The sequence below is a fragment of the Barbus barbus genome (assembly GCF_936440315.1).
Source record: "Barbus barbus genome assembly, chromosome: 29".
In the NCBI taxonomy this organism is placed as follows: Eukaryota; Metazoa; Chordata; class Actinopteri; order Cypriniformes; family Cyprinidae; genus Barbus; species Barbus barbus.
The window spans coordinates 18309326-18414852 of record NC_136757.1 but is presented as its reverse complement, the minus strand read 5'-3'; the positions used below and the strand labels follow the sequence as shown (position 1 = coordinate 18414852).

General features: G+C 37.8%; 5 protein-coding genes across 7 annotated transcripts in view; 3 read left to right on the top strand and 2 right to left on the bottom strand.

Moving 5' to 3' along the window:
• LOC306849156 (synaptophysin-like) overlaps positions 1 to 8534 on the top strand; it is an 8703-nt gene extending 169 nt beyond the window's left edge. Inside the window, exons 2-7 of the mRNA XM_079384006.1 lie at positions 1361 to 1426; positions 4847 to 4971; positions 6137 to 6335; positions 7327 to 7518; positions 7651 to 7969; positions 8277 to 8534. Of these exons, the coding sequence (XP_079240132.1) occupies positions 1361 to 1426; positions 4847 to 4971; positions 6137 to 6335; positions 7327 to 7518; positions 7651 to 7935 (867 nt within the window). The 3' untranslated portion in view covers positions 7936 to 7969; positions 8277 to 8534. The remainder of the gene's footprint in view (positions 1 to 1360; positions 1427 to 4846; positions 4972 to 6136; positions 6336 to 7326; positions 7519 to 7650; positions 7970 to 8276) is intronic.
• Positions 8535 to 14710: 6176 nt separating this feature from the next.
• On the bottom strand, positions 14711 to 20539 carry LOC306849238 (EMILIN-3-like). 2 transcript variants are annotated; one of them, XM_079384132.1, is made up of 5 exons: positions 20125 to 20539; positions 19250 to 19369; positions 18784 to 19137; positions 18344 to 18693; positions 14711 to 18216 (listed from the first exon to the last, which is right to left on the bottom strand). In XM_079384132.1, the coding sequence occupies exons 1-5, from the start codon at positions 20271 to 20273 to the stop codon at positions 16271 to 16273; spliced, it is 2919 nt and encodes a 972-aa protein (XP_079240258.1). In that variant the 5' UTR covers positions 20274 to 20539; the 3' UTR covers positions 14711 to 16270. The 2 variants fall into 2 exon arrangements, with proteins under 2 accessions (XP_079240258.1, XP_079240257.1); XM_079384131.1 differs by having other exon boundaries at positions 18344 to 19137; positions 20125 to 20538.
• Positions 20540 to 29698: 9159 nt separating this feature from the next.
• Positions 29699 to 47164, top strand: LOC306849399 (sterile alpha motif domain-containing protein 10-like). Its single transcript, XM_079384378.1, has 5 exons — positions 29699 to 29913; positions 33969 to 34150; positions 41970 to 42138; positions 43940 to 44080; positions 45346 to 47164. The coding sequence occupies exons 1-5, from the start codon at positions 29901 to 29903 to the stop codon at positions 45366 to 45368; spliced, it is 528 nt and encodes a 175-aa protein (XP_079240504.1). The 5' UTR covers positions 29699 to 29900; the 3' UTR covers positions 45369 to 47164.
• A 368-nt stretch (positions 47165 to 47532) lies between these two features.
• Positions 47533 to 59209, top strand: LOC306849388 (uridine-cytidine kinase-like 1). Of its 2 annotated transcripts, none has more exons than XM_079384358.1 (14): positions 47533 to 47629; positions 52080 to 52264; positions 52429 to 52535; positions 53230 to 53400; positions 53551 to 53622; positions 54003 to 54192; positions 54278 to 54371; positions 55481 to 55579; positions 55782 to 55875; positions 56654 to 56716; positions 56844 to 56966; positions 57309 to 57416; positions 57605 to 57761; positions 58821 to 59209. In XM_079384358.1, exons 1-14 carry the CDS (start codon positions 47583 to 47585, stop codon positions 58913 to 58915), a joined length of 1605 nt encoding a protein of 534 aa, XP_079240484.1. In that variant the 5' UTR covers positions 47533 to 47582; the 3' UTR covers positions 58916 to 59209. The 2 variants fall into 2 exon arrangements, with proteins under 2 accessions (XP_079240484.1, XP_079240483.1); XM_079384357.1 differs by lacking the exon at positions 47533 to 47629 and adding an exon at positions 48901 to 49309.
• Positions 59210 to 65804: 6595 nt separating this feature from the next.
• LOC306849801 (uncharacterized protein) lies at positions 65805 to 104228 on the bottom strand. Its single transcript, XM_079385122.1, has 7 exons — positions 103829 to 104228; positions 87542 to 87763; positions 83358 to 83415; positions 82056 to 82089; positions 81151 to 81728; positions 67919 to 68053; positions 65805 to 67592 (listed from the first exon to the last, which is right to left on the bottom strand). Exons 2-7 carry the CDS (start codon positions 87673 to 87675, stop codon positions 67038 to 67040), a joined length of 1494 nt encoding a protein of 497 aa, XP_079241248.1. The 5' UTR covers positions 87676 to 87763; positions 103829 to 104228; the 3' UTR covers positions 65805 to 67037.
• Between the last annotated feature and the right edge of the window lie 1299 nt (positions 104229 to 105527).

The following is a 105527-nucleotide window of genomic DNA, read 5'->3' as shown; positions in this document are numbered from 1 at the left end:
TTCTTATAGGGAGAGGTGCCCTGCTGATGCTGTCCGTCTGTCACTGATACAGTATTTCAAGGAGATTTCTTTCGTGACATCCTATATTTTCGTTTTTAACACGAGCTTGGCGTTATGGTTTCTGTATAGTGTTTTAAACAGATCTGATGATGCGCTCGATTTGCTAGACGTATAGACGTATTTATAGAGGGTTGTGATACATGCAGTTATACATTTACTAAATGCACGTTTATTGGTATGATATGAAATTATTGTAATTTTACATTTGTTTAGTGCAAAAGCGTAACATCAAACCAAAGAGAATGCACGAGGCCCTTTATCACATGCAGATGCGCTCGTAGATACGCTTTTAAAATGGCAGCTGACTTCCATCCCAATACTGTGACTGTGTGACTTTCAGCTATAAACCCAGGCCCTTCTGTCTTATTATTATCATTATTAGTATTAGGCAATTTAGGCAGGGATCGAGAAATCGGTGTCTACTGAATATATATATATATATATATATATATATATATATATATATATATATATATATATATTAGTTATTGATGCTTATTTACAGAATATTGTCTGATGCATATTTTTGCAAGGGGATGCAAACTGAATTCTTGTGTAGGCCAGTATTATATATTGCAATGAATAATTAAATCGCGTAAAGTGCGGATCTAAATCGTTGCAGGCTATTGATGGATTGGTTTATTTATTTGCTTGGTGTTTAAAGGAGGACCATCCTCACGGGCAAGCAATGGTGTCGTGTAAAACCGCACCTTCCTACGTCACTATGTCCGAATAAAATCAGTATCACATACAGATCTGACGAGCAAATATTTCCAAATATCATAATAATGCCATCATGTATGACGCAGAAAAACGGTCACATCAATTAAGGGCCTTGCATTTGCCCAGATTGCTAGAGCCCTAGTTTTTAGATTTTGGCGTGCAAAATGGTTTCAGAAATCTCCGTCGCGCGCTGTTCAGAAGCTCTGGGGCTCGGAGATGACGCATGCGCAGGCGATCTGGCCATGGTTCAAGGTCCTCGAGACTCACCTTCCCTTCCTTTGCTTTCAGCTTCAGAGATATATAAAGAATTTATGACTTGAAATAATGCGTTTCGTTTCCTCCTGTTACTGCTTTGATATAGGTTTGTGTTTTTTTTCGACGTTGGCTTTACAGTAGCAGCAGATGCTATGCGTAGGTTTCACAATCGCTTTAAAATAAATTGGCTCTTATATGAGCGGAGGGGCCCGTTTGTGTTATGAGTCATCGTGGTGAAGACAGATCATCCATAACGCTTTCATCTATCTATCTATATCTTTCTGTCTGTCTAACGTTTTTCAAATGTTGTTTTTTTTGACAGTTGGTTGCCAATGGGCAGTTCAGGGTGCTGAAAGTCCCATTGGGCTTCATCAAAATCTTAGAATGGGTAAGTTCTAATTTATATGGATATATATATATGGGCTATATTAGATGGTGTTAATAATTTTAGTCTATATATGAATTTCAGACATTAATTTATTTACTTAGAAGAACTGGAAAGCACAGATGTCCCTCATATATTATAGATGAAAAGGGACATATCCTATATCCAAAAATGGTGAAATGATAGGCGACTGTCACTTTTCATATACTAGCTGCCACATTATATCCATATACAGCATGTAAAACTTCAACTTGTTAATCAAACATGCATGCATATGCATTCAACACCAGTAGACGTAACACTTTCCTGCACAATACGCAGTCTGTTGCAGCTCAAATTATTTTCTTTTTTGGTTTCTAGATGGCCAGTAATTTCCTCAGCTTGGTTTAGGAGCTGGATTCTTAGAAGCTGTAACTGGTTACCATTTTACCATACGCTTACTACTTTACACATACAGTATATCCCAGAAGAGATTCAGTTTAATATAAGTAATAAAAACCAATTTGTTCTTTTGAAATCTAAATTACTTGTAAATTAACTGGCAGGAGTAATACATAACATTTAAGTGCAACATATGCATGTTACATAAGTTCACTTTAAATTATACAAATACATTTATTGAATTATTTTAAATGTTAAATAGCAGCACAGTTTCCATTCCACTTTTGAAGCAAACCGTATAAAAATTAGATTTTTACCACAATCTATACTGTTCCTGTACCCTGTAATTTGACATTTGAAAATTATGTATTATATTAGTGGTGTGTCAGAGGTATAAGTTGACTACGCCACCTCCTAATAAAGGCAGGAGGAGCCTCCCCACATCACAATAGTCTATTACATAGTCTGAAAATGTAGCAAAAATATCACAATTTTATTGTCCTAGCATGGACCATCAAAATTAAAACACTAATTAAAACATCTGTGTCTCAATAAAATCCATAAAAGCAGGAACTCTCCTCAGGGCTTCAAGAAGGGTCGGGCCTGCTCGCATACCCCACCTGTAAGAGAGAAGAAAGAAACACCACCAACAGCATGCACTGCAACCAAAAAAAATCTTGTATTTACCACTACAGTGCCAACCGTCTGATACACACCACACAACCAGGATCACCTACACCAGAAGAGGCGAAGTGTTGACGCAGGCCCGGCCCCGTACAAAACACTCTGTAACAAGTAAATTCAGGAGAGAAACCACACAGAAAAAAAGGAAAAAAAAGTAATACAATTCAATGGAAAAAAAACAAAAAAACACCTGCAACATAAAACTTAAATACACAAGAAACAATGGCTGGTCTGCCCCTTTAAAAAGGAAACCATACGCGTTAGTTACTGGTCACCTAAACCTGAATATACAAAGGCAACAGGACACAAACTTTAATGAAAGTCCACTGCAGTAAACCACAGTTACCACCAAATCTCGGTGCTCAATCTCACAACTAAACTATACAGAAGGAATAGGCCTAATATAAAAAAAAACAAGTATTAAACACAGCAACAAAGAAAATGTACCAACCATTTAAGTCTCATAACAAATCGACTTCAATAAAATAAGCATTTTCAATTTCTGCCCCACTTTCCCCATGGTGAGTAGAAACACCGCCACTAAAATCACCCTAAAAATAGGCATCACACACATTCAGCACAAACAAGATCACACAATTTACTCGCATACCTGCATGAAAAGGTGTAAAAGCGAGAGAAGGCGGCACACATTAAGCATAACTTCGGTAACAAACTAAACTCACCGGCCCGCACGTCGCCGCGACAACTATTTATGCCTTCTTAGTCATTTGACTAGCTACCCACACCTGAAACTCATTATACTTGCTATCCCATATTAGTTAATAATATTATATTATAATTATAATTTTGTAGCTGTTGTGTACTGCGTTCCTGCAGGCAAGGCCAGTACATGGCCAATATAATTAACGTCTATAGCCTACGCACAATTACAGTTGGAAAGATGCTTTGTTTCTGAACGACCACAGTAGAGATAACTAGTACATTTTTTATTAAATTTTTCAATCTGCGCAAGGGTAAACGCACCGTTACCTAGATGCTTGTGAGAGAGCACGCACAATTGCAGAGTATTAGTGCCCTCTATTGGTCACACAGTGCTTCTTCACTTTGTACAAAGTGAAAATGGCATCAAATAACAGATTTTGTTGTAAAATGTTGAACAAGAAGACCACATTTGTATTCTGTCTGTACTCTCTCTTGCACTAGAACAAGCATCATTCTAATAATTCAAGATAATTTATCTCTTTATTTAAGTAATACAGAACTGTTTGGACATACAAGGCATTTATAATTCTCCAAATCGCCTTTTGTATATGATTACATATTTAACAAGCTCATTTTTGATACATTTGCTCAGTTTTAAGTGATTCACTGAACCACAAAACTCAATTTAGTTCATTTGGGTTGGTTTCTGTCTGGGATCAGTCTTTTCTGGGCTTGGTAATGTGAGCTGATCTGATTTTGTTTGATTTGATCAGACATGATTTGTTTGGTCTGTCTTGTGTAGTGTGTAGCCTGACTAATTATTTAATTGTCTCACTTAAACCTTTTCTGGTCTTGTGGGTAGGCTATGTGATTTGTTTTTACTAACACGAGTCGTTAAGGCTTTTTGCTTTGTTTGTACAATAATTGCATTCGTATGTATTGTTATGGTTAAGTTACTCAGTTGGTTATCAGTCTTTGTTTAGATGTTTTTGTTCTCTTGGCCTCATTTGACTTGTTTGGTCTGCCTTTGTTTAGTATGGTTTACTGTGGCTTGATGTTTGCCTATTGTTTTAGTCTCCTGTGATGTTTCCTGCGTTCATAACAGAGCCCAGCTCAGCTATATGACAGATGGCAGAGTATCTCAGTGAAATTTAATAGCTTCATTCTCCATTCAGTCCCTCCACCAGGCAAAGTACATAAGTAATCTCTATGACTCTAAATCCTGAAAGGAAAAATAATGTGCTTATGTGCATGTCAGGATGCTGGTGTCACATGGTGAAAGATGCTTTCATGTGGTTTATTTAGTCTGTATTTTAATTGCATTCATACACACCACCTACAGTAAACAATTTTTATGTGTAAAATATGACATTATCACATTTGCACCAGTCTTCACAAATTTCATCCTTGATGGGTGAATGTGAGTCTTCCGATGAAAATGTATAGAAAGCATTCTGTTTCTTTTTTCAGTCCCAAACCTTGACCTTAGTAGTCAAAACAACCTTCTAGTCACTATATGAAACACTTGTTAACTTCCTGTAGCTCAAATAGAAGAGTTAGCAAATAGAAGGTGCTAGCAATGGCAAGGTCATGGACTTGTTTCCTAAATGCATGAACTAATAAAATGTATACCTTGCTTGAATGCATTTGAATAAAAACATCTGCCAAATGCATAAATATAAACCTCTTTTCCAGGTGTTTGCCATCTTTGCATTCTCCACCTGTGGGAGTTACTCCGGCTCCTTCAGGATGAGCGTGGAGTGCAGAAACAGATCAGACAGTGACCTGAAAATAGACGTGGATTTTGAGTATCCCTTCAGGTACCTCTGTCTTTTTAGACCTGTGTGACCATATCGAAGTTGTACTTTTTCACCAATATGCATTTACTTTTTCAGGAACAGGTTTTAATGCAGCACAAAGCCAGTCCCTCTGGTGTTTTACTTGACAGGGTTTTCAAATGATCCCCTGATCATTTGCGTTTTTGCCTTTTTTGATGCGTTTTACTACGCATCAAATGATTCAAATTATCAAGATCCCCTGATAGGATGGTCCCACTTCCTAAAATATAAACACAACTATATGCAATATGTAAGGCCCTTTTATATTTTGTGGGGAAATTAGTAATGTTTTTTATTACTTATGTAAAATATAATAGCATCATGTTATATTATTCATATTACAAAGATCTCGATTAAATTCTGTAAATGTTAACATTTATTTGTTTAGTTATTTTCCTGTTGAAAAAACCAGCATATGCTGGTTAGGTATGTTTTGAAGCATGGCAGCTGGTTTGAGCTGGTCCTTAGTTAGTCATGAACTGGTTTAAGTTGATCCTGAGCTGGTTATGAGCTGGTTTAAACTGGTCATGTGCTGGTCCTAAGCTGGTCCCAAGTAACTAGCTCCTGCTCAGGACAAGCTCCTAACCAGCACAGGATCATCTTAAACCAGTTCATGACTAACTAAGGACCAGCTTAAACCAGCTCAAACCAGCTGCCATGCTTCAAAACATACCTAACTAGCATATGCTGGTTTTTCAACAGGGAAATACAGTGAGGGAAAAAAATATTTTATCCCCTGCTGATTTTGTACGTTTGCCCACTGACAAAGAAATGATCAGTCTATAATTTTAATGGTAGGTTTATTTGAACAGTGAGAGAAAAAAAATTATCTATCTATTCTTTTTTTTATATAAAGTATTTTTCTTTGAACCCCCTTTTGAAACCTATTTTATTTAATTCAAGTGCTTCTGAGCACGTAGTGTTAAACGTTTAAGTAGTGTTGTTTGTAATCCCAAGTACACTAAATATGTAATTTTATTTTTCCTTTTTTTTTCATGGTTCATAATCCAAGATGAACTGTTTCTCCAGACCATTGAGATTTGGTATAGTAACTCTAAATTAGGCTAAGTTGTAAATGTGCTGAGATGCCCAACTTTGAAGGTATTATGGTTCTCTCAGTAACCCTGTTCCTCTGTATCTCCTTCAGGCTTCATCAAGTGTATTTTGATGCCCCTGTCTGCAAGAATGGTCAGACTGAGCGTTTCTTCCTCGTTGGGGATTACTCATCCTCAGCAGAGTTCTTCGTCACCATAGCCGTTTTTGCATTCCTGTATTCCATGGCAGCTCTCAGCATCTATGTCTTTGCGTTTGAGAAATACCGCGAGAACAATAAAGGACCACTGATTGTAAGTTTTCTTCTATGATACAAAAGCACTAAGGTAGCATTTTGTTAAAAGCTTGGTTCACCCAAAAAATTTAAAATCTGCTATTATTTACTCACCCTAGACCACCGTAGACATTGAGGGGGATGAGTATAATTAGAAATGGCCAAATTTTCCCCCAAAATATTTGAAATTCTAGTACTGCTTTGCTGCAATCCATTAGGCACCGTTCTGTTTTTTAGAAAAGATGTAAAAATATTTTTTTTAGTCTGGTCCGCCTCATTGGTCTAACAGCGGTTGTCAATGTCAAAATGATTGAGATGCCAATTAAATCAAAGTAAGCAGCGTTTACTGTTCACAGTAGCAGAGTGTGATTTCCAGCGCCAAGTGTCAGTTTTAACGTAGAGAGAGATGAGGTCAAATGGAAGTAGTAAAAAATTTAATATTTGACAACTGTTTTACGATAGAAATGTTAAACAACCAACAGTAATATCCAACTTGACTTTTTTCTCAAAAATGGCCATTTTGAATTGGAAATATGGTATAATTTACATGATTCATGTAATACCTAACTGAATGTGATGAGACAAGATGCATAATATGCATTTTCGACAAATTTAGGCATAAAAATAAGAGTGAATATGTGCATATTTGCAAATTATTTATGAATAGTTCAAACTGATTGTTTCTTTATTAGAAAGACCTAGCATTTTCCTCACCATTCTATTCTATTCTAAAAATCTTCAAGAAATGGTTATGGCCTTGATACGGACTACTTTCGCTGCTTTCCTTTTGTTTTTGTTTTTGCTTTCTCTTGGATCTTATTGGCCCTTACGGGTCACTATGAACTACAGAATTATTTTTAGCATTGACTTTATAATGACATGAGGGTGTGTAAACAAAGGTAGAATTTAGAATTTTGGGTGAATTATTGATGCAGTGTAGCAGCTCATTGTCTCATACAACACTAGCCTATATATTTGTGTATAATTCTATATAAATAATATGATTGCAGGATTTTGGTGTGACATGTGTATTCACCTTCATGTGGCTGGTGAGCTCGGCAGCATGGGCGAAGGGCTTGTCTGATGTCAAGACAGCTACAGACCCAGAGAAGGTTCTAGATCTGGTCCCCACTTGTAAACAGGAAGGCAACCGCTGCCGTGAAGTTTACGACCCCATCATGTCTGGTCTTAATACTTCTGTGGTGAGTCAGTTCTGCTTGGCCATACAGGAAATTCTCTTATTGATAAAAATACATTTTTATGCAGTTCTTCTAATGTTTTTCAAACTTTTCAATTGAATTATAAACCTTATTTTTATTTCCTTTTCTTTCCAGGTCTTTGGCTTCCTCAACCTGATTTTGTGGACGGGTAACCTGTGGTTTGTATTCAAGGAGACCGGGATCATCGCACCATTTATGCGCCAACAGCCTGCCCAGGAGAAGCAGCCTGCCCCTGATTCCTACGGGCAGGGAGGTTATGGGCAGCAGGACCCCTACGCCGGCTCCCAAGGAGGCTACCAGCCCGATTACAGCCAGCAAGGCTACAATCAAGGTGGAGACTACAGTCAGGGTGGATATGAGCAGCAGGGGGCACCCACTTCCTTTTCCAACCAGATGTGAGCGAAGAAATATCTGAGGAAGCAAGAGATGGCTGGTGAGTGGAGATGTGATGCTTTGATATTGATGGTTTAGTATTGGCTGATATTTAATCATGCCTGACCACCTTTTTTAGATTGTTTTTGGCATCCCTTTTAGCTCACTTAAAGTTAATATTTCAAACTTGTCACTTAAAGTGAATCTTTAAAACTGAAATTCACTTGTTTACTGCTTAATTTCATATTTATTTAGACAAAATAGAATGGAATTTATCAGTTATTGACCAGGTCAGTTCTGGTCAGTTATTGACCAGAATTTTAATATCAGCATAATCTTAAATAGTGTGTCTCACTGTCTCTCCACAGAAAGAAGTTGATCGTGTGACTCTAGCAGTGTGGTGCCTGAACCCTACCCACAACCCCACACTTCTCCCTGTTTGTGCGTCTGTGCTTACGTCTGTGAAAGATAAGAGGGAGGGAGGGAGGGAGGGGAAGGGGTCTAATCCAAAATCACATGTAGATGGGAGGGGGATAGAGCGGAGGAATTTTAATGTGCTGTTTATTATTGTAATGTATACAACTAAAAAATTTTGATCAAATTTCAAAACACTTGAATACTGTACCAAAATATGAAAAAGAATATGAAGCCTATTGCTTTATGAATTTTGAATTGATGATGTTGACAATAGTAATACTAAATTTGAGAGAATGTATTTGTCTGTGCTGTATAGATATTATAAACAAATATATATAAATATAAATATATCCTAAAGATATGTATGGGATTATTCCACTGTAGTCTAGTTAAATTTAGAGACCCTAAATAAATATAATAATAATAATGTGAAACAATTCACAAAGCTCCACAGAATTTGTTCCTTGAAAATGTTTACCTCTGCTGGGTTGTGGTTTGGTACAAGTTGTTCCATTTCTATGTTGACCTCTTTTGTTTGGTATTTTGTTGGTTTTTATTTCTTCATTGGTGGGATGGAGCATTGATGTGACTGAGACTGAGGCGGTGGGGGATGTCCAGGGCTACCGTGGGCAGAATCATTCCCAAACTCATGGAGGGACCACATTATTTCAACCAGCAAGCAAAACGGTCAAGGGTATCTTAAAGCATTTCTCATTTCCTGACTGAAAATGTTGACTTGTTGAGTTCTCTCTCTTTCAAATCTTTGTCTTATGAAAAGCACATGCGTTCTCAGTGCAGAATTAACGTGGTTGTTCATGACACAATGCATCTGAGTGCTGTGTTGATGTAGTGCTGTTTAAGTTAGAGGATGCTAAAATATATATATCTAAATATATGGACTGGGGTTTTGTTTGTGTTGTGTGAGCACCGGATAGAGAGAATCAATCCTGTGTGTTGAGATGTCAGTGATGTAGATATACGTGCCAGTTTCAATTTCATCAATATTTTCGTTTCCCTCTCTCAAAAGCATATGCAATATCACAAGATTTAAGCCTGTGATATTGAGGTATATTTTCAGATGTACATATAAAAATATATATAAAGTACCTGCTCATTCTTTAACCGATATCATGAATTGCTATAGTGTGATATTTCCATGATTTGCATCAAAACATCACCGGAATGCCAGTTTAGATTATATTTCTGCTTGATCAATCATTTGAAATGCAGATGATCATAAATATCTGGTGTATATGATAGCTCGACCTCTCGGCTGGAATCAAGGGGGTCATTTAAATTAGCTAGTATCATTTGAACCATGTTTATGGCAGGTTAATTGATGCCATAAAGTATTTAAAGTTGTTTTGTAGAGTATTCAAACAGTATATATTGAAGTCTAGCACTTTCAGATGCAAGGATGCTAAGTAAAAATCTTATTAATCTAGTAAATGCACCAGATTAGTTTTTGCCCAGAGTTGATCATCGTTTTATTTAGGGCTAATGCAGCAGACGTTGTTATGATGAGATCCTTTATATTATTGCATGATCAGATGCTCATAATGCAAGCTTACCCAGACTTATAACTATCTATTTGATATTTTTTCAGACTTAATTTAATTTGCCTGCGACTTTGAGGAAAACCACGTTTCGCTTTTGGGTAGAAGGCCGTTGGCCTGCTAAATGTATTAGCGTGTCTCTCCCTCCCTCATTCTCTCTCTTTCTCTCTCTTTCTCTTACATTCTTTGCTCTGGCCCACTCTTCCCCTCTTCCAAATGAATATGCTACTCAACTTCTCCGTTGTTAGTGGTGTTTGATATGTCTTGTGAAACTCTCGATGCCTTTGGGTTGTGCTGTATTTAATGTGTATGATATATTCTTAGCGTTTATGAAGATATTGATGAAAATGGTTATGACCATGCTGAAAACTCAATCACCAAAATTATCCATAAATTCTGTTGTATTGTTCTATGGAATCCACAAAGGAAATTCAATAAAGAATAAGTTATCCTGTTGAAAAAAAAAAAAAAAGATTTTTGTTGCTTCTGTGATTCAATAATTATTATTTTTGTTGCTTCTATGATTCAATAATAACACTAAAATAGGACGTTGTCTATTTGATTGTTTTTTGTTAGTTTTTTTTCAACTGAGAATCAAAACAAGAAGAACAAATGCTTATTTCATCCTTAAATAACATAATGCAAAATGTTTAATGTTATGACTTTATAGTAAACTGAGAGACTGTCTTAACCCGTTTGCTTACGAGAAACCTGTAATAAATAAATAACACTTCTCAATTATTTAGTAATAAATAATTTCGCTACTATTCCATCTGGGCATATTCATGGATATTCAGAAATATGCATTGAAAACCGTGTCATAAATTCAAATGTCAGATGTTCAAGCTTTAATTATCATCAATCTTGCTTATGATATATTTTGCTTAATTTACAAACAATTTTCATATTCAACATTTTTGTGGGGTTCAACGAAGAAAGGTAGATCATCCGGTCTCAGGAAGGAACACCAAGTTTCACTTACTAGTAGGGTTGCCAGGTCTGCGTATAAAAACAGCTCAAGTCTTGATGAAAACTTGTTGTGTAAGCACACACACAAACACACACACACACACACACACACCATGACCATATAGGGGGTGGCATATTAGTTACACTGAGGTTCAAGAGCGACTTGAGTTATGCACAAATACTTAGACCCCCAGCTCGCAGCTACAGAGTGAAATTAGACCAAATCTGTTGGAACATGGACTTGGCAACACAGCAGCAGAGATAATGATAACGGGAAATCTTAAATGCGTCATTCACTGTTACTGTTATATGTTGTGCAATTGGTGTGTGTGATTAATTTCTCTACAAAAGCATCGTGATAGCATCCCATCCGAGTGATTTATTCAACAGCTTCTTTTCAGGTATTTTATGCATTAAACATATCACAGGTTACGATTAGTTAAAAAAAATAGTAGGCTATATTTTGTTTTATACATTGGTTAAGTGTATATTTAGTTAGTTTTATGTATAGTATAGTTTTATGCTTAAGTTAGTTGTAAAGTTTGTGGCAAACCCGAGAACACACTCAAAAGGTAGCCTATTGGGTTCGTACCTCGTGTTCACGTGTTCTTCGCATTTAAAGAGGAAATATGTAACCTTTTTGGTTTTAAAATACACCGTTTCCTGTCTGCATAACTTCTTAACTCTTTTTGACTGCTCTGTAGAATAACATATAAAATGCAATTTGATATTGCATTAGTTCATAGAGAGAGAGAGAGAGATTTAGGTTCATTATTAAACAGTAACATGTAACAACCTCATTTTTATATGGTGAAATGTAATTATTTTGACTGTTTGAGATTTATTAAAATTAACCATTGGTCTTCCATTGGCATACATTTAGATCAAGGCAACCACAGTTAAAAGCGGCTCCAGGATTTTTTTTGTTGAGGGTGCCAAGGGGGGCTTAACAGTTCAGAAGTGGTGCTAAAAATCTAATTAAATTGAGAGAAAGTAATGAACACCTAACTTTAGCTATCAGTTTTTTTAAATTAAGCAGCTTCGAAAAAGGCATATTTAACTTTTTTCCTGTGTTCTCATATGCCACTGTTATTAGTAATATAACTTCTATGCCAACTACCAAATATGACATTTACAAAGTAATATCATTTATGAATGAATATAGAAAAAAGGAAATTTGGGATTTTTATTTTTTATTGTTTTGTTTATTTATTTAAGTTATCTTTATATATATATATATATTTTTTTTCTGACCATCAAGTGTCAGTCACTCAATGCCAACTGTAAGGAAAACATGGTAAATTCTAACCATTTAAAATAGATTGTGCCGACAATTCATAAAACTATTTCCACACGGCACACATTGCTGGTGATAATCTCCCCGTGCTGATTTGCATCATATCGTGTAGATGATAGCCAGAGATATTGTCAAAAGCATAAAAAATTGGCAATATTAAGAGGATTTAGCATTTCCAATTAATGTAGGCCTGTTGCATTCTTCTTATTATTATGCCTATTATTATTATTAGATTACTTTCATTATTAAATTACATGAAATTATTGGCCCCCCAAAAATTCATAGCGCTTGGTTTCATTTACACCAAGTGCAAATAGCTATAGATTCTATTTGCACTGTTAAAATAGCAATATTTTCTGCTATTTATACCACTTATTGCAAATAGTGGCAATTATCTGCACCTCTGTATTGTAGCAGGACAGTACACAATAATATCGTATTGAGTGCAAATTATAGTTTTAATTCAAATTATGAAATGGATGCCATCTTATTGGGACAATAAAGCCCTCCCTACATCTACCCTTACCCTACCCGATACTTTTATTTTCAACTTTTAGATTATTTCCTTCATTTTTATTGTAAATAAATTCCATTTCCGATGCGTTATGAGATTTGAAAAGGTAGAAAAAAAGTTCAGCAAAAGGCGGGATCGAACTCGGGTCGATCGCGTCAAAATGCATGCGCCTTACCATCTAGATTCTACACCACTAAAACTGATACAAAATGAGCGTCTTTTTTTATATTTTTGACTAACCCAATCACGCGCTGGTGGGTGGAGTTAATGTAAATAGCCTTTGCCAACATAGACACTCCGAATAAGGCAGGCCACTCCTCATTTAATTTTTTTTTTTTTTTTGAACAGGTCTATTAATTTATACAATGAATTATAGGCCTATAATTATTATTATTAACACTGCAGTCATCAATGAAAATTCATACCGTTTTCAGCATGTGTTAGATTCGTCTCTCGTTGTCTCACAGAGAATATGCGCCGTTAAGCGTTCCCCTAAGTTTTTTGTATTTGTATGAAAAACAGTGTCCTAAATACATTTACTATAAATGCACAAATGCTAATAGACAAATTAGAGTTTTTTTGCATCTGAACTCTTAATATTATTGATGCTATAATATTGAACTAATGCTGCATTTTTTATACATGTTATTTAATATTGTATCTTATTGTGTATAATTAATTCATATAATTTTTTTATATATATATTTTTTTAGCGTTATGAACACATTGTTTGTTACTTTACCTGCTTCTTTATTGTTTTTAATCAAGTTACAGGATCAACTCAAGATGGTAGACACAAAAGAAGAGAACCAGCCACTTCCAGCCACTGAGCAAAACACAAAATTCATCTGGTCACCAAAGGGGATGATTTTAGCTCTTGAAATTGTAAGTCTACACAGAGTTAGAAATGTAGCTAATCAAGATTCATACTGATTTAAAATTAATAATGTACTAATCTGATTGGCTTAAAGTAGTATTAAACATAATACTTTTATTTGATACATTTATTACAAGCTGTAGGTGATTCATTTTGAACAATTGTGTGTGTGTGTGTGTGTGTGTCAGAGAAATGCATATGTGTATACAGTACTTTTTTAAATAAGTTTTTCACTGTCTGTTTTAATAGGCTCTGTGTGCCATTGTGACTATTTGTAAAGCAGTTTCCTTTGAATGCTTCCTTTGGGGCTGCATTATAGAGCTGGTCTGGGCCATTCTCATATTCATCATTTATGCCATCGACCTACATACCTACCCGCACATGTCACTGATGTATTTCAAATTGCTGGTAAAAATATTTGTGCACTCGATATAGGATTACACACACAATTTTTTTTTTGACCAATTACTTGCCCACCATATTGTAAGTGTAGCTTACTCAGTATATTTTATTCTCAACCTCTTCCTTTAAATTTTTTTTTTACTTAAAAATAAATTTTAAAAAGGTCATACGTTCTCCTTCATATTGTAGGACTTATTCAGAACAATCACAGGATCGCTCCTCCTTCTTGTTACTTCTCTTATCTGTTTTAGCTGGGGATGGCAAAGTTCCGGGGAAATTGCTGGTTCGGTGAGTAAGTTAGCAAAGACTACATTTGTGGCTGAAAGGATAATCTTAAAAGACAAGTTATCAGTTACTCCTTATGTACTTTTTAGTGATTATAAGATGTGGTATGTATACGAATGATTAATTTTTTTATTTTCTGTTTTGCATTTTATGACCCTTGTGCTTTCACTATTGTATCTTTCACACTTTTTTCATGCTTGCTCTTTCTTTAAGATTTTCGGTTTGCTGGCAGCAGCAGTGCTTGGATATGATGCCTTTGGCATAATCAAATACATAAAAAATCGGAAACCTCAGAGGGCGACTGTTAGTAAGTAGCACCAACATACCTAAATAATCACTCTAAAGTTATATGCAACGTTTTTAAGTATCCTTTCCAAATGTTAGAAACCCTTCAATAAAGAAAACATCTTAGAACTTGGATGTTTGTTTCACAAATACACAGAAGTACAGGTCCAAAGACATCACAATTTCATCTTTCTGTGCAGAGTTTTGGCCAGGCTTTAATGATACAACAGTTCAACTAATTGTATTACGTCCTGTTTTCCTTCCCAGATGCTGTTGTGCTCCAAAATGTGGTTTACTGAATACAACAGGAACTCATATGGCTTTCACATACTGTATGTTTACAGTTGATCATGTGTATATTTGTGTCATGTCTTGTTAACATCTAAAAATCTAGAAACAAATGACACATTTTCAAATATACTTCATGTTCTGACATTAAAGAGAGCAATTATTAGCCTGTTGCCTTTTGAATAGTTTCTTTGGAGATCAATAATACACAGTAATATACAAACCTCATAAACTAAAAAAAATTAAGTGAAAACTTGTTGTGTAAGCACACACACAAACACACACACGCACACCATGATCATATAGGGGGGGTGGCATATTAGTTACACTGAGGTTCAAGAGCGACTTGAGTTATGCACAAATACTTAGACCCCCAGCTCGCAGCTACAGAGTGAAATTAGACCAAATCTGCTGGAACATCACGGACTTGGCAACACAGCAGCAGAGAATGACAACGGGAAATCTTAAATGCGTCATTCACTGTTACTGTTATATGTTGTGCAATTGGTGTGTGTGATTAATTTCGTCTCTACAAAAGCATCGTGATTGCATCCCATCCGAGCGATTTATTCAACAGCTTCTTTTCAGGTATTTTATGCATTAAAAAATATCACAGGTTACGATTAGTTAAAAAAAAAAAAATAGTAGGCTATATTTTGTTTTATACATTGGTTAAGTGTATATTTAGTTAGTTTTATGTATAGTATAGTTTTATGCTTAAGTTAGTTGTAAAGTTTGTGGCAAACCCGAGAACACACTCAAAAGGTAGCCTATTGGGTTCGTACCTCGTGTTCACGTGTTCTTCGCATTTAAAGAGGAAATATGTAACCTTTTTGGTTTTAAAATACACCGTTTCCTGTCTGCATAACTTCTTAACTCTTTTTGACTGCTCTGTAGAATAACATATAAAATGCAATTTGATATTGCATTAGTTCATAGAGAGAGAGAGAGAGATTTAGGTTCATTATCAAACAGTAACATGTAACAACCTCATTTTTATATGGTGAAATGTAATTATTTTGACTGTTTGAGGTTTAAAAAATTTATTAAGAACCAGCTTTCACAAAACCATATATAATGGTACAAACACAAAAATGGTTTCGAAAAGTTGTATTCCCAAAATGCAGTCTCTCTCTAATTTAAAAAGCCCTACAATAAAAAAATGGTAAAGACAGACATCCAATTCATATAAAAATATGCACAATAACAAAGTAAGACATTTAATATACTTAACCCTAAAATCTCTAAGTAAAAATGAATAAAATATATATATTTAAAAGATTCATGATAGGCAAGTGTATTAAAAAAACAAAAAACAAATACAAAACAGCAGCACCACAGACTGGGAAGATTGATTTTCAACACTAATCATACCATAGATGTTGGCAAGAAAAGAGTCTCCTGAGAAAGATACTATATAATAGTATCTGTGAGTAAAGACTGTCTGCACATTATAAAGTGCACTTGAATTACTAGTCACCTCTGTACTGTGTGGGGACTGCAAACTGGTCTCCTCTGGGATGGGCCGGTTCTGTTGTGTGTTGTTCTGCCATTTGCTGCGTTGCAGCTAAATTGTCCTCAGCTATCCTAGTAGACCCAGATGGTCCAGTGCAGTTTTGGATGCTATCTCTGAGCTCAGACAGCTGGTGAGAATGGTTAACAAGGGTGCTATTTACATGAGACAGATACCCATCAGAGTGTCTCTCCAGCTCTCCTCGAATTCTTTCTAGGTCGTCAGCCAGGTGTGCCAGGCCTCCACACTGACCCTCCACTCGAGCAACACGACCCCCGACTTCAGTCACCTCCTTCTGGACAACCAGAGCAGTGGAACGGCAACCCTGGAGCTCTCCAGCCACTCTGCGCCGCAGATCCTGGAGTTCCCCTTTCAGACGGGTTAACTTTCGTTCCCCAGTACCCAACATAGATGCCTGTCGTCCCACCAGCTGAACCACACCCTTCACCTGCTGCGCAAGCCTTTCTTCTCTTTCTTGCCAGGTGAAGTTGGTTTGGCCGACCTCTCTGATCACAGAGCCGAGAGACTCTTCCAAGCCACAGAGAGACCTGTTAACAGAGTTCACGCTAACTTTCAGTAGGGTCACTTCACCCTGAAGACCTGCCTCCTCCTGTTTCTCTGCCAACGTTATAAGAAGATTATGTAGAGTGGCATTAAGGTTGTTCAATCTTTCTACTTGTAAATCAAGTTTCCCATTCATTTGCTTGTGGTTGTCCTCACTTGCCTCATCCTCAGTTCCCAAAGGAGCGACATATCCTGTAAGAATAAGCTGTGGAACACAAGATGACGTGCACATGACCTCTATGGATTTGAGTTGTTTCTGTAAACGGTCCAAATCGTCCTCAACTCTTCTTCTGAGCAATTCTACTTCTGTCTCCAGTGTGGGCACAGCCTGACCCTCAAGTAAAGTTGGTGCTGTGACATTACCTAGCTCCTCCACTGCAGCCAAAAGATGACTTTCAAGAGCCTTAAGCTTCCCCTCCAATTGCACCTCCAGGTTGCTTGGCCCTCTTTTGTTAATACTTGCTTCCTCTTGATTTAATGCAATGTTCATCTTGGATTCCACATAGCCCAGTCGGCCCTCCAACATGCCCTCTATATGGTCCTTGTGTCCACCAAGTTCGGAACGTAAATGAATTTGGGACTCATTCAAACCACCCACTGACTGCTCGACATGAATTATCCTTTCAGTTAGACCTGAAATGGCAATGCAGCAACCCTCTTCAGGCTCCAGATCTCGAAGCTGAGCCTGCAGTTTTTGGAGTTCTGTCCTCAATCCTACGGCCCTTATGTCTAGGACTTGCTCAATTTGCTTTTGTCCATCCAAACGTTCCTCCTTGCACTGGACACGCACCTCTTCCATATGACCCTCGCATCGCTCCTCAGCACTCTCCACACGCTTTTCAAAGCCATCTAAGATGGCCACCCGAGCTTCACTCATTTTGGACTCCACCATTGTCTCCAGGGCCTTTTGAAAGTGAGTTTGTGTAAGGTTCACTGACCCATTTGACAGTCTTTGAAGGGTGTTGTTGTGACCCATTACTGCTCCTCTCAACTCTTCAAGCTCAGATGCCTTTGCCACAAGCTCTGCTCGTAGCTCTGAAACCTTTTCAGCCAAATCGACCAAGTTTGGGAACTGCCCCATCACATCTGAACCCTCAATATCCGGTGCACCTCCAGGCAGATCTCCGAAACCTACAGAAGCGTCCCTGGACAGGGAAGGAGCGGCGATAGGGCTGGGTCCGGCAGAAATGAGTGCAGTCAACATTCGGTTGGCGTCTTCACGGAGGGAAGCACGCAAGCTGTCCTCCAGGCCTGTCACTGTACCACGGAGAGTCTCTAGACCAAGAGAGAGTCGCTGCACATCCTCTTCTATCCTATCCAACCGCTCATCTTCATCATTATCTGTGAATGCATTATATTTAATTAGTTAGTCTGAACACACTTGTAGCTTTATTTTCTACAAAGAAATGATGACTCTAATAAACTGTATATACTAGAGTGTGTTAACTGTAAAATATAGCTCATTTACCTTGGTTTGTTTCACTGCCACCAGAGGGCGCCTGTGCATTGGGAACAGGCTCTGTCTCACTATGTTCTGGTATGGGACTGTAGTGATCTGGCTGTGGATTCTGGTAGTCTGTGATTGGCTCATTCTCTTCTGGGATTAAATCATGGCCAAGGTCTTGAGGCTTTGGCATCAGTTCAGGATAATCTGGAGAAGGTTCAGCTAAGGTATCTCGGGAAGAGGGACCAGTAATAGGGCCTGGGTATTCATTCATGGTATTAGGTGGTGTTTGAGGTTGATTCCAGGGGTTTCCATTGAAGCTGAGATGGGGAAATTGGCCTTTAAATGAATGCACTGGACCCTCTTGTGGGGGACTGGGACCTTTAAATGAAGGCATAGGCCTGGGACCCTTCTGTGCAGGCATAGGCCCTTTAAAAGAAGGCAAAGGGCCCTTCTGTGCAGGCATGGGCCCTTTAAAAGAAGGCATAGGACCCTTCTGTGCAGGCATGGGCCCTTTAAAAGGAGGCATAGGACCCTTCTGCATTGGCATATGTCTTTTAAAAGAAGGCATAGGACCCTTGTGCGTTGGCTTGAGCCCTTTAAAAGAAGGCATAGGACCCTTTTGCGATGACATGGGCCCTTTAAAACGAGGCATAGGACCCTTCTGTGCAGGCAGGGGTCCTTTGAATAGGGGCCTTGCTTTCATTCCATACACCGCAGTACAACCAACACCTGCATATCCAGGACAGCATTTCCACTCCAGCTCTGTCAGAGTCTTATATGCAACTTTATACATGGGTTTGTAGTACATGCGATACCTGTAAGAACAGACAGGGTGTCAAAATGAGCTAAATCTAACAAATGCATTTTTTATACAAATATATATTTATATACAAATGTATGATAGTTAAACAGTTATTAATATCTTACTTTATAGTTGGGCATTTCTGACCCCAAGCACACTTGTTGTACTCTGGCTTCATGAAGGGAGCCGCTCCATCCTGAATAGTGAACGAGACAGTCTTCTCCACAACATATGCACAGTGGTTCCTGAAGAGATACAATTATACAGTATAACTCTCAATAATTAAAGTTGTCAAAAGCAAGAAAAACAAATATTCCCTCTCTCTCAACACTGAAAGAATCCGCTATTTGCTGTGCTGTACTCAGTATGCTATGTTACCTAAATAAATGTTACCTAAACCTACCTTTATATATTAACATTATCCAACCAGTAGTTAATACAAACTAACAATCAACAGAATTTTAACATTTATTTATTTTGGTCAACATTTATTTGTACATATATTTTAACAATAAAATTACATGCACTAGCATTGTTTTATAGTTCTACTAACAATTACAGAATATCTAATCACATTAAGCAAAATTAATAAATTCTATATAAATTATCATTCGTTGTTGGTGATGATACCGAATGCATTTACTGATGTTAATGTAAAGATCTCATTGTAAACATTTGTATTCTTTATGAATTCACCAAATTTGAGGAGATTTATGATAACACCTCAATGTAAACCAAACATATTGCACCCAACAGTAATACCAAACTGGAAAATATTAACTCAACAAGTATTTAGTGTCTACAGGAAAAGTTGGACAGGTGGTCTTGTGTCATATTTTCTTAACTACGATCTTAAACAGCATCTCACATGATGTTGGAATGGAAGATTCCATTCTATTGCTTCCCAGATGTGTCTGAAATCATTTAGTAACATCCAACAGCTATTTCACCACCTGTGCCATCAATTAAGAGAATGAATATTTCGCTCATGGATACTCACTTATGCCTGGCTGTCGGTTTTGCTGAGTTGTACTGTGGAAGGGGTCCAGAGTAGAGGCTGTATTGGTTTGGTGCAGGTTGAAATGCTGCCACAGTCAGAAAAGAACTCCAAAAAAGGAGAAAACTGTGGAAATTTATCTTCAATAACATGATGTTTGTATATTATCAATGCTGGGGAAAAACTAAGAAACTACAGAGGGAAATCCTTCTATTCCACCAGAACAGCAGCTAAAAAATTCTTCACCAAAAATTGAGCATAGACCTAAAAATTGACAGATGCCTTGTGTTATGTAAATACTAGCTAGAGTTACATTTGTCCATGTTGGTCTTAGTTAATACTAAAATAAACTCAGTGTCTAAAAAGGACACTATTTGCTTCAGTTGTGGTGGTGACGCTGAGATTCCTGCAGACTGTGGGACTGAGAGTTCTGGTCACCTCATAAAACACCGGACCACCTCATTTACATAGATCCACCTACTATGTAACCTAACACAATTTACACAAAGGTGCTATTTTTGAGACCTGATCCACACATTACAACAGTGAAGTTCAGGGGTTTGACTGAAAGATGGATAAATAATAGTAATAATTGTGAGTACGAATTAAATAATTCCAAAACAAATCATGGTCAATTAATAGTAATTATCATCTACTGATATCAGTTTAAAAGTGAGATCTTGCCTTCTGAAATGACCAGGTGTATGTCTGGTGTCATGATGATACATTTGATTGCGCTGATAATCTAGTTAATCTAGCAATGTGCCATAAAAACCCTTGTTCTGATGTAAAGTGTCTGATTATTGGCCATTTTCTGAACACTAAATGATACAGGAGCATATGGCTTTGCACATAATCTAAAAAAGCATATGGACTCACTAGCTGCAGGCTGCTGGCACATGCTCTCACACACAAACACAGACACAGCCATATGGAACAAATACAGTTTTACTCAGATAAACACTGAGAGCCTGACTGTAAATACTAACGATTACTTGGCAATAGCAAAATAGCTAATGAAAAATATACAATGTGAAAGAGAATATTTCCTGTTGACCATGCTTGTCCCATAGAGGATTAATTGAAAAGCTGAACAAACGAACAATCATTGAAGTAACCGCTCCTTTCTCTTTATTGCTTTGACATCCGTCCACAGTACTTGTATCCATGGTCGAGGTCTGTGGTGGTGTTGCAAACTTTGAATAGGTCTAGGGATAAAGTGAGAATTCCAAACACTCTTTACTACTCATAGACCTTAATTGTGCACAGCCCCAAAAAAGTCACCTATAACACACCACCAGCAAACACACACAGTACCTCAAACCTCCCCTCTAAAAAACCACAACGGCAAAACACACCATTCCTTTGTTTGGTTGCAGTGGCTAATTAGCCAACAATGTTTACTCTGTTTCCAAGGGCTGTGTTGCTCTAATGTGGAGGGTCAGGAATCTGTATAAACAGGCTCACATTTTCACCTTTCCATATTTGCAAAAGCTCTGCTGGTGTAGTCATGCAGGTCTGAAATAAAAAAAAATCTGTAAATCACTGTTTGTATGACTTGAAAACTGAAAAGAAAATTAATTAAACGTGTTTCTTCAATTTTGGACAGTTCTGACTGATTGATTAAAATGAAGTTTGGAAGTGATATTACATTAATTTCTTCTTTATGAACAGTATTTATTTATTTATTTATTTATTTATTTATGTATTTACATACTCAAAAAGGATTTGATGATGATGATAATGATGCTTGGTCAGTTAACTCAATTAAATGAGACAATGCATTCATTCTTGTACATTTTGTGACATTTAATTTAATTGTGTGTAATCCCCTAAACTTTCTAAAACAAAAGTTAACTTATTGCTGTTGTGTTGGGATTGCATTAATTATTTTTGTTGGCATTAACAGAAACAGGGCTGGGCATTTCTAGTTCACAGCATGCTTTGCATGGTACTGGATAGGGAGATTAAATGTTTAAATGAAGTCTTATTTAATGTATTATTTTGCAAAATTATAAAATTTTCAAAAAGTCTGTAAGATTCAAAGTCTAGGTCTGGGAGAAGTTACTTAGACCGTTATTAATTTGATGTTAATATAAAAAAAATAATTTTAAGGTAAACAAACACCAGTTAAAAATTCAGCCATGCTCATATCATTCCACACTCTCTTTTTTTTCATCTCAAATAAATATTTCATGTCCATGTCATTAACAAAGCAAAGACCTTGAGGATGATTCAAACCTCTGTTTCACGTTGGTGTCCTGATCTTGGTTTATTATGTGTGTCTGACTGCTCATTATCCTTTAAAAATGTACAACTTTGTAAGTGAGTTAAAAGACCCCATGGGATAGCTCTGGCTTGTTTCAAATGGCTTTTTAAAGAAATGACTCCCGAATGTTAAGTATGTTTGTCTGTGTGACACCACCCTCATATTATTCACCAACTGTTTGACAAAACATGCACAGTATGTTGTTGGCAATGGCTTTCACTACCACACCGGGCACACATACACCATTCTTCACAACCACCTCCACCCAGGAAGTCCACAGGACATGACATCACAATGAACGAGCACTTCAGGCCTCAAACTCTCATAATGCTGTTCTGTATTCAATAGAGGGCAGAACCCGCATTCATCAGATGTAATGATGTGTTACACCTCAAGCAGGGTGGAGCCCTTTTTCATTTCAATCACAATTTGCACCTTGTAGAAGCTAAAATAGTGAATGATTTAAAGAGCGCAAAACATGGTAAATAGGCTATGGGGTGTGTGCAGGGTCAAATGTTCATTTTAAGGGGACTGAAACCATGAGTAAAAGTTTTAGTAGGGCCTTTGACATGGATTAAGATATATTATTTCTCTTTAACTCTCTAGCATTTTTTCCGTTGTCTTTGTCTGTTAAAAAAAATTAGCACCAACCATCCACATTCAACTCCTAGAGGTGAAATCAGTCAAGTCAACTGTGTGTTTGTCTACTCAAGACTGTTATGTTTGGTGTGAAGTGTGGCTGATGCCTGGCACCTTTCCACCACACTGAAACTTACAGAAACAAGACTGAGAATGTTTGTTCTCTGTCCAGAACCAAGAGTGACCATCCGTTTCTTCTCTTTTCACCAAAAACTGCAAGACAAATATATAGAACTCAGCACAGAGCTTGGAGTAAAACTTTCTTGGATTCGCTATCATCTCAACATCTCATCAAAAGATTAAAGTTTAGAGATATTATATCAAAGGTTTACAGATATGATACTGAAATAAATCATAAGCCTGTAGGCTACTCAACGACAGAATTTCTCAAATACAGCAATTCAGAAAGATATCTCAGCACAACAGAGAAGCAAAACAGAGAATACTTTAGTAGAGAGGGCTAATTTGCCCTCAGATTCTATCAGCGATGCTACTTCACTTTCATAACATCACTACTTGGGTCATAGAGGGGACAATAGTCTGCCCTTCCTCCCCACCCCCCACAAAATATAAATTCAGTATTCGATGATATGCTGTCACTATTATCATTTTAACTGATGACAGAAGGATAAGTGCTGTTCATGGCCATCACTTGAACTCTCAGGGCCCAGGACAAGCCTTTATAGATGGAACCCCATTGCCCAATAAGTAGACTACTACGCACAATCACACAAACATAACATTTCAAGTTTCCCACTGTTTTAGTCAGTTATCTTTATTAAATACACTTCAAATGTGTGTATTTCACACGACTAACATTTATTAATTTAGAAGACGATTTCTATTTAAAGCAAATAATCTGTGTCAATGTACTGTATAAGGTATAGGCCTACTGATGGTAAATTCAGGTTTGCCCACATATGATTAATTGCATTTTTGTTCATTTTGAAAGTATTTTTTGAGAGTCTTATTTAAGCTGATAGGCCTATGCTTTGGAATTTTAACTGAAAGGTGTTTTAAAGTAGTGCCTGTGTATGGACAGCAAACAACACACTGATGTCTGAAAGTGCCTGAATGGTTTGAGCACTGAACAGTATTCCTTAAAGTTTTTGAATGTTTAACTCCTTTCTTCTGACCCGGATGTTGACCGATAACGACGTTAGCTGTATTACCTGCACTTAAAAAGAGCCCCCTGTCTCATTTTTTCTATTTTTAAACTTTTCAAATCTGAGTCCTTCGCTCCAAGATGTCACTGGATAGAAAAATATCCACCGGCTGAACACTTAAAGAATCTCAGGACATGCAGCTGGTTATTCCGTGGGTACTGTTTACTTTATTAATGCATATTCCGATGTAGGCCTGATACTCACAGGATGACTGTTTTTGCAAACTAGTAGCAAACTTTCAAACTGCTGCTCAGAACCCGTACATAGAACAGAGTTTAGGCGAGGGTCTTGTTGAAGAGTTGCTGAGAGAATTGAGGTGAAATGCCTCCCTCTAGTGTTTATAGTGCAAGAAGAAAATATCTAAGGTTTTCAAATCGTTTTATAAACATTAGTGGAGGATATAATACAGGCAGTCGTGCATAATTCTAGTCAATAAAGCTAACAATAATGATTTTAAATTATTTTCCGAATTTTGATGAAATATTTGAAGGATCACATAAATGCATCCCCTTAATGTGCATGTTGCAGTACACAGACTGTTGTAACCTTTCTGGTTATTTCGGATCGAACCACACAGACACCAGATTGAACTTCTTCTTCCATCCTTTATCTCCGCATTCTGCGTAATAACGTTGATGACGTCACATCAATACACAACATCCCCCCTTTACTTGAATATGAACTTACCCCAACTAAACAAGTTATCGTTCACATTTTCTTACAACTTAAGACAGTTAAGAACATTCAAAGTACATGTAACACTGTACATCTTAATAGAACATCAGCACTGCTTTCTGAACAGGTGCACCACACCACAACATAATCTTAAACTCTTAATTAGATTTTTACTTGTTTTCCTTCTCACATAATCTAGCCTTTATCAGTCACTCAACAACATAGTCTCTAAACCTTTCAGGAAATCTGATTAGTCTCTGGGGTCTGCAAAGTTTAGGAATCTGCTCCTCTCTCTGAAATGTTTCACAGTTCTCTTTGCCTTCCTCTGAACTTTCCTTTTGCTCTTTATCACAACTCGGCTCTCGAGCACATATCATTTCACCATCCAATGTTGGTGTTTCCGCAGACAGAAACTTCTTGACAAATGTCGTATTCCGTGTATACTTTGCTCCAGTGGGTGACTGAACGACAACGCTGTTACCTTCTCTGCGTACAACCTTGTGAGGAGTGCTATGAAATGTTGTTGTGAATTTGTCTGTTTTATCTTGTCTCACAAGCACTTGATCTCCAACCTCTATGTCTGATGTCTTAGCACCTCGTCTGTGGTCTGTGTATATCTTGGCCTTTCCTTTCTGCTCTGCGTCTTTGTCTCGAGCTTCAAGGTCACTGTGTGGAGTTGTAATGTCTGGTAACTTTCCTCTGATCTTCCTCTGAAAAAGAAGCTCTGCTGGGCTTTTGCCCGTTGTGGCATGTTGTATGGACCTGTAGACAGTCACATATTTGCGTAGCTCTTTTTTCCAATCCTGGCCCTCAGTTTGGGCAATCCGTACTCGTTTCATCAGTGATGCATTTTGTCTTTCCACTTCTCCATTTGCTTGCGCCCATTTTGGAGTTGTTTTGATATGGTGTATTCCGTTCTCCTGACAAAAAGCCTGAAATACACTGGACTGGAATTGTGGGCCACAATCTGACCTGATTGTTAAAGGAAGTCCGTGCCGACTGAAAATATCTTCCAAACGGTCGATCACTTTTTCCGCCGTTGTTGACTTGAGGATTGCATATTCATAGTACCTGCTGTAATAGTCAACGACAACCAGAATCGAATGTCCATCCGGTAAAGGACCAAGTAAATCTGTGGCTAAGTTTTGCCATGGCCCTTCAGGCATCACTGTGGGCGACAGTGGTTCAGCAACATCTGGTCTCGCTACCAACTGACAACCGTGACATGTCCTCACAAGTCTTTCTGCAGCCCTGTCCATTCCGGGCCACCAAACCTTTGTTCTCAGGTGTTGTTTTGTTCCTACCACACCAAGATGACCCTCATGTGCCAACTGTAATGCTCTTCCTCGCAGCGACTGTGGCAAAACAATTCTTGTTCCCCTGAGTATTATTTGGCCAATGGCACATAGCTCACCTGCAATATGTTTGTATGCAGGACAGTCATCAAAACAACCTGTTTGAATAGCAGTTCTCAGTCTCTGTAATTCCACATCATTTGCTGAGATCTGCTCAACTTCTTTGGTGGTGAGGGCGCTGGGTGTGGCACAAACTGCTATAAACCGCACATATTCCTCTGCTTTATGTGTGTGTATCTCACCTTTGGCTGATGGGCCCAGCAGCCGTGACAGAGGATCTGCAATGTTATGTGTTCCAGGTATGTGAATCACCCGGAAGTCATAAGGCTGTAATCTCAAGACCCACCTTTCGATTCGTGCGCATGGTTTTGAGCGAGGGCTATAAATTGCTTCCAATGCTTTGTGGTCTGTGACGAGATCAAACTTTCGACCATAAACATAAGGGTGCAATCGTTCACATGCCCACACCAGAGCAAGTGCTTCGCGCTCAGTTTGTGAATACCTTTGTTCGCACTCTGTCAAGCTCCTGCTCACATAGCAGACAGGAACCATTCCTTCACGTTGTTCCTGAACCAGTACTGCCCCAACACCTTTTGGTCCAGCATCAGCAATGACTTTTGTTGGTGCGTCCTTGTCGAAGTAAGCCAGTGTTGTTGCCTCGGCCAACTTATCTTTGAGAGTTTTGAAAGCCTTCTTCTGGTCAGTTCCGAAATGAAATTTGGTGTCTCTCTTTGTCAGTCTGCGCAGAGGTTCTGAGATGCTCGCAAACTGAGGTATGAATCGGCTACTATAGCCAGCTAAACCGAGGAAACCTCTCACCTCTGAAACGTTTTCAGGCTCTCTTGCCTCCACAACTGCTCTCACCCTCTCTGCCGTCGGTCCTATGCCTTTCACTGACAGCAGCATGCCCATAAACACCAATTTGTCCATGTTAAACTGGCACTTCTCTACATTCAGAGTCAAACCGCAGCTTTCCAGTCTCTTTAGTACTGCATGCATTCTTTTCTCATGTGTCTCTTTGTCAGGTGCATGGATGATGATGTCATCTGATATGTTCTCTACTCCTTCGATGCCAGCTAGAACAGTAGCTATTTCATGCTGGTATTGCTCACTAGCTGATGACACTCCAAACACCAGTCTTTTGAACCTATATATGCCATTATGAACGGCGAATGTGGTGATGTCTCTTGATTCTGGGGTCAATTCCAGCTGATGGTACCCCCATTTCAGGTCTAGTTTGCTGAAAACGACTGACCCATTCATTCCTTGCAACAATTCATCCACTGTGGGGATCGGGAACCGCCCACGAATGATTGCCGTGTTTGCTTGTCTCATGTCCAAACACATCCTTATTTCCCCATTCGCTTTGGGTACAATGACAACTGGGTTTACCCAAGGAGTTGCTCCATTGACTTTCTCGATAATGTCCATGTGGAGCAGCTCATTTATTTTTTTCTCAACAGCCTCTCTGAGGTGGAACGGAACGCGCCTAAGGGGCTGTGCAACTGGCGTCACTGTGCTGTCTATGTGTAGGCTCATTTGTTTTGTATTTAGTTTGCCTACTCCACAGAACAATTCGGGGTACTTCTGGCGTATCATGGACTTCACATCGCTTACCACTGCAACATTAGCTCCAATCCTCAGCACTCCTAATTTAACTGCTGTGTCTTTTCCGAGCAATGGCTCCCCTCTCCCGCAAATAACTGTAAATTCAGCTGTTGTGCTGCATTTTCCGATTCCAACCTCACACCAGAAAATTCCTTTCACTGGTAGGGGTTCACTTGATGAGTATGCATACAGTTTTTTGTCTGATTTGGCAGAACTGCATTTGATCTTTTTTTCCTTAAGCATTTCCCACGTTCCTTCATCCACTATGTTGCTTGTTGCTCCTGAGTCAACTAACATGGGTAGTCTGACACCTCCAACTGAGAACGTTATTCTGTCCATGCTGCTCTCTTCTCTTACAACAAATGCAAAGTCTTGATTTTCCACATCTGATTCAACTCTTTTCACTGTCTGTCTCACACTTCCCTTTGTTTTACACATTTTTGCAAAATGATCTCTTCCATTGCACTTTCTGCATGATTTTCCACGTGCGGGACATTTATAATCTTTTGCGAAATGACCTGTTTGTCCGCATCTGTAGCAGGTTTTGTTTGAATCAGCATTACCTTTATTACATTGCATTCGTTTTTTCTGATCTCTCACTCCTTTTCTGGATACCAGACTCACCGTCTCTTTCACCTCCGTCTCTGGAGAAACGTGCAACGCCGCCATCTGCAGTTCAACACGTTCGCACTGCGCTGCGATTTCTAGAGTACGAGCAAGTGTCAAAGCCGTTCCTTCCTCCAGCAATTTTCTACGCACATACTCAGAGCTGCACCGACTCAGAACAGCATCCCTTATTTGGTTGTCTTTATCAGCTCCAAAATCACAATCTTTTGCCGCTTGCCTTAAACATGTGGTAAACTGTTGCACGGTCTGTCCCGTTTTCTGCTTTAGCTGATAAAACGTCTGTCTTGCAAACGCCGTGTTTACCTGAGGCACAAAGTATGCGTTCAGCGCTGTTACTGCTTGCGCGTAGTCTGTTGGCCCTCCTGTGTCAGCGAGTGTAGAGAAAATATCCTGCACATCTGTCCCTGCGTGATGTAAGAGCAATGCTCTCCGTCTTTGCTTTGTAGCGTCGCGTGTATCGTCAGCCAGGATCAAACCCTTTCCATCGGCAAAAAGTTCAAATGCATTTAACCATCTTGTCCACCGCGGACCCAATGTGGCTGGATCGCTGTAGCAGTCAAACTTGGGAACAGTACCGTCCATCTTTAACGCGCGCCGCCTATCTCCACTAAACTTTTCGGTTAATCGAGATAAAAAAAAAATCGGCGTGACACACGTCTAACTCACTTTCAGATTTAACTAACGAGTGAGTCCTTGTTGCAACATCCTCGTCGCCAATGTTGTAACCTTTCTGGTTATTTCGGATCGAACCACACAGACACCAGATTGAACTTCTTCTTCCATCCTTTATCTCCGCATTCTGCGTAATAACGTTGATGACGTCACATCAATACACAACACAGACTAATTACAGGCTTTGCGTTTTCTCACTGGGACGTGAGAGAGAATCAGACGAAACACCCCTTTGGTGACAAATATAACGATTAGAAATAACCTAATACACGATGATTAGAGGGTTCCACGTGAATTGCATATTTTAATTACTTTTTAAAAATGTGTAGATATAAGAGTCAATTTAGCAAAGCATATTTTATATAGGCTATGTTGTGTGCGATGATATTTATTTATAATATATAGGCTAATATAGCCTAAGATGTATGTTTCATTTATTTTATTCAAGCGATCGTACATTTTAACTACATTACATAAATTATGTAATAAAGAGGCGTTACTTCACAAAATATGAAAAGCTTCATAACTGATCTGGTTGAAGTGAACAGTGTGCGTGGGGAGGCGTCAGTGTGAGAATGAGCAGCGCGCGATGTGTGTACTTTCATATTTTACACTGAGAAGCGCGTGCGTCGATCACTATTATACTGAGGATGTACCTGCTAAAGAAACACCTTTAAAGGCGCCCATGGCGGAAAATGGGACACCTTAGTACCCAACTTTTAATCTAACAGGAGTATTGTGGCTTTTTGCAGGGTCTGGATCGTTGATATGGCAGTAGACGGTAATTATATTATTTCATTTTATTCATAAAGATGATCGTAGTAGTAGTACGTTGCAAGCTAGATGATTCGATGTAACCGCTGTCTTTTTAATTTCCTGATTAGATCATTTTGAATATATTATATAATTTGAATTGAATATTAATGTTGAAATTGCACTCAGGTAGGCACTTTCTCGTATTTTTAAGCACATATTGTTTTCCAGTTAAAGGCATATCTGCTCAGGATAAAATAGCCTGTACCCAGTGACATTTGGTTTTAAAGAATTTAGCATTTTGACAGTCTGCTAATTAATTTGTGTATGATGGCTCATTAATTTTTGGGTTTCAGTGTTTTAACAGCAAATAACTCGGTTCAGGGTCACAGCCTTGTATTTTGAATCTGTTCAAATGAATTTTGAATTGAGTTATTTGCTGTTAATGAATCTACACGCGCTGTATTTGCTTAACGAAAGCAATAACTTTAATAAGCAAGCAATCATTTTTTTTGTTTTTTTATTTCCCCGGCTGTCCATTATGAGTATAAAATACCAAAATAACTGATTTATTGATATGTTGTGAAGTTTGAAAGGTGCTGACTTGTAATAATGGCTTCTCATTGACAAAACCCAGCACACCATTCCACGTCTCAACATGTCCTTGAAAACCTCAAAAAACTCTCTCCTTCTTCCTCGCACATTCAAACAACTGAATAAAATCACAGAACACAATGAAACTGTCTTCAGTCTCTGTAGTTTTCTAGTGAACCTGTTACCTGCTGAGCGGTTTGTGTCACTACACCACTTTAATGAAGGCTTGCATATTTATTTTCACATTCATCAGCATAGATAATGAGGCCAAACAGATCTGAAGCAGCTACAGCTCCATATTTCTCTCACTCTTTCAGTCTGTAGTAGCTCATTACTCCACACAGATGTTGTGTTACTCTCCCTTCCTGAAGTTCAAACCCCTCATGCTGTTCAGAGATCTCTGGCACACTTGCTTGGTTTCCCACAAGAGACCGCATCGTTAGTTCAGTCCAGTGGGTACAGCAGGTGAGAAAACACCTTAGCCTGGATTTAATTATGTGTTTCAGGCAATGAAGAGCTGTCATTGATGATGGACCTCTAGATAAAATATGGATTTAGATTCTTCTTTTTTTTTGATTGACGCATGCAGTGAAATGGGTCACATGTACTTGCCATGAAGCCTGGCTGTAACCACATATTCACGAAATTAAAATGTAATAGTTTAAAGGAATAGTTTAACCTAAAAATGAAAGTTGTGTCATCATGTGCACACATACCATTTTATTTCTTCTGTAGACAATAAATGGAGATGGTGATGCTGCTCTTTTCCATACAGTGAATGAAAATGACAAACAAATTGCTATTTGTCAAGTCTGGAGATGGACAACATCTGGTCACCATTTAGTTTTATTGTATGGAATGGAGCAACATGAACATTTTGCCAAATTGCTCATTTAGTAATTTAGTTTGTGTTTTACAGAATAAAAAAAAATTGGGGTCAGTTAGATTTTTTGAAATAAACTAAGACTATTATTCATCAAGGACACATTAATTGATCAAAAGTGACAGTAAAGGCATGCATGATGTTACAAAATATTTCTATTTCAAATAAATGCATTTCTTCTGAACTTCTTCTGAATACTAATAGGAAATGTTTCTTAAAGCAGCATATTACAATGATTTCTGAAGGATCATGACACTGGAGACTGGAGAAATGGCTGCTGAAAAATCAGCTTTGCTGTCACAGGAATAAATGACACTTTTAAATATATTAAAATAGAAAACAGTTATTTTTAAATAGAAAAAAACATTACTAAATTTACTATTTTACTGTATTTTTGCTCAAATAAATGTCTTTTTAAAACCATTTTAAAAAATCTGACAAACCTGAACACAAATATAAAACACTGCTATCTATAGACTTTTCCATTTTCCCTTTAGTAGGTCAAGAGTAAGGTTTCAGGAGGATATAGTGTTTCTTGATTTAGGAGCAGATCTTTTTGTGCACAAATAAATAGAAAATAAGGGCAACATCTGTCCAGGACTAACAGGCCTTGACGTGTTTTCACCCTCCAGCCACAGTTGTGCGACATCTCTCTAATGTCTGCTTCAGAGGCACTGTGATGAAAGACTGTGTTCGTCTGTGACTACATCCCAAATGCATTCATACAGGCAGGCATCCCCCATCATGCACTCTTGATGAGGACGGCCTTTGTAGCCGCCTGTGAGGCTGCAGGGAACGAGAGAAAAAGACATCCCTTTTATCTCATCCAGGCCTCCACCTTCCAACATACACACAAACTTATAGTCTCTCCCTCTCATCAACTCGTGCTTATGCAGACAGACACACACACACATATGGAGATATATTACCATCACACACACTGTCATGCACAGAGATGACTGATTGTACTCATTTGTGCTAAGACTAAGGTGGTGATTAGAAGTCTGAGGTTTTAATGAGCACATATGCACACCGTCTCTGTCTTTGTTTGTTAATGCACTGGCCTCTCGCAGCTTCTGGAAGAAAATCTGTTTATGCTGCCCACTGACTCATTTACAGTCACCAGTCGAGCGAAGCTGTGCTGGTCTGCTGTATTGCTTTTAGAATTTTTTTCACAGTTTTACTCTCAGAGTTAAATGTATGTACACTTTTTTGTCTTTTTTGTGTGTTAAAGGGATAGTTCACCTAAAAATGAAAATTCATCATTTACTTATGTTGTTCCAAACCTGCATGATTCGTTCTTATATAAGATATTTTGAAGAATTTTTTAGCTGCTTTGTTCATACAATGACAGTCAGTGGGGTCCAAAAACTAGAGTTATTTTAGTTTTGTTGAGATTTTTATTCATTTTTATTTTATTTGAGTTATTTTACTGCATCAACTTAAACTAAAATGAGAGTTTTTGCCTTAGCAACAAGCTGCAATAAAACATTTAATAAAACATTTATTTTAATAGATAGTTTTTTATGGTTTTACTATAATAACCCTGCCAAAAACAACACTTAAACATTTTTCAAAAGATGAACCAAAGTCCACTTTTCCTTTAAAGCATATTTTGTGCCAGGAAGATCTTAGCGGACGTCTTTATTAATTATATTTTATGTTAACTGTTTCATGAATTACAAATGCTAGTTTTGTGTAGCTCAGTATTTAGCAGCACTTAAAGTTTTCCTTCCTGGAAATCTTGAGCCTCATATGCTTTTCATTAGATTACCCCACAGGCTCCCAATGCTCTGTTTTTTATCACCCTGTGACACGCTAATGTATAATTTTCCCATTAACTTTGCTGACTAGTGTCTTTAGGTATTATTCTGGGAAGAATCCAAGCCACCCAGTCAGCCGCAGGAGATATGGGCCCTTCAAAAATTTCTTATTTGCTTTTATTTAAGCCTAAACCTTAAACTCTTCTCTTTACCACCAAAACCCTAATGACAAACGAAGTCCTCAAACTGACCTGTAACAACAGCTTTTTTGATGGACATAAACACTAAATCGCCTACAAGGCACTAGTCATCCTGATGCAGGTTGCTGACTGAAAACGAACAGTGCTGCTGCACATCTCTGTCTTTCTAAAGAGGGAAGTGACAATGTAAGAAAGAATGATGGAATGTGCGTTTAAATGAATTAATAAATGTAAGTAAGTAAAATGTATTTATATAGCACCTTTCACAGACAAGGAGTCACAAAGTGCTTTACAACACTATCAGTAAAACACATCAAACATACATACAATCAAATATAAACTAAGAACATAACCAATTAGAGACCAAATATCTCAGAAATTTAATAACAGCCAAACTGTACTGTTAATTAAAAGCTTGTCCAAAGAGGTGCGTCTTTAGGTGTCTTTTAAAAGAGTCTACAGAGCCCATTGTTCTCAGTATTAGAGGGAGAGAGTTCCAGAGCCTTGGAAAGCACAGCACAGAAAGCACGATCACCTTTTGTCTTAAGACGTGTTCTAGGAATATTTAGAAGGTCAAGGTCAGAAGACCTTAAAGACCGACCAGTCTTTAAATAAATACCGAATCTCTCCTTTTCTGTTGCAGCGGCCTCCAGTTTTACTTTCTGTCGTCCTGCGGTGGAGTACAGGGCTCTTCCTGAGGATTTTAAATACCAGCTGAGTCGTTGTGCAGGTGGAAACCTTACCTGGCATGAAGGACACAGCCGCAAAACAGCCGGCGGTCGAACGGTCAAACTACTCCAACAGCCTGGAACCGAAGGACTGCAGGTGAGACCAAGAAGGAAATCTTTAATAAACATCTCTGTAGCAAATTAGCTCAAAGTGAGATGAACATAATTAATCATAACGGTTTGTTATCAATTACATACTCATCTTCAGAAATTAACTGTAGCATTAATAGTACAATAAAATGATTTGTTCGTCCGCAGTACGGACAGTTTTAATCGTCTATTGACTCTAAGGAAAATTATTTCTCTGGCCATGAAAAATTAATTTCCTCACTAATAAATCGCTCATAGAGCATGTAGCAAGACCGGAACGTAGAAGTGACCTTCTGTGAGCCTCAGACACAGACAACCAAGTGTGAATACATATGGATGTTTATTAAACTACACTACAGGGGAACATGTAACATTGAACTAGACACAAACATACACACATTAAACAAAGATGCCAACGGAATGAAGGCATGGGGGAGAGAGAGAGAGAGAGAGAGAGAGAGAGAGAGAGAGAGAGAGAGAAAGAAATTAAACCAAATTTTATGGCCTTACCAAATGCAGAAAAATTAAGTCACATTTTAGGAGAAAATTCCAAAATGATCACAACAGCAGCAAGATATGTATCAGCCTGTCACAAACTAAGACTATCAGCCAGTGGACAAAACTGAAGCAAGATCATTTCTTACATGTTGTACAAAGGTTTTTTTTATTTATTTATTTTTATTTTATTATTATTTATTTATTTTATTTGTATTTATTTAATTTTTTAACAATATCTTAAATATTTTTCTTGTTTGTGGAGAAAGTATACATGTACATATTTGCTTAATTATTTTACAGATCTATTCTTGTTCTATGTATTATATAATTGTTTGTTCCTTATTCATGTAATGGACAATGCTTTGGCAATACTGTGCAAGTCGTGCCAATAAAGCTCATTTGAATTTGAATTTGAGAGAGAGAGAGAGAGAGAGAGAGAGAGAGAGAGAGCATAATGGCCGGATTTGCACATCAGCTAAACACAACCTGTTAGAACCATCAAAGAATTGCATCACCTTAATCAAAAGTGGTCGAAGCCTAGAAGCGCATCTAAATAGTTAACAAGCGGTTACTTGCATATTGATTTTGTTGGTGCTGAGTAAAGTGTCCTGGTAGATTCCTGATGAATTCCTTTAGGAGTGAAAGCTTCGTCATCCCAGCCATGGGCTGATTGGTCCTAAGTTAAATCGCCAAAGTTACTGAACTCAAAACTGCCCAAAGCTCGGACTCCCCCCGAAAGGGGAGTCGCAAGGTTTCCACGGTGATGTGTGTCTCCAGGGCACCGAAGGTAAAGAGAAGAGCTCGCCTTTTGGGTGTGGGAGAAGTTTTATCTGGTTTCCCTGTAACACCCATTTTGGTTAGTTTGACCAATAACAAGGCACATAGTTACAGCGGGAAAGTGTTTCTTTGTTCCACTTGACATCTCATTTGCATGTTTTATGACTGTTCTGCTCAATCTGTGTAATTCTTCCCACAGTACAGTAAAAATCGTATGATGTATTTCACGTTGAGAAATAAAGAGCAGATCATTTTGATATCAAGAAAGAGACATCTAACATATATTAAACCGGAGATCCATTCATACACTTGAAAATTAGTGTTTACAGCTTACTAATACAAATAACGAGTGGTAACTAGGCTAATATAATAAGGAAACATACAAACAACACATGCATATACCAGATCCATTTGTAACTGATTAATTGTGGTCTAAGTAAAGACAATGTCTGTGTGTGTGTGTTATGCATCTTATAATCGTGGGAGGGGGGAGGGCGGGGGGTGGGGCGTAGTCCACTGGTCAGCCAGGCCTGGTACCGAGGGTCATTTAGTTCTCTGGAATGTGTTTGAAGTCCGGTGGAGAGAACAGATAGTAGTCTGTCTAACGTCTTTTTGACAGTGGGGGCAACCATTGGCAATTTAGCACCCATATAAAGGTAGAATGTGGGACCAGGCTGTGAATTATATGCAAATGTCAAAAGGCTAAAAGGGTCTCTTAAGACATGAAGTCCCAATGACCATCAAGGATCATAAGCAGATGTTACATCTCAGTCTATTTGAATGTGAGCATACATAAACCCTTTTCACATGATAGTTGGGTCAGCTTCTATATTGGGTGAATGGGAGTGTAACAAATATATTATTTTTTTAAAATTCCCCCAAAAATCATGATAGTGTTTCCACAACTTTCCTAAAGAGAAAAAAATATAGAAATTGATTACGGAAATCTGAACAGAGAAAGATGTCTAATTTCCCGGCAGTATTTCATGGTGTTAGATAACTTTTTTTTTTTTTTTGTAATTTGATGCCAATATATATGTAATTTGCCAATTTATATATAATTTGATGGTAATATAGCATAGTGTTATTAATAAAAAAAAAAAAAAGAAAATATAAAAAAACACGTCATCGCAGTCTGTGATAAAGAGTCTGTTGTCTTATTATCAGAGCTGGTTTAAAAGTCTCATTGAGCATGAGAAAGACAGACATTCCTCTTCTTCAGATTAAATAATAAAGATAAATGCAAAGCCAAGTGGTTTTTATGTATTCCCATTTCCCTGTATCTGCTTCAAATGATCATCATTTTGTACCATCTCATTAACATGACGAGTATCAAAACCAAATCTTTTTCAAGCTCTTTCTAGTGCACTTTCACACAATGTTGAAATTGATCTCAAGAAGACCAGTGTTGGCCAAGCTACTCAAAAATGTAGCTAGTTTATTACCATATTCATATTTCATATGAAAGGATAAGCAGATAACTATTAGCTTCACTATTTGCAGGGCAAATTTATGTGACCGATATGAAAAACTGCAAAGTAGGCTTTAGAAACTAGTTATTATATAGCAGGGCTAATGCCATGGCAGCTTTCAATTATTCCATAGCTATTAAAAGGTATCATTAGAGAATTTGTGTGCTGATATAATGTATGTATGGCTGTCCGTTGCTGCATTATTAATACTGGGAAATAATGTCTCGCCTTTCAGAAATGCACTTGTATGAAAATCTGTGCATTAAAAAAGATGGAGGAGGGGGGTCTGGCAACAAAACGCTTTCTTACTCTCTCCATCTTTCCATCCATCTAAAAGCGTGTTTAGTTTGTAAAGAATGAGTAAGATGCTATTAGGCCAGCGGGTAGAGAAGAGACCACTCTCCACAGAATGGCTTTAAAAAGCCTTGTGGTCCTCAGGTCACATGGGCACTGCTGATTTGAGCACTGCGAGCAAAGATATGGGTCGTAATATGTGTTTTTAACTTCATTTGATCTTCTGTATTAGCATATTAACGAAGCATGTGCCTCTAGTCAGGTCTGCAGAGCTTTGTGGGTCAAAGTCTGTCTCACCCACGCAATTAGACGATAGGTTTGAACATACTAATTAGACCCAAACCTGATTTTGTTGAACTGAGAGAGATAATATTATCTGTTCTGCCTTAATTAATAGTATTCAAAAGTAATTACTTGAGGCAAATCCAGTGTTCTGTGGTCATTTCCATCTTCTTTTCCATTTCTCTTTTTCTTGTGCTAAATTAGTTTTTTTATCTCCTCAGTGAAATTTGCAGAGGTGCCGTTCATTTGGAAATTTTGTTTAGTGGATTAAATATGAAGGTTTAAACTATTTTGCTAAATTAAAATGTTACTAACGCATTAGATACGAGCTGCCTTTCCCTGAAAATATTTTTTACACATAGTATAATATCATTTATATATATACTATAATACATATATACTTTGGGGTCACTAAGTTTTTTAAATATTTTTGAAAGAAGTCTCCTCAAAAAGCATTTTAATATGCTGATGCTGCTCAAGAAACAGTTCTTATTACTATCAATATTGAAATTGGTTGTGCTGCTTAATATTTTTGTGGATAATATGATACATCTGATACAAAGATCAAAAGAACATCATCTATATATTATTATGTTTTATTATTTTTAATGGATAAAAAATGTTTCATCTGTTTTTATTGTCTCATCTAATTTATTTTAAGTCTCAAACACCAGTTTTTACAACGTAAAGCAGATTACAACAAATCTTGCTTTTTGCCAGAGTAATTGGAAGAGGAACACCCAAGAATCTTCTGAACTTGGGTTTAAATTTGTTGCATTTTGCTGAACCGAGTGTGAAGGTTCAGACTGTTCGCCTTTGATTTTCCAAAAAGTGAATTCATGATCAAAAGCTTGGCGTGATCAGACATCTATGCTAATTTATTCCTCATGAAAAGCCCAAACAGGAGCTGATGAGATCCTAACTCACCTCTGCACTTTTTTGGCCTTAATTTAAACCATCGTTAATGAATGGTGAACCTTGTTAGCCTCTTCCTACAGTGACAGGAGAGATAAACAGCTCTGTTTTTTCTCTTCCCCTAATGGCTTCATACACAAATCCTTTGTTCAGCCCAGCTACACTTGTTAGTATTTTTCTCAACAATGCAGGTTTGTGTATCTCAGTACATGAAAGACTCACTGACATCTCATCACACAGTGTGCTCTTCCCAGAAAAAAAGTAAACAAAGAAGAAAAGAAAATAGAAAACGTCACTTTTATCACAAATCTTTTCTCACTTTCATCAGCGCTGTTGTGATTGTCTATAAACTTTGCCAAGACACGCCACTTTCCCTAGACATGTAATCGCAGAATGATCAAAGAAGAAATAAGAAACTGAAGTGCCTGTTGACTATTTGTAGTCAAAAATGTGACTTTTATGTATGCATTTGTGTACTGGGGGCCATTTTTGATGGGTTTGTATCTTCTCATTATTGTGCTCACACTGATCCTCTGGGGTCTGTGTGAATGGAACTCATACTGTAAATAATTAATGTTTTACATTTAAGTGGAGTGAATTCCTTTCTCACTGACAGATTCTGTAATGTATAGACTTTCTCTATAGCATTGCCTATAGGTACATTGCAGAGTAAGAAGGATTGCATCAGCTTGTTTCCATTGTATGTCAGAGTACAGTAAAATAGGGAAAGTTTGAAAGCTGCTTAGTCAGATCTATTTATAAGCCACAAACAAGGTACTTAAAAAGATGTAAATGCACTCACTGATGTGCCTGATAATCTCATCTACAAGGGCTTAAAGGAATAGTTTCTCCAAAAATTAAGTCTGCTGAAAATTTACTGACCCTCAGGCCATCCAAGATGTAGATGAGTTTATTTCTTCATCGGGACAGATTTGGAGAAATTTAGCATTACATTACATGCTCACCAATGGATCCTGTGTAGTGAATGGGTGCCGTCAGAATGAGAGCCCAAACAGCTGATGAAAACATCACAATAATCCACAAGTAGTCAACATGACTCCAGTCCATCAATTATTTTCTTTTGAAGTGCACAGCTGTGTGTTTGTAATAAACAGGTCCATCATTAAAGGGATAGTTTACCCAAAAATGAAAATTCTGTCATTAATGACTCACCCTCATGTTGTTCCAAACCCATAAGACCTCCGTTCATCTCCGGAACACAAATTAAGATATTTTTTATGGAATCTGAGAGCTCTCAGACCCTCCATAGATAGCAAGGGTCCTTACACGACCAAGATCCAGAAACATAGCAAGGAGATCGGACAGAAAATACGTACGCTCTTCTGTGTTAGCCGCATACCGGACGCGCTGTTTTCGTTCCAATCAAAGCGTAAATCTATGTAGAAGACGTATCCGCATGGTGCGGCTGACACAGAAGAGTGTTTTCATCCAGCGGATATTCTCCAAAATGGCGCTATGCTGACGTAGAGGAGATGAACTGTTGAATAAAGTTGTTATTTTTGTTGTCTTTGCATACAAAAAGTATTCTTGTAGCTTCATAAAATTACGGTTGAACTCCTGATGTCACATGGATTAGTTTACCGATCTCCTTGCTATGTTTCTGGACCTTGGTTGTGTAAGGACCCTTGCTATCTATGGAGGGTCTGAGAGCTCTCAGATCCCATCAAAAATATCTTAATTTGTGTTCCGAAGATGAATGGAGGTCTCACGGGTTTGAAAAGACATGAGTGTGAGTAATTAATGACAGAATTTTTGGGTGAACTAACCCTTTAAGCACTTTAACTCTCATTCTGATGGTACCCATTCACTGCAGAGGATTCATTTGTGAGCATGTAATGTAATCTGCTCTGATAAAGAAACAAACTCATCTACATCTTGCATTTCCAAAGGGTGAGTACATCTTCATTTTTGGCCAAACTATTATTTTAAGATGGTTTCTACAGCCATGGAGGGACTGCAGTGTTCTCATGACCTACAAAGACAGTTGCTTTAGAGATGTGCATCCTGCCCAGGACCAGCTGAGTGGAACAGTCACTTATTCAGCCTATATGTGTGCATGCACGCACGCATGTATGTGCACGTGCAAGAATGTATGTGTGCGATTTCCTGCAGTTGCAGAAGAAAGAATTCCCCACTGCCCTCAAGGGCAAACACAGCAAAGACATAAAGTAGAAAGTTGCCTGAGGGAGAAAGAGAGAGAGAGCAGTAGAGATGGGGCAAAAACTGTGAAGGAGAAAGAAAATTGAAGATGAACTTGAGGGATGGGGTACAGATGGCGGCAAATGGCTTAGAAAAACAAAACAAATAGAGGGAGAAGTGGGAAAATGGAAGACTGTGATTTTCTGAGGATAAATGACTGTTAATGAAATGGAACACTAAGGAATGAGAAGAAAATATGCAAAGCACAGGGAATGAAACTATGTGTGAAACAAGTCCCCATAATTTACAGCAACCTAGCACATTAGAAAATAGTCAAATATAATATACAAATAATATATAATACATTTATTAGAGAATATAATAAAGTAGAGTTTGATTGGATACACAGTCTTCAACACCAATGGACAAGGGCACATAATACTCCCACCAGAGGTTAGCCCACCACACTCCATTTTTTGGATCACTTTGGAAGTTTTATGATATTAAAGTTTGAGGTCGGTCAGATTTTTTTATGTTTTTGAAAAAAGTCTCCGTTGACACTGTTGAAAACAGTTGTGCTGCTTAATATTTTTGTGAAAACGGATACCGTTTTTTAGATTCTTTAAAGAATAGACAGCATTTATTTGAAATAAATAACTTCTGTAACTTATAAATGTCTTTACTGTCACATTTGATCAATTGGTTGCACCCTCGCCAATTAAAATGATTTTCTTTCAAATAAAATTGTACTGACCCCAAACTTCTGAACTGCAGTGTGAATATTAGCAATGTTTTTTTTGGTGTCACAGTAACCAAACATCATAATATTGTATGTCACAGATACATTAAACTCAGTTTCATTAGCCCTCATAAACACCCAATGGCTCCAAATGTAGATGCTTTGCTGGAATTATCTTTGTGGGATTATTTTGTATAATTAGTCTGTGATCATATGGAAGTGTGTTATGAAGGTCAAGCGAGTGTTATTGTGGCTCATGTCACTAGCGCAGCCATTGTAACAAATGCTAATCATTCTAGAATGGCCTTCATTTATACAGCTCAATGTGCAGAATCATGGCCGTGTCCGTTAGGCAGCCAATCAGATGGCTGTGTTAGATGAAAACATCCATCTCAATCACTGCCGGTGCATGACATGGAACACATATATATATTTCCCAGAGGTCTTAGCAGAAGGGAGAGCTGTTTATCTTTTTATATTCTCTCTTTTTTTATTCTGCTAGAGATTGATTTCAGATTAGTAGTACTATAAAAAGTTGGGCATTCATGCGTGGTAGGACTCCAGAAGGACGCATACAATTCAGTCAAATTTTTGAGATTGCTTTTTTAATGCTGCTTCTCTGTGAAATGCATATTTAAATTAGTTTCCCTGTCTCTCTTTTCCCCATGCTCTATTTCTTTGTCTTTTAGTTACGTTCAGGTGAATCGTACTCTGTTTACCACACCAGCCCAACCTTGCCGTGTCTCTCCAGGCCAGTGGTTTTGTGGTCTCAGCAGGATGTGTGCAGATGGCTGAAGAAACACTGTCCACACAACTACTTGACCTACGTTGAAGCCTTCTCCCACCACGCCATTACAGGTGTGTTATCAAGCATAAAACAAAAAAATATTATTGTTTATAATTTAATATATCCCTATGTGATTTTAACATGTTAGCCATTATTCATTTGGAAATTGCATTCTGTGTAAAATCTCACAGTGACAAAATCACCTTTTAAAAGGTATCACATACTCAGCAGTTATATACCAATCCCTTGACACCAGCACAACTACTATATCTCATATGGTATGACAGAAGCCTTTTAGCTGAAGGTCAGCCAACCCATGCTCATCTTGTTTTCCAAAAATACGTCTCTTGTCAAAGAACTGGTTCTATTTCATTCTCAACCCCGGAATTTTCTGGTGCTTTAGTCTTTCATGCTCCATTTAGAATATTCTAGAATAATGTATGTTTTTAGCACTTGCACAGAATCCTCAAAAGTATGAGATTAAACATCTGCCATCTATGCGTATGGATGTTTAGTTTTTTTTTTTTTTTTTAGCCATTTACAATTTTTCTTCATGATGCATGAACATGTACAGTCCCAAAGCCTTCATTAGCTACTTGCCTGAGCTATGAAAGACATTGAAAAAAATGTGTCAATTTCAAGCTTTTAAGTGCCTCCGAAAAAAATCAGGCACTGAAAACAAATCTGCTGTTGTATATAATGTCATTACAATGTAATGACATTATAATGTCAGCACTGTTCAAAAGTTTAGGGTCAGTATATATATATATAAAAACATATATATGTATAAGTATATATATATACTTTTATTCAGCAAGGTGAATTAATTTAATCAAAAGTGGCAGTAAAGACTTGCATTGTAATTTGCTACTCATTAAATAATCCTGGAAAAAAGTATTATGGTTTCTACAAATATATTAGGCAGCTTGATGAAATTATAATAATGTTTAATGAATATAATAATTAAATGTTTCTTGAGCACCAAATCAGCATATTAGAATGATTTCTGAAGGATCACGTAACACTGAAAACATAAGAAATGACTAAAATTGTAATAATATTTTACAATACACATTATAATTTCAGAAACATAAAATTTTACTCACCACAAACTTTGGAATGTAGTATTTATTTTTTTTTGCCAAAAAATTTAAGTTGAAATAAATGAGTACTTTTTTGGCCATCAATGGGGAAAGCTGCAGCCAGTTGGATTTTTTGAAGCTAGGATTCACTGGCCATAGTGATATCCTTCATTATTATTTGACCATATTTTTCTTGGGTTTGAAGCATTATGCTGTGAATATGCAACTCATGTCTGAGCATATCACAGGGTCCCACTCACACACTGGCGCTTAGACCGCTGCTTCTCCCACTCACTCATCGAGTGCACTCTTGCTCACTAGGGACCCGTGTGGCTTCCCGGCCTCCACAAATCCTCACTTTTCTCTGTGGACACAAAGCATCAAGATCACAGACACGCTGGGTGAGATCCATAGAAAAGGAAATTGAGAGAAAAAGGATATAGGGAGGGAGTTAAAAAACAGGCGCAGTGTTTTTTCTGCAAGGCTGTGGACTGAAGTGTTTAGAGTCACAGCACGAGAGGCTCAGTTGGAAATAAAGTGGGAAATGAACCCGGGGCGGCCTGTGCCCTCAGGCAGTGGTTCCGCACAGCATGTTACCATAGTCACACATGCAAAGATCACTAGGAACACGGAGATAATAACCTTAGGGGGATTTGCATTGCTGTAACTTGTTTATAGCTGCCAGCAAAACTGTGCATACATAATGCAGAGGCTGCAGAGCTTGTGTGTTTCCATAGAGCTCATGTCTAGTGAAACTGTCTCTCTCTCTCTGTCACTTTGTCTTTGTCAGGTCGTGCTCTCCTGAGATTGAATGGCGAGAAGTTACAGCGGATGGGTTTGGTTCAGGAGACTCTGAGACAAGAACTTCTCCAGCAGGTTCTACAACTCCAAGTACAAGAGGAAGGGCGCAACTTACAGCTGTTGAGCAGAGGTGTGTGTGTGTGTGTGTGTGAATAAAGAGAAAAATGAGGAAGAAATATTCTGTAGCAGGTGACATGACCTAAAAGCGATAATGCGAGCATAATGGAAAATGAAAGTTATGGCGGATTGGTGAATTTGTGCCTATATTTATCTCTCCCTAGCAGCTTTATTTTATGCTTTAGTGCAGGGGTTTTTACATTTTTTGATGGCAGAGAGGCCCAAATATGTTGATCTTCTTGCCAGGGACACCCTTTCCAACAAAATAAGCCAACAAAGTGATTAAAATAATATTTAGGAATCATTGTGTTTAGTTGACTACATCTTTTTTCTACTCACTATTGGAGTTATGTCAGATGAATACGCCTGAAGAAAAATTTAAAACTAGGGCAGTCATTAGCACAAAATAACCAGTGTGTTTACAGTATGAAATAAATAATTAATTAATTAATTAACATTTGTGAATTTTATGAACAGTCAGTACTAGTAACAAATAAAAATTCTAAGATAATGATTGCTTGTTGATAGTCCCACACTTGTGGTTGATAAGATTTCTTTAAATGTTTTTGAGAGAAGTCTATTATGCTTGCCAAGGCTGCATTTATTTGATCAAATATACAGTAAAATCAGGAATATTGTGAAATATTATTACAATTTAGAACTACTGTTTTCTGTTTTAATCTATTTTATAATGTAATTTATTCATGTGATGGCAAAACTGAAATCCTTCTAAAGGCCTGTTCACACCAAGAACAATAACTGTAAAGATAACAATAAAGATATAGTTGTAAAATTGTTCTCAATATTAAAGAATAGCAGAGTCCACAACACAGCAACTGGCCGTAAGATGCTGAATTTGTGCTCAAGAAACATTTCATATTATTACCAATGTTGAAAACAGTTGTGCTGCTTAAATTATTTTGTGAAAACGTTGATAGATTTCTTTTTTTTGTTTAGATTTTTTGATGAATAGACAGTTCAAAACAACAGCATTTATATTAGCATTTCTTCTGAGCTAATTTGTAACATTATAAATGTCTCTATTGTCACTTCTGATCAATTTAATGCAGCCTTAAGTATAAATAAAAAACATCTTATTGACCCCAGACTTAATAAAATGCCCAAAAATTGCTTCCTCAATTTTGATGTCCAGCATATAGCACTGATATATGTGTGTAGGTTTCCATTGGAGAACTATTCTGAGACATTTTAGATTCATTCACTCATTCATGCTTTTTCTCTTCTCTCCATCCCTCACTTTCCCTCTTTTTTTTCCAGGGCTATCCGGAAACCTGTCATAGCTTCAACCATGCGTTGGGCAGTTCTACCAGACTGGCTGCACTCTGAAGGGACATAAATGTGTCTGGTTAGACTGAGGCCAGAGACATTTGACTGGAGCTGTCATAGACTGGGAAACGGGGACAGGTTTCAGCTCAACCCCCACATTCTCACTACGCTCAAAGAAAACTCATACCAGATGAGACCTACAAAAGGAGCTTTCATGTGCACTCATGATTTATCTACCCCAAATCTGCTTCGAAATGCAAACATAAAATGCAGAGGTATCTCAAATCTTCATATCTGATAAAGGAGGACCCAGCTGGCTTTACCAAAGCTCCATAGATTTTGTAAAAACTCAGATCCACTTTAAAATCTACAAGACCTCTTACAATGATGTCTGTTAATACTGTCAGAACTTGCTATATTATGACCTTTGCCCACAGAAACAGGCTTGCTAACTATTTTCTGCTGGAATGTGACCTTGCCAGACGTGCCCTCAAACATGCCTGTCAAGATTGTGGCATTACGTAAGCAAAATGTGTCCGGTTCCTGCTGGTGATCCAGGAATAATTTTACATTAGAGAACCTAAATAATTCAAACCTGCATTTGTACTGTGAACCCAACTGGACTGCCTGTTTTAGTGGGTTGTATTTTCTCTTCTGAAAACTTAGTTTCTTTTTATCTTCAGATGATTCTGTTCTAGGAATGAAAAGATAAAAAACTAGTTCCCCATGTGACAATGACTGCAGCATTTACAGTGAAATGATAAGTATCTTTGGTCACAAAAGGCTGTGTTTATGTTGTGTAAATTACAAAGCTCTGTAAGTGTCTGAGAATTGCAGATGACAGATGTGAAAAAATAAATACAATGACGTGCTGCATTGTAGCCTGAAAACGACTCAAGTGTGGACCTGCCCAAAAGACCATTCAAAAAAACCCACATCAAAACATCAAGATGATACAGTGTGACGATCTGAAAATGTTTTTGGACACACAAAACTGTGTAAATGTGTTATTTTGTGAAGAGTCTGATTTCAAGTAATGATAGGATTCTGAGATCTTAACATGGATTAAGTGTTGTGACACCATGACTCCATGAGTTTGTAGATTTTATTATAAATTTCCTGTCAAGGTTAGGCAGAAACATTCTGCTAATACTGTGTGAAGTGCATTGGCATTTATGTTACTTTACAGGCAAAAGTTTTCTACTGAAAGAGCCTAAACTAGTTTAAGGATTATCTTTACTTTGCGAAACGCAAACTGATTTGTCATTTAAAAAATAGGGATTTTTGTTTTGTTTTTCAGTCGAAAAGTTTGGATTACACAATGTGCTTTTACCTGAGGGCACTGCTGTTCATGTTAAATCTGCATTGTACATTCCAGAATGCACTGTCACATTTTTACATGACATACCCTTTACCGAAAGAAACATTTGCATTTTGTCATATATTTGTATGGTTTCCAGACCTACAGTTAAGGACTGTTCTAACTGATCATAAAAGTTATATATTAAATTGATTTGTGATTTTAACATTTAAATTAATTGTGCATATTTGTGTATTTGACATTGCATCCAGGTAATTTTGCTTCTTATATTTTACATTTAAATGATACTTTTTGAACACATTATATACGACAGGTTGTTTGTAATTGTTATGAAGCAACTTCTTTTTTTTTTCCATTTCCTTTTATACTTTTTGTTTGTGTGTTTGAGTCAGTGTGTGATATGGGAATTAGTTTAGAGATAACAATACTCCCAGCTCAAGCTGTTTTGTGAACTTTTTATTTAAAATAAAGCAAGCCTGCCCAATTTGCATCAATTTTTAGAGAGAATTTTTAAAGAGATTTCTTTCTCTGTAATTATTTGTTTTATTTGGGTCATTCCTACAATTCAGTGCCTTTTGAGCTTTGAAACAAAACAAAACAAAAATAGTTTTTTAAAAGTTTGTTTGTTTCATCATAAAGTACAGTTTATACAGTTCATGCACTTAGCCTACTTAAATATTATTTACTACTAAGTGATGATATACATGTACAATTTGAGACTAACACAAAACTTTATTTTTTTCAACGAGCCCCTTAAAACACACATTTAAGACTTTTTTATTCAGTGAAAATGAAAACGGTAAATGTTAAGACGCTGAATTGTAAGCTGAAACTACATTTCCCACAATGCTTTTCGCGAGGTATTAACAGTCCAGCTTCATGGCGAGTCGGATCTTAGTGGAGAGTTATGTGTGTGATGGAGTGCAGGAGGAAAAACTCAAGCCGATCGAACAGGTACCACAATACATCTGTCTGCGATGCAACCTTTACTCTATACACTTATAGAGATAAATGATAGGGAAAGCGTTTTACTCGGGTGCACCTCTCCCTGACGTTGCTGACCCACATCAAGCCAATTAATTATTTTTTGGCATGATATGGAACGGTTATTCATACTATGGAATACAACGTTTCATCGTTCTGATGATGAAAGAAAATTAATCATCATAAGAACATAAATCAGCATTGCGTTAGTTAACCCCCTTCCTTCCATCCTGCCCCAGATTCAGCAGGCGGCTGCTGCGCGCTAATGACGCTTTATTATTATAATGAACTATAGACTGAGGTCTCCCTCCTGACACGACATGTGTTCCCATTAGTGCATCATGGAGAGCTCACATCCTAACTGATCCCCAACCGAGATTCGACCTTTGAGATGACGATTTAATAGATTCGTGCATTAAAAAATATTGTGGTGTATAATGATTCTTTAATACCAGGTGGCATAACCTATATTTTAATTTAACACTCACACATTCTTTTTGTAAAATGTATAGCCCACATTATTATAGTTATATTTTACTTTTACATACGTTTTAGAGTGTAGATGGGGTGGCCAGCTCAGAATAAGAATACTTTTAGTATAACATACTACAACCTTTGATGTAAAATATTTACTTGAAGTATGCTGTGAGATTTTAAGTTCTCTATTTCAATAATTTAACAACACATTTGCATTGCAATAATTTAACAGCACATTTTATGATGTAAATTAATGGTCACATGGCATGTAATTAAAATGAAATGCTTTATCATATTTACTAAACGTTTTATTTTGATTGTTTTTATTTTAAAATGTATTTTACATGATTATTATTATTATTATTAAATAGTTCCCTCATGATGAAGCCCAAGATTTTGTGATCCCCAGTTTGGGAACCCTATATAGTAGCATATAAAAAGCCACAAAAAGCTATTTTGTATTTGTTTGTTCTGAGTAAAGTAAGTTTGCAATCTTACTTGTCTCCTCAAGAATTCAGGAAAAAATTACAGGAGATTATGTCTCTCATGAAATATGATTTCAAATAAGATTATTGCTATCCATTGGGTTTTGGTTCTATTTTTTTATAACTATTTTCAGCAGAGGAATTTTAAAAGAATTATCTGATATAAAACTAAAACTCTTAGTGGTTAAGCTTTCCTTTAGGCCCTCTCTGTCTCATGGTTCTATTAATACCTTCCATCCATGTCACCTGTAGAGCTGATCCTCTTATTCAATCAAGCCCACACACTGCGAGCGAGTTTCCAGATGCAAAGAAAAGTCGTTTTTCTATTTATTAAAAGGTTTCTCGAATACATTAGTCAGTGGTCAGCTAACATTCAAACTTCAAGGGTTACTCTGATAAATCAAAAGCAGATCTCAGTGTTTATCTACAGATCTGGTGCTTTCTTAGGGAAGACCTGTGTTCTGAGTGCTATGATGTCCGCCCTCTCTGTGACCCAGGCTTTGTGCTTCAGCTGTGATTATTAGCTGGTTTATCTGTGTTGGGCCGTTTGAGCTTCGATGAGAATGTGACCTTTATTGCTCATATGGAAGACAGCCGTGAAGACAGGTGTTTTAGCTGATATGAGCACGCTGCCCGGATACACAGGGGCCAGAATATCAGGCTGCTGGGCACTCCGTACAGATGGAGGGTAAGTTATTAAATGCACTGTTTAGTATTTAAAAGGTTAATTAAATGCCACTTTATCCACTTGTTTGAGTATAATCTGAACAGAGTGACATATGCAATTAAAGAGTACATCATTAAAATGGCTTAAAGTGCTGCAGCTGCTGTTTCCTTTAACCTTTTCGCTTAAAAGTGTTTATCGGGTTTATAGTCTAGATTTTGAGTCTGCTTTTTTTTTTTTTTTCAGGGCCCTATACATTTTTAAGACGTTATGTTTTTTGGCTATTACATTACCATAATATTAGCAGCACTTTTCTCTTTTGCTCTGTGTTGTTGAGCTGTTTTGAATGTGCTGTGACTGGCCTGATTTAGTCACTCACTCATGTTGATACAAAGAGTGAGAGGGACAGGTTGTGTATGACACTGACGCGATGCAGGTGGAAAGATCCCTTGGCTGCTGTTTTAAACCTGTTAAATAATTTCAGTTGATTTTTATGATTGAAAGCTTGTTCGTTTCAGTTTTAGTTTGTTTCACATACACCCACCATAGTTATTTTAGTAATATTTGCTGTATATACTATTATAGTGTTTCTACATTTGTATTAATTTTTAGAGTTTTAGTAATTTGCTTTTTCATTTATGTGCTTTATCGTTTATATTGGTTTTTGTTTTTATATTTAGCTTTCATTTATCTTTATTTTGGTTTTAGTTGTATTAATCTTAGTACTTAACGTATTTCATTTAATTTGAGATGGCAACATTTCTAATGTGTAATATTCAATTTTATTTCAGCCTTATTTCAGTTCATAACAAAGATTGGCAACACCTTATTTAAAGCCTTTATGTACAATGATTTATAAAAGTCGTTTTAATGCATTAATTATGCCTTGTAATGCACCTTATAATTGTACAATCTCATGAATAATTGTAACCACAGTTATTACATTATAACACTTATAAATTTGTTGTTACACTATGGATTTTAAATTTGGTTATAATTATTTACGACAACGACAAGATATAATGTATTACAACGTGTATTATGAATGATTATCATGCATTACACCTTTTAATGACACTTTATAATGCATTATACATAAAGGCTTTAAGTAAAGTGTTACCAAAGTTTTATTTTTTACTTTTTGTAGCATATCAATGACACCTGCTACTCACTGCCAGTTCATTTAGTAAGGCATTATTGCATTTGGCATTTATATCCTATAAACATAAAACAAGTTATAAAATATATGTTCATAATTATAATAAACTAGACAAAAAGAACACTAAAGAATTACTTTGTTTCTTGCACTTTGGATTTTGTTAAAATCAACTAATTTACTGTGGTTTATTTTTTATTAGTATTTGTTTTGCATGAAACATTATGGAATAAAAAAGGTTAAGTATGTAATTTACATAGCTCTTGTGGCACCAAATAAATAGCAAAAATAACTGTTGACAATAAGGTTTCCCAAACACTCCACCTGTATTCCATTGGTTGGACATACAGATTGCCCCACGCCAAACGTATCTCATTGGTTGAGCTGCTGTTTCTATGTTGGGCTGGTCAGACAGAGCACTGTTTTGATAGAAACACAGAGAAACAGTGTTCAAACTTTTTGGGAAAATCAACCTACAAATGTCTTGGTAACACTTTACAGTAAGGTGCCATTAGTTAATGTTATCTAACTGCATTAATTAAACAACGAGTGATATATTTAGATCAGGTCCAATAAATAATATTAACAGATAAAACATTTGATTTTAGAAATGTATTTAAATGTATTTAGGATGGTGACGAGTCTGCTTACAGACGAGAGGTTAAGGATCTGGCTGTCTGGCGCAGTCTTAACCTGGAGCTTAACACGCTCAAAACTGTGGAGATGATCGTGGACTTCAGGAGAAACCCCCCTGCTCTCCCCCCACTCACCATCATGAACAGCACTGTGACTGCAGTGGAGTCATTCAGATTCCTGGGCAGCACCATCTCTCAGGACCTAAAGTGGGACATTCACATTAACTCTATTGTCAAAAAGGCCCAGCAGAGGTTGTACTTCCTTCTCCAGCTGAGGAAGTTCAACCTGCCACAGGAGCTGCTGAAACAGTTCTACTCTGCCATTACTGAATCCATCCTCTGCACTTCAATAACTGTCTGGTTCAGCTCAGCTACCAAATCTGACCTCAGAAGACTACAGAGGGTAGTCCAGACTGCTGAGCGAATCATTGGTACAACCCTCCCCACTCTCCAAGAACTGTACTTATACAGAGTGAGCAAAAGGGCTGGTAAAATCACTCTGGACCCCTCACATCCAGCACACTCCCTCTTTGAACTGTTACCGTCTGGTCGACGCTACAGAGCTCTGAGCACCAGAACGACCAGACACAGAAACAGTTTCTTCCCTCAGGCAATCCATCTCATGAACACTTGAACTCTTAACAATAAATATGAAACACACAACACTATCATACTTTATTTTTTATTTAACACACATACTTATTACATTTCAAATTTGCACCTAACATACCTATACATACTGAATTGTCTATTTTGTATATTGTGTTTGTGCCATTTTGCATATTGTCCATTTTGTATATTTGTACATTATTTTTCTATTCTCTGTGTCCTGTCCTGTCGCTGTCATTCTGTCGCACTGTGGAGCTTCTGTAGCCAAATCAAATTAATGATAATGGCAATAAAGCTAATTCTGATTCTGATTCTTCTAAATGTTGGAATTAAGGTGAACCAAGATTACTAAAAACCAAAACAAGATTAAAACAATTCTCTTTTTTTGTTCCAGTGGAAGTGGTGAAGACTCTCTGGACAGACTCCTCCCTGCGGTCAGCACCTCTCGTAGGAAAAACAGCACTCTGGGTAAAACAGAACCTCCACTGCTCCGCACCGGCACACGTACCATCTACACAGCTGGCAGACCGCCCTGGTACAATGAACATGGAGCCCAGTTTAAAGAGGCCTTTGTTATTGGTACGAGTAGATGGAAACATAATGAATTTATACTGAACAGAAAAATATAATTCAAATAAGATACTTTCAATACTGGCTCAGTTTGTTCCCTATTAGGTTTTATTGTAGATTTGAGTTTAAATACTAAACCTGAATGATTGAATGAAGTAACCATGTTATTTCAGGTCTGTGTGGTGGCAGTGCCTCTGGAAAAACTACTGTAGCCAATAAAATCATTGAAGCTTTGGATGTTCCTTGGGTGGTTTTGCTGTCTATGGACTCATTCTATAAGGTGAGATGTTTGTGCTTGTGAGACGTTGAGTGTTGGTATCGAGTGTGAGATCTGAATGAGTGATTGGTCCACCATGTGACGTTAACCTGTTAAGTGCTTCTGAAAATCTTTATAATTTTGATAATACTCATAATGTGTATCTTTAACTAGTATTACAGGTGGTGCTATGAAGAACCAGTCAGAAACTACACTTCTGTATTTGTGCTGATCTACTACAGATAACTGGCTCTTAAGTTTGTTAGGAATCGGGCTGCCTTAGCTGTATATTGTATGGTTTTGAGTCACCACAAAGAACCTAAGACTTCATTAATTCAAGATTTGGACTAAACTTGTTGTGCTGTATGTTTTTTATTCACTAAAAGTAATTGGCTCTTCAGATACATTTGTTCAGGAATCAGACTACACTTGTCATGCTGTATGTTTTATTCACTTTTGTGTTCTTCAAAAAAATAACATTTCATATTTAGACAAACTATGACTTTTTTAATTTTATGTAGCTCTTAACATGTTTTTGCTAATACTAATATATTAACGACAGCCCCAGATGCCATGGTTTATGTGATCAGAATATAATAGCATCCCTTGCATTGCTGTTAAAGCACATATGGTGGTAGGGCAGGATATTGATCTTTCCAGTGTCTGTGTCGCCCCCACCTGTGATCAAACATGAAACCTTTATGTTATCCATCTGCAGGTTCTGTCTCCAGAGGAACAAGCTCGGGCTGCCCATAATGATTATAACTTTGACCATCCTGGAGCTTTCGACTTTGAGCTGCTTGTGACCACGCTGCGGAAACTTAAACAGGGAAAAAGTGTAAAAATCCCAGTCTATGACTTCACTACACATGGACGCCAGAAAGACTGGGTGAGTGTGTGTGGCAGATGTTTCACATATTTCCCAGATGTATATTAAAAATATATACCACAGATACAGTCATAATTTATAATAGTGATGGCTTGGAAAAGATTTCAGTTTGTTTGATGGTCTTTGCGTTTTCATTTCATACTCTTTCAGAAAAATGTTTATGGTGCCAGCGTCATTATCTTTGAAGGCATCTTGTCCTTTGCAGAAAAAGAGCTCTTGCAGGTATGATGAAATGTTTCGGTTTCTGAATGTTTAGTAAATGCAGATAAAAAATCAAAGCAAAGAAAATGATAAAAATATTTTGGTGATGAAGTAAGGGAGATGTTGATCCATCTTAATAACACTGCATGAAATCAATGTTTGACTTTTGTTGCTTTTAGCCCATAATGAATAGAATAGGAATAGGATTTATATGCTAATGTGCTTTTAGAAGTTGACAAAATCAATGCATTTAGAATTTTTCTATTTAGTTTATATTGATTACTAAAGTAATTACTAATATTGATTACTTAAATTGTGATCTTGGTTTGAGTGTAAAATATCTATGTCACTATATCCTACAACTGAAAGCATAATACTTCTTCTTCTTCTTTATTTCTCAGCTGATGGACATGAAGATTTTTGTAGATACAGATTCAGATATCCGGCTGGTACGGCGGCTGAGGAGGGACATCACAGAGAGAGGCCGGGACATTGAGGGGGTCATTAAACAATATAATAAATTTGTAAAACCAGCCTTCGAGCAGTACATCGAACCCACCATGAGACTTGCAGACATTGTAGTGCCACGTGGTGAGTTCAACATGCATGCATTGGTGCAGTGAATAATTGCAGTTTGCAGATATTACCATTATTTATTTCTCTCGTTCACACACAGGTGGAGGTAACATGGTGGCCATTGACCTGATCGTTCAGCATGTTCACAGCCAGCTAGAAGAGGTGAGTGAAAAAGGACATTATGATAGTGTCCTGTGAACTAATCTTATCCATAATCCAGACCAGGAGAAGTCATTCGCCTCTTTTTTGTGGTCACATTGGTAGTCTGCCCTAGACAAAACATTTGAAATGAAAAAAAAAAAAACTATTTTTAACAGCTTAGTTCATTATGTAAACCTGAGATGTTTTTTTTCTCCCAGTATCATCTCCATAAGGGGCATATGGCATCAGGGTTGCCAGGTCACCAAAACAAAACTAGCTCATTGACCAATCAAAAATATCCCAATAGCTCTTTTCCAAATTTCTAAACTCAAAATATGCCACTCCCATACCTAAAATACATATTTTACTGTCACTGTTAAGTGTTATACATCATTTCAACTTAAAAATCATAAACAGTTTGTTTTCATAAAGGAGCTCTCAGTGCCTCACCTTACAAAACTCATATAGCACTTTATCATTGGTAGAATATACACTAGGTAAAATATTACAAAACAAGGATTCCAGTCAAATACAATTTATAAAATATGCCAAACTCTGCCGCATGTTGAATAGATTGAAAGATTCTTCTTCAGCTTCAGCTTTCTTCACATTTCCACACAAAACAAACAGAAACGGTGCCCTCTGCCTGTGAATTTAGGGAAAATTAGGTAAACAATTGTCCTAGTGGTACTTACTCAAGAGACAGATGACTTCTCTCACACTCTCAGCCTCATTCTTTCTCTTTCACTGTTTCTCACTGATCTTTCATCTCTGTTCTATTGCATGCATTCTCTCGGCAGCGTGAGATTAGTGTCAGGTAGAGAAGTTTTCCTTTTTCTCACACACCCCCTCATACATAAACACAAATTTACAGTCTGTAAAAAAATTCACTTGTTTAAAATATATAAATATTATATAGCTATGCATATATATAGTTGGTCATGTTTTGTATGTTTGTGCATTTAAACAGGACTATAACCCATAACTATATTTTCAAATTAAGCCAAACTGCCCACTGCCCACATGGATCCTTTAGTGACAGTGTTAGAAATGTCATGGACCGGTGTACATGCAGCTTTCATTTGTATTTAAATCGTCTTTTTCTCTTAGACGGTGCGGATTTGCTTTATGTCTATGCTCTTTCATATGCACACACACACAGGGCGCTCCTGGCCACGGCCCATCAGTCCCAGCCACTTCCTCAGACTCTCAGTGTGTTGGAAAGCACACCACAGGTCCGTGGTCTCCACACCATCATCAGGTGAGTGTTATATGAATCAGTTCTCTGAAGCACATCAAAAGAAATGCTCGTTGTTGAAATGTGTTTTGGAATCCATTCATCTTTTCCGGCTGCCATTCAGAATTCCTCACATGTGTGAATCTGGCTAATGACTCACTGGTCTGCTTTACCCTATTCTCTGTGTCTTTATGTACTCCTCCTCAATTTTTCTGTTTGTTTTTAGGAACAAAGACACCAGCCGTGACGAGTTCATCTTCTACTCAAAGAGACTGATGCGGTTGCTTATTGAATATGCGCTGTCTTTCTTGCCCTCCGAGGTGTGTGGGTGTTTTTCTGTGTGTATGTGTGCCACTCAGTGTCTTTTTTGCCAAAGTTTGATATTAATGTGCGATCAAAGCTGAATTTGAGATTTCAACTATAACTAAGGCTTGATTAAAATTTTAATGGAATGAATTACATGAACTGTCAGTTATTAATCAAATTAATTGCTAATAATCACTCATATAGCAATACAATTTTTAATTGAGTTAAGTATATATGCCAGTTAATTAATCAAATGAGTAGTAATTAGCCACACATATATTAATAAAATGTCATTTGAAATAATTACATTAAATGGCAGTTAATTAATAAATTAATTTCTAATAATCACATACATAAATAAAAATGTTAATTGAATTGTTGATTAATCAAATGAATAGCAATAATTAAACACACTACAGTATGCAACTACAATTTCTTAATTAATCAAACTAATTGTAATGAATAACACTTTTATGATTATAAAATTTAATGGAATGAATTACATTAAATGCCAGCTAATTAATCAGCATACAAGTAATTTGGCACATTTAATCACTTTCTTTTTCATTATTTATAATTAATCATACTAAATTTGCCTGTTACTTTGAAAGTACTTTATAAAATAAATATTATTAATAAATGGTTTATGGTGAGGTATTAATGTAAATATGACTTGCCAAAAATATTTAATGAACTTTTGTCATCCCTTTTAATGAATACAGAGTGAAACATTTTCTTCTCTTCTCAGCTTTACTGTATGTATTATCACACAAATATATGTCCTTTTTACAGGCCTGTTTCGTCCAGACACCACAAGGCCAAGAGTATGAAGGCCACAGATTTAGTGGGAAAGGGGTAAATTTGTGTGTCTGTTCATTTTCAGTATTTAAACGTTCATTTCCACAATTAGGAATATTTTTCATCAAATATTTGATTGAAATCATATTGGTTTTGAAGCAGCACCTGTCCTTCTGTCACCTAGATCACAGGTGTGTCCGTTCTTCAGGCCGGGGAGACCATGGAACCTGCTCTGAGAGCCGTGTGCAAAGACGTCCGTATTGGCAAGATTCTGATCCAGACTAATCTAGATTCAGGAGAACCAGAGGTAACACAGACCTCAAATCACTGCACATAATATCAGTAACAGATTGAAAATGCAATGAAGCCTTCTAGCTTATTTTAGCTACTGTAAGAAAGATCTTACTAATAAATAATAAATCCCACTTTGGCTAGGAACTTTTTATATTAAAAAAATGATAATTATCAGTTATTTTCTCGGCTCTTCTCAAACCCTATATGTCCGTTTTGCCTGTTGGTCTCTGTCTCCGTGGTAACAGAGATCTCCTGACTCCTCAGTTTCATTCTTTTTGGTGGCTGTGGTTCCCTCTTTCTCACTTCGTTTCCGTGGTAACTAAGACTCCCCCCCCCCCCCCCCCCCTCCATTTAGCTGCACTACCTGCGACTGCCCAGAGACATCAGTGAGGACCATGTGATATTGATGGACAGTACCGTTTCCACAGGAGCGGCAGCCATGATGGCAGTGAGGGTGTTGCTGGTATGTGGCTATCGACCTCATTCATTCCACAGCGTACAAACAAACAGTACAAACCCAGAATGGCTGTGCAGTCCACACAATTTTACACAAAGTGTATTTGACTGTCTTCTCTGGCAATAAAGTAATGAGATGCCACAATTCATTGTGAAAATGATACATTTGTTGAATGTGAGTGTATGTATACACAGGACCATGATGTCCAGGAAGACAAGATTGTGTTGGTGTCTCTGCTGATGGCGGAGTTGGGTGTTCACTCAGTGGCTTACGCTTTCCCTCGTGTCAAAATCATCACCACTGCTGTGGACAAGAGTCTAGATGACCTCCTTCATGTCATTCCAGGCATAGGTGAGTTTTCCTGACATAGATAAACTACCTTTCAAAAAATTGTAGCCAGTAAGTTTTTTTTTTTTTTAAATAAAGAATTTAATACTTTTATTTAGCAAGGATGTAAAAGTGGAAATAAATGCATTTACAATTTATTGTACAGTTCAAATAAATTGTTTTTTTTTTTAACTGTTTTCAAAATGTATAATAAAAGAAATGTTTTTTGAGCTGCAAATTAGATTAATTTCTGAAGGATCATGTGACACTGAAGAAAATTCAACTTTGTTATTACAAAGACAACTTACATTTAAAAATATATTAAATAGAAACTGTTATTTTAAATTGTAATAATATTCCACAGTATTTTTGTTTTACTGTGTTTTTGATCAAATAAATTCAGCATGTGTAAGCATAAGAGACATCTTTCAAAAACATTTACCACATTTACATTCATTAACACAATCTAACAATGAAAAATACTTCTATAGTCTTTATTAATCTTACCGCTAATTAATAATGTTATGTTAAAGGGATAGTTCACCCAAACATGAAAAGTCTGTCATTAATTACTCACCCTCATGTCGTTCCAAACCTGTAAGACCTTCGTTCATCTTCGGAACACAAATTAAGATATTTCTGATGAAATCAGAGAGCTTTCTTACGAGTTTGGAACAACATGAGGGTGATTAATTAATGACAGCATTTTCATTTTTGAGTGAACTATTCCTTAAGTTATATTTGTTCATATTTAATGGACTAATACATTTAATGAGCCAATATAAACTAACAATTAACAGTTATATTTTATTAAGTAATGTTAACAAAGATTAATAAATATTGTAATCAAATGTATTGCTCATTGTTAGTTAATGTTAGTAAATGCATGAACTTAAATGAACTTATTAAATGAAGTAAATTAATTAGTAAATGAACTTAATAAATGCAGGACTCTTATTGTCAAATACCAAAATGTCTTACTGACCCCAAAAATTTAAATGGTAGTGTATCTAAATATAAGAAGGAAACAAACCCTACACTATGTACTGAAATCTTGTGGGTGTGTATTTGCTGTCATTGAAGGAGACTTTGGTGACCGTTACTTTGGGACAGATGGGTCTTCATCATGGAGTGATGAAGAACAGCAAGAACCACATAGCTGCTCATCAGAGGTTTGACCCGTTGTTCAAGCGATTCAGGCAGCTGTGAATAGCGAGGATCAACACTTACTGTAATTTCATAAAACCAGCCAGGAACAACAATAGATTTGCAAGCACACTCATGAGGTGCAGTATTTTGTAGCACTTCGTTTCATGACTGTATGTTCATGATAGGATCTAGTTGTAAACATATATGTTACATTTTATGTTTTACTGTGGAGTATTGTTTGTTCCTTAAACACTGTCATGATAGTTCAAACTAGACATTTACACATTCAACATAAAATATTTTTTTAAAACACTTGATAATGCAACAGAGACGTTTCTGTTTGATCATTCTTGAGGCAGCTCCAAAAGAGCAGGTTGGAAGAGTTTTTTTCCCACATGTACTGCTGCAGCATTAACACCAGGGGGCAGTACTTCACTCCTCCTGTTTCACTGTGATTTTGCAGGTTCAGTAAGGACATTCAAAATCCAACTATGGAACTATAATGCAATTGGGGAAAATTTGTTGTTCACTCAAGAGTTTAGAGACAATTGAGCTAAAATGTTTCTATAATCTTAAAACATCAGAAGAAGACCTTGACCAAACCATGACCTTAGTAGCTTAATAGAATAATGATTAGAGTGAACTCGAGGTGATTTTGTTGAGAAACCCTGAGAGGAAACAAGTGCACATATACTAGATACCTCTGGGTGAAGGTGAAGGGGTCTTCACTAAGAGGAACTTGAAAAAATTGCTATTGCAATGGAATAATGAATGACCAAGTACAGGAAAATTGTAGAGATAGTTAGAAGTTGTTACAAGGAAAAAGCTAAAAAGATAGCTGTATTCTGTATGTATGACTCGTGTATGATAATGTTCTTCCAAATATGATTTGATAATTCACACGAGTGTTTAAAGGGTTAGTTTGCCCAAAAATGAAAATTAGCCCATGATTTACTCACCCTTAAGCCATCCTAAGAGTACAGGTACATCTCAAAAAATTAGAATATCGTGAAAAAGGTCAATATTTTTTGTCACTCATTTCAGAAAGTGAAACCCATATATTATATAGATTCATTACACATAGAGTGAAATATTTCAAGCCTTTTTTTTCTTGAAACTTTGATGATTATGGCTTACAGATAAAGAAAACCCAAAATTCTGTGTCTCAGAAAATTTTAATATTACATAAGATCAATTAAAAAAAGGATATTTTAAACAGAAATATGTATGTTAATGTTAATTTCTATGCACTCAATACTTGGTTGGGCCTCCTTTTGCATGAATTACTGCATCAATGCGGCATGGCATGGAGGCAACCAGCCTGTGGCACTGCTCAGGTGGTATGGAAGTCCAGGTTGCTTTGATAGCGGCCTTCGGGTCATCTGCATTGTTGGGTCTGGTGTCTCTCATCTTCCTCTTGAGGTTCAGGTCAGGCGAGTTTGCTGGCCAGTCAAGCACAGTAACACCATGGTCATTGAACCAGCTTTTGGTACCTTCTTCAGTGTGGGTAGGTGCCACATTCTGCTGGAAAATGAAAACAGCATGTCCATAAAGCTTGTCAGCAGAAGAAAGCATAAAGTGCTTTAAAATTTCCTGGTAGATGGCTGCTTTGACTGTGGACTTCAGAAAACACAGTGGACCAACACCAGCAGATGACATGGCAGCCCAAATCATCACTGACTGTGGAAACTTCACACTGGACTTCAAGCAACATGGATTCTGTGCCTCTCCACTCTTCCTCCAGACTCTGGGGCCTTGATTTCCAAATTAAATGCAAAATGTACTTTCATCTGAAAAGAGGACTTTGGACCACTGAGCAACAGTCCAGTTCTTTTTCTCCACAGCCCAGGTAAGTCGCTCTGGTTCAGAAGTAGCTTGGTAGCCCTTTTCCTGAAGATGTCTGAGCATGGTGACTCTTGATGCACTGACTCCAGCTTCAGTCCACTCCTTGTGAAGCTCTCCAAAGTGTTTGAATCAGCTTTCATCCCTGTTGCTTGTGCACCTTTTCCTACCCAAATTCTTCCTTCCAGTCAACTTTGCATTTAATATGCTTTGATACAGCACTCTGTAAACAGCCACACCCTTCGGTAATGACCCTCTGTGACTTACCCTCTTTGTGGAGGGCGTCAATGTTTGTCATCTGGATCATTGCCAAGTCAGCATTCTTCCCCATTATTGTGTTTTCAAAGAACAAGTGATACCCGGAATTTATACTGTAGGGATGGTCATTTATTGAAACTCAAATGTAAATATTCTAATATTTTGAGATTGATTTTTTGACTTTCACTCTAATCATCAAAATTAAAACAACAAAAAAAAACTTTTGAAATGTTTTCCTTTACATCTAAAATATATGAAAGTTTCACTTTTTGAAATAAGTTACAAGAAAAAATGAACTTTTTCACGATATTCAAATTTTTTGACATGTACCTGTATATGACTTTCTTCTTTCAGACAAATCCAGTCGGAGTTAAAATAAAAATTGTCCTAGTTCTTCCAAGCTTGAAAATGCCAGTGAATGGGTGATTGTTCTCAACAGTCCAAAAGTAGTCAAATAAAGCACATCAATCCATAATAAAAACGCGCCTCATAAGGCTTCGGGGGGTGAATATAGGCCTCCTGTAGTGAATCGATCCATATTTAAAACGTGATAAACACTTTTCTCTCACTTCCAGTAACTGTCATACGCACATTCACAATTGAATGCAGTTCCGGCAGATGATGTAAGACGTATGTGTTGCGCATGTGCCGGTGAGAGGTGACGAACACAGGAGAGCACAAAACAAAATGGCAGTGACAAATTAGAAGCACAAAACAAGGATTTGTAAAGAAAAATTAAATAGGATTTCGATACAAGCCAAGAGGAGACTGGGTTTCCTTTGCTGAAGTAAGGAAACTTTGCTTCTTTTGCTCCTGTAAACAAACGTTGGTTCTCGGGAGACTAGCATGCTCACACCAACGCATGAGCTACGCATACACCTTAAGTCATCCGCCCAGAACGGCTTCCACGTACGACAGTTACCAGAAGTAACAGAAAACTGTATATAATGTTTTAAATATGAATATTTTTATTACAAAACCGCACCGATTCGCTATAGGAGGCCTTTATTCATCCCCTGGAGCCTTGTGAGGCACATTTTATTATGGATGGATGCACTTTACCTGGTTTCTTTTGGACTGTTGACAAAAACACCCATTCACTGCCATTATAAAACTTGAAAGAGCCAGGACGTTTTTTAATATAACTCCGATTGGATTCTTCTGAAAGAAGAAAGTCATATACACCTAGGATGGCTTGATGGTGTGTAAATGATGGGATAATTTTCATTCTTGGGTGAACTAACCCTTTAAGGACAAAAACCTGACTTGTTTTTTAATAATTCAACAGCACGTGGGCAAATATTTTCCTGATATATTTGTAAATATCTGGCATAATGAGTTGCAATGCCTTTTTATGGTTTAATGTTAAAGACAAACAGCACTTGATTCTTATTGATGGGGCTCTGGGAGTACATAAGACAAAACAGTTTGGAAACACTGCATAAAAAAAATAATTCTCCACATTTTGAAATGGCAGAACAATACATGTTACATAGTATAAGAAAATAAACTAATGTACCATTCCCCAAAAAATATTTAATAATGTGAATACTTTTTTGCAGGCACTGTACAAGGCTGACATTGTAGACTCCTATAGAAACTATGCTGCACTCTCACTTGAGTTGCTACAACAGGCAGACCCTTTCTCCAGTGCTCTGAAACATGGGTGACATCTTGACTTAGCAGAGCTCCTCATACATGCTGGATTCGCCTAGACAACAAACTGGTCTGCAACTGCAGCCTCAAGGTTAACCTGTTACTACGGAAACAAGTCAGCCAATAAAAAAACAGCAGACGGTTGCTATGTTGACTGCACCCTTTTTGTTTTAAGGATGACCTATTTTTTTTTTTCCAGAGCAAGTCAGATGCACGCTTGTGACACTCTCACACAAACACACACAGGGACACAGTAAGAGAGGTAGGAAAGCAGGTTACACTTTTACAGTTCATACGTTCTCGTAGAGGATTTGAATGAAAAAGAAAAAATCTTATGACCTCCTCCATCTGTTTGTAATATAATCTCACTGTGAAATGCGATGAGATTTTGTCTCAATGGAGGGGAATTCTTAAATACCATACCATGACAGTGAAGCAGTTGTCATAGGTACAGCACAGTGAAAGGCTGATGTGACTGCAGCTTCAGTGGCTAATTAGGGTAAACAAAGAACTCTAATGCAATCCCTCATCTACCTGAGTGTATAAACTAATCAAAGCTGCTTAATCAGAGCCTAATCACATCCAGATTTAGAATGAGAAATGTCCTCTGGAATATTTGCTGAACCTTTTGCATTGATGCCTACAGACATCACAAAATGCAAATCTAACACAGGCGCGCATCTGTTTCTTTTCTAAGTCAGTAAGTCAGAGGAGCAAGACTTGCCTATGTTAGATCTCACGTCTGTGAACGTCTTTGTTGATGTAAAAATCCATTGTTCTTTTAAATAACCTTATTAATACTGAACTAAGAAATATTTTGTTCAGGTTTAGTTCCTCTTTTGCCATCCAGAGACATAAATATTTACTGCAAACAAATCTGATCTGTTCATTAAATTTTTTTTAACAAGCAAAACATCTGAAATCTGATTAAAATGAGAATTTCAATTCATCTTGGTATGGGTGATCAGATCAGATTTCATGTTTTTTCAAAAAAAATCTCACGTTTTCACCTTTGCAGGTTCATAGCCCTCACTTAGCTGTGGTACTTGCAAATAAATATAGCATATTCCACCCTTTCTGATTTTTAAAGCTGTTGTCTGTTATGTTCAGATGTGGGTACTGCACTCTTGAAAAAGCCTTAGAGAAACATCCATTACTGAAATATTTTGCATGGTTTTTGTGTTGTTACTCAGCCAACCATGTGGACGCACAATTATCATATAAATCCAAAGTTCTGTCATGAAACTCTAGATGGCGTAGTCTGATAGATCTAACTCAATCTGACATAAAGACATTATCACATGTTGCAGCTGATTGGTTCATTTTGTATCAGCAGCCAATGAGCTTGCTGCTCAGCATTCAAATACTTTGCTAGTGCTTGCTGTAGCAATTGCAGCACGCTTCAGAAACCCTTCACCTTCCCCAGCTCCACCTGTATAGATATGCTATGGGGTAATTAATGTATGCTTTATATGGGGGTTATTTATATGTGCAGCAGCAGTATTTCTTACATGTTCACAGCAGCATGTTGTGGATGTATTCGCAGTAGCACGTTTTGGTACTTGCTCTGCTGCAGCAGCATATCAGATCTATTCCACCGAGACGAAAAACATTAACATTTTCATGTACATTACCAAACCCTACGAGAGTTGTCGTGATAGAACTATATTGAGCACTACAAGTGTGTTTAGCAAAAAAAAAAGGTTCCTGTAAGTGTCCACCACAATCTCAAGGCAAATCGTAAGTATTTCAAACTATACTTCATATGAATTCTTACAATCTCATTCTTAAATTTTCATATGATCTGCTTGCATGTACTTGATAATTAGGTTTAGAGGTTGGGTTGGGGCAAACATTCATGCTTACTTTTTTCAAAAGTGTACGTTTTTGTACAGATTGCATCATACAAATTCATATGTAATTGCCACCTTGTAAAATTATTACATTTTGTGAGATCGGATTGTCTGAGCACTTAGTGGTATGTCTCTTTAGAGAATTAATAAATGTCTTATTGCGAGCGAGAAAACACTATGTAAATGCTATATGCTTTGTGTTTTTTGAAGTGCTACTTTATTTAAAAAAGTATAAACTTGACCCGACATTTTATGAATAGTCATTTTGATATAAAAACATTACAATCTTTTGCACATTAGTACTTAATTACACAGCTTTAATACACACCACCCTGTTGTTTGATAAGCAAACGCACAACATTAGCTGCCACACTAAACTCAACTGGTCTTTGAGATACACAGTATAGCTAAAATTATGTGGAAAACAAAAAAATCCCAAAGCACATAATCAAAACTCACACAGATACTGCTGAGATAATTTTTCACCAGAGAAAAATCATTCCAAAAGGACAACCAGAAAGAAACAAATACTTTCAGAAACACCAAGAGCAAATTCCCTGCCCCCATTTTCTTCTGTAATTCTTCTTGTAACATATTTACAACATTGCACCAACATTTGATAGCAACGAGGGCTTCGACAAGCAGTTTGATTATATTTAGTTGACCTGAGCCCCTTTTTGTGTGCTCCAGCCATTTGGGATAATTTAATCCAGATCACATTAGCATCAGATTCAAAGACACCAAGAGACAGCGGCTATACTCCACATATCATAGATATTTTGACATTGTCCACTGGTGAAACTTGTCACTATCTGGCCATAAAACCCCAAACCCCCCTCCCATAGACTTACAGGGCAACATACACTACTTTTAAATCGCTTAGTCATTGTACCTCTTTTGTTTGTTTTTTAAAATCTCCCATTATTTTCATATAACATACAGGAGATTTTTGCAACAATCTAATGTATGTGATTCCATTCAATCTGATCTGGACATACATGGACATCCTGACTGCTTCTGAAATGATGGGGGAAAGGGATTGTCTATGATACATTTCTTCTGACCAATTGTGCTATATTCCTAACTGTCCAGTTTTTTATTTAGAGAGTCCTCCTCGAGTCCTCATTGGTCTCCCTCAGTCCTGAAGTGATTCACTTTGTGCTCTTTCTCAGATGAAGAAAAAGGCATATTAATCAAACAATCCACCGACAACAGCAAGAAATAAACCATTCTCTTATACCACAGGACAGTGCTAGTTTCACTTTTCTTTCTTTTCTTTTTTTATCCCTTTACAAGGGTATTTTTTCTTGAAAGCATGCATCTTTTTAATCAGGCAAAGTGCATAAACAGTATTGACAAAGAAAAACACTTACTTTACCGCACTGAAGTGCTGTGGTGACTTATGTGACAGTTTGAATTGATGTATGACCAAAAACAAGAAAATAACTTGAAAAGACATTGGGGGTCTCTTGTGATATCGTAACATTTTGTGTGCAGTTATTTAATATTTTTGTTCACTGTCCCTGAGCTTTTGCTAATTCTCACCATGATCTTGCTTTATTGACAATTGCAATTTACCATCTATTACTTTTAACAGATTTTAAATCTAGTACTCTTCAATTTCAGAAGGGCACTGTCTCAGACAGACGACATGCTAAGCATGAGATATTTGTGCTTAATAAGAAAATACTTTCTTGGTGTACAGGATCCGTTTGACCAATCGAATTAGAATCTTTATTTTAGCTCTAAAATTAAGATTCATTTTTTACATAATAGAGGCTTCGACTTTACAAAAATAGGGCCATGTGTTTCCTAAAGCTTTTAGGCAATAGATAGCTTTTAGCCATTTTAAAATAGGATCAACTCTTCTATGAACAGATTAAATAAAGGCTTTTGTCAATATATGATATTTTGCGTGGCAATAGCCTTTGATTGGCTTTCTAATAAAGCTCAGTTTCTGTATATTCATTTTTTGTTTTAAACTGGTACTTTGCTGAGGGTATCTACCAAATTATTACTTTTTCGTCTTTTCAGAGGGCCACGGGAAAACAATTAAACTGTGCTTCTTAAGTTACTTTTGTAATAGACTTGTGCTCTATTTTTTCTACTTTGGGATTTTCTAGGCATCAAATTCAAGTTTGACCCGCAATTCCGATGGTCACTTTGTCCTTAACTACAGCATGTAATGACAAAAAACAAGAATTTCCTCTATAGGAATGCTACTGTCGGGTGTGATATGTTGTGTCTGTTGGGATATGTCGTGGCTGGTGACTATTTTTCTTCTTCGTTATGGAGGCATGTGACTAGGCGAAATTATTTCATTTGGATTTTCACGTAAGCATTCTATCGTTTTGTGCTGCGAGAATACTGACCTTTAACTAGACTTACAAAACTCAATTAATGCTCAACTAATACTTGGAACCCATGTAAAATATATAGCAGTGGCACAATGCGTGTATCCCATTGGGTTACGACACACTCACATGTCCCCATTCAAGATTCAAGCCCCAAGAAAGGAAAGTTCCCTTCCCCAGAGCACCCCCTACAGGCCAGTGACATACATCTCCATGCCGTCATTAAAAGTAAAGATGGTGGTTGTGCTGGAGGTGGCCGAGCCCTGCTTCAGGTCAGGGATGCTCTCATACAGGCTCTCCCCGGGAATTAGCATTGTTTTGGCTGGGAGATGCTGCAGTTTGGGGGTCTGCTGGGGGGGTGGAGGGGGTGGCGGTGGTTGTTGCAAGGGTTGCTGGGGCCGCTTCCGCTTGGGCCGCAAAGTGGCACTGGCATTGGGTGGAGGCCTGTCACGCCTCCAGCCTCCCCCACCCTCCATGGTCTCGTAAGCTAGGTCTGTTTCCTCAGTGCTGATGGCTTCGTAGCAGTGGTCCTCCATACAGCCAGGTGGTGCTCTCGTGCTTTTGCCCTCCTGTGGGGCCCACGTTTGGGGTTTTACTACCACACTGAAACCCCCGTCACGCTCACCGCGGTCACCTCTAGCCAAGGTCCTATAGCCACTGATGTCCCTCGTGGCGGTGGGCGAGCCAGGCATGCCTCGCTTCTTTTTGCTCGGTTTGCAGACTTTCGAATACATCTCTGTGAGCTACATGATAATAGAGAGACAAACCATCTGAAACATATTCATGAGTGGAAAATCTGTGTATATTTCTTATACTCCAAAAGTTTGCTTTTCCAGTTCCCGCTGTCTGATATGGAACAAAAACAATTCGGCCTATTAAGAATACACATTTGTGGGTTTACAGCTGCCTCTGGTCAACTCTGAAATAGTGTTTATGGGTAAGCAAGTACTCTGGGATCATTCACAGATAATGTTTCAAGAATGTATAATACCTAGAAGACATTTTGACTGCATAGAATGAGAAATAGAGGATGTATCTCAGGACTGTGTAAAACTAAATGCACACTCACCCCTGCTGCAGATGCTGCCATATTCTCTCCCTCATGAGAGCTCAGAATACCCATCTGCTTGTGCTGAAAGATGATGTCATCATCTTCCGGAGGTTTCCATATGTACTGTTCTCCATTTCCTATAAACACTGCCTCCTGATATATTAAAAACAATTGACTAGAATAAATATTACCTTTTAAGGGCCCATCTTAAACAATATACACTGGAGAATAGAGCTGAGTAGAACAGCATCAACAATGCCCTCAAAGGGCAGTTCAGGGGTTTAAAGCAATAGTTTTTAAAAGAATGGTTCACCCATAAAATGAATTCTTTTATCATTTACTCACCCTTATGTGGTTTAAAATCAGTATGAGTTTATTTCTTCTGCGGAAGACTAAAAAGCAGCCTGAAAATACCATAAAATTGTCCATACATCCTGTGTGCAATATTTAGTGTACTTGATGTCTTTGTGTGATTAGTATTAGTCACTGATAAAAGTCACATCCAAGAACTGGATGAGTCCAATTTGTGAACAAAGCATTCAGACTGGTTTTGTAAAACTGCAATGAAGTGAAAACAACAGCCAGTTTTTAAAGAGATTCGCTGTTTCTGACATAAGCGAATAAAAATAATATTTTCCGAAGACAAGATCATCGTGATTATCTGTTCTGTCATAAGCGACAAGAGCAAATCAAATAACTGGATACAAACGTACTGACAAGGTCAGAGCAGTGTGATGGCCAGCTTGTCCCTAGACATGGTTCTTATAACTTTTACCTGAGAAGATTTTGCTGCTTCATTTCATTTTTTGCTGCTTCAAGATTAACTTTTCCCTTCTTTATTCTTTATAATCCGAGAATGCGGCGACACATACCCAGGGTTTCGCTGTCTAGATCAGGGATAGGCAACGTCGGTCCTGGAGTGCCGATGTCCTGCAGAGTTTAGCTCCAACCTTCAAAAAAAAACCTCACCTGCCTGTAGCCCTAGTCATTCTGAAGACCTTAATTAGCTTGTTCAGGTGTGTTTGATTAGGGTTGGAGCTAAACTCTGCAGGAAAGCGGCACTCCAGGACCGACGTTGCTTATCCCTGATCTAAACGGTCCAGTGAAGTAGCTTATAGTTTGAAAGGCTGCGTGTTCGCCTGTATGCATACGCTGAGCCGCTTTAGACAGTGCACCAGTAGTGCTTCAACGGACGAAAACGCTCTCGGTTACTTGCATAATTTCGGTTCCCTGAGATGAGGGAATGAGACATTGCTATGGGAAATACCCTTTCCTCAAATACTTCTGAAGCCTTATTGAATCACACCAGTGAAACTGGCCAATGGCGTTCAAGTGTGCAAAATATGAGCGGGAATCACACTCTATATAAGGTAGCGCTTGTACGTCATCCATTCACAATCTTGACTGAAGCAACTTGCATTCTAAGATCCTGAGCTAGGTGACACGGCAATAAGAGCAATGTCTCCTTCCCTCACCTCAGGGAACCGAGGTTACGTAAGTAACCGAGAGCGTTCCCTTTCGATTCGGTCACTCTACATTGAATTTATTTATTAGGATTAACCCCTTGAGATGTACCATCTCGTTTTCGAGGGGGTCCCACAATGTATCACAATCACAACATAGTAACAAAAAACAAAACAAAACACATCCATAAACAGCACCAAACAACAAAACACAAACATTAATTGAAAAAAAGCACCACAGCATTAAAAAATAACTAGTAACAAATATGAAACAAAACATAATACAAAATAAAAAAAGTGTATCTGATCACAGCATAAGCCAAAAAAATTTTTTTTTAAAAATAATAAAAAAAAAAAAAAATATATATATATATATATATATAAAAATCCATATCATCTTCAAAAATAACATGCACAATCCAAAGTCAAATAGAATAACAGAGTTTGCTTAAACATCTTAAATGATGTAATAGATTGAATTATTACAGGTAAATTATTCCAGTCTATTGGACGTTTAAACATGAAAGCTCTTTTACCAATGGGGTTTTTTGACATGAGGAAAAAAAAGAGGTCTGAACAGAATGCCTAACTTGATAATTTAAAAGTAATAAAATAAAAGGTACAAAGTATTGTTGTAAATAACTAGGATATTTAAAATGAACACATTTGAATATAAATTGAAGCCAGTGAATATGTCGTCTGGTATGCAAAGATGGCCACTGAAGTGCATCATACATTATACAATGATGAGTATAAAAAGAACACCCCAAAACAAATCTGCAAAGTCTATTATATGCTGTGTTAAGAAGAGCAAAATCTAATAAACAACATCACAATAATCAAGGATTGGAAGTATAAGTTGAGAGGCAAGTTTCTTACGAACACTGTAAGAAAAACAATTTCTAGATCGATTTAAAGTACTAATACCAAAATTGATTTTATGTAAGATATGATTAATATGTGATTTAAATGAAAGTTCAGAATCGAGCCATTCTCCAAGATATTTAATAGTATCAACTTTATGCAAAGAAATGCCATCTTTACATAATATAGCAAAGGAACAACTTTTGGATTTAAGTTTCTGTCTAGAACCAAAAATCATAATATAAGACTTAGTTTTATTAAGCACTAATTTATTATCCAAAAGCCAATCTTGTAAAATATTAAAATCATACTGAAGAGATAACTGAATATGTAAAATATCAGATGCATATATCTAATAATATATCTAGGAAGGAAGATGGCAGCGCGATCAGACGCAGCGGCTGCTCCGGGCTAGGCTAAGAGCTAACCCCACAAGACCAGCTCTTCCAACACTCATGCTCTCAAACGTTCGCTCTCTGGAAAACAAACTGGACTTAATTCAACTCAGTCGGTCTACACAGCATGAGGCAAGGGATTGTTGTGTGTTTGTTTTCACCGAAACATGGCTAAACGACAACATCCCGGACTCCGCCATTCAGCAGCACGGGCTAACCAGCTTCCGAGCGGATAGAGATTCATCACTATCTGGTAAGACCTATTATCAAATTCGCTGATGATACTGTGGTTCTGGGCCTCATCTCCAACAACGATGAGACCGCATACTTGGATGAGGTAGAGAGTCTCACATCATGGTGCCAGGACAACTGTCTCTCTCTGAATGTGAGCAAAACTAAAGAGCTGATCATGGACTTTAGGAAGAGACAGCAGCAGCCCTACACTCCTCTTACAATCAGTGGGACCCCTGTGGAGAGGGTGAGTAGCTTCAAGTACCTCGGTGTAAACATCTCCGAGAACCTGACTTGGACTACACACATCCAAACACAGGTTAAGAAAGCCAGGCAAAGACTGTACCATCTGCGTCAACTGAGGAAATTCAGGGTCTCACCAGCAATCCTGAAAACTTTCTATTCAGGGACCATAGAAAGTGTATTGACTCAGTGCATCTCAGTGTGGTATGGAAACAGCTCCAATCAGGACTGCAAAGCACTACAGAGAGTTGTGCGCTTAGCTGAGCGCATCTCAGGGTCTGCTCTCCCCTCTCTGCAGGACATCTACCTCAAACGCTGCAAAAATAGAGCTGTTAAAATCTTCAAGGACTCTAATCACCCTGGTAACCGTTTATTCACTTTGCTTCCATCTGGTAAGCGTTTCCGTAGCCTGATGGCAAAAACTGAGAGACTTAGGAGGAGCTTCTTCCCCCAGGCCATCAGGCTCCTAAACTCTAACTCTGTGTCATAACATCACTTGACTCCATGTAAATATCACCATATCAATAAGCTATTCATAATTGTTCTCCATGTAAATATCATATATCAATAAGCTATTCATAATTTTTCTCTACCTCATTTTGCTGCTATTTAAATACCCTGTACAACTTTTTTGCACATTCCTCTTATTACTATTTAAGTCAACAACATACTGACCTGCACATTTATATTTATATTTTTATCTTATCTTATCTTTTATTTTATTCTTTTATTTTATTTTTTCTACTTTTCTTTCTTAATATTTGTATACTTTATAATTGTACTGTCCTTGGAGCGGACCTGACCTACATTTCGCTGCTGGTTATACTCTGTATAATTGTGTATGTGACAAATAAAATCTCTTGAATCTCTTGAATCTTGAAGACCCGCGGAGGTGCCTTGTGTGTGTATATCAACAAAGACTGGTGTAACAATGCTGCAGTAATATCAAAACACTGTTCATCGCTGGTGGAGTTTATGCTTGTGAAGTGTCGACCGTTCTATCTGCCGCGGGAGTTCACGGTCATTGTTATTGTCGCTGTCTACATCCCCCCCTGTGTGCAAACACTAAGGACGCGCTTCGTGAACTGTATAGCGCCATCAGTGAAAAACAAACAAATAACCCCGACGGCTTTTTCATCATATACCTGCAGGAGTACACTGAAACTGTGACTGCTTACATCAAAAAGTGCATAGATGATGTGACAGTCACCAAGACCATTACCACACGTGCCAACCAGAAGCCATGGATGACAGCAGAGGTTCGTGGGCTGCTAAAGACCAGAGATGAAGCATTCAGATCAGGAGACAAAGCAGCCCTCAAAACAGCAAGAGCCAATCTGTCTCATGGCATCAAGAAGGCAAAACAACAATATGCTAAAAAAATTAACAACAACTTCACAGACAGTAAAGACACTCGGTCCCTGTGGCAAGCCATTCAGACCATCACTGACTACAAGCCCCCACCACAGGCCAGTGATTATGACACATCCTTACCAGATGCACTCAACCACTTCTACTCACGATTTGAGATACAGAACGACACACCTGCACAGAAACTACTCTCATCTCCAAACGACCAGGTACTCTGTCTCTCTCCAGCCGACGTAAGGAAGACCCTGTCCCGGATTAACCCACGAAAGGTTGTGGGCCCTGACAACATACCTGGACGTGTACTGAGAGACTGTGCTGCACAGCTGATGGATGTCCTAACAGACATCTTCAACACCTCGCTGAGCCAGGCAGTCGTCCCCACGTGTCTCAAATCCACCTCCATAATTCCAGTACCAAAGAAGTCACCCGTGTCCTGTCTGAATGACTATCGTCCCATAGCACTGACCCCAATCATGATGAAGTGCTTTGAGAGGTTAGTCATGCATCACATCAAGTCCAGTCTCCCAAACACACTGGACCCATTCCAGTTTGCATACCGTCCAAACCGTTCCACGGACGATGCAATATCCACCACTCTCCACCTAGCTCTTACTCACCTGGAACAGAAAGACTCTTATGTAAGAATGCTGTTCATAGACTTCAGCTCAGCATTCAACACTATAATCCCACAACAGCTCATCCACAAATTAAACTTGCTGGGCCTTAACACCCCCCTCTGTAATTGGATCCTGGACTTTTTAACTGCAAGACCTCAGTCAGTCCGTTTCGGCCGCAACTCCTCCAGCACTACCACACTGAGCACAGGTGCCCCACAAGGCTGTGTGCTCAGCCCGCTGCTCTTCACGCTGCTGACCCACGACTGCACTGCCAAGTCCAGCTCCAACCACATCATCAAGTTTGCTGATGACACAACTGTGGTAGGCCTCATCAGCAACAACGATGAAACGCTCTACAGCGAGGAAGTGGCACAGCTGGCGAAATGGTGTGGTGCTAACAACCTGTCCCTCAATGTGAGTAAGACAAAAGAGGTTGTGATGGACTTCAGGAGAAACTCTGTTGACCACCCCCCACTGACCATCGACGGCTCAACCGTGGAGAGAGTCGGCAGCACTAAATTCCTGGGGGTGCACATCTCAGAGGATCTCACCTGGACCACCAACGTCACGTCACTCAACAAGAAGGGACAACAGCACCTCCACTTTCTCCGCCGGCTGAAAAGGGCAAGTCTCCCACCACCCATCCTCACCACTTTCTACAGGGGCACCATTGAGAGTGTGCTGACCACCTGCATCACTGTCTGGTATGGGAACTGCAGTGCTGCTGACCGCAAGACCCTACAACGGACAGTGAACACTGCCGCAAAGATCATCGGTTTCTCTCTCCCCTCCATCCTGGACATTTTCCTTGCACGATGCTCCAGCAAGGCCTCCAGCATCGTGAAAGACCCCACCCACCCCTCCCACAACCTCTTCCAGCTCCTACCATCAGGTACCATCAGGGAGTATCAAAGTTCGCTCTGTCAGATTGCTCAACAGTTTTTTTCCCCAGGCTGTGAGAGCTCTTAACTCCAATCTCCCTGACCCCCCACTCACCCAACTCATTAATACAGTTGACAACTTTTCCTAAGTGCAATTCTGAGTGTGCTACACACAGCTGAGTGGGCTATACAAACCACCTGTAGTAACGCACTCATCCCACTATATGCACACTAGACACTTTCTATAAACACTCCCTGCTACAAAGACTCAATAAAAAATGTTTACTTGAGCATTGCACTACAAAATAATGTTTACTTGAGCATTGCACTACAAATCTTTTTGCACTATGCGCTGCTTCCCACAAAATCTCTCTTTAATCTGCACAACAATTTAATGTACGAAATATATATACAATTTTTATTTTTATTTCAATCTTTTTGCACAATTTCATGTACAGTATATATGTAAAGTTCTTGTTCAGTCTCAGTTTGTGTATGTCTAGGCAACTAGGTATAGTAGTTATAGTATTTATAGTCTATGTATAGTCAGATGCTCTTTTTTTCTCTTATACTTGCATTGTTGTATGTTTATCTTATGTTTAACTAGTATGTAGCACCGTGGTGCTGCGAGACACGACATTTCGTTCCACTATATGTCCACACATGTAGCAGAATGACAATAAAGCTCAACTTGAACTTGAAATATGATGGTGTCATCAGCATAAAGTTGAACACTACACTTATTGAGAATTAACAGTAAATTATTAACATAAATAGAAAAAAGAAGTGGTCCTAGTATTGAACCTTGGGGCACACCTCTTTATTGAACCAAAAAATCAGATGTATTCCTATTTAATACTATTATTTTATATTATGCAAATATGAATTGAACCACATAATTGCATTTTCAAAAAGACCAATAGCATAAAGTTTATCTAAAAGTAAATATTGATCAACTAAATCAAAAGCTTTGGACAAATCAAGAAATATAGCACCTGTAAGTTTACCATCATCAGCAGCTGAAAACACATCATTAGTAAACGTAAGCGATGCAGTAGTTGTAGAATGATTGGATCTAAAGCCAGATTGATATGGTGATAAAATATTATTAATACTTAAATAATCTGAAAGTTGTTAATATATTAATTTTTCAAAAACTTTAGCTATAGAACATACAGTGGGTACGGAAAGTATTCAGACCCCCTTCAATTTTTCACTCTTTGTTATATTGCAGCCATTTGCTAAAATCATTTAAGTTCATTTTTTTTCCTCAATGTACACACAGCACCCCATATTGACAGAAAAACACTGAAATATGAAAGAAAAACTGAAATATCACATGGTCCTAAGTATTCAGACCCTTTGCTCAGTATTTAGTAGAAGCACCCTTTTGATCTAATACAGCCATGAGTCTTTTTGGGAAAGATGCAACAAGTTTTTCACACCTGGATTTGGGGATCCTCTGCCATTTCTCCTTGCAGATCCTCTCCAGTTCTGTCAGGTTGGATGGTAAACGTTGGTGGACAGCCATTTTTAGGTCTCTCCAGAGATGCTCAATTGGGTTTAAGTCAGGGCTCTGGCTGGGCCATTCAAGAACAGTCACGGAGTTGTTGTAAAGCCACTCCTTCGTTATTTTAGCTGTGTGCTTAGGGTCATTGTCTTGTTGGAAGGTAAACCTTCAGCCCAGTCTGAGGTGCTGAGCACTCTGGAGAAGGTTTTCGTCCAGGATATCCCTGTACTTGGCCGCATTCATCTTTCCCTCGATTGCAATCAGTTGTCCTGTCCCTGCAGCTGAAAAACACCCCCACAGCATGATACTGCCACCACAAATGCTTCACTGTTGGGAATGTATTGGACAGGTGATGAGCAGTGCCTGGTTTTCTCCACACATACCGCTTAGAATTAAGGCCAAAAAGTTCTATCTTGGTCTCATCAGACCAGAGAATCTGATTTCTCACCCTCTTGGAGTCCTTCAGGTGTTTTTTTGTGTCTTGCACTGAGGAGAGGCTTCCGTCGGGCCACTCTGCCATAAAGCTCCGACTGGTGGAGGGCTGCAGTGATGGTTGACTTTCTACAACTTTCTCCCATCTCCCGACTGCATCTCTGGAGGTCAGCCACAGTGATCTTTGGGTTCTTCTTTACCTCTCTCACCAAGGCTTTTCTCCCCCGACAGCTCAGTTTGGCCGGACGGCCAGCTCTAAGAAGGGTTCTGGTCGTCCCAAACGTCTTCCATTTAAAGATTATGGATGCCACTGTGCTCTTAGGAACCTTAAGTACAGCAGAATTTTTTTTGTAACCTTGGCCAGATCTGTGCCTTGCCACAATTCTGTCTCTGAGCTCTTCAGGCAGTTCCTTTGACCTCATGATTCTCATTTGCTCTGACATGCACTGTGAGCTGTAAGGTCTTATATAGACAGGTGTGTGGCTTTCCTAATCAAGTCCAGTCAGTATAATCAAACACAACTGGACTCAAATGAAGGTGTAGAACCATCTCAAGGATGATCCGAAGAAATGGGCAGCACCTGAGTTAAATATATGAGTGTCACAACAAAGGGTCTGAATACTTAGGACCATGTGATATTTCAGTTTTTCTTTTTTAATAAATCTTTAAAAATGTCAACAATTCTGTGTTTTTCTGTCAACATGGGGTGCTGTGTGTACATTAATGAGGAAAAAAAATGAACTTAAATGATTTTAGCAAATGGCTGCAATATAACAAAGAGTGAAAAATTTAAGGGGGTCTGAATACTTTCCGTACCCACTGTATAATAGATATAGGTCTGTAATTATTGAGATCAAGTACATCACCTCCCTTGTAAAGTGGAGTAATGCGTGCACTTTTCCAAATAATTGGTATCTCACATGTAGACAAAGACAAATTAAATAGCTCAGCAAGTGGATACATAAGAATATGAGAAGATAATTTAAGAAACTTATTTTCAATACCATCCAATACAGCACCACTAGTACCACTTAATTCATTAATAGCATTCTGCACTTCAACATGTAAAATCTTCCTAAATTGAAAATAACTACTACACGAAAAAGTGTCATATATAGTACCAGTATTCAAATAAGAATCAGATACTAATGTAGAACAAACAGAAGAGAAATGCTGATTGAATGATTGAGCAATAGATAAAGAGTCATGTAATATTGTATTGTTAACTCTAATTTGATTAATTGAATGTTTATCTGAAGCCCTGAATATGTTTTTAATTTTATTCCAAAAATACTTAGGGTTCTTACCATACTGGAAAAAATATTCTTTATAATAAGTAGATTTTGCATTTCGTACTTTCGTCTTGCTCAAATTTCTCAAGTGCCTATATACTTCCCAATCAGCACTGACCATGCTTTATCCCTTAGCCTAAAAAGACTAATAAATTCAGAATTAATCCAAGGGAGATGATTACCCCAAACCCTAATAGTTTTCCAGGGAGCATGCTTGTCCACAACATTAATAAACTCTGTATAAAGAAAATCCCAAGCATCTTGTACATTAGGAATTAAATTAAATCTATCCCAATTAATAGAAATGAAATCATTGATAAATTAATTTAGATTAAGTTTTTTATATTGTCTGATCTTAATTAATTTAGCAGGGGATTTATGTAATTTAATTTTCCATACACAAAATATAATAGAGTGATCACTAAAGCAGTCGGACGTAACACCTGCCCTTAAAAATCTGTTAGGATGTGAAACAAGTATCCAATCAAGAAGAGACTGAGATCGAGCAGTAACTCTAGTAGGCTCAGTAATTAGTTGGGAAAGATTTAAACTATTAATTTTTTTTCTTTATCAGATGATTTATCTAACCAATTTTTGTTAAAATCACAGAGTAATATAATTAAATTTGTTACCAAAAATAGAATTAATGGTGGATATCAGACAATTGAATGACTCCACTGGTGAAGAGGCTGGTCTGTATATGCTTCCAATAATTATACATTTATTTAAATGAAGAACACCTTAACACCTTACCATAACAAATATAGATTTGAAATGTAAAGGATCAACTGAAGGTATAACCAACTCAGATACATGACCAATAGAAACATAGATTGGCACACCTCCACCCCTGGAGCACCTATCATATCTATAAAGAACATAATTGGTTAGATTTATTTCAGTGTCTGAAACACTGCTATTTAGCCATGTCTCAGAGAGTGTAACAATATCCGGTTTGTTTAAATCAACCCACACACAAAATAAATCAATTTTGCGCACAAGACTTCTAATATTTAAATGAATAACTTTTAATCCCTTAACCTCATCCAGCCTGAAAATATAACATAATAATAATGACACTGATCAGATATGAAATCAAAAAATAACTGAATCCAAAAAAATATTGCAAGGGTGCAGAAAAAAATAAATAAATAAATCACAAAACAAACAAGCAAAACACATAAATACCAAAAAAAACAAAAAAAACAATCAAAAACAACAAATAAACAAAGAAATACCACAACACTACTCAAAAGCGACTCAGCTACCCCGGACCCCATAACCGAGAGTATTCCAGTGAGCAAACCAGATACAGAACCATCAAATAAACTCAACTAAAGCATTAATAATAAAAAAAATAACAACCAGGAATCCGTCATTCCAAAATAATATTATTTCAACACCCCAACAAAAACCAATAATAATATATGTGACTGTGTTACAGCAAAGTAATACAGCCCATGCTTGATGCATTCTTTCTCTTGATCACTTGGCCAATAAGAACACCCCGGCAATACCGAGTCATATTGTGCCAAGGGGTCAGCGTATGCAAGCAGTCACACGTCACTTTTATGCGCAAGGTGCCCGCAAGGTGCTCTTTAGCCAGAGCTGAAGTGGTCGCATATTAGGAGCCCTAGTTTGTACACTGTCGAGGTGGCAGCCATCTGGCCGAGCGTCCTCTGAAAGCATTTCAATGGGGGAGAGCGCCCTAACTTGAAGACTACGAGAGTTTTTGTGAGCGCTCCACCGACAGATGCGCTTGCATCTTGATTGAATTCAGCTCTACTCCTAAAAAGGAGATGTTATGCCTCGGTACCAGCATGCTGTTTTGCATATTTACAGTCAGCCCTAAGCTCTGAAGATGAGCGAGGAGTCTGAGCTTGTCACTGAGCAGCGTGCTCTCTGATTGGGCTAAGACTGGACTGGCACAGGAGGATTCGTGCCAGTGCGCTTTTCAATATGATTGAAATTATTCAATAAGGCTTCAGTAGTATTTGAGGAAAGGGTATTTCCCATAGCAATGTGGAGTGACCGAATTGAAAGGGAACATACACAATTATGTCAAAATGCGCAGGTTTGGCGAGTTACCTTGTAAACGTAGTCTTAAATGAGTTATAAAGTCTTAAATGACCGTAAAGAGTTGGGAGAAAATCGGATATTGTCAGATCCGCATATGCATCAGGTTTAAAGAGACAGCACTGATTTTAAAGTGAAACCTGCTGAAGTCTGTCGTTGATGTAAATCAAAGAACAAAAGAAAAATAGAAATCCTTGGACTGTTCTAGTCACTGATTAACTTTTATAGGTTGAATAAAGATCAATCTGTATAGTTTATGCAAATATAATATAGTTTATGTGAATATTGTTTTAAAATCACTTGTTAATAGTTGTTATATATTTCAGAGCCTATTAAATGTTGGCTTTCAATTAAATAATGGCTTTCAATTATACTGTAATGTTGAATGGCTATAATTAATCGGTGAAATTGAGGGAAAATCCACCAGCAGGACAAATTCTAAATATGTTTAGTCATTGTAGTAATAACTGCCTGTTTGTCCAAAAAGAGTTTCATGGCCGGTAAAAAATATTTTTGGCTGGTAAATTTTATCATGTCACCGGCCATTTGCAGGTGTGGCAAAAAGTTAGTTTTAGGCCCTGGTTAAATGATAGTTTGATAGAATATTAGACAGACTGCCAGAGCGTTAGATGATAGAGAGATAAATTAGATAGTTTCACAGTCATACATTTAACCAGTTGAGGAGTCAGTTAAAAACTCTTCTCCCTGAAAATAAGCCTATGTAGCACAATCAGGCTACCGTCCCCCTCTTAATGTCTGCCCTCATGTCTAACCATCTTCTGCATCTAATGATATTGAGCTTAATGTGTTTCCTGTACTCGGGCGTAAGGGAACATGCTGATGCTTGCTGTGCATTTTCTCCTCATTGTTATGCAGGAGAAATGGAAGATGGGCAATGGGGTGTGTCACAGTGCCATTTTTAAGGCAGGGATTAGCATGTTGTTGTAGCTTCTTTCATTCAACATAGCAATTCACTTTGTCTTCCATTAAGACTGGCCCATTTTCTGGGTCTGGCTGTTTGCCTGGGTTTCGGTGATTGAGAGGTTTCACTCCGCGTTTCCGCTTGTAGCATCATCCCCATAGTGAAGTGCCTGTGAGTGTGCAACACCCCGAATGCTGTGGACGGACCACTAAATGCTCGCAAGTATCATTGAATTGGACAGTGTTCTCACAGAGAAAATAACTTGCAGTGTACTAAATTGCAGATCCACTTTAGTTGCAAGTCCACACTAGTGCTGAGGCACACAAAAATAGGGGAAGCCATTTCCAGCATGATTCTATTTATAATATGTTCCATTTTAAGACACAATTTAAAGCACAATCGGAAATTACAGCGAGTCGAAGGCTTTTAGTAGTCATGAAAGGACAAATAGTTTCCATCAGCAACAATGCTCTCAAGCACCACAGTAGTGCTTTTTACGTTTGTAGCCACAGCTAAATCCCTGCTATTGCAGTGCTATGAAATACTGAATTACACGAGCGTTGAATGTATGTGAAGAAGTGCGCCATTCAGAATGGATTTGAAAATACCCTTTAAATTACTGTTTTTGAATTCCAGAATTTGAATAAAATTAGAATTTAGTATTGACAGTAGCTAGTCTGGAAGCAAAGTGAGAGAGAGACAGGGGGACGTCATCGGGAAAGGTCTGCAAGTAGGGACCCAAAGCGCAACTGTGCTATATGTCAGTGCACTGCCCATGAGGCTATCGACGCTGACTATGTGATTGTAATTTTTAAATAATGTTTGAAATGGTAAACTGGACGTTAATCTTGTTTGAAGGTTTTGAAAAAAGTTTATGAAGCTTTATAGGTCTTACAGATAGATAGATATATAGATGGATAGATAGATAGATAGATAGATATAAAGAACAATACCTTCGGGAAAGATGGAAGATTGAAGGCCTCCAAGTTTTTCCGAGGAATCTTCTGACTATGTGGGTGTGTTGGAGGTGGGGCTGGGTGAGTGGGCGGGGCATGTCGAATGTCCCCACTGCTGTGTCGTTGTTGTTGTCCGAGCCCTTCCTCGGTCTCCGTCCCATTGTCCCTCTTCTGGGCTGCTTTGTCCACTCTCCGGACCTTTCTAATGCAGGCGTACTCCACTGTTTCCTGTGGTTGAGGGGGTGTGTTTACCACTTGGGGGAGGGTCTCTGGCTCTGGAATCCCGCCCTCCAAGCAGTCCCCATCAGTATCAGGTGGAGCAGGGGTATTAGCAGGGACCGCAGGTGGGGCGGGTGTGTCCGTCTCTCCAGCTCTACCTCCAACGCCATAGCGGGCATCCTCAGAACCGCGTGTGGGAGAAGAGCGGCGGCCTACCTCGGCATACGTGTGTTCCCCATCCTCACCAGAGGGGATCTGAGGCAGCTGGCGGCCCTGAGAACGCAGGTCAGAGTTTGAGCGACGGCTAGGAAGTAGGAGCAGATCCATGCTGGCGGGACGGTTCTTCTTAGAAGATTCTGCAGAGAGCAGCATGATATAAATTTAAATCTGAGAAGCAAAACCATTGTTTTTTCAAAAGAGACAATAATTGATTTGCTCGAAACTGCAGAGGCAAAGGGCAGCAGACACATGCCAATCACTATAGATATAGATAGATATCTACTAATAGCCCCTATGGAAACTCCTGGAACATAGCTGGTACCATGCTCAGACCTTCCCCCTGAGCTGCAGGTGTATGTGAGGAACTAGAGACTATCAAGCTTTAAGAGATGTGTTTGTACAGTACATACTCTTGCCATTGCAGTTGAGTCTGTTCATCTCATGAAGCTTGGTGTCTGACTTACTGATGGAGGTCAGCTTGGACTGTCGCAGTATACTCTGAAAAAAAATGCACAAGATAAACTGCTTAAAATGTATTCAAATAAAACAGCATAACAAATACAGCAACTAAAAATTCAATTTTCCTATTCAGCCTAAAATTGGGCACATTGTTGGGTCAAGCAAGTACATGGCAATATTAATAGATGCATGTTTGAAATTATTACTTCTTACTGTTGTATGTTATTTATATTATTGTGTACTGTGCTGGGTCACCATCACTGCTTGATATCCAAGGTAAAATCAGGGTAAAACAGTTGAGGAATGTTCTGGGTGACAAAAAATACATCTACGTTAGGGTGTCATACAACGTGGGATGCTAAAATAGTGAAATGGGCCAAATCCTTTTGTCTTAGATTCAAAGCTTAAGAGATCCATTCAAAGTTTAGGTCAGATCTATTTCCACTGAGACGATTAAGAAGATTAATTAAATTCAGGAGGAGCCTTCAATTTGTTACTTGAAAACTAGTGTGAGGGAAGAATTTAAATCCTGAAACAAAACCATGAACTGCTTGAACTGACATGGAACTGAGCCCAGACCTAGGTTCCTTAGAAAATACAGAGAAAAAGAGGGAAATGATTTAGAAGAAGAATGGGCTTCATTCACGTAATTGTGCATAAAAACCTGTTGAATGTTTTCATGCAGAAATCGGGATTTATCAACAAGGTTTCTCTCTGAACATTACTTTAGTTTATCCTTTTTCTCTGCTTACATAAATACAAAAGTTTGGGTTCAGTAGGACTTTATTTTTTAAAGAAATCAATACTTTTAGTCAGCAAGGACATGTTAAACTGCCCAAAAGTGACATAGTAAAGACATTTTTAATGTTACAGAAGAGTTCTATTTAAAATAAATGTTTTACTTTCCATTCTATTCAAAGAATCCTGAAAAATAAAAAATACACATCTGTTTTCAACATTGATAATAAGAAATTTTCCAGTGCACCAAATCAGCATGTTAGAATGATTTTTGAAGGATCATGTGGCACTGAAGACTGCAGTAATGGCTGCAGAAAGTTTGGATTTAAATAAATCAAAACAAGTTGTCTTGTTGAGAATGAGAGGCGTTTTTTTTTTTAAAAACACCAACTGACCCCAAACTGAACAGAAATAGGCTATATAGTGTGTGTGTTTACTAATAGATAACTTAATGGACGAAGATATGTTTGAGAAATGGCTGTACAAGCTGTGCAATTATTAGTGAATGACACCCAATGAGAAAATGGGAAAAAAAGGCAGCAGAAGAGAAGAGACTTCAAAATGCTCACCATGTCCATGAGCCTGTGCTTCCTCTCCTCTCCAGGGCCATTGTGCGTCTTCCCCTTCCTGCAAGACACAATCAGCGAGATAAACCACGGTAAACCACGCTGTTCCAAATCAAAAATTTTAGAACGTTAGGTTCAAACTTCAGATGCTCCGTTTATCCAGTGATTTATGGAGACTGAATGCGCTGACTCATTTGAGCCCCTGATTCAATTTACTTTAGTAGCTTCAACTGTTTATCTTGTGCAGAAAAAATGCACATTTCAATTCAATTAGGCTACTCGAAGGATTCAAGGCAGTTGTTTTTATAAACTGTTTGAGTGAAGTCATTTGATCAGAAGTAACTCTGCAAGTGCTTTCAAGATGCACTGTCCTCGAAATGAGTCCAAATTGGCATTTGAAACAACAGAAGGCTTTCACTGGATGATTAACAGGCCTCTGAGTAACTGCAGCGCAACGGTGTTCAGGCCAAAACTCAGCCACAAAGAAAATCAATCAAATAATCAACGTAATACAATTCAAACATCACTAAAATAGCTAAATGGATGCTGAGGATTATTTTTTCATGAGAAGACAGGAAGTACAAAGTCATGTCTGTCAGTGACTCAAGAATCTAAACTTTCCTTTCACACACATACACAGGGCCCTGATCCAGACACATTGCCCGGAATGTTCGGCCAAATTTGACCAGACATCTGTTTATTCTTGAAAAAAACATGTCAGTCGTTCCCTTCTAATTGCTTGCATTGCTTTGATAAGATTACAGGAACAGTGTAGGTATCTGAAATCTGCTGACCAGCAGAGCGAAATGGATACAAAGTAGATTTTGTAAAGTACTAAAGCTATTACTGAGATTCCCATGAATCACTGATATTTGTTTTTTTAAGACATAACCGAATAAACAATATTCGTATAATATCACACAAGAACATCTAGCCTTCTCAAAACCTTTTTGAAATAAATATATAGTATACAAGTACAGCTTCTTAAACCCATTAGTAAATTTACTATGCTGAATATTTCAGATCTAATTAATGTGATAAATGATGTGGAAGGTCAGTGAGGAAGAGTGACCGTTTAAGCTTGAATTTGGCCTGGAACAGTTCACCCAAATAAAAATTCGGAATTACCATGTAGTTACAATAAATGGGAGATTTCAAGCTTCAGAAATACTGCAAAAGCATCATAAAAGTGGCCCATAGTACTAACGCACTATATTTCATTGCTTTGTATGACAAATATAGGCCAAAATTTATAATCCTCCCCATCAGTGATCTGTTAACCACTACAAAAGAATCGCTGAATAAGTGAGTCTCTGCTGGCGCCGATAGCCTCGTGGGTAGCGTGCCAACATATGGCGCAGTTGTGCTTCAGGTGTCTCAAGTTCAAATCCCACCTTGTGGCCTTTCCCAATCCCATCCCTCTCTTCCACCCGCTTCCTGTTACAGTAGATTGCCACTGTCCTATTAAGAAAAATGCAAGAGTGCCAAAGAAAAGAATAATTCTCTAGCTGCATTTTCATTAGCCTTCAAATTGCACAAACTGAAATTGTGAATTGAAAACACGGCCAATGGAAACATGTCAATTTTGCAAAAACGCCCATGTATCGCAAAAAAAGTTTTCAGGTTTGCATATGCAATAGAAACTATTGCCTAAAAATAATTTTTTTTTTTTGCATTTACAGGTCACCTGGCATACATAAAAATCACATGATCATTCTTTAATGTATTGTAACCAAAAAACACGTGGCCACTCTCAAATTTAGGGGCTTTCCTTGCCATTAACGCTTGGATAACCCCCTTATTTGTGCTGCACAGGTCTGCAGCGCGTTACGATGGAGTTGATTGTGGCCACTCTAGTCAATGCTTATGTTTATACCAGCTGTCATACGGCACATTTCAGAAGCATCCCAGAAGCGGCTCTCCACACTGCTTCGCTAAAGATACGTCTCCTTCAATTAGTGCAGTGGCTGCAATAAATGTAAACCTACCAACATCCGTACCTATGACTTATTACAAGAGGAAAAAAATATTTTTTATTTGCATAACATCGGTTAATGGAAATGCCATCATTCACAGGTTTATCGACATTTATATAATATCGCAAAAGTTTGCAATGTGTATTCCATCTGTAATGGAAACGCACCTACTTAGAACTAGATCAGCCTGATTTGTCAACTAATCATTCCAACTGGTTTTGTGAACTGTATCAGCTATATACATTTTTTTTGTGAACTATTGAGTTTACATTTGACTGTAGTGTTCTGTATTCATTTGCAAGCTATAAATATTTTTCCAGCAAGTTTGACCTTAAGAAGTTATCTTTATTAGTATTAATATCCTGTAGGAAAACTCAACTGACAATACCTCCAACATCTTCTCTAATTTTCTCATTTACTTTTTCCCTGCAATATCTTTCTTATACTGTATATATTTCCTTCAACCCTTGTTCTTGTCTTTCTCACTTCTTTTCCTCCATCTCCCATTCCTCTAATACTTTTCTTTTTTCCTCCCACTACTAGATGCATCCTGTGCTTTGACAAAATGAGACATAAGCATTCACACAGTGTGCTCTGTTCTATCACCAGTGGAACAAGAGAGACAGAGATGGAAAAGAAAAAAAAAACAGCCACTTCCTGTTTAAACATCACTGCCATGTCAAAATGGCATCCCCACCATTACGCAGTGAGCATGAAAGAGGCGTGGGTGAACTTCAATGACGTTTTTGAATAAGCTCTATTAAAGGCCGAGTGATGGGTGAAGACAGGTGATCTCTGGCTTTCATCCTGGAACACACACACGGCAGCAGTGGGATATGGAGCTTCATATTACAGGAGCATTTTCTGCGCTGTTGACAATATGAAGATTTCAGGTGCAAAGCATACTGTTACAAGTATGAGAATGCTAGCTCGGTGTGAACATGCTGGTCAAAATCTCTGCCATTAGGTGTCACTTTTTTCTTCATTCGGAAATACTGTACTAAAGTAAAGCCTGCCTCAGAAGTTATGATCTACTAGTCTTAGAATTTATTTCATGCAATGGGCTGGGAGAAAAAAATGGCTCTAGCACAGAATGAAAATACATAAAATATTGTCAGCTGTATACAGAATTCCAAGACTGATTTTTATTGGTGGTGTTTGCCTGTGCAAAACTCATCACCATAATGATAGAGTGTTATGGGAGATTTCCAGGGTGTTTCCAGGATGTTGTGTTTTTTTAGTACTTTTTTGGTGCAGTTGTTAAGAGTGTTCTGAGATAATGCTTAATCTAAAAAGATTGTTAGTCTGCATATTTAATTAAAATATTGTTAAAATATATTTCATATTTTATCCTGGGTATTATCTTCAATTTGAGTGTTATTTGTGTATGTACACTACTGTTTAAAAGATTGAGGTCTGTAAGATTTTTTTAAGAGAAACTATATTCATTTTTCGAATCAATGCTGTTCTTTTGAATTTCTATTCATCAAAGAATCCTGAAAAACACAGTATCCACAAAAAATATTAGGAACCACAACTGTTTTCTAAACATTGATAATAAGAACTGTCCTTAACCTCCAAATCAGCATATTAGAATGGTTTCTGAAAGATCATTACTGAAGACTGGAGTAAAGCTTTGTCAATATTCAGCTTTGCCATATAGATAATAAATTACATAATAGAATACATTAAAATTTAAAAATGTAATAATATTTCACATTATAACTTAATATAACTGTATTTTACAGTGAGCATAAGAGACCTCTTTCAGAAACATTCCAAAAAACAGACCCTAAACTTTTGAACGATAGTGTATGAAAGAGCCAAATTATCAATATCATATATGAGTTTAAATGTTGCTATATGGTTGATTTCTCTGGTGTTTTTGGTGGTTGCTAAAGCATTTCTAGATGATTGCTATTATGATTGGGGTTAATCCTTCAGGGTAAGTCTATGGAAGTCTTTCATATTTGGCTTGGTTTTTTTGTACACCAGGAAAAATCGTAAGCCTCTCATCAATGAGCTGCACGATTTAAGGTATTATGTCCGCAACACAAAAGCAGGATGAGTTATGCATTTTAGGTTTGGGGTTTAAACAAGCAGAATATGAATCTAAACAAATAAACCACCAAAGAAACTCCAACCAACCGATGAGGGCAAGCATTCAGAGCATTTTATATATGAGCGTATGTGTTTGTGTGTGCAACTCACCTCTGGCAGCCCACACATAGCACGACGATGAGGATGGTGACAACAAAGGCTGAGGCGGCGGCGATGGCCCCCAGCAGCAGTACTTTGCCGTAGGGATGAGCAGAGAAGTTCACCCCGTCCTGCATGGAGGCCATGTGGAAGTGCTAACACACACACTTTCACGCTCTCCCTCACACACGCACACACATATGCACACACACTCTCAAACACTGTCCACAAGATCTGAAAGAGAAAAGTGAAGGTGCTAGAATCAGTTCCTTTGCTTTGTAAAACGAGCCTTTTTCACCCATCAGAGGGATAACAAAAATGAATCATACTCTCTCATTCCTCCCTGCAGCCATTCTCTAGTGTGAACGAATGACAGAGAGTGAGTCTCCCCCACACTTTCTCTTGTTCTCTCTGTCTCACTCTTGTACTATTTTGTCTTTCTCCTCATGTGTGTCTCCTACAGGTCTCTCTCTCTTCTCTCCCACAGTGTGTCATTTTCTGCCCACTGACTGTCACTCAGCGTTTGTGTAAAATCATTTGTCTCAGACTGGGGGGCACTTTTCATGCAAAGATTCATGAGCATCAGGTACCTCACCTGTCTGTCGATGTGAACAAAGCGACAGTAAATGCAGTTGCTGAAAGGCTGAGCTTTTACACTTCACTTTAAAGCCCCTTTCTAAACAGTTACAGTGCTAGGAAAAACCACTATATTTTGCTCTCTATTGTATATGACAGTACACTCATGGTCTTGCCCCTTGCTCTGCCAACTGTTAAATGGCATTGTTTTTAAGAACACTTGATTTAGTAGAATAACATTAGATGACTAAAATAGTAGCAGGGTCCCTTCATCGTAAGCTCACACTGAAAGTGTCGTGGGGCTCGGGGGTCCAAGTGTTCAGCTACTGCTAAATGTGCCATGGGTCCCAGGGGCCAATGTGGTCAACTTGTGCTGTATTTGCCAGGAGCCCAAGTGTTAAACGTCATTTGACAGTGTCAGGACACACAGCTTGAGGCTTTGGAGGCCCCTGGCAATCCGTGATGAACATGTAGAAACTAATGGCAACAATGTCCAACCTGCTACTGTGTATCTTAATGCGCCAAGTTTGAATTAGCACAGAAATTAATATGATCATACATGTATACTTTGCAATACACTATTATGCATTTTAATCTGAAATTCTATACATTTTTTACGCATTACATATACAAACATTTTATTACATATATACATTTTATTTTTATATGTATATATATATATATATATATATATATATATATATATATATAACACACACACATGCACAATATGTACCTTTAATACTGAATAAATTAGAATATATATATATATATATGCTCTTCTTGTCTCTATAAGGGACATCGCAGATGTGCAGGAGAACAGCTGCATTGAATTGAACCCATGTGAGGCAAATGTATAGTACAGTCTACACACTTTATTCCGTTATTGCGTACTCTTCTCCAATTGTCCAATGTTCTCCATTACATCAGAAATCTTCTGAATGGGCCAGTGCTTTTCAATGGAGAGTGAGTCCTGAATCGTTCAGTCACCTTTTGTTTGCACACACAATCCAGTCTTTATTTTTCAACGTGAAGTCTTGTACTGCTGGTGGCGGTACAAGGAATTCTATGGCTATTTCTGACTTACACCTTACAGGCATCATGCATGAGATGATGAAGTATGTGGATTTTGTCAGATAAGGAATTAGCCCAGTTTTAATTATTATGGCTCTTGGTTTAGTACTATCAAAGGGAAGTGAGTCATGATAAAAGCTAAAAATACCTCACAAGCACAAGCAAACAACAGCGTGTCGAAACACTAGGACAATGCTAGGAAAAAAATATCTTTCATTGTGTCTTGCTCTTTGTCAGCATGAAAAAAAGACCTTTTTATTAAAATGCAGTTGTCAGAAGTGTAGTACGCGTGTATACTTGCCCTGAGTTGCACCTGAATTCCCGGTGACCCCTTTTAAACTGTACACAGGTCCCTTGAGTATGCATCAATGAAAGAACATGCTTGAAGATTAATGAGAGGATCCAGCATGCACTGACTCCCTGTTTATACACAGAAAACAAAGACTTTGTTTGTAAAAGGCTGCCAGCTTAGTAAGGAAAACTGCTGTGCTAGGCTAAGGCACGCATCCAGACTCTCACATTCCAGATATTTATGAATATTACAATAGGATCACCACTGGATTCAAATAAAAACTTAATTTACTCACTCTGACCAGAACAAACTAATCATGATCTGGACGTATCGCGGTTTGGACAAATGGAACAAGGTAAAACCTGCAGCCGCTCTGGAGCAAAAGCCTGGAGCTGGAGCTATAAACTAATATATAAACCAACAACTAACCATGGTGGCAGTAAATGATCGCAGCAGGACTAGGCACTGCAAGAGAATACGACCAATTTACACAGTAATCAGAGATTTTAGTAAATGCTAAGATATACAAATTTTTTGTCTTTTTAAATTTATATTTGTTTTTATTTCAATTTTTGGAATTTCAGTACATCAATTTAGACCTCGTTCTCAAGTTTTTTAAGTTTACATTTTTTATCTAATATTTGTATTTTATTTTAGAAAATAATTTTTAATCGTTTTAGTTAACAGATTTAGTTGAAAATAACACTTACACATTACAAGTGCATGTGTGCTTATTTATTTATTGCAAAATTAAATTCATATACACTAACACAACCTCCAATGTGCACCTATGCTTAGAGTAACCTGATGTAGTGTTGTTGGTATAGGCTAGCACCATATCTCCCAACATCTCTGTGTATTTTGTGTTAATGAAGCTGTAGCTGTCTCTCACCCTCACTTTCTCAATCCTTCCATCTCAACTCTTGTGGTGCATCATGGTTTTAATGATCTGTTTTAACAGGATCTCCTCAGTGGGTGAGCAGGGACACAGTCTTAGGTGTTTGCAGCTTGGTTTCTGAACAGCTCGAGTTCTTTATGTGGTTCCTTTTTAATTCTCAAGCACATTTTAACCGACTAAAGGTGTGATCACATTTACCGTTCGGTGAATTAATTCAGTCTTTTCAACAGACTTTAGTCAGGGTAATGCCATATTTAATTTTTGACAGGAATGAAAACAAGGCTGTGAGGGATAGAAGTACAGTATATTCAGTGGATTGTACTGTTTCCAATTGTTTGGCTGATGAAGCATCTTTCCAAAAAGCATTCAGAAAAAACTCCATAAAACAGAATTGACAATTATTTTTACATGATCTAAGACACTGCAAGAAAATCTGAAAGCCTCACCGCCTTGTTTTCATCTGTTTTCAATTAAAAACGGTGTCTTCTCTGATTTTATGTATGTAAGAATCCACACAGTCTGCAATTTCTTGTGAGGACAAAGATTTCCCAATGCAGATTTGGCAAAGTTGCTACATTGGGCTGTTGACCAGCAGAAATCTGCTTGGTTTTAAAGTGAATTCTTTGAGAGCTGTGCTTCATACATCACTACACTATGCAATAATGGATCTTTTTGGCCAGTAGTTTTGCTGAAACTTCGCTAATGTGACTGCACTTTAACTGATTAGTTGGTTGGTTCAAAGGGTCAAGGTTTGGCATTTAAAAGTAACAATAGGTATTCTGACTTACTGCAGTTTTGCAAGGAACTATTGCTAATATTCAATCATAATATAAGAGATGTTTTACTCAAAATTTGTCTAGAGTGCCCATGGCATATTTCAAATCTCATTATTGGCAATGACATTCTTCTCATATCTTTAATGCCTACAGACAAATTAAATGCAAAATGATTGAACGCTTCTCTCTTTCTCTACGTTGCCTGTTTTTAGCACAATTTGAGTTACTCAAAATAAACATACGCGGATATTGAAACACTGATGATCATAATAAATCCCATTGTGATTTTAATTGGAGGTGAATCTAAATTTTGCTCATGAGCTGCTTATCCAGGTTGCAGTGGTATGACAGAATTTGCTGGTGGCAGCCTAATGGCTTATGAATTCAACTTTCTTGGTTCTAGCTTCCCAATCACATGTGAAAGTACCTGATGAACTGCACAGTTACATAAATCATCATCTCCATAATGCCCTTCAGCCATATAGCCCTGTGTCCTAACTAGGTCTGATGCAACAAATTTTCACTGACAAGAAGTTTGTCTTTCCACATTGAAGATGAAACTGCTGTGCACTGTGAGACAATCACAATCAATCAGAACATAATTGATGTGCAGTAGAGTGCAACAGTGAGCTTAATTTTCTCCATATGCAAATTATTTTTTTAATGATAATGTATAAACCTTTAACATACCTGTTGTGAACTCTCAGGGTATAATTGGTGGTATATGCTTTTGTTGAAGCCATCTGTTTCCATTATTTGGACTTATTTTGAATATAATTGTTTAACAGTGGAATATGTGTTGAAAAATTACATTACCCATGATTCAGTGAAAAAATATACCACCGATCAATCAGAGAGTTGCAGCCAGCAAATTGACAAAATTCCTACGCTCTCAGAATACTTTAATATTTGTATATTTTTGCATATTTAGTAACTTAAAATGTACAGTTTCTATATAATTCACTTTAAATGAATATTTTCTTTTTCACATATTTTCATTTTTAATTTAACTATGTTATTCGCAATGCTTCATGGGATTCTTTCCTTCACTAAACCTGTACACAGTCTTGAACATTTTGGCCAGTTTTCAAAAACATTTTTGCTGCAAATGAAAGTTTGTATTGTTGTCTCTTTAACCTGGTTTACACATAATACACTATCGCATTTCTATAATTCAAATCCGTTAAAGGATTGATAGGCTGCATTAATTAGGTCAACCGGAACCGGGAACACTTCCCAAAACACCTGATGTACTTGTTACATTGTTAGAAGAATGGCATCTATGCTAATATTAGCCTGTTTCTTTTTTATTCCGAGGTTACCGTAGCCACCCAGATCCAGATCAGATGGTGGATCAGCACCTAGAGATGACCTCTACAGCCAGGACACCTAGATGAGCCCCAGAGACTGATCCCCAGCTGATTTTGTCTGGCCAGAGGAGAATGACACTATTTCGACAAACTATTTCCCCGTCTAAATACTGTAAAACTGATATGAAGCCACCCAGCTTTATATCAAGCCGATGTAAAGCTGCTTTGACACAATTTGCATTGTTAAAAGCGCTATACAAATAATATTGACTTGACTTGTGATTCACCTTGGTTCATGCCATATAATGTTATAACGAAGACTTTTTTAAATCCCTATGTGAAAAATGAATGAAAAAATACTTCTACAGTACCAACCAACGCCGCTTAAAAGTGTGCTGACACTAAAGAACTCTGTATGAGCAGGAAGAATTTGGACCAATGAGATGTCACAGTGGGCGGGGCTTCCTAGCTTGATGCAGCAAAAATTTACACTAAACACTCATCAAAATATCCTGTCACAACATGTTTGTAGCTAGGACAAAAATTTAGATTTTTATTGAAGAGTTTTGTCATGATTCAGATATAAAGTATTTGCTAGATGACGACTATTTAAAGAAAAGCAAAACAATCATATTGCAAACTTGTACTAGTATGTGTTATTCTGTGTGTTTCTGAAAAGAAAGGGGCGAGGACAACGCTGAAAGCGAGCACCCCATCAGAGATTGTTCTGTCATGAGCACATCATTAGTCTGAGGCCAGATGGAGCTTGATGTGACTGTGTTCCACCCCACTGAATGGCCAAATCACATGTTAGTCCTATTAATTTGTGAAGTCATTCCCTATAATGAAGTTTTTCTTGCAGAGACCTAGGCAAGCGTGAGCTGGGTGAATAAAATAGTCCAAGTCACTGACAATAGGTGCTGTTTAGCACATGTGAATATGTGACTAAACTAGACTGTTACATAAACCCAATCAAAGGTATTATAGATGCTGATCTTTCTGACATATTGCCATATTCTGCATTTACAGAACATAAGCTGCATTTCAGTGTGATTTATGGCTAACTACACTGGGTCTTTCCATTAATAACAGCCATAAATTATAAAACTGTTATTGTTTTCTAGTCTGCAACTAGACGGCACAATTATTGTGGTATAATCAATGCATGTTGGTCTGCTCCTGTTGTAAGTGGGCGGTTCTTGGCCAGAATAAGCTGCAGTGTGGACTGGACCTTATGTTGTTTATGATACTCGGGCTCTTTTAGTCATCACACACACACATATATATATACACACACATATGTGTTCTGTCAAAGTTCAAATTTAACTATCTCTCAAAAATAGCACAGTTAAAATCCCATCCCACTTTCTGGACCGAGTCGAACTTGGCAAGTGTGAGGAGTTTGAGGCTAAATCTACATCTTGTCTTTGCTGGGCTAATTAAACAGTAAAGAGCTTGTTTCCTGTGTAATTACACAGATACTGTTTGAGAAGAAGCAGAGTCTGTCTCTGATACTGAGTCCCTGTCTTTATTCTCAGACTGATTAATTTGCATTTCTGAAAACCAACTCATTAGAGCAAGACAAAATCCTATTTAATTGGTAAAATCAGCTAATGCTGCGTTATTATTTAGGATACCCAGGACAATCCCCTTAAAATTATTACCATTTCATATTTGATTAATGTGACCAAGCAAAACGAAAACATCCTGTTCGCTCTTAATTGGAGACTTTCAGTCCACCAAACAATTTTAAATGAAACGCAAATGAAACAACCCCTCTAGACTTGAAAGCTACTAACAGAAGTCTTGGTCTATTAGTACAAGAAATTATTACATACAACTTCATGACTAAAGTATAAATTAATTTAGCCAGTAGAAATGTGTAACATGTTGTTAAAAGATGATAATGATTCCAGATATATATTAGGTAGAGATGCAGCAATATAAAATCTGGCTGACACTGCCCTGTGTAACTTTCAAATAATAAATATTTATTAATTATAGTAGGCCTACATAATCATTTTCATGATTATGGCAGACAACGATGTTGGATTGTGTCTCAACGCCTGAAAATTGGATCCAGTCTCTTTACTAGATCCCATCAGAAGTTTTATCTGGTATCCAAAACCAGCTTGCAGAGTTTTGTCTGAGGTCACTAAAAGCTCACTAAAAGTCTTCTATCAGACTGAGAGGTTGACAGAGGAAGCCGTGAAGCCACAGAATGCAGGAGATGAAATGATGATATAAAGTGCGCAGGGTTTATTGAATAAAGTCTAAACTTCAGAACTTAGCAGACTTATCAGCAATTGTATATTATTTTGTCTAAATGAATAAAAGTAAAAGGTCAAAAACTATTTGATAGCTAAAAAACAATGGGTAAAATGGGTGTACAAACAATTTTCACTCAGAAATTAGGCCTACTAGTAAATTTAAATATATATACAATCATCAATAAAAAAATGTAAAAAAATCTATAATGTAATGAATTATTAATAGTATATATTTTGAGGAAATATCCTTATTGAAACTAGTTTAGTTATGATATATAACAGCAGGGGCTAACTATGCTAACCAGCCAAGGGGAAGTCGTGGCCTAATGGTTAGAGAGTCGGACTCGTAATCCAAAGGTTGCGGGTTCGAGTCTCGGGCCGGCAGGGATTGTAGGTGGGGGGGAGTGAATGTCCAGCGCTCTCTCCACCCTCAATACCAAAACTGAGGTGCCCTTGAGAAAGGTACCGAACCTCCAACTGCTCCCCGGGCGTCGCAGCATAAATGGCTGCCCACTGCTCCGTGTGTGTGTGTTCACTACTGTGTGTGTGCACGTTGGATGGGTTAAATGCAGAGCACGAATTCCGAGTATGGGTCACCATACTTGGAAGTATGTCACTTCACTTCACTTCACTTCACATCCAACATAGTTCACAATAAAATGAAAATTTTGTCATCATTTACTCACACTCATGTCATTCCAAGCCTGTACAATTTTTTTTTCTTCTTATGTTGAACATAAAAGAAGATATTTTGAAGAATGCTGGTAATCAAACAGTTGATTTCATAGTATTTACTTCCCTACGACTGTTCCCAACAACTGTTTGGTTATTCAACATTTTACAAAATATCTTATTTTGTGTTTAACAAAAGAAATAAACCTACAGGTTTGGAACGACATGAGAGTGAGTAAATGATGACAAATTTATTTTGGGTGAACTATTCCTTAAATACCTCTCTACAAATCCAATGCTTATACTTGCTCCCTAGTGGTTGTTTTATGCAACTGCAGATATGCAAAATCAAACAACAAAAGCTTTCAGGTCTTTTGAGTCCTTCATGAAGCCTCAGCATGTCCAGACTCCAGTAACTCCAGGTCAAAAGCACATGATTAATATTTTTTATTTGAGGTTCGCTGTATTTCATTTATTTACCATTATGGGTTGCATGTGTGTGAAATGAATCTTGTTTCTTTAACAAAATCAGATCACGTAACAATGGCAGGTCTCCATCTCTATGTCAGATACCAGCTTCTATTTTCCAGTCAATTACTTCCCCAGAGAAATAAAGCGAAAGAGTGTGTCAGTTTGTAAGGAGCTCAGGAACAGGGAAGAAGAAAGAGAAACAGAGAGAGATTGGCCAATGGTTTAATTACTGTGAAGCCCTAGATTTCAGTCAGAGAGAAACTGGCACGTCCCCCCAAACCCCCGAGACATGACTCTCTCGCCTCCTCCCCCTCTCGTTTTTCTCCTTTTCACTCTCTTCCTTCTCTTTCTGTCCATACTACATCAACAGAAAGAATGGGGGAATGGGTATAAGATGAGATGTAAACTACAAAAATTATAACGACAAATGAATATATGAAACAAAAACACATTTTTTGTCATTTCTATGCTGTATCTGTAACTGTAGTGGGTAAATTACAATCTGCTCTTTCATTGGTAGTCGTAACCGCACCGCACTCCGCTCGACTTCTGTCGCCGATGTTCATGTCGTCAGAAATCACCAACTCTCATCGAAAATTTATGACTTCCTGCTGCTTTGTTGCTGTAAAAAAATTTGTGTGTGAACACCCCTGAAGTCTCCTCTGAGCACCATGTTAGCATGAGGGATGTTCAATGATTTATTCGCAAGCATGCGGTAAAACAGGGTGTCCTCTGTCATCTTGTCTTGAGTTTAAAACAAACACATCCTTAAAGCCAAACTCCTCAGTGCTGCCTTTACATAACTTCTTTGTTCTAAGATTATAACTTGTTCCAAAAGTAAGAATAATTGACTGATAATATACTGCTGCTACTATTTCCATCCTACAGCTAATGCTACTACTCATTTCAGAGAACAGCTGCAGTGTGTGTTCATATTTACAGTTACAGTGTCCACTGGACTGCCTGTAGTTGTATTTGTCTGTTACATGCTTTGTTATCTGTTCTGCACTGTGGCTCCAGGGGTCACTGTATTTCGTTTTGTCTCCTACCAAGTTGAAGAGAAATAACACTTACTTTTGCTTAGTAAGAATAAAAATGATGAAAAATATCCTATTGAAGGAGCCATATATAATGATCAAACTTAAGGGTAAGCTGTTTTGACCTGGAGCAGTAAAAAACCTCCAAGCAACCATCTAAAGTTGCCATAACAAGCACCCAGCACACCCTTTTAACCATATAGCAATTGAATAAAAAAAAAAACTCATAACACATTAGCAACACCCTGGGATCCACTCACTTCACCTGTGACTGTGAGGGAGAGTTTTGCACTAGCAAATATCACTCAGATTTTATTCAGAAAATGTAATGTAAATTCATCACTGTAAAAAACGTAAACAAAACACCCATTAACTGTAGCTTAGAGCAACATACTGTAACTCTACTCATGAAATTTCCCTAAATGGGTTACAGGAAACAACCATCTCGGCTCAATTAAGTTGCTGGAGTGAATTCACTTGTGTATCTGACACTTTCCAAGAACAGGGTAAAAAAAATAGGGTTTGAAACTCTTCATTTTGTTTTAAGGATGTGTGTAACATTGACATTTATTTGTCATTTTATACCCTGTTATAACGCATAGGGCCTACTTAAATATAGCTGAAATGTGATTGGAGTGATTTTGCTATTTTCTAGCAATAAACATTTACATTTACATTTATGCATTTAGCAGATGCTTTTATCCAAAGCGACTTACATTGCTTTCAAGTTACAGTTTTTTTACAGTTTTATCAGCTCATGATCCTTAAACATTAAAGGATTAGTTCACTTCCAGAATAAATAATTTACTGATAATTTACTCACCCCCATGTCATCCAAGATGTTTATGTCTTTCTTTCTTCAGTCGAAAAGAAATTAAAATTTTTAAGGAAAACATTCCAGGATTTTTCTCCATATAGTGGACTTCCATATTGGCCAATGGGTTGAAGGTCCAAATTGCATTTTTAATACAGCTTCAAAGGGCTCTACATGATCCCAGCAGATGAATAAGGGTGTTATCTAGCAAAGCAATCTATAATTTTCTAAAAAAAAAAGTAAATTTATATACTTTTTAATCACTAATTACAGTACAATAATTACAGTTGGACCTTCAACCCATTGGCCAACATTGAAGTCCACTATATGGAGAAAAATCCTGGAATGTTTTCCTCAAAAACCTTAATTTCTTTTAGACCGATAAAAGAAAGACATGAACATCTTGGATGACATAAGGGTGGACAAATGTGGACAAATCACTGGTGTCACGAACAGCCTCTGAACTGTAAGAGAACCTAAACACGATGACTCAAAATACCACATTTTAAGGTCACCAGAGATTCCTGGCCTCACAACCTTTGTTTGGAGGAGACAAAGACCTCTTGACTTCTCGCTAAGAGACTGTTGAAATGTAGTTTTGCTAGTAGCTGAATCATACTGGTTTGATCAGAAAGGGTCTCTTCCACAGGACATAACTCTCATGCCAAGTCAGCAAACATTCACCCTCACAATCTGTAACTATAGGTGATTTAATTGGGGAAAATAATTAAGATTTGGTTTCAAATGCACTTCTGGCAGATTTTACTGGTCTAAGAACCCTGCAAACACAGACGCACACATACACACACACACACACACATACACATATGTTCAAGGACAGATATAGGCTGTATGTTTCCTCCTGTGAGGAGCTATGACCACTCATCTGCTCCACGATAAGGCTGAGAAAAGGAACTCCTTTGCAGTTCACAGTATCATCAGCAGAGCCTCAAGTTTAATGGATGTCTGCCTGCAGGGCCTTATCACGCTGTCACAGACCTTCTCTCAAAATCTGAAGGCTCTGTTCATTTCGTAGGCCACCCCAGGATAAACAAGAGGTTCAGGAAATTGAGTACAGCGGAAACAAATTTCAGATGTGACCAAACAAGGTGTGTGTGATTCATGTAAGAGGTTTCCAGAACAGAAGAACTGGACATAATACTTTTCTAAAAGATTCAATTTGACAGTTGTCAATTTCAAGATTAATTTATATATTATAACCTGTAATAACAGGGATTCCAAACAGTGCAGCCTTCTTGCCTCTTTGGACAAAAAAAAACCTGTAAATAGAAAACAGTTCGTTACCCCTCCCGACTCCAGACATTACATTGAATCACATGTGAGCCAATGTGGGATTTCTCTTTCATTAAATGGACATTACAGAACATTTTGCTTGCATTCTCTGATACTTAGGGTTGGGGACATCATATCTGTTCCAGTCTCCACCAATCAACAGGAAGCTTAAATGACTGAGCAGTTTGGCCACGATTGTCTGATTCACTGCAACCACTCTCACAAACTCACATACTTGACACACTCAGAACCTTCATCTGTCTTGTATGGCAGGTACATTGGCAAGCCTTCCCTCTACACAAGTGTTGGTGATTTAACTAATTCCAGTGATAAATTAAATTACCAACACTAAATCACTGGATTTACTGAATATGGATTTTTCTGAATTCACAAAAAAATTCATTCAGATTCGTAGCCAGTGTCAACCAGTGCCTTTGTGCAATGAGTCAGGCCCAGTTCTATGGGGATGCTCAAAATAAATCAATAGCACCCTCAGTTAAAGCTGTAATAATGGCAACTATCCAGTGCATTATGGTTTGCGCTCTGGAGACCTATTTCTATTTCAACATTTTTTGCTGTGTTGACTGTTGAGCAATGTAGCCAATCACAGACATATCTGTTGATTTCGTGAATCAGAGTTAAGTTAGAATCCGCTCACCGCTCAGATCCTTGGCGTTTTTGTTGAAGTATTGTGTTCAGCACGAATCATCTCATTATAACAAAGTGTAGACGCGATAGGGTATCTTTGTGGGATCGCTATGAACTGAAGATGAGTGGCAGCTTTTTAGTGATTATAAAAAGTGCCATATAGCCTATATATTAAAGCACTCTCACTAATTTAAGAAGCACCCTCAGCAGGCCCGAGGCTTTGCCCCCCCACAAACATCCTTTTGGACCGAGGGGAAAGGTTGGACTTGGGTTTAGCATGTATAATAGTCTTACTCATACAACTGCCTGCTGTTGCTTCTGATTGCTTTTAGATGGAAAAGCTGCCCATAACCCCTGGTCTAGGATCTGTTTTCTTCGGAATAACAGCATAACAAAATAGAATTCGCAAACAATTCAGTGTATCTGCCCTTCTGCTTTGGAAAGCATCAAATGATTTTACAATGCATTTTCGCAGAGGTGAGCAATGTAGCCAATCACAGACATGTTTGTTGATTTCTAAAACGCAATGGCCAATCAGATGTGTTTACGTTGGAATCCACGCACTCATCGCTCCGGTCGCAGTTTTTTGTCCAGTGCTGAGTTCTATGTTTGTAACTTCTTTCGAACAAAGACATTAAAAAAAGTTTCATTGTGTAGTCACGCTCATTGGAACTTTGTGAGATTGTAATGAATGAGTGACAGTTTTTAATAAATTTAAAGGGAGCACTCTTTGCATGCTGTATATGATAATATATTCAGAATTTAAATAAAAACGGTTTTCATGCTTGACAAGCGGCCACGTAAAACACAGAGATAGCTAAGTACTACACTATATAGAAGAAGATAATAATTTCAGAAGCACAGATGTGATTCTGTAACAGAGCCTGGTTCAAACGCAGGATTTAGGTAACGAAACGGTTATTATTTGTATTGAGTGTCTATTAAGTTTCTGCAATATATAAATATATTGTGGAAACTTAATTTCCTGTAGAGCTGCTTTGCAACGATTTGTATCGTAAAAAGCGCTATACAAATAAACTTGAACTTATTGGCTGCCACACCAAATCATGCACACCTGCTTGGTTTTCTATTTAATTTAACAGTGTTTTTGTGAACATATATATACTTTAATAACAAATAATTGTAACACTTACAATAGGTTCGATTAGTTAATGTTAGCTAATGTATTAAAGGGGTCCTTTTATGCTTTTTCACTTTTTGAATTTGAGTCAGTGTGTAGTGTGAATGTTTGGCCATAAAAAGATCTACAAAGTTACAAATCTCAAAGTCCACTCCAAAGGGAGATATTTCGGGGTTTTTTTGTGTGTTTTTTATCCCTTTTCAAGAACTACAACGAACGGCTCGTTTGGACTACAGCGTTTTCCGGTGTTTGTTTGTGACATCACAAAGCAGTCCATTAGAATATCGTAAAAAAAATCCCGCCTAAAGAAATTCTAATGGTTGGGGGGGGGGGGGGGGGGGGGGGGGGGGGGGTGCTTGGTTGAGCACTGCACGTTTCAAAATCGAAACCGGTGCGGGTGTTTTTATATCACTATATTTCTGGAGGAAACCAACTGTCTTCAGAAAATTTTTGATGTCATTTTCATTTCATCTTGCATGTAATGTCTGATAAAGCCGCATTTGTGAGGGAATTGCTGCTTTGTGTACAGCATTGCCGGGGGGAAACCTCGATCTCTCCCACTCCAACAGCGCCTCCCATGAGAATGAATTTGAGAATGAATTTGCATAGGCCTATATATGTCACCACAAATAGAGTGGTGGAACTATGATGTCACTTTGTAGGCAAAAACCCGGAAGCGAGTTTTAGCATTTTAGCACTTCCGGTTCCATCGTCCCATGAGTCAATGGGTTTTTTAAATGGGATTTTGGTTAAATCCCTTAAATAAGGTCCGTGGTTCACACAGGCTCAAGAAACTTTCATGTTTTATTCTACGACATAAAATACACCAGTTGCACCCCAGCTGTTACATTTCTTAAAAAAGACGGTTGCTAACAAGTTGCTAAATGGGACTACAGGTGCTGTCGGAGACATTAAAACGTCATCACGCCAAACAGTTTATCAATTTACAGTATTTTCCAATTGTAGTATAGTTTGTAATTCAATTAATTGTAGAATAACCATCTAATAGTTTCCCGCATTTTATATTGTTGTTCGACAATGTCTTTTTTTGCTTTGCTCCGAAATGAAGTCTTCGGAGGGAAGATGCTCGTTTTATCACTTAACGTTACTGATGCGGAGACTCTGGTTCGCATCGTAAGGTAAACTCATTACATGTAAACACCACATTTACTGGCTTTACGTGGTGAAAGTGAAACTTTAATGATACATAGTGCTTAAAGCCACGTTAAAATTAAATGTTCACGGCCACATGAAGCTGTTAGAAAGCATATAGATTGTAGAAGATAAAATTTGTGTACCCACCTTGATAGCTGAATCAAAATAGATTTTATTGAAATAAAATAAGTTTAATCTTACCATATCCAAAAACTCGCTCACTCTGCTGTTATTTAATAGATTAAATGCACTAGAATTTTATTGAATAGTATGTGGAGACACGTTTTTAATTAAAATATTCATATTAATCAAGGATTTATTGACTTTTAATGCGCCTTATTTCGAAATGTACAGAAATACGTGCTTTCCTATGTCCTTTAGTTAAGATTATTTAATTTATTCATAATGTAAATTATGTGAAAATTAATGCGTTTTTCGAACCACCAAGCATGAGAGCATGTTCTAGTACACCCCCAAAACAAAATCAAGACTTTGTAAAAGAGCATAATAGGACCCCTTTAAAGTATATTAACGTGTTAGTTAATTATATTGTAAAGTGTTACCTAAATAATGTATTTTGAGCGTTCACTTGAAAATATTAAATATTTATTTATTAAATAAATATTATTATATTTGAATCATTATATGCCTTATCTGAACGAAAATGACTCACATTAACTAATTTACGAAAAACAATTCCTCACCAGTAGATCCGATTCAAAACAGCGAATCGTTCAGTATAGGAGGCGTGTTCGTTCAGTAAATTCGACCAATCATATGCGCTTTCACAACCGTACTCGAATGCTATTGGCTAATTGTAATCAATCAGGAAAGCCGTCACATACTAAAAGACGTTAACAAAATTAGTCAGTGGATATAAGGGTAAACAAACAGTACAATCACTTAGAATATTCAAGAACAAAATACAGACTATATGGAATAATTCAAAGTCATTAGAGCTCTGTTTAGACTTTTATATTTTATCTCGCAAGAGCAACAATTGCCGCGTGTGCCGCCCAAACCTGTTCAGTGCGTTTATTGACTCGTCTCGTGACCAAATTATACATCATCGTTGAAGTACTGCGCCTTTTTTGCAGACAGGAGCTCAGTCTGCTTTTACTGCGGCGGTTTAATCAGACAACAGGTTAACAGAATACATTTTGATTTGGCCTGGCCGTTATGAATTTTAAAACGTGAGCTGTTAGATCTGAAATAATAGACTACTGTATTTGTCAAGTATGCCATTGTTTTACCGGCTCGCATATGTGATGTGTAGCGCGGATGCATGATGTGTTATGGCCCGCAGCGGCCGACCTCTTATTCAGCACGAGTAATTCGTTGCTCCCGTGGGTATTGTCCCGCCAATCACCGATGCACTCTGGAAATAATCTCGCAAGATCAAAGTGGAAATGCACGCGCAGATCAGGCGCGTCCTCGAGGCCAGCTCCCACAGCAGACTGCAAGAGGTTCCCATCAAAATCCCTTTTAATTGAGGAGAAACAAATAAACGAGCGGCTATGTCACTGTTCTCTTAATTTATTCCATAATTCACGGTATTAAATGTGATATCGAGCAGTGCTGGTTTCCGCTGAGTGAGAGAGTGTGCCACAACCTTCTTATAAATCGTTTAATTAAGCGTCGAATCACAAAGGGTAATGCGGCTACACTGAAGCTGTTGCACACGTGTCGTCTGATTTATATGATGCGAGTCATATAAACCGGACGCGTGATGCTCCCACGTCCAACCGCAAACGATCATGCTATACATTCTGCTATGCGTTTAATACAGGAGTCCGTTGTGTGGTCAGCACGTAGGCAGAAGTGCATGCCAATGAGACGCGTAGTTATACAGATGCTACTGAAGATACTCACTCAGTTTAGGGATTCAGGGGGCGCGTCGCCGCGCAGCATCCACCTCGCTGCACTCTCTCTGCTGCTGCTGAAACGTCTGGCTCCCGGTCGGACCCCACAAGCATAATCAATAACCTGCGTTGAGCCTGGATTCGTATGTTAGGGAGGACATGTGTGCGGTATGGCATCTGGCGTCCTCAGCGCAACCTCTGACCATTCCCATTGTTCCTGTGCATGCCGCGTCGCTCACAAAGTGAAAGGTGCAAACGCACAGCTGGGTTATTCCAAGTCTAGGCTCGGTTGTGATATCAAGACCACGTCACGACTGCCTTCGTTGAGCCTCAGAGCCTCCTCAAGCCTCAGTCCTGTCTCGAGCACCGGCGACAATACCATATGACAGCGCGGTGCCCACTCCATTGGCATCTGGAGCTCGCGTTTTGCGCCACTACGCGGACAGTTTGGGAATGACAGCCAGTGGGTGAACAGAACAGAAAGTACTGGTAGAACCATATACAGGTGCATCTCAATAAATTAGAATGTCGTGGAAAAGTTCATTTATTTCAGTAATTCAACTCAAATTGTGAAACGTGTGTATTAAATAAATTCAATGCACACAGACTGAAGTAGTTTAAGTCGGGTTCTTTTAATTGTGATGATTTATGCTCACATTAAACAAAACCCACCAATTCACAATCTCAACAAATTAGAATACTTAATAAGACCAATAAAAAAAAAATCATTTTTAGTGAATTGTGAGCCTTCTGGAAAGTATGTTCATTTACTGTATATGTACTCAATACTTGGTAGAGGCTCCTTATAATCAAGCACAGTAACACCATGGTCATTGAACCAGCTTTTGGTACCTTTGGCAGTGTGGGCAGGTGCCAAGTCCTGCTGGAAAATGAAATCAGCATCTCCATAAAGCTTGTCAGCAGAAGGAAGCATGAAGTGCTCTAAAATGTCCTTGTAGATGGCTGCGTTAACTGTGGGCTTCAGAAAACACAGTGGACCAACACCAGCAGATGACATGGCAGACCAAATCATCACTGACTTTGGAAACTTCACACTGGACTTCAAGCAACATGGATTCTGTGCCTCTCCACTCTTCCTACAGACTCTGGGGCCTTGATTTCCAAATTAAATGCAAAATTTACTTTCATCTGAAAAGAGGACTTTGGACCACTGAGCAACAGTCCAGTTCTTTTTCTCCACAGTCCAGGTAAGACGCTTCTGACGTTGTCTCTGGTACAGAAGTGGCTTGGTAGCCCTTTTCCTGAAGACGTCTGAGCGTGGTGACTCTTGATGCACTGACTCCAGCTTCAGTCCACTCCTTGTGAAGCTCTCCCAAGTGTTTGAATCAGCTTTGCTTGACAGTATTCTCAAGCTTGCGGTCATCCCTGTTGCTTGTGCACCTTTTCCTACCCAAATTCTTCCTTCCAGTCAACTTTGCATTTAATATGCTTTGATACAGCACTCTGTAAACAGACACACCTTTCGGTAATGACCCTCTGTGACTTACCCTCTTTGTGGAGGGTGTCAATGATCATCTTCTGGACCATTGCCAAGTCAGCAGTCTTCCCCATTATTGTGGTTTCAAAGAACAAGAGATACCGGAATTTATACTGTAGGGATGGTCATTAATTGAAACTCAAATGTAAATATTGTAATATTTTGAGATACTGATTTTTGACTTTCAGGAGCTGTAAGCTCTAATCATCAA

Bases quoted from the DNA above. Each gene is read 5' to 3' on its own strand.
- LOC306849238 (XM_079384131.1), bottom strand. From the start codon at position 20,273: ATGTTATTGAAGATAAATTTCCACAGTTTTCTCCTTTTTTGGAGTTCT. The intron at 19,138-19,249 runs GTAAGATATTAA...CTGTTCTTACAG, and splicing joins CAGAAATGCCCAACTATAAA to GTATCGCATGTACTACAAAC. The intron at 18,217-18,343 runs GTAAATGAGCTA...ATGCATTCACAG, and splicing joins TGGCAGTGAAACAAACCAAG to ATAATGATGAAGATGAGCGG.
- LOC306849399 (XM_079384378.1), top strand. The intron at 34,151-41,969 runs GTGAGACCAAGA...TTTGTCTTTTAG, and splicing joins CTGGAACCGAAGGACTGCAG to TTACGTTCAGGTGAATCGTA. The intron at 44,081-45,345 runs GTGTGTGTGTGT...TTTTTTTTCCAG, and splicing joins CTTACAGCTGTTGAGCAGAG to GGCTATCCGGAAACCTGTCA.
- LOC306849388 (XM_079384357.1), top strand. From the start codon at position 49,242: ATGAGCACGCTGCCCGGATACACAGGGGCCAGAATATCAGGCTGCTGG. The intron at 53,401-53,550 runs GTGAGTGTGTGT...ATACTCTTTCAG, and splicing joins ATGGACGCCAGAAAGACTGG to AAAAATGTTTATGGTGCCAG. The intron at 57,762-58,820 runs GTGAGTTTTCCT...CTGTCATTGAAG, and splicing joins TCATGTCATTCCAGGCATAG to GAGACTTTGGTGACCGTTAC.
- LOC306849801 (XM_079385122.1), bottom strand. From the start codon at position 87,675: ATGGCCTCCATGCAGGACGGGGTGAACTTCTCTGCTCATCCCTACGGC. The intron at 83,416-87,541 runs GTGAGTTGCACA...TGTGTCTTGCAG, and splicing joins CTATGTGTGGGCTGCCAGAG to GAAGGGGAAGACGCACAATG. The intron at 81,729-82,055 runs GTAAGTCAGACA...TGCTCTCTGCAG, and splicing joins GTCCAAGCTGACCTCCATCA to AATCTTCTAAGAAGAACCGT.